This window comes from Spermophilus citellus, assembly GCF_964194105.1.
Source record: "Spermophilus citellus genome assembly, chromosome: 5".
NCBI lineage: Eukaryota > Metazoa > Chordata > Mammalia > Rodentia > Sciuridae > Spermophilus > Spermophilus citellus.
Window position 1 is genome coordinate 123288296 of NC_138186.1, and position 129029 is coordinate 123417324.

Genomic DNA, 129029 nt, shown 5'->3' on the forward strand with positions numbered 1-129029 from the left:
GGGCCCTCTTTGCTTGGCTTCAAAGTTGTGTATCCAATGTGGCAAACACTTCTGATCAGGGCTTTTTCCCACATCATTTATAGCCGTCTTTTACTGCTGCTGACTGTTTTTGACCACAGAAATCCAGGACAATGATAATCACTCTGTGAAAAGAAAAAAAGAAAAAGAACATATTTGGAGATCACAGTATCAGCAACATCTAGAACAGAATACTGCAGTCCAGGCCACATGTATACTATCTATACAATGCTTATAAATGGAGCTTTTATAGGGTCTTGATTTAACATCTGAGCAGCCACCTTATGAGATGAGTTTTGCTTTCCTGTACTTCCTCTTACCTGAACTCCCTCCACCCCCATTAGTGACCTATCCCATGGTATCATAACCCTAAGCCAATCCCAGAACAGACTCCTTTGCTCTGGAAAGCCCCGAGGTGCCATCGACCTAAGCCAATCCAATGCTATTTCCACTTGCCTATCTCTGACACAAGCACTCCTGAACCTATCCCATAGCGCCACAACTACACCTCCAAACCCCTACCCCACAAAAGCTGAACATTGGAACATCTTGGGGCCTTTCTCTCCTCTCTATAGAGAAATGGCCTTTAATTGTCAGCTTTGACAAATGAACCTTTGTGTGTATCTCTGCCTGGTCTCTGTCCTTCATTTCTCGATTGCCCATCTCTCGATTTCTCATTTTCCTTTCAGCTTTGTTGAATGAAAAGCTATTCTTTTGTTAGTTGAAGTGGTGATGGACCATGGTGGGCATGGTCTGGAAAATGCAGAACTTGGAATTTGCTTTCCTTTTCAGTGTCAGGAAAAAGTGATTAACCAGGTGGATTTCCTCATTAGGGAATCAATGACTTCTAGGATAGGCGGAATCCCTGGTGTCTTAACAGCTGTAACAACTGCATCTTTCTGTTAGAAGATCATTGTACTTCTTGGGGAACTTTCAAAGCTCCTGTATGTTTTCTTTAGGCTTTAAACCTATCTATTTAATATGGTTTCCTTCTGCCACTATAAGTATGCCTCTAAATGCCACAAAGAGTTTGATTTTAAACAAAATTGTCTCTGCTTTTGCTTCTTGTTTGGTTAAAGCACCAACGTATCTTAAGTGTTTATTGGTTAGATTTATGTAGATTTTTATCAAGAGTTCTGAAGCCACTATTTTAGTCTCCTATTTCTCAGAGGCCTATATGCTTTTAAACTTTGAAAGCAGACATGAACAAAATTTCTCTGTACATACACAATCAGCCTAGTGCAATATTTTTAAGTTACAACCTATTAGTGGGTCTTCAAATATATTCAGTTGATCAAAATCTTTATTTTTAAATGAAATAGACCAAAAGAGACAATATGAAGATTGAAGATAAACACTGTTTTTGAAACTTAATATGTATACCTATTTCTGCATCTTGATCATCTACCTAGCCATTATTTTTCAGTTTTATAAAAAAGGCTTAAAGGAAATCTGTTTTAAGAAAAATGTCAGAAACAAATTATTAGACAGCATAACAATTCTTATGGCTTCATGGTAGACTAAATAGGCAACACTTACTATATAAACATTTGTAGTTTCCCTGTAAAATGATATCATTCTTTCACCAATTCCTCCTTCCACAATTCCCATCCTGGTTTTTTGTTTGCTTGTTTAAACTATTGTAGAGACATTACAAAGGGGTTAATATTAAGTCATATGGATTTTACTAATTGTTTTCATGAAAATTTTTAAATATTCCCTTCTTCCTATTTGCAGTTTTAGTTCAGCTACTATACTTATGTGTTTTGTGTTTCCTATGTATAGCAAACACTGTCAATATTTGTAAAGTCCGGAAATTTCTTAGCAAGGTTTTAATTTCAGAGGACAGCTGCCAGATCAGGGACATACTAAAGTGAGTACTATTCTTTCACACTCAGAATAGATACTGTAATACAGCAGATAGCACAGGTGATGTGATTAGGTGGAAACAGATGAGAGTCTGGCAATATTTAGGTATTTTAAAATGCAATATGATTACAAATTTACAAAATTATTTAACATTTTCTTTTCTCTTGAAGCATGTTATTCTCAGCTCATCTGTGGTTCTGTGTTGTGTAGTTCATTCTACTGATAAAATGATATCTGTTGACTTGGAGGAAGATCTCTTGTCAGGCCATAGTCTTTCATAATAGCATTCAATGAAAGCATAATTTATTTGTGGTATGGTTTTGATGTGGTTCATATGCTGGAGCTTGATCTCCAGTGTGGCAGTGTTAGGTGGTGGAAGCTTTAAGAGGTGGGGCCCAGTGGAAAGCACTTAAGTCATTGAGGACTCCACCCTCATGAATGAATGAATGCTGGTCTCACAGCAGATTGGGTCTTCCAATCAGAGATCCTGAGAGAATGGATTATTATAAAAGAATAAGCCTTGCTCCTCCCTGGTCTCTTGTTTCATGGCTTGCCATGTGAGCTCTGTCTTCCACATATGCTCCCACCATTGTGATACCATCCAGCACAAGGACTTCACCAGAGCGCAATGGATGGTGGCATCATGCTCTTGAACCTCCAGAACTATAAACTAAATAAACCTCTTTTCTTCATGATGAAGTTCTTAGTCTCAGGTATTTTGTTATACCTACACAGAACAGACTGACAATATGGCAACAATGTTTTCAAATGATACCCTGCCAAATTTTGTTTTACTTATAAGCTTGTTTAAAGAGAAGAAATATTGCCTTCTATCTGCATTTGGAAAGAAAGTCCCATCTTGATATCTATTCTAATATTCCATTTGTAATTTCCTTGATAATGCTTACTTATTGAAACATAAAGGTAAGTATTTGGAGGCTAGTTTTTTAAAATATATTTTTAGTTGTAAATGGACACAAACCCTTTTTATTTATTTATTTTTATCTGGTGCTAAGGATCAAACCCAGTGCCTCACATATGCTAGGCAAGTACTCTAACACCGAGCTACAACCCCAGCCCTGAAGGCTAGTTTTTGAAGGACTTTTAAACAAAGGTAATACCATTATATTCGTTTCATTAAAGCTGAAAATTTTGAGTGAATGGACTAATTTAATATTAACTCTCCCAGCGACTTTATGAATTCTTAGTATGTATATATGTTTGGAAAATATTTCCCCTTGATCTCATCAAAACAGAATTGTAATTACATCAAGGACTCAAATACCATTCTTAATAACTCTTCTATTAATCCCCAAGATTTTAAAATTATTGTTTTTTTTTATCTTTTTTTTTCTTTTTGGTACTAGGGATTAAACTCAGGGGCACTTAATCTCTGAACCACATCCTCAGCCCTTTTTATTTTGAGACAGGGTCTCTAAGTTGCTTAGGAGTTTGCTAAATTGCTGAGGCTGGTCTCAAACTTTTAATCCTCCTGCCTCAGCCTCCTAAATCACTGGGATTACAGACATGCACTACCCCTCCTGTCTCCAAGACCATTATTTATTTTGATTCATCAGTTAGTTATTCCTATGATGAGTTTGAAATATTTAAATGGAGTTTTTAAATGACTCATGTACTTTGGGGTGGGGAGGGAGGAAAAAAGGAAAATACCAGGGCATTGAGTTTTCCACTTTTATATGGTAATATTTGATGGCATTACAATTAAGTTCACTGGTCAGAGCTCTGGTGATTTGAGGTATTTTAAAATGCCATTTGTCTACTTATTATTGTAAATTCTGGAGGAAATGACATCTATAATTTTATTATATAGTCATTTATATTTTAGTATCAAAAGAGATTTTTAATTTATATAAATGAATGCAAGTTTTAATGTTGAGAAATACCCATGTTTATTTTGTTTTTATGGTTGAATGGACTTTTGAAGATCTACAGAATAATCACATTATATTTGTTTTTTAAGAATTACTCCTTGCTTCTTGGGCTGTAGGTATAGTTCTGAGGCCCTGGGTTCAATCCCCAGCACTGAAAAAAAGAATTACTCCTTGTCTCTGAATTTAGTCTTCTCCCATGGAAAGACATTGACCAACCAATAAATCTTTGATTTTTATCACAAAATAAATAAACATACATTCAGTAAATGTACTATCAAAATAACAAGAAGTCTCAAAAACTTCTTGTTAAATGTATTATATCACCAAATGTTTAATAAAAGCTACTAATGTGAGTTGTGTCTAGAGCTACAAACTAGAGTTGTCCTATCATTCTCCTGATGCACATTATGTAGATTATTTATTGTATTATATTAATAATATAGATGTCATTATATTAAAATTCATATCATTTTAGACTGAAAAGACCCTTAAAGACCTTTACAGACCTTCAGAGACCTTCTACACCAGTGACTCTCAGATTGGATTCACCTTCAGAGCTTTAAAACTTTCTTAGGCTGTGCCTCTACAATAATTAAATCAGAATCTCTGGGACAGTACTGAGGTATCAAAATTTTATAATTCTCTAAGTGATTCAAATACACGGCCTAATGTAAGGACAAACAGCCTGGGTTAGTGGTCCAGGCTAGTGGTCCTCAAACTCAGAAGTACATAAGATTTACCAATAGTGTTGTGGGCCAGGTCACTCAGAAAACACACCAAGTCCCAGTTTTGTCCAGATTGAAGAGTCTTTATTTAGCTGGCTGTACATCAACTACTCCCACAGGACTCATAACTGTCTCTGTAAGGAACAGCCCCTAGCCTGAGTGTTTTAGGATATTTAAAGGCAAAAACTGCAAAACCCACATCTGGTTGATGTAGCTGTAAGCAAGCTGGTACAGAAGCTGAACTGGGCAGTTAGTGAGACAATGCAATGGGTACACTGGCATTTCCCCTGGGACTTTCCAGGTTAACATAGCAGCAAGCAAGAAGAAGGGAAAGGTGTCAAAATGATCCTAGTGCAGTACAAGTTAGAGAGAATGGTTACCAACGTCTAGACAATCAATCTCTGACAAAGTACGTTGCCCAAGAAAAATGGAAACCAAAGAGAACAATTTTTTGTTGTATAAGAATTGCTATTTTGTGTTGCCAAGATGTTATGCCAGGTAACTATTAATGGGCACAGAGGCAAGGCTTTCCTATGGGAGAAGCATTTCTTACATAATATGGAGTCTCAGGGTAAAATGGAGTCTGTTTGGTCATTGCCCATACAGCCTGGCCCTTAACAACAGAGTTTCATTTTAAAAGCACATACTTATGGGTTTCAACCTGAAAGAATCTAATTCAGAAGATTTGAATTTGGATCTGAAAAATTTAATGATCCCAAGTGTATAGACTGAATTGTTTTCCCCCAAATTCGTGTGATTTTTCACTCCAAATGTGATTATATTTTTAGAAAGGGCTTGTTATGGTTTAGATATAAGGTTTCCCTCAAAAGCTCAGATGTGAGACAATGTAAGAATGTTCAGAGGTGAAATGATTGATACGGATTAACTGGGCAGGTAGGTAACTGTAGACAGGTAGGGTGTGGCTGGAGGAGATAGCTCACTGGGGGAATGCCTTGGGATATATATTTTTTCCTGGTGAGCAGAACTCTCTCTTTGCTTCTTGGTTGCCTGTCCTACGCTGCTTCTCTCTGCCTTTCTACCATGATGTTCTGCCTTGCCTCAGACCCAGAGCTACAGAATTGGCCAACCATGGACTGAACCTCTGAAACCATGAACCAAAATAAACTTTTCATCCTCTACATTTTTCTTATTAGGTATGATGGTCACAGTGACAAAAAATGGACTAAAACCGGCTTTTAGGAGATAATTAAGTTCAATGAAGTCATAAAGGTAATACCTTATAAGAGGGATTAAGAGAGAATCTCAATGTACAGTCCATATGAAACCACAACCAGAAGCTACTCTCATCAAGTCAGGAGAAAAGCCCTCATCAGAAACTGAATTGGCTATCATCCTGATTTTGGATTTCCCAGTCTCGGAATGATGAGAAATGAATTTCTGTTGTCACCCAGTCTATGGCATTTCATTATAGTAGCCCAGACTTCACTTGAGTAAGCCGTATCCCCCAGAAGTTCTATTTTTGTTTGTCTGGGGGATAGTACGAGGCATTGTTATATTTTTAGAAGTTTCTTAAGTGATTCTAAAGTATAACTGGAATTGAGAACAACTAGGCCAGTTTCTTTCATTTATAACTAAGGATACTAAAACTCAAAGGGATTAAGTTATTTGCCATGTTATCATGGCTTCTGCTATTGCTTAATATCCCAAAGTTAGAAAAACAAAAAGAGAAATAATTTCTTCTGCAGTTATACCAAATTTGTAAATGACCTTATCTTAGAACTCAGAATTTTCAGTTTCTAATATTAACCCAATCATCTTCCCCCAAACCACATGAATATTTGCCCAATTCAGATAAATTCAGTTTAAAGAACTTTCCTAATATACTATAATCCATGATTATTGTAACCTGTTTTCTAGTTCTACTTATAACAGTGGCTACTTGCTTAATAACCGATCAGAAAGCAATATTTGTATATATTTCATGGCTAATCTTCACAACATGATATTAATCTTCCCACTATGAATGGGACTTGTTATCATGCATTAGCTTTCTTGTCTGTAGTTAGGCTTTTAAATTTTGTTATTTTAGCATTAGAAAAATGGTAGTATTATCCAAATGGCCATGATAAATAAAAATTCTCAAAAATAGCACTCTTTAAAAAAAATCACAAAAATGAAATAAAACACAGAAGAAACTGTATATTCTTTGGTGTTAAATAAGAAAAGGATATCAAATCATGTCAATGGACTACCATCCTCAAATTTAACATTAGCAAATTGTCAATTATTCCTCATCTAAGATACTATATATATAATATAGCTTAGATCTTCTTTGCTTACCATAATTAATCTCATCAGCAGAAGGAGATGTCCAAATGGCCTCAATGTTAAATATTTTATTGGAATTCTTTATGTCTAATAGGCAGCTAAAGTGTGAAATGAAACCTTAACTGCAATGTGAAATCAACTTCATTATATCAGCCAAAATTGAAATCAAATTATTTTTCCTAAATTGCATAGCCAATAAAAATTATTTAGAAAGAAATACATTAGTGAATAAAATCAATCTTCATAACATTTTATACAATTATTACACCGGAACAAATGAGCAAATAAGAATTTTTTAATCAACACTTCTTTAGTTTGAGTGCATATTTAGCAACAGTCCTATAGAACACATGTTCCCAAATTTTCTGAATGTTAGAACAACAAGAATTTTAAATCTTTGGGAATTATTATTTTATTAGTATAGTCTACAGTTTGGACATCAGAAGTTTTAAATATTCTCTGAAGTTTTATGTGCAGTAAGGCTTGGGGACCACTGTTATGTGTAACATTGGTTCTATCTCTGACTGCACATTCAAAAGAACCATCTGGTACCTTTAAAAGCAGGATGCTTAAGCTGCATCCTAAGATTTAAGCCAGAATTTCTGAGGGTAAGACCAGCTGTGCTAGGTATTTGCAGGTGATACTATTGTACAGTCAGGGGTTAGATTTTGTATTACAGAATAGTGCAAGGGCCACTTCTTATCTTCTTTTGAATCTTACAATACAAAATCCCATAAGGCTTGGTTTACCAGCTGGTATAAAACTGGTGTAATCTCAACTACTTTTGGCAGAGTTAGATGGTAGTGTGTAATTCACCTTAATTGGTTCTGATAAAGTAAAATATTATGATGTGAAGTTCAGTATTATAGTGTGGATGTGAGGTGTCCCCCAAAAGCTCACATGTGAGACAGTACAAGAAGGTTTAGAGGAGAAATGATTGGATTGTAAGAGTCTTAACGTAATCAATGAATTAATCCCCTGATAGGGGCTTGCTGAGTGGTAATTGAAATGGTAGGGTGTGGCTGGAGGAGATGGGAATTAGGGCATGGCTTTGGGGTATATATTTGTATCTGATAAGTGGAGACTCTCTCTTTGCTTCCTGATCATGATGGGAGCTACTTCCCTTTGCTATTCCGCCATGATGTTCAGCCTCACGTGCAGCCCTGAAGAATTAGAATCTCTGAAACTGTGAGCCTTCAAATGAACTTTTTCTCCTCTACAGTTGTGCTGGTTGGGTCTTCTAGATGTGGTGGCAAAAAAGCTGACTAAAACAGCCAGGTATTTATCATGCAAGAATCAATCCATCAAACAAAAACGCCCAACAAACAAACAAAACCAGGCACATTTCAGTCCACAAAGACTGATTAATAAACTGTGATAATAAACAACATTTACTGAGTTCTCACTCCTTGCCAGGCAGGCACATATGCAATGTTTTATTTACTCTTTATAGCGAATGAGATAAGTACAAATATTAGACTTCTACTCATGAGGAAAGTAGAACTAAAATATGTTAAATGATTGCCTGTCTCAAGCCATACACTGACATGACAGAGTCTAAATTTGAGCCCAGTTTTGTTCAATCTCAAAATCCAGCCTCTTAGTTGATGGACACAGTAAATTCTCCATGATTGTATCTAGACTGGGACACAGCTGCAATCTGAAACTGCATTCTAATTTAATAAATATGTGCTGTGCTACTAAATCAGAGGAAGAGATCTAGAAATGGACACATTTCTAGCATGCGGAAACTTACAGGTTAATAAAGAAGATAAAAGGAAAACAAACAAAACTCTAAAGTAAAGCTCTCTTGGGATAGGAGAACTGGCATCCTGAAAGGCAAGTTTAGTCTCTTGCAATTAAGTTGCTTTTGGAATCACATGTGCTTAAGTTACTGATGAAAAGATTTACTCTGGCCTTATGTATTCAGTTTACCTAGAAAAATACTTAGTAAATTCAAAACTTCAGTCGGGCTTTATACTTTTGCAAATTATATGAGGTGATTTAGTGGAAAGGGGATGGACTTGATATTAACAAACTTAATCATTTATGGTCTGAGCTATTTGTTTTGTGAAATTCACTTCAACTTTCTGAGTCTGATCCCTCATCTGTCAGATGATATAATACCCACATCAGTATCTGTGAGAATAAAATAAGACACATGTAGATGTGCTTGCTGTACTCAATCATCTGTCAGAAGATTGTGAGGCCAGGAAATATGTACCTGAAGGAGAAGTGTATGTAAACTTGTGGCTCAGGGTGGAGGTGGAGCTCATTTATGATTAGCAATGTAGGTAAGTATTTCATTTTGTTTTAATGATGAAAACTATGGTTAGGGAGCTTGAGTCATTTGGGATTGAGCTGTAGCAGCAGAACAGGTTCAGTAGTGAAGAAGAGCAGGCCAGGGCTAGAAAAGCCAGGAAAGAAGACCTGAGTGGGGAAGTCTGGAGAAGTTTCAATGGATGTCTGGCTGGGTCAGAAATGGAAGAGGAAGCTCAAGGAGATTGTCACTGAATAAGTACAACCAGAGGGCAAAATGGCTTGAACAAGCCAAATAATCATCCCTCTTCAATAACTCAAGAATGAGAAAATGTATAGGTAGAGGGTAAGGAGATTCACAAAGAGAATAAATTTTACCTGAGGAGAAAAATATGTTTTAAGAATTGAAGCAGTTATACAGTCCTGGGCCATGACTGGTTAAAACCTATATGGTAGATTTTAGTTTAATTGAGTGAATTAAACTCAATAAGAGAACAGAAACCATCTAACTGTAATAGCCTTATAACATTGGTGTCTGTTAGCTAGAACCAGGAATAAACCAATGACAACAATATATATATATATATATATATATATATATATATATATATATATATATATATATATTTTATTTTTTTTTCCAGGAATTGAACTCAGGGGTGCTTAACCACTGAACTACATCCCCAGCGCTTTTTATTTTTTAATTTTGATACAGGGTCTCTCTGAGTTGCTTACAGTCTTGCTAAACTGCTGAGGGTGGCTTTGAACTCATAATCTTCTTGCTTCAGCCTCCTGGGCTGCTGGGATTATAGGCCTGAGCCATTGCACTTGGCAAATTAATAAATTAATTAATTAATTTGGTCCAGCAGGAACATAAAAGGGATGCCTCTGCTCTATATAAATGACCTCAAAAATAGAAAGAATTCCCTTTTTTTCTATTGAACTACAACAACATTGAACTAAAAAGGTAAAATAAACTTCCTAAGAATAAACTGGAAACTAAGAGAAAAGAAGTTGTAAGAAAATATCCTGGGTCTCTAAACCTTAACTCTTCTTACCCAGAAATTTTATATCTCAGCAAGGAGATTTTACCAATTGCAACTAGAATCCACAGAAAGAGATGAACACTAAAAATCGGAGATGGACAGATGTACAAATTTTCAAGAAAAAAGCTGAAACCAAGATAAGAGACTTCTTATCTTGAAACCAAGAAAAGAGACTTTTTACATTGAACAAAATTAATAAATCTATTATTAATGTAACAGGCATTTAGAAAAAAAGAAAGGAGTAATTAAGTAGAAGTTAACAAGAATTCACTAAGTAGTAGTCATTTCCTTTTTGACAGTGTTGCTATACCAATAGAACAAAGACATCTAACAAAGTGCATCTGCTATTTGTTTGCAGCTGCATCTGGGAGAAAGGGCTCACTTTTTCTCATCTTTCAATTGGGGTGAGGGTGAGGGTACCCTTTTCTAATTCTTGTAAAGGTGCCATGCACCTATGCACACTATGCTGCTGTCCAGGGACAGGGAAGAAAATATGCCTAGGAAACATGGGTCCTCGGTTGATAAGAATATGCAACAGCATGAGAAATCTGTGTCAGTTGGCAGTGGAAAGTACCTGAACACAAGAACTTAAATGTATACAGAACTGGATTTGCAGAGCTTGTAAAATTGGGAGATAGACTTTCTCAATTATGCCCATAGTACCCAACATATCAACAAGCTAAAGAGGCCAAATTTAACACAGTAAAATTCACTAGAAGCACATGTAAGTGTTGAACACAAACTGCAATGTCTATTGGTTGGAGAGAAGTAGCAGTGATTCTGAAAAACAGTTTACCACTTTAGGGTTTTAGTAGATTGTAATATAAGAATCAATGGGGGTAATATAATTAGAAGAAAAATATAGTAATTAGAACAAAGCATTTAACATCATTCTACTCTGCCATTTGGATGAAAGCTTTAATTCAGTTCTTGAGATAAGGTTTTGAGAGGGATCTTGGCAAAGTCCAAAGGATAAAGAAACGTTGATGGAGGTGGGTATTTACCTAGGCAAATTGAAGCATTCTTCTTTAGAACCAAGGCTACATGCACCCTGTAGATTCAGAAGGCAGAATTGCAGATTTATGGAGACGTACTGTAATGGGGGCTCTTTCCAAAAGTGGATGTCATCCAGAGGCAGATTTCCAAGTCAAGCAATGGTAAATGACAGTAGGTACTGCCTCCTGTCGAGAATTCTCAATACTGATTGTGAGTTATAATCAAGTGGAAAGAGATTTTAAAATGTTGACTCTGCTGATGCTTAGACCCTTCCCTAGGAATCCTGATTTATTGGTCTAATAAAAAAATTTATAATAGCTGATGATTCTAAGGTATTAGGTTGGAGAATAACTGACTAGAAGGTTACTTTTTGGAGTGAGTGTGGTACTTACTACCTGCCTGCAATCTCAGCTACTCAGGAGGCTGAGACTGGAGGGTCTCAAGTTTGAGCCCAGCCTGGGAAAAATAGCAAAAACCTGACTCAAACAAACAAAAACACAATTTGTTGGGAAGCTAAATAAATTAAACCAGATGTTTTCTCTAAGATATCTTCCAAATTTGAAAAGATAAGTGGAAATTAACAAATGGACTACATACTACTAGGCATTTACACAATTTATCCTAATAATTAGTAGATGTAAATATCTTAGCATTGTGCGTGGCATGTAGCAAACTCTCAATAAATATTAGCCATTTTTAATGCATCCCCTCTGTAACTATTCAGTGGAGGTATTATCTCTCTATATATACTACAGATTAGGAAACGAAGACTGAATTTAACTTAGCTTTCCACAGTTCACTGTAAATTGCAAAGTAAGGATTTGAATCATATTAAGACAAATTCTAAGTTCTAGAGCCCTTTCTCTCCTCCACAGTCCATCTCTAACACATAAGAAAATGTGTGCAAATCAGTGATTTACCTGAGTGAACATTTAACAACTTTAAAAAGACCATTCCCCCCAGACCTGCTTGTGAGGAATCTTTTAAACACAATTTCTGAAAAGAAGAGAAAAGTAGACATCCCCTATTTTTCTAAAAATGTAGATGGATAGAAGCTCCTTTAGGTTTTTGGAACCTCTGAGGCCAAAGGGAATGGAAGGAGGGGGCCTTTCAGAACTCAAAATAAAGTTCTTGAAAGCAAACAGTGAGAAAAACACTTTCCCCAGTAAAACACCTTCCATTGTAATGAACTGGGTAAATAGCCCACACATCTATCATCTCTGTACCGAGATTTGGTAGGCTAATTACTGCTCACTGCGGGGCGGGGGTGGGGGGTTACCCCAGGTGATGTCCCTGGTCAGATCTAACAACTCCCTGGGGCCTGGTTGAACTAGGTTGTGTTTGTCTACTTTTAACAAAACATGAGGAAACTTTTCTCCAAAAGGCTGTAACTACTAAGGTGGCAAATGCTCCACCTGAAGAACTTGGGTAGATGAGGGATCTCCCCAGCCTCCTTTTACACACACACACACCCATGTTATAAGATAATGAAATTTCCTCTTGTGAGTTGCAAACATCAAATGCTCTGCTCCCAACCCTTTATCTTTTATGATTAAAATCTGTTCAGTATGCAGGGCTTAGTGCTTCCGGATTTAGTGTATTTTGTGGTGCAGTCAAAGCGAGAACTGCTTCTGATTAGGTGATTTCCTTCTCTTTGGGAGTAAAACCGAGTGCGGGAGAAACGGGAAAGTCACTATTTTGGAAGCTGTGGAAAGCAGTAGGTTTGCTCTCTGGGGGCTGCAGGGAAGCATCAGCTCTTCCTCTCTGGCCTCCAAAAGTTATCTTTCCTTTGGGTGGGATCCCAGAGTCGAACCTGAAGCATTTGCGTTCTAAGAAACTATACAGAGCAAGTTAGAGCCAAAGAGGCCTGGCAGGGCAGGGGTGCCCGGAGTCCGGCCGGTGGTGGGGAAGGCCAAGCGCAGCTCCAGGAGGCGAACCCGGGAGAAGAGGAGGAGAGCGCAGGGAGGGCCGGAGGTCGGGGTTCGGCCAGGGGAGGGGTCCTAGTTTCCCCTTCCCCATCCTCGCCTCCCCAGGCTCTGCTGACGTTGCGGTTTCCTCCTCCCTCCAGCCCAGCCTCAGCGGCCGCCGCGTACCGCCCTCCGCCCCCTTTTCGCCCACACCCCACCCACCCGCTCTGGCCCGGCTCGCAGTAGCGCCTCCCGAGGCTGCAGCGGCGCATCCCGGGGCGCGGCGCCCCACCGGCACCCATGGAGCGGCGGTCGCGTTGAGGGTTCGGCTCCTGGCGGGCCGGGGGCCCGGGCGCCCTGGAGTAACTGGGGCGGGAAGGAGCTCGAGGCTGAGGGGGCGACGCGGGAGAGGACGGAGCCTCGGCTGGGAGCGGTAAGCAGAGGCGCGCGCGCAGGGCGGCCGGGGCGCGTGGCGGGTGCTGCTGTGGGTCCCGAGCCGCACAACTTTTTTCCAGAGTCTCGGGCGGGTCGCCTGCGGGCCTGGCCGGGAGCCTCCGGGAAGCAAAGAGCCACGTCCCTGCTGGGCGCCGCGCGCAGCGGGCTGCGCGCCCGGGCCGGCTGAGCTGGACTCCCCAAGGGCGCCCGAGGCGTGAAACCCGAGGCGTGGGCTTCCCTCAAAGGCAGCTGTTAGTCCTTTCTACTCCTTGAATAGCCAGCACCAAGCCCGGCCCCCCGTAGGAACCCGGGATCGCTTTTGGTGCATCCGGGCTGCCTGGCCCAGCTGCGATTTCCCGGACGGCCCTGGGGGCTTCGGCTTCTTTCTGCCGGGTTGGGTGGCACAGATTCGTCCACTCCTTTCCCTCCGTATGCGCGCCAGCCCGGGGTAGTGGTGGTCCTGTGTACCTTTCCTGGCGCTGGCAGATCGACTTTGTGGCTGAGGAAGCCGAAGGAGCACGTCGCGAGCCTCTCCCAGATGCTGGATTCCAGCGCTCCTTGGCTCCACCGACAATCAGAGAAACTGTTGGTAAACCTCACCGCCGAGGCGGCCCCAGGCAGGGGGTTGACTCACTGACTGGGGAGCGTTGTAAGCGATGCCACATGGGCTCAGCATCTGTCGCCCTGGAATCTGAGCTGTTTGTGACCTGAGAACTTTTCATCTTTCATTTAAGCCAGCAACCTCCTGTTAGGCCGGCTGGCATTAAGATTAAAACTCAGTCCACTGTTCCAGAAGTATGAGGTGAACCTCATTTATCTGGAATTCTTTAAGTCAGGAAATATGACACGTTAATTTTCTAGGGACCTTTGCGAAATAAAGTTCTTTTAAAACCTTTTCCCCTCCTCATGCTTTAGTTTATATTACATTAAATTTGAAATAAATATAGATTCTCACTTATAAATATTTTCATTATGTTTTGCATTATAGAATTTAACCTTTCAAGAATTCGCGTTTTGATTTCTCAATAAATGGACAATCTCTATGAAATGAAATATTGAGATTAAATATTTTATAGAATATTCAGATTGTGCTACTAAATGGGGTCACAAAAATGAAATGTGCATGGAAGAAATATAGGATTATTTATGAGTGTGACATGTTTCTTTTTTCCTTTAAGGTTGCTATACAGACATAAGACCTTTGGTGGAGTATGTAGGTGAGATCTATTTTTAAAAAACAGAAAATTGAATTCCATGTCTCCCTCACCTTGTGACCCCCTGTGTGGGTTTAGGGAAAATGCAAGAGAGGGCTGTTAAATAAAGGAACATACAGAGGTACATGAGAAACAGCTCTAGCCTTCTTGGAACTGCAAAGTAAAAAGAAAGAAAAACATATGAGCAGCCCTTCAGAATTTGAGTTATTTTTCATTGACAGGTATATGATGTCAGTATCAGTTTCATTAAGTTTTAGTTAAATAGTAACAGTGGCCTACAAATCACATTCTAATATTCAGATTTAAAAATGATAGTACAGTCACCCAGGAAAAAGGGGACTCTTGGGGGAAAAAAAGAACTAGACAAAGAGGGAAATTTGCAGCAAAATACAATATGGGCTTTTGCATGATGGGGTAGATTCCTTTCGTGATCCTGCTGGGTAGACAGTGTTTTAAGTTCCTTCCTATGAGGTTGAGGCCTAGTGGAGGGAAAACACTTGCTAAGAAAAATCAGCTAGATTTGTCAGGTAAGGTCAGAACCATCTTAGTGACTAATCTTTGTGTGTGCATTTACTTCAGTATTTGATGAAAGTAGTTCAACAGTAAGTTAGAACTGTGCATCTTAGTGAGATGGTATGTCCAGTCCAATATCTGGTAGCACTGCTCTGGGAGAACCTGGTGGACATCCTGAGATGAAGTTCTTAACTTCACAGATGTTTCCCAGTGCTTCATTTAAAATATCTCATTTTGGGCTGGGGTTGTGGCTCAGCGGTAGAGCGCTTGCCTAGCATGTATGCAGCCCTGGGTTCGATCCTCGGCACCACATATAAATAAATAAAAATAAACATATTTTAAAAAATCTTGTTTTAATCACTGAGAAAGTATTTTGTGACCATAGATGAAAATGCATTCTGCAGTTAACAAAATGTTGCTTTATACATTTCTTAATGTTATTTGTGATAGGCTACTTTGTTTTTTATTTCTACTTTCCTTGGATCACTGTGTGTTGCATGAAAGAAATTATACAAGTCTCAATCTGTGTCATGATTTTAATAAAAGACTGGAGAGGAAAAAAGGAAGGTAAAATATTTAAACTGAGGTTTTAATAATGGGTAATCTTTGTTTTCAAAAGAGTTAAATAAATTATCAAAAGATGATATTTTTGTAGTTGAAGCATATATAAAATATTACTTAAGACACTAGTACGTTTGTAAGTATAGCAGATATTCTTATACCTTTTCATCACATCCACAGCCTCCTCAATTAAAAAGAAAAATACTATTATTGTTGTGGGATGTGTTTATGGCAGTCCTTGGAGGAGAAGCAGAAGCTGTAGTAGAGGGAACTTCATCATAGAGGACACGTGATTCCCTTTACAGAGAGGAGCTGATCTTTGTTATTATGAAGGAGTGAGTAAGGTACCTGAGGAGCTTCCAGGAGCAGCAACCTTATTGAAAGAATGTCCAAGTGAAGGGCAGGGTTTGTTTTTTTTGTTTTTGTTTTTGTTTTTCCTCTAACAGTTCTTATTACTATATTAATTGCCTTAAAGTTTTCTTATTTTGGAATTACAGTATCTTCCCCTATAGTGATTTATAGAATAAAACTCTGGAGGCCACAAAACTACCAGAAAATGTTGGATGGCACAACAGAATTCTGTAGATCTGGAGTTGGTGCCCAACCAGGGAATGAGACAAGTGCTAAGCTCAGAATTTGGAAAAGGGAAACTGTTTTCCTGTGACATTCATACCCTGAATTAATGAGAGAACGGGAAGTAGAGATTAGAATCTCAGATTCCTGAGCTACAGGTACATGTTTCTATTTGGTGACAGCAAAAATGAGAAATGATGTTTCAAAAAGTCTTTTCAACTTTACTGCTGAATTTTAACTGGAAATTCCCTTTTGAAAATTAGACTTTATATTAAGTGAATAATATTTTTGATTGAAATAATTATTCTCTAAAGCAAATTTTTCTATGTATATGATAAATAAATGTGATCCCAAATTCTGCTCTTCTAACTTTAGTTGTTTTACAATTCTAGTTATTTATAGAGGAGTGGCTTGGGTAGCTCATGGTGAAGCATTTAAAAAATAATTAAAGTAGAAGAGAAATAGAAAGTATTGTGAATAGAATAAAGAGGGGCTATTAGTATCAATAAACTCACACTTTTAAACCCATGTGCATTTAGACAGTTGAAGGAAAGGAAAAGTCCCTGATAGATGATACAAAATACTTGTGTACACAAATATTTAATTGCATTTCAAATTGACTCGGCATTCCTCCCCCCTCATCAAAGAATGCTAATAATGTTATATTTTAGCCTAGTGGAAATGAAGGGTGATGTAGAACAGATGTCTTATCTTCATTTTGGTAGTGTGGAAATAGAAATACTGAATGTAAGTCTTGTCTATCATTTTACAAGTAATTAGTAGCGCAATTTAAACATGAAATTAACATAAATTGCACATTTAATGCTACTTTTCTCTGTTGTGACTCCAAATTCATATTATTAAAGACTCTTAGATTTCATTTTCCTATATATCTACTTTATTATCCCTTTTATTACTCACTGCTGCTCATGAACTGTCATTCCCCTAGAATGTTTATGTGCTTCCCAGGCTTCTGTAACTGACTGTTTACAGACTGCCTTTCTGCAGCCCCCTGCTCTTCCACTCTTCTGTATCTCTTCCTGTGTCTTGTAAGGATTCCTTGTTGAGGCCTCTTCTAAATTCCTGCAGAGTCCTGGGCTCATCTCTCCATTCTCATTAGCTGGCTTCTGTCTTTTACTGTCCTTGCTTTACCAATAGTGTTGCCATATGTAGGCAAGCTGCAGCCTGTTGAGGGTGTGGATTCCAGATCCTCTTTCACATGCCCAGAAGAGTATAAACCTGCTGGAGGAGCAGCGTTCAGAAAGCCTGTTAGAGATTTCAGAAGAGGAAGGGAATGATTTTAATTTAGAAAGAAAAGATTGTTGAGGCTGTTTACTTCTTGAAAGGAATAGTTTGTTCAGTTCTTAAATCAGAATACACTGTGAATTTTAATGTGTATTATAATAATCACTGAACTTCCTTCTGTTCATTTTATCTTTCTTAGAAAATTCTGTAAATGTGATCTTGGTGAATGTTGTCATCAAATGTTAGAAATTATGAAAGAACAGAACTTCCCTCTTCGGTAATACATAGAATCTACAGACAATATTGATAATAAGCATGATTTTCCTTGGCATCTACATTTGGGAATAGCTACAACCATTAGTCATGTTATAAAAAACGTTAACAAAAGACATTTATGCAATTAGATTTTAATTACACATACATGACATATTAATTATGGGTTGTTTGTATCTTATCTGTTTTGTCCTAGACAGGGTCAGAAAGAGTTTGCCACTACATGAATGTGTCTGCACGTTAAGAAAACCCCAGAAAAACAAAAAAACTTTTTTGGGGGTATATGTAGAATTAATAGTACCTCTCTTCTCCCCAATTAGTGTGAAAGATAGTAAGTAGGGTAATTATATTAAAATACTAGTATTTTAAGCTAGCATTCTTACTCTTTTAGTAGTAATTTAATAGATTCACATTCAAATTAAAAAGGTGTCTTTACATCTTTCCATTTGAAATACTCATTGCATATCTCTCTCTATTTACTTATATACCATAGAGTTATAAATTGTGTCTGTTGATTAAATCTGGTATTTGCATATTTTTTCATGTACAACAAACAGCTCCTAAGCAACAGGCATTTAATGCATGCAGAAATTATACCACAACAAAGTTGAATCAGCATTTCATAACTCTTAAAAGGAAATTTATAAAGGAAATGGGCTCAGCAGGCTTGTGGGCCTATAATATTTTTATTGATGGAATATGCATGCAGTATACTGGCTTTACTATTGCTGTCAAATGGCTATTGCAAGGGAAAATGAGGATATTTGTTAGCAATTCCTGAAGTAGGAGGTAACAGTGTTTGTCGTACAAATTTTGGTGCAAAATGTAATAATCTACAGATTATGCCATTAATCCAGTATTGATTACTCATTTGAGGAATAGCTGACTAGAAATTGACTATTGTTTACAGAGTACTCTTTTCAATTAGAGTATCAAAAGGATTACTGCATCTCTAAAGTTACAGCCAGAAAATTGCATCAAAGACAAGAAATTCAAGAACTGCATAATAAAAATCACTAAGTAGTTTAAAAATATTTCATGCCAATGTGCACTCAACACCCAACACAGAGCAGAGTGGTGGTAAAGACCAAGATGCTGGGCTGCAAGAAAGCACAGCTTACTTTCCTAGGCAGTTCTAATTATAAACTTTTGTTCTTGAATCTGTACTGTTTGAATATATCTGTTTGGATGACACAACAGAATTCTGTGTGAAATATTAAAATCCATCTTTTTCTACCCCAAGGAAGCTAATGTTATTGAGGTCATCTATTATCTAGGTGCTGTGTTAGTGTCCTAAGATTTTTATCATTAATTTTTTTTTTTTACCTTACTTAGATAGCTAGTAGTTTTAAAGCTATTTTAAACAGCCTATAAGCATTGGATTTCCAGAATTCCACAGATTCTGGGGAAAACCTTTTCTTATGGCCTTTGCAGTTTAATGACATAACTCTGGGAGGTATGAATGGGACTAGGTTCTCCAGCCCCATGGACAGGCAGATAAAGACCAGCTGGATTTTTGAAACACCTGCAGTGTTTTCACTTCTCTCAAGGGGGGATTGTCCTGGCAGGAAGGAAAAAGTAGAGTGAAAGAGAATGTTGAACAGCTGTTTTCTATCTTCCCTGAAGAAAAAGAAGGGGGAAATTGACTTATAGTAAGCATCGAGAGGGATTTATACTAAATACAAGGAAGTTTTTCTGAATGTTTTTATCCTTGAAGATGGATTTCTGAAGGAGGTCTTTGAGTTCTCCGGAAGAGTTTAAATGAGGTTGTCTTGAAATGTTAGACTTTGTCTTCTGAGACTTGACTTCAACTCATCTAAACTTGAAAATGTTAAAAATTAAAAATGATTTGATTATGTGAATGTAGAAGGCATTGTCAGGTTTTCTGTTTTAAATTAAAGTTGCTTTTGCAGTTTCTACTTATCATTTTTATTAGAACAAAGTATTTACTAACTTATCAATCATTTAGGATTCCTTCAGCCTTCATTTCATAAACATTACAAAACTCAAACAAATGCTGAATTTGTTTTCTCCCTTAAAGACACCTTTTCCCCCTACATATTTGTACAAAAGAGGACATATTTAAGTGACAGATTAGTTTGATATTCATGTACATTGTGTAATGACTACCACAAATTAATTACTACCCATACTGTACTTTAGATCCCCATCCCCATTTCTCTCTAATTCTAGAAAAATCTTTAAAAAACAATGTTGGCACCAAACTATGGTGTTCTGTTTGGACTTTCATTTGTCTTTTACCTTTCTCTGCTTCATTTCTGTAGTAGACCCAGACTGGTTTCATAGGGGAGGAATTTCCATGCATGGTCACAGGAACAGGGGTCTTTATTAGTCATGTGGTCAAAACATGGTGGTTGTCCATGTCAGAAAAAATCTGGGAAACTTCTCTCACCAAGCTTCTTATAGCAGTGTTATGTATGGCTAAAACCAGTAATGATATTTAAAAAAAAAAACAGAATGTAAACTTTGTTTCATTGTGTTTAAAAGATAGAATCTCCAAAAGAATTGATCCCATGGTTTAGGGAGTGGTTCTGTTTGTTTGTTTTTGTTTTCTTCTCAATATTAAAATCGGGCAGTATTGTACTTAAGATGCAATTATATTGAAAGCAGGTTCATTTTGGTGCAGCAGAGAGTGTTGAAAATTCATACTCAGGTCATACTGAGTCTGGGGGCTTGGTGGATGCCAAAAATGGAGCTTAGCAAAGTCAGTGTCTTATGCAGTTGGCATGAAGTGTTTTATCTTACTTAGTCAGTAGTTTTAAAGCTATTTTAAACAAAATAATTATATTGTTCTATTTTTTATGTTTTTGCAGTCCTGGGGATTGAACCTAGGACCTTACACATGCTAGACAAGTACCCTACCTGTGAGGTACATCCCCAGTCTCTAAAGCAACTTGACATATTTTCCACATTTGCCCTTCTCAAAAGAAGCTAATTCTCATAAGCACTGAAAACTTGCAAAGTTCTCTTAGGGTAAAGTATCTTTTAATTGGCCACTTTACTTTCTAGATTATTTCTTCCTCTTCTACCTTTACCTGAAGTCTTCCACAGTTAGATCCTGTTGATTCCAATGAAAATTCAGGAGGAACAGAGAACAAATAAGAATCGATGTTTTGCTTTTATACATTATTGCAGTTTATCCTTCTTAAGCATTAGTGTGAAATATTAAAATCCATCTTTTTCTACCCTAAAGAAGCTAGTGTTATTGAGGTCATTCTATTATCTAGGTGCTATGTTAGTGTCCTAAGATTTTTATCATTAAATTTTTTTTTGACTTAATGTGACTTACATAGAATTATTCTTTATAAAAATTAACAAATGATAGTTATCTGCTATGGGAACTTTAAAAGAACAGTTTCACTTCAACTTGCTAAATTTCATCTTGCAAATTTGATATTATTGGGCCACTTCCATTATCTCTTTCTTGGGCAAGGTATGTATGGCAGTATTTATACTACTAAATTGCCCCCAAATGATAAACCCTGTGAAGTTAGTTGTGAGCTAGCAGTGTTAGGGTGGTTATATTACAGACCTTTTTTGTGTGTGCTTATACTTTTTTTTTTCTTATTGTTGAAGACACTGATTTTTGGCTCAGAGATTGCAAGTTTTAAAAAGATAAATCCGTTTCTCCAAGTGAATGAATGCTTTGATGTATAACTTTTTCCAATGTACTTTTGAACTTGGAGAGTCAGATGAAAGAACATTATACTTCAACGATAGGAATACTGAAAGGATTTAGTCATTCAGCAAGTATTTGCTAGGTACTTTTTTGTTTGAGGGGAAGTCTGGGTGGCAGGAACTGAGGAGGTATACAAAATAAATATGTCATGATTTTCAACCTTGAGCTATAAAATCTTGTTGGAAAAGAATAACTGAGTATGAAACTTTATGAGAGCAATTAACTGCTGAATGGGGACAAAAGCATGCAGTGATATTGCAGGAAGGAAGAGATCTGAGAGGCTTACAAGGGCAGAAGACTCAACTATGGAGGGGGTTGAATTGGGCCTCAAAGGATTTTATGCAAAAAAAAAAAATGATAGGGAGAAAGCATTGCAAGCAGAGAAGCAAGGGAGAGAAGGCACAGGAAGAGGAGGAACAGAAACGAATTGGCTGTCAGATCCAGGGAGACTTCTTGGAAAAATTTTGAGAATTCACTCATTATTTTTATGGCATTCTCTTTCCTTTTTTTTCCCCATCTCTTCTTAATATATTGTTGTTTCCCACATGTGTTTTGAAGGACTGTATTGCATGTAATCAATGGTGCTTGACACTTGATGACTTAGACAAAGATGTCTAAGACTTTGACTTTATCCCTGAGGAGGTGACATCTACCTCAAATCCCTTTTGGAGCCAGAAGGAACTGAACTAATAAATGAAAAAAAATGAAGATAACCATATATCTTCCAACAACTCAGTATGCATATAACTAGTAGTAAATATATAGTAGAGATAGTTTATGTTTTACACATTTTTACTGACCCCCTTTTAAGACCCAATTAGATGCTATCTCCTTAGTACACCTTCCTCATTCAACCTAGCCAGAAGTATTAATTCTTCTACAAATTTCTGTAGCACTTGGTCATTCACATGCAAAATGACTTCCTTTTATTTTAGTGGTTTGCATAAATATTTTATTTTTCGTCTTGTAAGATGACATAGGCATTTACATCACTGGGGCATCTCTGAATTTTCAAAGAATATTGAGCAATACATAGATGGGCTTCCAGGGGGGATGATTATTCATGGATTTGCAGGGAAGGCTTCGTTAAAGAAAGGTGTATTCTTTGAGTGAGAAAAGTACCAGGTGGGGTGTGAAGCTGATAGAGAGATGGAATCCCATGCAAGAGGTGACCTCTGTAGAAAAATGGGAGTTCTGCTTAAGCAATAAGTGAGTCTGAAAAGTACGTTGGTGTATTGAAGAAATTACTATAAGATTGGACAGATGGGTCAGAGTTAGATTGTAGAAGCTAATGAATTTTAGAGGGAATTGTTCATTCTGCTGAGGGAAACCAGCTTTTGGGTAGGGAAATGACATGGTGGTGAGTAATTTTGGAGGAACTTTATGGTTTACAAAAACGATTGTTTCATAGGAAGTATTGGTCAGAATGCTTGGATTTATATATTTTCTCCTCACTTTGTATGTGACTTTTGGTAACTTACTTAATTTTTTTATGTCTTAGTTTTTTCTGCTCTGAAAAGGGGATGATATTTATCCATATATATATATTATAGGACCAAGAAGAGGATTAAATGAGCTAATCTGTGTGAAATACTAGTATATATCCTGGCATGTGATACACACTATATATATTTATTGTTTATTGGTGTAGTTATGATAAGAATTACAGTGTCTACTTTAGAAAGAAGAAAATTATAGAAGTAGAACTCTGTGTTAAATTTACTAGAACTAACAAAACAAAGTACCACAAACTGTGTGGCTTAAACAACAGAAATTTATTGTTTCACAGTGCTTGAGGCTAGAAGTCTAAAATTAAGGCATTGGCAGACTGGTGCCTTCTGAGGCTACAAGGGGAAATCTGTTTCATGCCTTTCTGCCAGGTTGTGTGTGTCTGTCTGTCTCTCTCTCCGTGTGTGTGTGTGTGTGTGTGTGTGTGTGTGTGTGTGTGTGTGAGAGAGGGGGGGGGGAGGAGGAAGGGAGGGAGGATTGAACCCTCGGTCTTGCATGTGGTAAACAAGCACCCTACCACTGAGCTCTTTTCCATGAGTCTGGTGGTTTTGGGCAGTCATTAGCATCCTTAGCTGATAGATGCTTCACCCCTTGTCTGCTTTCATCTTCACATATCATTCTCTGTGTACTTGGGTCTGTCTACAAATTGTCCCTTTTTATACTGACACAGTCAGGCTGGATTAGGGCCAACCCTATACCAGTAAGACCTGATGTTAACCAACAACATCTGCAATCACCCTGTTTTCAAATAAAGTCACATTTGAAAGCATTAAGGATTAGAACTTCAACATATGAATTTCAGAGAGACAAAATTTAACCTATAGTAGATTCCATGTCAGATCTTTTAAGTCTATAGTACTATGGTCATGGTGTGCCAAAAGGATTATAGAAAAGAGGAGGAGTCTGTAGGTTTATTTAATAATAAATACATATCTATTTATATATTATCGTCCTGATTCTTCTCTTTCTTGTTTGCCTGCCCCTGCACCATTCCCTGGATAGCTACTATGATGGATATGCCACAGAGGCCTTGGAATATCACTGTGCTCTTCATCATTTCCTAAAAGATCTTCTACCTTCCTTCCAGCATGGCACTCTCTGTCACTTTTTAAAAATTGGGGTTGGAGATAAAATTATGAAGATAAGTTTAGAGATGCTTTGCTTGTATTGGATATTTTCAGTCTTCTCTCTAAATTTGGATGAGACATCACTGTCCCAATGTACAGGTGATAAAGGAAGAACTGAATGCTTTTGGAAAGAGGCAAAATAGTAAGGGTTTTATTATGGATTCAATTGAAGATGAATAATCAGGTGTGTGTGTGTGAAGCTGTGTGGTTAGACAGAAATTGGTACCTCTCTGGCTTCTGGTAAGGATTGAGGTAAATGGAAAAATATGATTGTGATTCCTTTAGTCACTGAGGAAGTTGGAAATATCCCCAAAGCAATAGAAATAACTTGTGAAGATTAAAAAGAATATATAGACAAATGGTGATAAGGTGATTTCAAGTCATGAAAGTGCCAGTTGAGTCATGCCTAGAGGGTCACTCAGAGAACTAAGATGTCCCTAGGGATTGAAGAGGCTGGCCCTGCCTCATTTGTGGTTTGGGAGAATGTGAGTTTGTCTTCTAGTGGAGACCAACAGGGAATAAGGTGTCACTGAGACAACTACTGCATCAATCTTTAATTAGAAAGGATCCTAGGTGGTATCTTCCCCCCCTCCACCCACCTCACTGACCTCAGGAATCATCAGACGCATATATTTGGGACAAGACATGAGAGGAAATTTTGAAAAATTAGTACAAAAGGGAGTTTTCTTTAGCATGAGCAAAATGGAATTCATCAGCTTTGATCAAAAGAAGTAGTTAGAGGGAATCTAGCCATGGATAGAGATAGAATCCAATGGGTAGGATAAATATGAAAGTTTGGGTGGAGAAATAGACAAGTGAGACAATAAGGAGATGTAAAGAATGGGACTAACGTCAGAGTATGATGCTGAGGACAGAATGAAATTCGGACAGCTTATTCATCAAGGTGAGAAAGCATGCACCAAATTAAACATTCATGACCTTGTACATGCACACAGACATAAACATTAAGTATCTGGCTATGTTTTAGGCTTTGAGTCAGATTATTTTTTTCATTTTTTAGAAAAAAATCAGAATTCCTTTTATGTTTTATATGCCAGTCTTAACATTGGGAACCTGGCTCATATTATCCCTAGTCTCCTTACACTTTGGCATATGAGTATTTTTATTGCCATGTGATAGATGTAGAGCTGAATCGGGATAGTTATTCAGGAGCATGACTTTTTGTCCTGTGGATGCAGCTCATCAATTCAGAAATTATTCTCTTATTCCACATAGGGTAGTAGTCTACTAAAACATTTCTTTTCCTTAAGACTGGTATTCCTATAATAGAACTGTAAATGTAATAGCAAAAAAAAAAAAAAGTAGGTAAAGAAGAAATAACAGAAATAACAGCATCCTCATTATTTGAATTGTCCAGTTGAAAAAGTTTTAAGTGCAGAAAGTCTTTTTTAAACTCACAAATACTAACACCAGTAAAACCTGTATGCCAAACCATTAAATAATAATAATTATCCTTAGAAATATGTTTAAAAGTAGGAACATGAAGGGAATTACTTTAAGTTTCAAATTTTAATTTAAATAGAATTTTTACCTCCAAAATAGTCATCCGGCAGAAAGGGAGGCTCGCTGGTCTTGAAGAAGAGTGATGGGCTGTCTAATCATATAAGATGGGGTGAATGTTTTGAGATGACATTTAATAAAAAGACCCTGAGAAGACTCATGAGAACTATCAGTGGAAAGTCAGGAAGCAACAAGGGACATTCAGAAAGTGACTTGCGATAATAAGTGCACAAAGCAGGTTACTGATGGCATAGTGAAACTTGGTTGAGCAAATCACCTGTCAGTCTGGAGTGGACTTTTAGTGAAAGCCTGTGCCTCAAGGGGTACTAGACTACAGCCCTCAGTAAACTATAATAATTACCCTGAGTAACCCTGAAGATTTAAGTATTATACTTTAACTCCAAAGGATTTGTCTTGGTGTAAAAAGATTTTTATGTAATTATATTCATATGGCTGTATAACCATATGTACCATTATCTCAGAGTATTTAAATATTTACACTTTAGTTAAAAATATTCATTCAATAAGTGTTTTCTGAGTGTTCAGTCAATAAGTATTCTTGGATGGAGAAATAGACAAGAGAGACCATCAGGAAATGCAAGAATGGGGCTAATGTCAGGGTATAATGGTGAGGACAGAATGAAATACGGACAGCTCATTCATCAAGGTGAGTGCTAGGCACTCTCTTCCTGTTCAGCCACGGTGATCTTGCTATTTTTATGACAAGAGGTGTGGCCTCCTTAGTATTTGTTCCTTCCACCTAGAATGCTTACCCCACAAGTCTGTATGGCTTGCACCCTCATCCACATTAAATATATGCTCAACTGTCACTTTCTTAGGCCAGCAGTGATCATTTTATTTAAATTATATCCTTAGTCTGACCAACTATTACTCTTCCCCAACTCTCTTCTGGGTTTTACTTTTCTTCCCAGCACTTATGACCTACTAATCTACTATATAATTTATTTATTTCTTTGGTTGCCTGGATTCTCCTTCTAGAATATAACCTCTGGGAATGGGGTGGGTGGGGAAAAGAAAGAGCAGAGACAGAGAGTGAGAGAGTGAGTGAGAGAGAGAAAGAGAGGGGGGAGTGGGGAATGTGAAGGCAAAAGACAGAGAGGCATGGCCAGACCACGCAGAGCCTAGAGAGCTTTTGTCCAGACTTTGGTGTTTAGTCTTTATGACACAGGAATACTTTGGAGGGTTTTAAACAAAGCAGCATATAATCTGAATTATAATGGAATAGGATCACTCTGGCTATGCTGAGAACCTCCATACAGAGGTGAGAGTGAGGGCAGGGGCACTGGTTTGGAGGCTGTTGCAAGCAAGACGTGGTGTGGCTTAAACCATCACAGTGGTGGTGAAAATGGATGCATTTTCGAGAAGAGCCAACAAAATATGCTGATGGTTGGGATATGGAAAGAAAGGTAGGAAGGGAGAATAGAGGAACCGGAATTTGTGCGTGAATTCCTGGCAGGATTTGTTGCCAGTAACGAGATGGGGAAGTCTGAGAAAGCAGTGCTTATGTCTTTGGGTTGGTTCCATGTATGTATCATTGTTTTAAAAACCAAATCTGTGGTATTCTGAATTTGATTATGATTCATAATAAGACATTTTGAAAGTACCCAGGGATTTTGAAGCTAAAGAACTATGATCTGTGAGATTAAAAAAAAAAAAAAAAAAAACTACATGTATAAAAGTGTTTTAAGTATGTGAAAGGCAGCAAGAAAAAAAAAAGGTAAATTTTATCATTGATGAGCATTTGAAGATTTGAATACTGAAAAAGAATGGAGGAATGCTTGAATATATAAGTAAGGACCCAAAAATAGATTCATATATAATGATAAGAGCATTTCTCCACATATACTTACCCAGCAAACTGAATTTCCATTTTAGTCAAATGAACTGAAGGATATAATGCCAATTAAATACTTTCCTTTGCATTTCCCTAAGTCTTTTGCTTAACATCTACATATTTCATTTTTAGGCAATTTCTAACGCTTTTTAAAAAAGGTATAAGACTAGTATATTCTGGGGATGTGGTCGTGGCTCAGTGGAAGAGCACTTACCTAGCATGTGTGAGGCACTAGGTTTGAACCTCAATACCACATGAAGAAAAAAAAATAATAACAAATAAAATAAAGGTATTGTGTTCATCTATAACTTAAAAAAAAAGACTAGTATATTCTGCTGTTGTTTTTCTGCATATAAACTTCAGAGAAAAAATAGCAAAAGTTGAGTAAGGAAAAAATTTGATGAAAACTACTATCATATTTTCCTTTTTAATAGGTTATAAAGCATTATGGCAAGACTTATAATTTTAGCAGGACTTTAAATAATTCCATTAAACGGAAGAGAAAGGGAATGTGGAGTGAGGAATCCCCACGACTATCATTCAGCTTGGTGATTCACTAGAATAAATCACAAAATTTGATATAATCATAGTTATGGTGTAATAGGGCCAGGATGCAAGTTAAGTAGGTAAAGGGAAAAGGAACATTGGGTAAAGTCCAGGAAAACCAGACACAAGCTTCCAGGTGTCCTCTCCTAGTGGAGTCACAACAGCTTGTGATGAGATTCTTGCCATCCTGGAAAGCTCACCTGAACCTTGATGTCCATATCTCTTGCTGGAATTCAGTCGTGTGGGCATGAAACACCTGTGTGATTGACTTCAGCTACTCAGAATATATTCCCGCTAGAGCAAAGGTTTACCAAAAATGTTGCTTGCATAAATGTCTGATCAAAGTCGTACCACTTGACCCAAAGCCTCAGGCATAAAGAAAAAAAAAATCTCTTTGTTAGGCAGAATATTCCAGGGCTCAGTGCTCATCTGCCAGGAGCTGGCCCAGGGCCAATCCTAAAGACAAGCTTCTTTTGGGAAAGTGTAGCTTTTGAGCCTCTTGGGCCTGCTGAGTTAACCCTTTCCTACATAGCAGGATAGGCACTGAACATGGAATTAGTGCTTTTTAGACATGGTATTGTTACAGGATTATTATAGAATAAACTGATAAATCCTGATTCTGGAAGACACGATAAAAGGCTATACCCAAAATATGCACCATTTCAAAAAGGGTCTAGCTAAATTCATAAATGATCAAGTAAGAATAGATTATATAAGAGGTTAGACATGTTTTGTGGTATTTCTACTGAAAAATCTACAATAGATATTATGACTCACCCACAGGACTTTGCAAATACAAGCTAGAAGAAACAGAAAAACTGACTTGAAAGTATATGTGGTATTGACCCGATTCAAGAAAGAAGCCAAAAGCCGGGGGGGATGGGGTTGTGGCTCAGTGGTTGAGGGCTCGCCTAGCACACGTGAGGCCCTGGGTTCGATCCTCAGCACCAGATATAAATAAATAAATAGAAAACAAAGATATTATGTTCAACTACAACTAAAAAATAAATATTTTTAAAAAAGAAGCCAAAGGAGAAAAGACAGCCCAGAAGTTGATGTTGAATAGTCTCAGGAGTCTGTCTTTAAAATGCAGAGTAATATTGCTTTGAGGGAAAAATGAAAACATTCTGGTAAGAAAATTAGATGCAGAAGAAACAATGCCGCAGTCTTGGCTGGGCACAAGATCACGAGCCACCACACAGCTTTGTAGATTCAAACAGCAATTCTTTATTCCCGAACTCACACCGGCCTCCACACACGCTCTGGGGAAATCCCAGTTCTCCTCCCCCCAATTCACCTACTCCACGAGGCTTTTTTCCAATCTCCTTTGAATCTCATGAGAACTCAACGGGAACAAGCAGCAGGAACACCCTAATCCCAGCAGCAATAATCTTCAACCTCCAACTTCCCTAAAACCCCTATTGTCTTAAACCGGGAACACCCTAAACCCAAGGACCAGGATACTTCCTCAAACCTGATCAGCTCTAAACCCGGATCCGCCTTCCTTGAGCAAGGTCACCTTACATGCAATGTCAACAGCGAAATCCATTTAACATGGGGTACGCTAGCAAGGAAATTTCGATGCGTCATTTCTACTTGGCAATGGCCCTCAGCAAAACAAGACAGAGAAGGTGATTTCCAAATAATCAGTTTGAGAAAATATAGTGAAGAAATCAGTTTTGAATAGAAGGTGAACTTAGTTTTAGATGTAAGATGAGCACTGTGGGCAATAAGTTATCAGGAATCAGGTGGGAGTGATCATGAGAGGTGCACAGTCAGAATCCTTCCATGTGAAGTGCTGCAGCTGCACATTTGTGGGAAGTCCCAGGACATAGGTACTGGAGGAGACTCATGGAAAGACAGCAAGTGAGGCATAGTGGTGAAAATTTTGACTCTGAAATCAGATCTGGAGTCAAAAACAAACCTGACCACACATAGAGTGTCACTGGCTAAATTATGTAACCATTCTAAATGTCACTTTCCTCATCTGTTGAAGATGAAACAGATGTCAGAATTAAACTTGGTAATGAAATAAGCATGCTTTGCACAGTACAACCAATGACTATCTTAGAAAGAAGCATAAGAATAATTTTCCAGAGAATTATTAGGAGAATATGGTATCCCTGAAACTGAAAATCTTCAACGTGTTGAAGAAGAGGAAATATACTTTAGGATATTATAGGTAGTCAGCATTTGGGAGAGTGAGTGCCAAGAAAAGGTCACTGGGTTTCTCTAAGGTGTTTTTGAAAGAGTTCTTGGCTTGAGTAGCTTTAATTAGTGCAACAATCAGGATTTCCAGAGAAAGAACCAATAAGAGATCTCTTTCCTTGTCTATCTATTTATATCTGTATCTATATCTACCTATCTAATCTATCTAGAAAGAATGTTATCATGGGTATTGACTCATGCAATTATGAGGCTCAGAGATCCCAACATTGGCTGCCATCTGCAAGCTGGAGACTCAGGAAAGCTGGCAGTGTAGTACCACCCCGAGTCCTAAGACCTGAGACCAGGAAAACTGATGGTGTAAGTCCCAGTGGGAGAATAGGAGACCAATGTCCCAGCTCAAGCCCTCAGGCATGGTGCTGGGAGATATTCTGCCTTTTTGTTGTATTCAGGTCCTCAAAGGATTGGAAAAGTCCTAGGGACATTGGGGAGAGTAGTCTACTTTATTCAGTTTACGGATTGAAATGCTAATCCCTTCTAGAAGCCTCTTTACCTACACTTCCAGAAACAACATTTTACTACATATCCTGCACCCCATGACCCAGACAAGTCCACACATAAAATGAACTATCACATAACTAGTAAGAAATAAAGTCATTTACCTCGAACTCAAAGGGGAAAAGTTAGTGACACAGAATGAAAGAGAGTATTGTACACAAACTGAAGGAGTTACATCAGCTGAAAATGAATGTCTCTTGTCATTTTCAGGAAGTGGATGTTTTTCCATTAAGCACCAAATTTTCAAAAGTTACATTTAAATCCCAAAGAAACTTTTACATTTCAAAAGGACTGATGTTTCTACATTTAGGATGTTTCCCTAACTGTGTAAGCACATATGTATCAGTATATTGTGTATCAGTAAGCTTTATCTACAAACTTTGGTTGGTGAAGAAATTGTATTCAATTTAAAGACTTCCTTTTCCCCCAGATGTATTCAATCACTTAGAATCCTTAGCCTGAAAGTTATTAATGTGCAGTTGAGCAGGAAGGAGAAACTTCTTGTCATCAAATACTTTATATTTATCAAAATATTTGGTATTTTTAGACTCTGGAAGAGACTGCAAGGTAGTCCATTAACAATCCATTGTACGTATTTGGGGAATGAAGGTCTCTGGGTGAGTTTTGTGGGCACTTCCTTAGGAGTCATGGTGCCCCCTCTCGCTGTTGGCCTGACCTTGCCTTTCTCATTGACAAGATAATGATGACTGCTACTGTTTCTTGAACTCTTTCTAAATCCTGGCACCCTTTTAATGGTTTAAATATATCAGCTAATTTAAGCCTCACGAAACTCTGCAAAGAAGGGCTTTATCCATTTTACAGAGGGAGGAAAACAGGAACATCGCTGAAGATGCAGTGGTGCTAGAGGTCAAACCCAGAAAGTCTGGTTCCAGCTTACGCCTTCAGCCACTAATCACGTTCTGAGGTGAATCATAACTAGCATTTTTAAAAATTTTTATTAGTTGCTCCAGACAATACAATGATCTTGACATATCATACATTTGATTCAAATGGGGTATGAATTCATAATTAGCATTTTTGATCATCATAAAGTGATACATGCTTTATAGGTGTTATTTAATATTCCAACCAGTCTATAAGAGAAATATCTAATTTTTATTTAATTTTAAATGAAGAAAGAGGTTTAGACAGTTTATCCATCTCTTTTCTTCCTGAATCTGTATCAGGAATAAAATTGTACTTCAGTTTCCATGAGTACTTCGTGGTGTAGTTTAACTGGTATTTAAAATTCTGTAAGGTTGAGATTTAGCTTTTGACTTCAATTATACTTATTCTTCCCCCCCCCCCCCCCCGGCTTTTTAGCCAGTAAAGCCACAAAAGTGCATTTTCATAGTTAAATCTATTGCTGAGAAAGCCATAGCTGGCCCTTGGGACTCTTTCAAGAAAAACTCTGGTTACTTTCCATTGGAGAAATTTTGAAAAAGAAGAAGAAAAAAAAAAGATTGTGAATTTCCTCCTGGGGCCAGGAACAATAGGTTAAGTACATTGCTTTGGATGGAGGGAAATGCTTATTCATCTTTATTGTCAGACAGTAGTACAAGCACTGCAGTTTTTACAAAAATCTCAGAAACACAATTTCTTCTATATTTATCCTATAGTTATTTAGGATAATTTCCTTGTTCATATCCTCAATTCCTAGCATAGTTTCATGTTCCCTTTCAGGGAATAGTGTACTGAAAGACATGACATGCATCAATTACTATCTTTTAAAGATTCAGGTAAAGAAGTAGCAGATGATGTTCGGTTGATAAAGTGCTACATATAATAGAATCTACTTATAGCTTCTCAGAAAGTATAATCCTTTCACTTTCCCTTTTAGCCTGTTTATAAGCAAAATTAAGTGCCCTGCTAGTCTCATCAGAGACTTCATACCTCCCACCTCTGCCCTCCTTTCTCTTTGCCACCATGAAAATGATCATGATTTTACTTTCTTTCTGCATTTTAAATGCTAACCCCTCTTTCAAAAGCTGGATCTTAATGGTTCTTAGCTTTGTAGTCATGTGTACCAGGCAAACCTCTACTACTAAATTATGCATTCAGTTTGATAGCCACTGAAGTACTCACTCAAGTGGTCTCTGGCAAACAGGGATGGAGCTTTCAAACTGACAGCAGAAAATCTTTGTGGCCATTTCAAACATAATTTAGAAGTGTTACTCTTCTCATATAAGTTGTAAAATTACCATTGTTGGCGTAGGAAAGTAAGTGGACTTCATGTTATGTTATGAGAAAATGTATCTCTGTGAAAACCTTCCAGGGGCAATTATAGATATGTTCTTTGCACCGAGCTGCACTTAACTTAAAACCTAACCAAATGTTTCTCTGATGTTGTGTGTGAAGGTGGTGAGCATCATTATTACTCACAGTGTGGTTTTGCTGTGTGGGCTCAGAGTTATAATTACTCCTTCAGTAGTGTGTGTGAATTCTAGAGAGTTCCATATGCTATCATTTCATATTGTGGATTTTTGTTTAGAAATGACTTTTGGGAGGTATTTTTCATTTCACCCTTAAGTAAGGAAATAATAATCCCTCAGTAAAAGGAAGTTTCACTTTTATTAAGAGCTTTTGGTTTTTAAGTTTTTCTTTTTTTGTCTGAGTCTACAGGCTTTACTCATCAGAGAATATAGTTTTAGGGAATGACTGCATGGTATTCAAACCATATGTTTTCTTAGGATTTGACATATTTAAAGGTAAGATTAGATTTATTTCACTACAAAGATTTGTCAAAAATATAGAAGGTTTGATATATGATAGAAGTATCATATTTTGATACTGAGGAAAAAGTTTTCTTTTCCAAAAAATTATTTTAATCATGCATCTAATAAAATTGAAATAGGAAAGTGAGAGAACTTAAAAAATATGTATATTCCATTAATTAAAATATATGGAAATGGTGTCAAGTAGAACATGTAAGGAACAAGGTGTTTCCCAAGCATGTGAAAATAGATTTTTCTGAGGGTTAAAGGTAGTGATTTTGACCAGTCGAGTTGACCCAGGTCCAAGGTCCTTCCTGTTATCTTTGTCCTGATTTATTCCTCTTCACCAGGAAAGCATATGATAATTTTACTTCCTTTGTCAATTTCCTATGAAGCCAGAAATATTTCTCAATCTGCTTGATAGTTATATTTATCGTAAACAGATATGCTGACATTGGAGTTACAATGTTAGCATTCTAGAATGTTAGAATATGTGTGTGTGTGTGTGTGTGTGTGTGTGTGTGTGTGTGTGTGTATGGGAGAGAGTTGATTAACATTAGATAGAAGCTCACCTCCCAGAATAATCAGCTGAGATACTGATGACATAGACAGCCTGACTAGATGATTCTAGACTGAGGTTATCCCATCACCTCTGGCAGTGACAGCAGATGTCCCCTGAGTATTCATGAATCCTTTCTATTGTAAAATATGTTACTGGGAAACAGCTTTCCAGCCAGAGATTGTGTTTCCCAGCTACTATGGTATCACTGAGACTTTCTTTTAAAAGAATACAGTAAGAAGCAGTTCCTCTTGTGCTTCAGGAATCACTGGTCTTGAGAAGCATTCAAACTCAGTTCATAGCTTATTTAATCTGTTGTTCATTTAGTTGGGGCCATCTCCTCACACCAGCACTTGAAAAATTTTAAGGATCATATGCTTTCCTTTCTAGTGAGTGATGAGCTTACTATGAATGATGAGTTGAAGAGTTGGGATCACTGTGTTCCAATTTCAGCTAAGTTTCTAACAAGCAGCATGACCTCACCCTAGTCAGTTAACAACTCTGGTTCTCAATATTTGCCTATAAAATCAGAAGATTTAGTTTCTTTCAAATAAAATGCTTTTGGGGTAGGTTAGTATGAATTTACATGTCTGGAACTTATCTTCTACTAAAAAATAAATATTTATTGCACCCTTATTCCATGTTGAGTTTTAGGCTGAGTGTATCACAGGCATTCAGGCACCCCATGAAGAAGGTACCATTTTATGGATGAGACAATGGAGGCTTTGAGAGTGGAAGTCAGTTGATCAAAGCTAGCAGAGAGCTGAGCTGCGATTTATCCTTAGGTCTGCCCAACTCCTCACTCCATACCGTTAATCATTATGCTGTGCTCCTTAGATTTGGCACATACAAGGGTTTTTAATCCATCTTAATTTGGGATATGTTTTACTTTCTATGGGGTGATTTTTCTCTTCCATCCTTATACTTTCTATATTTTCTAAAGCCTGAGGAATTGAAAGAACTTTTGTACTTACCATGTGTTTCATTCTATAAGCAGTCTCAGACGATTTGGAAACTAACATCTTTTTTTGAAACTTGATGTACTAGTTTAGGGTTCAGTTCTTTCCCTCTCGGCCTACTCTTTCTGTACTTTCTTTGTTTAAAGATGGCAAAAATGGAACTTCTAATGTTGTTGAAAGTTCTTAACAATTTGTTTGGTTAAAGGAAAGAAACTTGGCTTAGTATTTAGGGGATTCAGGGTCTATTTCAGCCTTTGAAGTTTATTCTTTTGGAACAAACAATACTGTTTTGCCACATTTTTAGATTATTGTAAAGTAAAAGATCAAATATGTGACAAGCATTTAGAATCAGAGAAACAAAAGTTTCTCTGTCTGTCAGCAATCACAATATCTGTAGTGGATTACTGCAATCAGAATTAAAGCAAAATAATTTGGAGCTTTTTGTGGCATTATGAAGATCTACTTAAGACAATTATAATTCATCTGACTTGGTCTAACTTGGACTAATGTACATACATGAAGGCATCCAGGTAGAAGGATGGTCAAATTGCTATCTGAATTTATTGTCTTATAGTAACAGTGATTCTTAAGTGACTATCCATTGATAAGTGAAAACTTAGTCATATTTTACTAAGCTGTATAGAATAAGATAAAAAGTGGGAAGGATAACTGGATTATGAAAGTGTATGAAAGTGAAGAGGAAGAGGGAAGTGTGAATTTCAGGGAAATGAGGCTCAATAAGGTCATTGAGAAACAGCCTAAGGCTTGAATTCTGGATAACTATGTGTTAATAGAGTCAGCTGCTGAGTGTAGCTAGTGGTTTTACAGTGTGGAAATGCCCCTTCATGAATTAGGCCAGAGGCTTAAGGGAGCTGGCAGTGCTCTGTTATTTCTGAAATAACAGAGTGAACTAAGAAGTGTGTAGCTTGAAAGAGCGTCCATGGCATCTCAAAGTTCAGTCTCATTTCTCCCAGGCTCCATGTGTGGGAGAGAGGAATGGTAGGTAGAATGGGAGGTTTGGGGTTGGTCTTTCTGGTATACTCCATTGTCTTCAGCATTGATTGTTTCTCTGAACCTTTTCAGAGTCTCCCAAAGTTTCTTCAAACACTATACTCAACAATTTTTGCCATGTTCGTATACCTTCTTTTCTTATTTTTAAACTCGAATGTATTTTACTTTTTATTTGTTCTATTTAGTTATGCATGATAGTAGAATGTATTTTGACACATATATATGGAGTATAACTTCTCATTCTTCTCATTATATATGATATAGAATTAACATTGGTCATTTAATCATATATGTGCATAGGAAAGTCATGTCTGATTCATTTTGTCTTTCCTGTTCCCATTCCCCCTCCCCTTCTTTCATTCCATTTTGTCTAATACAAAGTACTTCTATTCTTCCCTATGGACCCCCCCCCATTGCGAATTAGCATCTGCATATCAGAGAATACATTCGCATCCATTTACCATCAAATGCCATTATTCTGTTCTTTATGACTAATATTCTGTTGTATATCTATATTACATTCTCTTTACCCATTCATCTGTTGAAGAGTACCCAGGTTGGTTCCATAAACTTGAATATATTTTAAACACAAACTTTATATTTTTGTTGTAATCTCAACTTTAGTATGTTATAGTTTTTCTTAACTCACACTGAAATAAGTACATAAAATTAGCATAAAACCTGCCTATTTGGGTTCTCTTAAAATTATCTTGAGAAATTCGCTTTTCATTTAATTTTAGCTCTTCTCTTTATAGATTGGGTAGACAGAGAGCCTACAGTGAATGATCAAAGGGGAAGTTCAAAGACTGGAAATAGGGGATTTGGAGTAGAATTTTCTAGACAAATGTAAAATGATGGATAGGAACTATGTTTCCCTGTAGGTTATTAGCCTAAAGCAAATTTGGATTAGACTTACATTTAATTTTTCTTTCTTTTTTAAATCATAAAGACCAAAAAATCTACTGTGTAGTGTTTAGGCTACTTACATTTTTAGACTTTGTGTTTTCTCCCATTAATTTCTTGGCAGAAATTTTGTCTGGAAAATTTCAAACTTGCCTTGGCTTCAAGTAGAGGGGAACAGGATTTACAAGATTTCTTCTTGTTCATGTTAGTGATGAGATATACTCACTAGCTCCCAAACCCAAGAGTTTAGTTCTGAGCCAGCATCTGTGAGTTACCTTTTATATGCCAGACTCAGTACTGAGCCCCGTGATGCACAGAGGAAGCCATGGCTCCTGCCCTCTGGAAGGCCAGACATGTGAAAAGCTGAAACAGTCCAGTGTGATGCGGTATGTGCCAGATCCAGGAGAAACCAACTCCTTGTGTAGATCAACAAAGGCCTTAATAGCTGGGAGAACAGGAGGGCCTGGGCGCATTGAGGCAACGTACAGTTAGTTAGTGGCAGGGTCCTTCCTTTCTCCTTAGGTAATCTCCATAGATGAGTGTTATACAGAATTTCTGTGGGTTCTGCATTGGCCCACATGATGTTCCCAGGAGCCATTAATGCTTTGAATATACAATAACTTGCAGCCTTGCTTCTCTGCCACTTTCACATGAATTTGAAACAAAAACTAGGGAGCCTTAAAAAATAGTTGGCATATTGAGATGGCATCATTTCCAAAACAATCTCTGAATGAGGTTCTGTGCTTCAGGGTCAACTCTTCTTGTTTAAATATACTCAGGCCTACCCTATGTAACTGGAAGCAGTGTGACTGGGATTATAGGGTGAGTTTTGTCAGGTTAGACAAGTTGTCTTTTCAGTGTAAAGAACTCTTTAGAGCACCCCTCACTATCTGAATGACTCCATGTCTGGGTAGCAGGGTAGTATGTGCAGGGCGGGAGAAACAGAATAAAGCAAATCAACCTTTGCCAGTTTAGGGAATGTTTGTACAGAATCTGAGGTAGCAAAATTCTGGTCTCCACTTACCTTCTTACCCTCCCCATAACCTGAGCCCCTCTCCCCTCACCCCCTGCATCACAGTCACAAACCAATAGTTGATAGAACTTCAATTGCTTCAAATGCTTATGGGGGCCAATTAAAGGAGAACCTTCCAGCCTCTTCTGGGTTTCTAAATACCCACTATGCTAATTGTACTGATGCCAGCTTCCAGTCTTCGACTTTTGGGGATTTTATAAATATACGGGCTTTTCTTTTTCTAAATCACTGGCAGGACTTTTTTTTTTTTTTTTTTTTTTTTTCCTGAAAGGAGCAAGAAATAATCCCTTGAGGAGATTGAGCACTACTTCAGACCCAGCCACTTCTCTGTGTTGCCAGAGACCTTGCCCCTCCTCAGGCATAACCTTAGAGGACTATTTCTTTTGGCCAGGTCTCTGACCTTGAAGGATCCACCCAGCTGCCTTGAAGCTTTGGGTGCTAGACATAATATTGGCAGAATCCAAGAGTTATTTCTGTTTTATGTGTTTTATTTAGCATGACTGTATTAACTTTTTTTTTATTCACCAGACGTTCTGCTCTAAAATATAGAATGCTTCCCCCAAACCACTGCTGTTGAGTTTTCTTATACATATATTTATAGTCTAAAGCACATTTAAGAATATAGAGACTCTTAGAATAAGGTAGCACCCACAAGGGATGCCATATTGCCTTTCTCTTGGAGTCAGGACAGGTCGAGAATGTGGATTGACCTTCAGTCTGTGTTACGTTTCAGTTTTTTCTCTTGAATGTGATGAGGCAGTTTTTCCTTGGAAAAATAGTTTGTGTTCAGCTTGGGAGGTGGATTTTTCACCGTCGGCTTTTCCCTTTAATAATTGAAAACCACTGTTCATTATTTACATAAAACTGTCTTTTTCTGGTCTGCTTTCTATAACCTTTCCCCTCTTAAGAATTTTAAGAATTCCCTGACTTTCCTCTGGGGGATTTTATGCCTGCCTTATCCCAGATGTGGACATAGACTATGCTGAGGGTTTTTTGTTTTTGTTTTTGTTTTTGTTTTTTTTTAGTGTGCCTACATTTGAAAGATGTTCTTTTAACCTGTGTACAAATCTACCACTGAAAAGAGGGGCTTTTAAGAAAGTGAAGTAGTTGAGAAAATATGTGAACTTGGTTTAAATTTTTGATTTACTGAATGACTCCCAACATCTCATAGGCAAAATGAAAAAATAGACCATAATTTCAGATAATAAAGGGAAAACACACATGTTATTTCAGCATTTTAATTCCTAGATTTTATTTTCTGAATGAAGGCATGTCAGTTTCTAGTCCAGGCAGCCCTGTGTCTGGTCTTCAGGATGGGTTGGCTGATGTCAGCCAGGGAATGCATGAGCTTGGCTGATGTTCATACTCTCTTTGTCCTCTCTGTCTCCACCTTCTGTTCACACAAAGAGAATCTGTAGCCACACTCATGGTATTTTGTCTCCTTACATGTGCATAGATGTCTTGTTCTTAGTCCCTGGTTCAGAATGTAAAATGCTAGGAAGACGGAAGTTAGAGTGAAGGAGCCTATATTAAGAAATACAGGATTTTCTGTTTTTTCATAATGTGTGCTCAGATTCCTAGCTGACAGTTCACCCTCAGCTTTTGGTTATTGTGGTTTATGTATTAATGTCTAAAAAATACCATAAAATCTAAACTTCTCTGCATTTGACAAACAATGTCAAGGTTTGTTCTTTCCCTACTTGAACAAACATACTGTTTCTCTAGTAAATTTCTTCCTAATTCATATTTTTGTTGTATTTAAAAAATAAAAATTTGTAAGTTTTAATTTTAATTCTTTTCCTAGTAAGTGAGGTTCCCATCTACCCCCAACCTGTGCCGTGTTCCTTTGAGTGACATATGCTCTTCTTTATTTTCTCATGTAGGATCTTTCGAAGATGGTTTGGCTGCCTTGGAGGTTTGGAGATCTGATGCCACAATGAGGACTCACACACGGGGGGCCCCCAGTGTGTTTTTCATATATTTGTTTTGCCTCGTGTCAGCGTACATCACTGACGAGAACCCAGAAGTCATGATCCCCTTCACCAATGCCAACTACGACAGCCACCCAATGCTGTACTTCTCTAGGGCAGAGGTGGCTGAGCTCCAGCTCAGGGCTGCAAGTTCACATGAGCACATTGCGACCCGGCTCAGAGAGGCTGTGCACACTATGCTGTCCAGCCCCTTGGAATACCTCCCTCCCTGGGATCCCAAGGACTACAGTGCCCGCTGGAATGAAATTTATGGAAACAACTTGGGCGCCTTGGCAATGTTCTGCGTGCTGTATCCTGAGAACATTGAAGCCCGTGACATGGCCAAAGACTACATGGAGAGGATGGCAGCGCAGCCTAGTTGGTAGATTTTTGTCTTTTTCTTCCTTTTCTATTAACTGCAATTTAAAGAAATGAATCCATCAATGAAACCTCAGAGACCAGGTTTTCATGTGTTTGTGTGTGTGTGTGTGTGTGTGTGTGTGTGTGTAGGAGGAGTGCTTGTTACTTGTGTTGCCTGTGGCTTATGAGCGGCCTATTTCAAAAAACACAGTTACCACACCATGTTTCAAGTAAGAAGGAAAATGTTTAGATGCAAATTAACCAAAGAAAAAAATAATTTGCTAACTTGGGCATACAGTGTCGGGTTGATTGTTAAGAATTCTTTCTCCTTTATGCAATCTGCATGTACAGTCATGTATCACTTAACAACAGGGATGTGTTCTGAGAAATGCACCATTAAGTGGTTTTGGCATTGTACAGACGTCAAAAGGTGTACTTACACATACCTACATAATATAGCCTATTGCATACCTGAGCTATTTAGTATATGTGTTCAGTGTATATGTGTGGTGTATACAAATACATACATACATTATACTCCAGTCCCTTGGAGTACTTCCCTCCCTGGAACTCCAAGGACTACAGTGCCTACTGGAATGAAGTTTATAGAAACATTTGGGGGCCTTGTACACATACACATGCCATATATGCGTGTGTGTATGTATATATATATATATATATATATATATATATATATACATACACACACATATATATAAAATGCAATTATATATTTATATGTACATACACACATTATATATATGTGTGTATGTGATCATATATACAGAATGTGTGTATGTATATATAAACATATAACTGCATTTTATATACATATGTATATGTATATGAACATTAGTAGGGTTTTTTTTTTGTTTCTATTTCGGTATTAGGTTTTGATTGATCGCTCCCTGTGATTTAAACTTTTGGCTAGCAAGAAATTTCAGCCAATTAGGACTTATATGCATTTTATGACAATAAGGAGCTACAAGTCAGTATGATGGATTACTAACAATTTAAAATAATATTCTACCCAGTAAACAACCAGACTGTCCAAACCTTTCGGAAAATCAGTGTTATAGTATAATTGTGTGAAGAATTCTAACTATGTAATAGTTTACTTTTAGAGGTTTACAATTCAAGAACAAGCTTCGAATATCTTTTGATTAGCTTGAATTCATTTTATTTGTTTATAATTAATGCTTCCATCTGCTTCCAGAAAGATACAGGCTGAATTGACTAAACTAGGCATTCTGTAGTTATTTTTAAGTGATACTGAGTTTTAATATTCATTCATGGTTCAGTTATATGATATAAGAAATATCCTTTGAAAATTACATAAGATGCCACTTGTAATAGGGATGGCGAGGGCGCATTTTTAAATGTTTAGAAAAATCAGTGAATGCAAGTAATTTTGTGATGAATTGCATCTTTCATAAATTATATTTTGTATATCACAGAGGTGAAGAATAGTGATTTGTGAGTTTAAGAAGTATCTGAAATTTCTTATTGAAAAAAATTATGGAAGAGTTGCCATTAAATCCATAAGAGAACTGCATTTTTTAGCATTATTGTTATGTATATATACTCATTTCGAAGCTTACAATGTTTTAGGATGAGAAGCATCTTTTGTTGTTGTTGTTGTTACAGAGCCTAGCCATGTATGTGGCAGTTTCTAGTTTTGAGTCACATTAACTGATCTTATTCCTGATACCAAGAGATAAAAGATAGATGGAAAATGTATCTGCTATTTGAACTATAAGATTATATTATTTAGTGTTGCAATAACTCACTTGACATTCATGCAGTTCATTAAAATGGCAACCATGTTTACCTTGTTTAGGAAAAAAAAACCCTTTAATGTTTACAAGGGTATTTTTTTCTTTTAAAGTCCTTTTTATTTCAGATAATTGAATTTTGACAGATTAAGATATTGATGAAAATATCCCATAGACATTACTGTAAAAAATTGCCTATTTTGGGCTGGGGATATAGATCAGTTGGTAGAGTGCTTGCCTTGAATGCATAAGGCCCTGGTTTCAATCCCCAGCACCACAAAAAACAAACAAACAAATAAATAAAATCATCTATTTCACCTCAGAAAAGACTTAACATTGTGAAGTGCCTTTTCTAGTGGATATACTTTTAGCATAAATACAATAACATTGAGAATTGTACAAGACTAGTATGATTTTATCATTAAAATATAAAACATTCAGATGTATTAATACAAATGAATATTGTTATTTTAGAGGATTAGATATCTTCTTTGATTGAAAGAAGGAAAATAGGTAACTTCAGGAAAAATTTTAATTTTCACATAATTTCTACAGGTTCAGATTTACTGGTCTTTGGAGATGTTTGGAAATTGATTAAAGGATGAATACTTTATTAATGGCAATATTGATAAAAATAGGTATAATTCTATGCCATTCTCCATAGCCAACAACCAATCGATGACTTAGTGGACCTGAAGTTTCTTTTCATCTCATGAAGCTGAAGGATAGAAACTAAGGGTATGCCTTTACAACTAGTTTCTAATTCCAAAAGTGATCAGTAATAGTATTATTCAGATAATAGTATTTGAACATTTCAAATTGTGCATTTTAATGATTTTATGAAAATTTCAGCTTTTTAAAAACTGAAGAAGGTTTTAACAACTTTTTAAAATGGATTTTTAAAAAAATCCATTGACTGGATTGTCCTCATTGACTTATTCATTAAATCAACAAACATTTACTGAGCATTCACTTTGTGTTGTACACTGTTGAGTGCTAGGGATTTAAAGATGAAGAAATGGCTTAGTAATTTTATAATTTGCATCCAGCAGAGGGATGGATGGATACCCAAAGCATTGGATACTAGAAGTATTTCTTCTTCTCAGAATGAAGTATAATCATTGATGAAAACTAAAGAAACCCCTCACTAAATAATCATTTAGTGAGGGGTTTCTTTAGTTTTCATCAATGATTGACTTAAACAGTGGTATCCTGTTGCACTCTAGTACAGTGGGAAAGTACCCACTTGGAGTAATCCTCCAGGCCTATGTGTAAATTCTATCTCCCCACTCTTGATCTGTGTTACATCAGATTAATTTTCTTAGTTTGAGCATTAGTGTCTTTTTCCCCCTTTTTTGATACAGGAGATTGAACCCAGGGGCACTTAACCACTGATTTACATCCCTTGCCCTTTTTATTTATTATTTTGAGACACTGTCTAAATTGTTCGGGCCTCGATAAATTATTGAGGTTGGCTTTGAACTTGAGATCCTCCTGCTTCAGCCTCCTGAGCTGCTGGGATTATAGGCATGTTCCAGCTGAGCATTAGTATCTTGAGTGTTATATAGCTGCTATATCTAACTCCTAAGGTTGTTAGGAGGATTAAGTGAGATAAATAGTATAAAGTACTCAGCAAAGGTCTTGTAACCTAGAAAGCCTCCAGTAAAAAACAGTGACAGTTATGGTAGTTACTGCTGCTGCTATTATTTTACCTAGTGCTTAGACCCTGTTTGGCTTGCAACTTGGAATGTATAAGCTCTAAGGAAACAAGTTTTTTTTTTCTTTCTTTTTTTTTTATTGATTGTTCAAAACATTACAGAGCTCATGATATATCATCTTTCATACATTAGACTCAATTGGGTTTTGAACTCCCATTTTTACCCCAAATACAGATTGCAGAATCACAACTGTTACATACTCACATTATTACATAATGGCATATTAGTGACTGTTGTATTCTGCTACCTTTCCTATCCCCTACTATCCCCCCTCCCCTCCCATCTTCCCTCTCTATCTCCTCTGCTGTTGTTCAATTCTCTCCCCTTTTTCCCCCCTCCCCCTTGCCCCTCATAACCTCTTATAATTTTGTGTATCATTGAAGGTCTCCTACCATTTCCATATGCTTTCCCTTCTCTCTCCCTTTCTCTCCCCCCATTCGTCTTTGTTTACTGTTAGTCTTTTCCTCATTCTCTTCCTTCCTGTTCTGTTCTTATTTGCTCTCTTTATATCAAAGAAGACATTTGGCATTTGTTTTTTAGGGCTTGGCTAGCTTCACTTACCATAATCTGGTCTAATGCCATCCATTTCCCTGCAAATTCTATGATTTTGTCATTTCTTAGTGCTGCATAATACTCCGTTGTGTATAGATGCCACATTTTTTTAATCCATTCATCTATTGAAGGGCATCTAGGTTGGTTCCACAGTCTAGCTATTGTGAATTGTGTCACTATAATCATTGATGTGGCCGTATCCCTATAGTGCTCTCTTTTAAGGTCCTCAGGGAATAGTCCGAGAAGGGCGATAGCTGGGTCAAATGGTGGATCCATTCCCAGATTTCCCAGGAATCTCCATACTGCTTTCCAAATTGGCCTCACCATTTTGCAGTCCCACCAGCAGTGTACAAGTGTACCCTTTTCCCCACATCCCCGCCAACACTTATTGTTGTTTGACTTCATAATGGCTGCCAATCTTACTGGAGTGAGATGGTATCTTAGAGTGGTTTTGATTTGCATTTCTCTGATTGCTAGAGATGGTGAGCATTTTTTCATGTACTTGTTGATTGATTGTATGTCCTCCTCTGAGAAGTGTCTGTTCAGGTTTTTGGCCCATTTGTTGATTGGGTTATTTGCTATCTTATTGTTTAATTTTTTGAGTTCTTTGTACATTCTGGATATTAGGGCTCTATCTGAGGTGTGAGGGGTAACAATTTGTTCCCAGGATGTAGGCTCCCTATTTACCTCTTTTATTGTTTCCCTTGCTGAGAAAAAACTTTTTAGTTTAAGTAAGTCCCATTTGTTTATTCTTGTTATTAACTCTTGGGCTATGGGCGTCCTATTAAGGAATTTGGAGCCCGACCCCACTATATGTAGATCGGAGCCAACTTTTTCTTCTATCAGACTCAGTGTCTCTGATTTGATATCTAGCTCCTTGATCCATTTTGAGTTAACTTTTGTGGATGGCGAGAGAAAGGGATTCAATTTCATTTTGTTGCATATGGATTTCCAATTTTCTCAGCACCATTTGTTGAAGATGCTATCCTTCCTCCATTGCATGCTTTTAGCCCCTTTATCAAATATAAGATAGTTGTAACTTTGTGGATTAGTCTCTGTGTCCTCTATTCTGTACCATTGGTCCACATGCCTGTTTTGGTACCAGTACCATGCTGTTTTTGTTACTATTGTTTTGTAGTACAGTTTGAACTCTGGTATTGCTATGCCTCCAGATTCACATTTCCTTCTTAGAATTGCTTTTGCTATTCTGGGTCTTTTGTTTTTCCATATGAATTTCATGATTGCTTTATCTATTTCTACAAGAAATGCCATTGGGATTTTGATTGGCCTCGCATTAAACCTGTAGAGAACTTTGGGTAATATCGCCATTTTGATGATGTTAGTTCTGCCTATCCATGAACAGGGTACATTTTTCCATCTTCTGAGATCTTCTTCTATCTCTCTCTTTAGGGTTCTGTAGTTTTCATTGTATAAATCTTTCACCTCTTTTGTTAGGTTGGTTCCCAAGTATCTTATTTTCTTTGAGGATATTGTGAATGGAGTGGTTTTCCTTAGTTCCATTTCAGAGGTTTTGTTGCTGATATACAGGAATGCCTTTGATTTATGCGTGTTGATTTTATAACCTGCCACTTTGCTGAATTCATTTATTAATTCTAGCAGCTTCTTTGTAGACCCTTTTGGGTCTGTTAAGTATATTATCATGTCATCCGCAAATAGCGATAATTTAATTTCTTCTTTTCCTATTTTTATGCCTTTAATTTCTTTTGTCTGTCTAATTGCTCTGGCTAGTACTTCGAGAACTAAATTGAATAGAAGTGGTGATAGAGGGCATCCCTGTCTTGTTCCAGATTTTAGAGGGAATGCCTTCAGTTTTTCTCCGTTTAGGATGATGCTAGCCTGAGGTTTAGCATATATAGCTTTTACAATGTTGAGGTAAGTTCCTGTTATCCCTAGTTTTTCTAGTGTTTTGAACATAAAGGGATGCTGTACTTTGTCAAATGCTTTTTCTGCATCTATCGAGATGATCATATGCTTCTTGTCTTTAAGTCTATTGATGTGGTGAATAACATTTATTGATTTCCGTATATTGAACCAGCCTTGCATCCCAGGGATGAATCCTACTTGATCATGGTGCACAAGTTTTGTGATATGTTTTTGTATTCGATTCGCCAGAATTTTATTGAGAATTTTTGCATCCAAGTTCATTAGAGATATTGGTCTGTAGTTTTCTTTCTTTGAAGTGTCTTTGTCTGGTTTTGGGATCAGAGTGATGTTGGCCTCATAGAATGAATTTGGAAGAGCTCCTTCTTTTTCTGTTTCTTGAAATAGCTTGAAAAGTATTGGTATTAATTCTTCTTTGAAGGTTTTGTAGAACTCCGCTGTATACCCATCCGGTCCAGGGCTTTTCTTGGTTGGTAGTCTTTTGATAGCTTCTTCTATTTCTTCCTTTGTTATTGGTCTGTTTAAATTGTGTGTGTCTTCCTTTCTCAATCTGGGCAGATCATATGCCTTAAGAAATTTATCGATATCTTCACTATCTTCTATTTTATAGGAATATAGGGTTTCGAAATACTTTCTAATTATCTTCTGTATTTCTGTAGTATCTGTTGTGATATTGCCTTTTTCATCCCGTATGTTGGTAATTTGAGTTCTCTCTCTTCTTCTCTTCGTTAGCATGACTAAGGGCCTGTCTATCTTATTTATTTTTTCAAAGAACCAACTTTTAGTTTTATCAATTTTTTCAATGGTTTTTTTCGTTTCAATTTCGTTGATTTCTGCTCTAATTTTAATTATTTCTTGTCTTCTACTACATTTGCTGTTGTTTTGCTCTTCCTTTTCTAGGTTTTAGAGGTGTAGTGTGAGTTCATTTATTTGTTGGTTTTTTCTTTTTTTGAGGAAAGAACTCCAAGAAATGAATTTCCCTCTTAAAACTGCTTTCATTGTGTCCCATAGATTCCGGTATGTTGTGTCTGTATTATCATTTGTCTCTAAGAATTTTTTCATCTCCTCCTTTATGTCTTCTGTAACCCACTGATCATTCAGTAACATATTGTTCATTTTCCATGTGATGTAGGATTTTTCCTTCCTTCTTTTATCATTGATTTCCAATTTCATTCCATTGTGATCAGATATGGTGCATGGTATTATCTGCACGCCTTTATACTTACTAAGAGTTGCCTTGTGGCATAATATATGGTCTATCTTTGAGTAGGATCCATGTGCTGCTGAGAAGAACGTGTATCCACTTGATGATGGTTGATATATTCTATATATGTCGGTTAAGTCTAGGTTATTGATTGTGCTGTTGAGTTCTATAGTTTCTTTATTCAGTTTTTGTCTAGAGGATCTGTCTAATGGTGAGAGCGGTGTGTTGAAGTCACCCATTATTATTGTGTTGTGGTCTATTTGACTCTTGAACTTGAGGAGAGTTTGTTTTATGAACGTTGCAGCTCCATTGTTTGGTGCATACAAATTGATAATTGTAATGTCTTGTTGGTGGATGGTTCCTTTTAACAGTATATAGTGTCCTTCTTTATCCTTCTTGATTAACTTAGGTTTAAAGTTGATTTTATTCGATATGAGTATGGCCACTCCTGCTTGCTTCCGAGGGCCATGTGAGTGGTATGATTTCTCCCAACCTTTCACCTTCAGCCTGTGTATGTCTTTTCCTATCATATGAGTCTCTTGAAGGCAGAATAATGTTGGATTTATTTTTCTGATCCAGGTTACTAGCCTATGTCTCTTGATTGGTGAGTTTAGGCCATTAACATTTAAGGTTACAATTGAGATATGATTTGTACTTCCAGTCATGCTTCTTTCTTTATTTATTTTAGTTTGGCTGGTTTTACTTTTTGGTTATTTTCCTCCCCCTTTACTGAGATACCTCCTGCTGTTAGTTTTGGGCACTATTTTTCAATTCCTCTTCTTGTAGTATTTTGCTCAAAATGCTTTGCAGTGCTGGTTTTCTTGCTGCGAATTCTTTTAGCTTTTGTTTATTGTGAAAGATTTTAATTTCATTGTCAAATTTGAAGCTCAGTTTTGCTGGATATAGTATTCTTGTTTGGAATCCATTATTTTTCAGCGTTTGAAATACATTATTCCAGGATCTTCTCGCTTTCAAAGTTTGTGATGAGAAATTGGTCGTTAACCTAATTGGTTTACCCCTGAATGTAATCTGCCTCTTTTCTCTCGTAGCTTTTAATATTCTCTCCTTGTTCTGTACGTTGGCTATCTTCATAATTATATGTCTTGGAGTTGGTCTATTACGGTTTTGAATGTTTGGGGTCCTGTAGGCTTCCAGGATTTGGCAATCCATTCCATCTTTCATCTCTGGGAAGTTTTCTAGAATTATTTCATTTAATATGCTGTCCATTCCTTTGGTTTGAATCTCTGTGCCTTCTTCTATCCCTATGACTCTCAGATTTGGTTTTTTTATGACATCCCATATCTCTTGAATAGATTGCTCGTGGGATTTAAGCATCTTTTCTGTGTTGACTATATTCTTTTCAAGTTGATAAACCTTGTCTTCATTATCTGATGTTCTGACTTCTACTTGATCAAGTCTATTTGTAATATTCTCGTTTGAGTTTTTAATTTGGTTTATAGTTTCCTGCAATTCTAGGATTATTGTTTGATTTTTTTTTAAGATCTCTATCTCCTGGTAGAGCTCGTTCTTTGCCATTTGAATTTGTTTGTTTAATTCATTTTCAAAATATACTTTTATTGCTTGGACTTGCTGTCTCATGTCTTCCCTAATATTCCTTTCCATTCGAGTTAGGTATGCCTTGAGTTCTTTCCCTATCCCTGCTTCTGATGTGTCTATGTCCTCCTGTAGAATTAAGTTGTCCTGGATTGTTTGTACTCCTTTTTTCCCTTGTTTTCTCATGTTGTCCATGTTACTTTCTAGCTCTATTTGATTGCCGTGTTTCTGCTCTCTTCTATAGATTTGTTTTGGTTCTGTATTACTCTGTTGTTTCTTCTTTGTGTTGTTAAACTGTGCCTGCTAACGTGGATTCTGCTGGGAAGGAATTCCAACGGCCGAGCTCCAGTGACGTCACTACTCTGCTATGACGGGCCCCAGGCTCCTTGCTGGGGTGTCCTAATGGGGCTGTGTGACTGGATTGTCTCTGTTTGGTTTCAGCTCCCCGTCGAGGCAGTAGGGCAGTCTCCAGCCGCCCAGTATCTCAGGCAGCGGGCGGATGATCAGTCGCGGCAGGGGAGTGGACTCCGGCCGCCCAGTCGTGTGGGCAGCGGGCCGGCTGTCTCCGGTGGGCGGGCGATCTCTAGGCTCCCAGTCCAGCGGTCGGTAGTCGGCAGGCGGGCGTTCTCCTACCGCCCAGTTACGCGGGCAGTGGGCTAACTGTCGCCGGTGGGCCTGCGGTTTCCAGCCGCCCAGTCGCGAGGGCCTGGCCTCTAGTCCCCTAGTTTCTCCTGCTAGTCTTGGTTTCTCCTGCTAGACCAGATTTCCCCTGAGTGATGGCTCTTGGCAGTTCAAACTGTACTCTGGACCTGCCGTTTGTTGGGTGTGGAGGGTGTCTATTGGGGACCCCGGCACTCTATTGTTTTGTTTCCGTTGTGATCTCTAGTTTTCCCCTAGTCTTTATGTGGGCTCACTCTGATACTCCCTCCCCCGGAAAGCCTAGGAGAGGTTTTATGCGGATTCCCCTATGTATGGGGGATGGGCTGAGTGACACAGACCTGTTTTATTGTTGCAGTCTGTCGGAGAGTGGCGGTGGATACTTCAGCTCTCCAAGATGGTGGCCGCTGATTGCCTTGGTGGAGTTTCCGTTGTGGGGGACCGGGACTGTATCGCTTCCTTTCCGGTCTGAAATCCCGTACTTAGCCCGGGGGTCAGTGCGGGCTTGGCCGGCGGGGTTCCACCGAATGGCAGCCACTTTCCTCCCTGCTTGCTAATTAATCGCTTCTCTGCGGCGTCCCGCCTTCTGTAGCCGTGGGGCAGGCCTCGGGGATCAGTTAGCCCGGATCTCCGGGGTCGCACAATTGCCTATTGAGATCCCCGGCACTCTATCATTTTGTTTTTTTCCGGAAACAAGTTTTTTTTTTTTAAGTTTTTTTTAATATTTATTTTTTAGTTTTTTGGCGGACACAACATCTTTGTTTGTATGTGGTGCAGAGGATCGAACCCAGGCCACACGCATGCCAGGCGAGCGCGCTACCGCTTGAGCCACATCCCCAGCCCCCGGAAACAAGTTTTTATTTAGAGATTTTACCACCTGTATTCAAAATGTTCTCAAACTGGATCTGTTTAATTCATAGAATTTTTCTTTTGGCTTTATTCCGTTAAAATTTTCAGTGATGCTCTCCTGGGCCTCTTCTTTACGCAACACGTTAATGGTAGCACTAGTGAAGCAGGCTCTGGGGAAAGTGATAATGGTATGTCTTTTGTCTGCAAATGCATAAGAGATAAACATGATATAGATTTACTAATGTGGCTCATTGAGTAGTAAATAAGGAACTTCAAAGTTTACCTCTATAAATAAGTTTAAGAATTTGGGCCATCGTGGAAGAAAAGTTAAATGGAAAATACTATATAATTGTACTGTTTCCATCTAATTTACCACAAAGTAGAAAGGAAATCTAAAAGATTGATAAGAATAATGGTGGTGATTGAAAATGGACATCATGCATTTTAATTGTATATGTTTCTGAGTAACCAGACCATTGGGCACCACAGAAAGATGAAGCTTATCTGTGCACTGTGTCTGCCTTCGAAGGACTGCCCACCTTCTTTCTCAGAAGATCTCTCCTTTTTTTCTCGTTTCTACTAATCCTCACACATTGTTTCTTTCATTAAAGTAACAGCTTGTGCTTAACTTACTTCTAAAAATCAAATTTAAAAAAGATAGTCTTTTTAAAAATCCTTTTAAATAAGGATTTTTCCTCTGTAGATCTTGTCTTCCAAAAGGATTTAGATTGCAGTTAGATCTCCTTTATCTAAAAGCTCAATTAGAACTTAACATACAACACTTTTAGAAGGCATAATGATCTAAGATGATAAACTCAGGGCTGGTAACAAGTATACTTAAAGTGAATTCACTCTTTCTATAATATCTTCTAGTCTGTGTAGCCAAGTTCTGTGTATGCCAATTGGCACATGGGGCTATCTTCATTTTTAAATGATTGCTTCCTGAATTCTACTCTTACATGGTTTAAAAAAAAAAGCCCTCAGAAATATTGCAAATAAGTAAAATCCTCTTTCATTTTTTCCCCTGAAGAGCTTAAACTTTAAGGTAGGAAAATAATAAAACCAGGATTTACAGATTTAAAATACATTTTTCAAAAAAATCAGTTTCTAGAGTGAGTTTTTGGAGTACTTTTGTAAAATTTCCATAATATTCCTGTATTTTCATTTGCTTATTTGTGCCTGTTTGTGCATGCTATCCTTCCCTATCTTAAGGAAATATAAAATACAAAATTCAAATTAAAAGTATCTGAGAAGCCAGGCCTGTTGGCTTATGCCTGTAATCCCAGCAACTGGAGGGGCTGAAGCAGAAGGATCACGAGTTCAAAGCCAGCCTCAGCAAAAGTGAGGTGCTAAGCAACTCAGTGAGACCCTGTTTCTAAATAAAATACAAAATAGGGCTGGAGATGTGGCTCAGTGGTCGAGTGCCTCTGAGTTCAATCCCCAGTACAACAAAAAAAAAAAAAAAAAGAAAGAAAGAAAGAAAGAAAAAAAGTATCTGAGAAATAAAAGAGGGGATGATTAGGGACATCAACTGGAAAAGGCATAATTCAGTTGCTAAAATACGTCTTACAGACCATATAAAAAATGGGCCCTAAGGGAGTGTGTGTGTGTGTGTGTGTGTGTGTGTGTGTGTGTGTACAGCAACAAAGAAAGTAAGGTTTCCTCAATTTTCAAGTTTGCAATGTACATGAAATTAAAAAGCAGGTCAGTTACTCTGTAAAAGTATTACTAATCGCAGGGTGCTGTGGTGCACACATGCTTGTAATCCCAGTGGCTCAGGAGGCTGAGGCAGGAGGATCATGAGTTCAAAGCCAGCCTTGGCAAAAGCAAGGGACTAAGCAACTCAGTGAGACCCTATCTCTAAATAAAAATACAAAATAGGACTGCGGAGGTGGCTCAGTGGTCGAGTACCTCTGAGTTCAATACCTGGTACCAAAAAAGAACTACTAGTCTTTGCCGGAGGATCCCCAAAGAAATTTCATCTAGGGTTTTCATGAAGAACCCTCACCATTCTAATAAACACTGTTACAGTGTGTGTGTGATGAATTGCATGAGGTTGTTTTTCACACCACGATGGACTGTTTTGCTTATGTGTATATATGTCAATGGAGGATGTCTTAAGAAAATTTTATTAACACATACAGGGGTGGTGGGGATGTAGTTCAGTGGTAGAGTACTTTCGTAGCATGTATGAGGCCCTGGATTTGTTCCCCAGTACCAGAAAGGAGGGAGGGGAAGCCTGGGAAAGCAGGGTGGGGATGGAGAGGATGAACTTATGGTTTAGCCCAAGCTACTTTTTCTTTTTAAGTCTAGCTTAATTCAGTAGAATTTTTTATATATAAGGAAATGAAATAACTTGCATGTTCATCAGGCAGCCCACTGTATATCTCAGCCAAGCTCTTAATATGAACTTGACATCATAACTCCTCAGCAAATTCTCACAACAGCAAAACCAAAGTCTCATTGAATTATTGGAAAACACCTCAGAGCCTAAATCACTTAAGAAAGATATAATTAAGTTTACCGTATTTCACTTAATCAAATAGGACAATGAATGAAAGAGATTTAAGATAGGATTGTATCAAAGGGGATATACTTATGCATTGGTTGATGGCATAGTTATCCAGTGTGCATTTCCCAGTAGCAGACTTTTCAGGGTTTTCCTCTTAAATTGTAAATGATGGGTAACAGGCCTGGTATAGTGGTCTTTGGAGGCAGATCTATATAGTGCTTTCATCTTGGCTCTGCTATTTTAATTAGCTGTGTGTCTTTCGGGAGGTTCCTTAACCTCTGTAAACCTGTCTCTTCATCTGTAAAATGTGTATGTTACCTCCCTGCTAGGTAATGCACATCACAGCTCTTTAGCATTATGTGCTTGGCACACAGGTTCACTAAGAGTTTATCATTATTACCCGTAAATAGTTGTGAAGATGAACCTTTTTATTTATCTATTTGTGGTGCACAGTACTCCATTTTGCCTACTCTGTCATTTGAGGGTGGTGTTTTATGAAGTATTTGTTGTGAATCATTCTCTCTCCCTTTCCTTATAGTATTTTTTTTTTTTTTTTTTTTTTTTGCTTACTTATCATCTGACAGAAAATAAATCACAGGGGAAAGAAATTACTTCACTCTTTCGTTGGAGCCAGTTGGCTACAGGCAATCAGGAGAACTGGTGGGAGAAACAAAGAAAGTTGAACTTTTGGACAGAGAAGTAATTGTATTTTTTTCCCCTGCAACAGACTGAGTATTAAATCTTTGCCTGTAGATTGCAAACTTCTGGATGGTGACATCTGAGGGTGTGTTTGCAAAATAAAATAAAATAATAAAATAAAGAGAGGAAAAAAGAAAAGGCTCTGTCACATTGAAGTGAACCAGCTGGTTTCCCTGCTGTACATACAAAAATGAAGAGTGGGCCCGCCTTCCTCAGCATCGCCTGCCTGCTAGGCTCCAAATGCCTTTCCCTGCAGCTGTTTCTCAGGCCTTTTACTTTTCTAAATTGCAAGTTAAGACTGAGAATCAAAAGCGGGGAGGAAGTAGCTGGGCCCCGACATGTGGAGCCACAGCACCGTGAGTAAAAAGATCAGGTTTTCCTCTCATGACCTTTCAGCGATGGAGGCTTAGTCCAGAATGCACCTGGAATCCATTAAAGTGGACTCCTGGAAACAAATGTGGGGCTGTCAGAAACCCGGCCCCCAATTCCCCTGGCTTTTTCTCATTCATGTTTTTCCTTTCTCTTTCCTCCACACCCTCCTCCCCAATGTTTCTGCCTTTCTTTTTCTCTGTCCCTTTCATTTTGTGACCTAAAGTAAGTTCTCTCCAAGCCTCAGATCCTTGGAACCATGAGGGTAAAATAACTGGTGGCTACAAGCCTTTTACATTGATCAGATTCTTTATAATTTACAGAAATGCATGTGTTAGGAACCTGACCATTAGGATTTCCTTTCTTGAATCCCATTTCGTAAGCAGGTTGTTGCAGCGTTGTTATTTTGTTTTGGGCCAGCAGACCTGTCTGTGGCTGAATTAAGCTTGTGGAGAAGAGCTGAGGAGAGAAGAGGTGTGCAGGAGAGCTGAGGTGTGCAGGAGAGCTCAGCATCATCTATCTGAGAGTGCTGTTGAGCAGTCGTGTGTAGAATAGTCACAGTCTACCTGGGATACTCAGCTAACCTAAATTCTTGCTGCTTAACTAACTTGAACTCTATAAACTCTTCTCCATCTATTTCAACTACAAAAGAGGTTAAAGTAGTTCTAATAATACTTTGTCCTATCAATAACTTTTAAGATATTTTCTGACAGCTATTATCACACACAATTAAAAAGAAATCCAAAGTGAATTTTCTTTGTGGCATCTGTTAGGTGTTTGATTCTAAGATTTGGTGCCAGCTTGCTCATACTTGTTAAATGTAACACAGGCTTTCAGAGTATGTCACTAGAGAAGAGGTGGCTGAAGAAGGAGCCAAGGAGTTCCCAGAAAGAAGATGGAACTGGACTCCAGACCAGTGAGGTCCTTCCCTTATGTGACAGAAAAGAATTTCAGCACATGTCAGTCAGACACATAGAAAGAGGTTTACTTATTTAGGAAAGTTGATAACACATTGAAGGGAGAACATGTCCATGTCAAGAGAGACAGATTTGGGGTGAAGCAAGGGAAACACATTCAAGAGAGAGTGGGGGTTCATGGCTCTTCTTTTAAAGGAAACTTGGTGAGGGCTGGGTGTGGGAAGGTATGCAGGAATGATATCCGTCTGGTGATTGAAAGACAGTTTATGGTGTTCTAGTCAGAGTTTGGATCCTTAAGCTGATGCATTATCTTTATTATCAGTAGATAGTACTGGAAAGTCCCCTAAATTATAGGTTTCTCAAAATATCAGGTCTCTCTTCACTTAATCTATTTATTAGGGAAGGAGTGTTAATTAACAGTGCACAAATACATTTATAGATTTTCCAGGAAGTAACAGGCTTGGAAAAGAGACTTGCTTGGGGAGTGACAGGCCTGGAAAACCATGCAGAACTTCTGAATTGAAATTTTATTTCCTTGTCCTTTATGTCTCCTTTCTACCTGTTTTATAATTTCGTCTATCCTACCTCAAACTGTGCTCAGGGGCCAGAAGAATTCTTGTCCCTCTTTTAATAAGATGGTACCCCTAACCTCATATTACAAGCACAGGTACTATGAATAATGTTCCACACAGTCCTTATAATCTGGCTTATAAATTTTTCCAATATAAAAACTTGGCAAACAGCTGTTTGGATTTTGTGTGTTCCTTTTCCCATATCTTAAGGGAAAATGTTAGCTGGCCAAGTGCTGCATGTATATCTGTAATCTATTTCAGAGATGTTTCATCATATATTTTTGAAGTTGGCTTTATTTGTTGGATAAAATAAGTGTTCAATTCTAATACCACTTATGATGTGAAGTCTTGCTGACATTGCATTCTTGCTAATGCTATATAGATATTTAAAACAGCTGACAGTAATAATGGCATGAGTGTGTTCAGAGTCTCTTACAAAACTGGGTACTTCATTTTACCTTGGGTATCCTCAGAATGGCCTTTTACTTTTTCATATTTTCTGCCATGTCCATGAAAGGAACCCATTTTAGCCATGACACAGGATCTCTCAACCATCTTCCCTTCTTTCCTTTGTTAGAGTCATCATGCTGGCTTTGGACAGCAGGAGGAGACAGTCAGGGGCCAGATCATTGCTTATCCCACAGGATCCTGTCGTTTAGAACTCTTTGTGTGTATGATGGTCTGGAAGGGATGAATCAGGAAAAGAAAAACTAGTTTTAAGCTTATAATATTAGTCTAGGAGGGAAATGAAGACCATAATTAAGACAGTGAATGAGGAGAAGAAGGAATGAACTTTAACAACATTCAGGAAAAGAAAGTCTAACCGCACTTGACTGAATCTAGTATACTGTCTCTCAAAGTGTGATTCTTGGAGCACAGGGAGTGTCCTTGCAAAGACAGATTCCAGGGTCTTCCACCAGACTCACTGAATCATGACTTCTTGGAGTCATCCTAAGATTCTGCACTTGTAACATGTTTCCCATGTGATTCTCAGGTACACTTGCAATTTAAATTGTAAGAGAGAGGGTGGTGTGAAGCATGGTCCTAGGGGGCTGGTTGCATGTTGATGCCCAGATGATAGAGACTTTAGGACAGAGATAGGGTTTGTGGGACAGAAAAGATGACTCTTTTATTCATATGACTTTCTTCTATCTACTTTATCTTCTCGTTTTGTTGATATCACCACTTGTGGGGACAGATAACTGTCAAAACCCTCTGTCCCTGTTGTGGTTGTAAGGGATCATCGGTGTCCTCAATGCAGATATTTTAGTGATTATTATTCCCTTTTAGAACCTTTCGACCATATCGCCTAATATTTTTTTAAAAAAATTTTATTTGTTTTAATTAGTTATACATGACAATAGAATGCACTTATATACTTTGATATATCATACATAGATGGATATAATTTCTCATTTTTCTGATTATACATATTGTAGAATCACATTGGTCATAGAGTCACATACCTATATAAAGTAATAATGTCTGTTTCATTCTACTATCTTTCTTATCCCCATGTCCCCTGCCTTCCCCTCCTTTCACTTCCCTCTACCTGATCTAAGGTAATGCTATTCTATTTTTTTTTGCATGACAATTCTTAATACACATATATACCACAATTTTTGTATCTCGGTTTGTATATAAAGTATGTTGACATCCAATTCAAGTTATCTCCTAATTCTTAAATATTTATTCTCTTCTGCCTTTACCTTGGATATCTTCAGTTCCATGGCTTTTGCAAGGTTGCTGCTATACTCATTACCCACAGTCATTTTTCCTCTTCTCTCCCTTTTTCTGTTTTTCGCTCTTGCTACTCTGAATGCATTTTGTTGGTGGTGCTTCTTCATTGTTGAAGGTAGGCAAGCACATCAGGAAAAGGTATCATTGAGAAGTAAAAAACAGATCAGCCTGTTGTCACCTTCACCATAATACATGCCCCATTCAGAGTTTGCAGATTTTCCTTTTCTCATCAATTCTATAACTTTATTGTTCTCACTGGCAGATTGACATGCAGTCTCTCCAGTGGTCCACTTGAATTACTGGCACTGCATTTTCAACTCTGCCCTTATTCTAGAAGCAGTAGGTTTACAAACCAGCCCTGAGCTGACTTTTCTGCCTATAGGTATCCCAGACATGTCGTCTCATTCCTTCCACCTTTCTGTCTGTACCTATCTGGACTTCATGTTTCACATTTATTCTTTCTCTATTACATTTTTTTCTAGTCCCTCCCCTCCTGGAAATTCCCATTATTATTATTTTTTATTTGACTTATTTGTTTGAAGTAGTGTCTGGGTTGCTCTTCTGGTTGTCTCACCAGGAGTGCATGTCTTCTAGGTGTGACCCCAAAGAAATTTCTTTCCAGAAGCCTCCTGGACTCTGCCCTTACTCGGACAGTGTGATTTGGATGTTTCAAGGAACCTGCAGAAAACCCTCATAGGATATTTTGCTTACATTGCAATTCTTGATTTGTTAGTCTCCTCACTGGCACATAAGCTTAATGGGGGTAGTACCAGCATGTTTTAACCTTCAAGTTCTGAAAACCTGATATGGTATACCTGCCACAAAGACACTAGTAAATTATACCAAAGGAATGAATGAATGATTTATTGATTGATTGATGAATGATTTATTTTGACTGACAGTCTAAGCTTGCCAAGAACAGAAGTCTTGAAGCTGCACACAACTTTGACTCTGATTTGATGCCTGCCCAATATGGCTGCCCATATTTATTTGACCTCGCTTTTACTCTGAAGACTTGTCTTTGTCCAGCCTTTTGTCTGTCAACCCATAATTACAGGGATAGTGTACCTGCAACCCACTTGGAGGCACTCAGAAGGAACGTCAGGATTGACATCTCTGTGCATAGCTCACTGAAGAATCTCAGGTTTCTTGCTCTTTGAAGTGCTCCCTCATACCTGGTATTCTTTCCTCTTTGGTCCCTTGCATTTGGGCGTCCATGATCTTATATGTAGGTAATGTCCACGTGTGTTCCCAATCAGGTAACCACAACAGAGCTTTAATCTTATTCACTTTAAAACCGACTGCTTCTATCTTTGAAGTGAATGGTAGAGGTAATGCATTATTGAAATTAAGAGCAAGGACTATGGAGTCAGACGGCCTGGGTTCTAATCCCATTTACAAGCTGGGTGACCTTGATCATGTTACTTTGGTTTTTCTATGGTTCAGTTTCCTCATCTGTAAATTGGAGACAAATATGATACTCCACTCATAATGTTAGAGGAAATAAGTTAACAAAACACTGTGAGGCATAAAGTAAGTGTTAGGGGTTATTATGTTTGTTACATTGCTTTTATTTCGCTTTCTTACAAATATTGCCAACAAATGCCCTTTTCATTTATAAATAAATGTATGTACATATTCAATTTATATAAGCTTAGCATTAACTTGTTCTGTTTTAGACATTTTGTTAAGAATTGGGCATACAAAACTTTGAGGGCAAGTTACGCATCCAGCTGTTGGTCTATGGAATGTATAGAGCAATAGACAACATTATCACAGATGATAATTGTTGCTATCAGGAGAGTACAGAGTGTAATGGGAACACCCAGGAGTACTTCTGGCATCATTAAAGCACTGAAGGTGCCAAGTGGTGGGGGAAGGGAGCCACGTTTGACTGTTCCAAGCAGAAGTAACCAATGTACAAAGGCCTGGCAATGTAAGAAAGCAGAATAGCTTTAAGGAACTGAAAATTTAATGTGGGGAGTAGACAAACAGCTCTGAGGTTTTGGGTAGAGAACCAGATGCTACAAGACCTTGTCTACCATGTGAAGGAACTTGTCCTTTTCTTTATAAGCAATATGAGGCCATGGAAGAGTTTAACAGGGCAGTGAATGATAAGATCTGTATTATGAGTTAACCTTTTCACTGTAAAATAAAAGAATACCAAAGGAACAAATGTGTAGCTTAATAAAGTATATTAAAGCAAACACTGGCAGCCACAGTACAGCTCAAGAAACAGAGCTCTGCCAGATACCCCTAGAAGCTCCCCAACAGGTTTGTCCCAATCACAGTCCCCCTCCAACACCCACACTCAAACACCACCCTGACTTCTGCAGTCATCAGGTCTTTGTGTTTCTTTTTAGTGAATCCATGTATGCATGCCTAGGCATTATAGTATATATAGTCTTTGTTCTTTATTAAATTTTTTTTGAGACAATGTCTCACTACAGTGCCCTGGCTGGATTCAAACTCCTAGGCTCAAATGATCCTTCTACCTCATTGTTGGACTATGGATGTGCCCATGTGCCCTTAGTCTTTGCTTCCCCCATCCCTCCCAGTGCTGGGGCTGGGCATTGAACCCAGGGCCTTGTGCATAATAAGTGAGTGCTTTACACTGAGCGATACCCCCAGCTCCATCTTTGCTCATTTTAGAAAAGTCTTTTAAGACTTATTATCTGCCAGTTCCCTTGCATCCCTTTATTTTCTTCACACTCAGGAAGAACCTGAATAGGTTCTGAATAGAACCCTTTGACCTACATAATTTCCCACAGTCTGGATGTTGCTGATTGCATATTCAAGTGACCCACTAACTCCACCCTTGGGTTTTCCTATATACTGACAGCTGGATGCCAGTTTTGATCATTTTCCTATGGTAGATTTGCATTTTAAAAGAATCTGATCACATGTGGCAGAAGATTGCAGAGGAAGACCATTAGGCCTTTTGAGTTTATAGAAATGAGAGCCTAGAATAGAAAGGAAGTGATAGGTCCCAGTGATAAGACTGAGTATTTGGGGGCTGGGGTTGTGGCTCAGTGACAGAGCACTTGCCTAGCACGTGAGAGGCACTGGGCTCAATTCTCAGCACCACATATAAACAAATGAATAAATAAAGGTTCATCAATAATTAATAAAAATATTTTTTTAAAAAAGAGGGATTATTTGTATGACTTGACATTTCTGACAAAGGGGACAAAGAATTTTTTTTATGGAATGCTGAGGGGATGATAAGACCTATCAGTGAACTTGTAACATTTGAAGCTGTTGGAGAATGCTAATGAAGGGCTTTGTTTTGGATACACCAAGTTAGAAGTGCCTATGGACCTAGAGAAGAAGTCTAGTTCATATCTCTCAAGCTTTATTTGTAGCTACTTCCTGTGGGTATATTGTGATTTAAATGCATAAACACACAGTTGTCACCAGAAAAAAATTATTTAATAAAAAATATATCTTCTAGTACAGTATGCAAGTTTCCGTTAATGTTAGAAAAATGTAAAAGGGAAGTTCAAAGATCAGATTTAGTTAAATTAGTTCAACCACAATAAGTCAGTGAATTACAGCAGGAAGAATGAGAGGAAAAATCAAGGCGCTAGCACAACATTGCAGCCACATGGGTGTCCTCAGATCCCTTTCTGGAGCTGAGGCCAAAAGGAAATGTTGTGCAGGCATCAGAAGGAAAGAGTATAGAGAGAATTGTGATGCTGCTTCTGTAGCTGAAAAGGAAGAAAAAAAAAAGATTTCTTGATGAACTATAGATAGTGATTTGAGTTTGGAACAACTTAGCAATTTTTATAGTGAATTCACTATTGTGAGAAAAGTATTGGGAAAGGAAGAGATAAGAATCAATAAAACCATCCCATGTGGCCAAAATTGTATATTAACTTCAGTGTCTTCCTATGCTGAACTATTGCCACAATTTTTTCAAACCGCATAAAGCTTATATACTATTTCAACTTAGTGGAGCCTGTTGATGTGGGGAAGGTTTTGAAGTGTGACTGAATCCAGCTTGAATTTTTTCCTCTCTGCTTTTCTAAGGGCCTGTCAATGGTCAGAGAAGATGAAGGAATGTGATTTCATTCAGTATCAGGGGTCAGTTTTTATTTTTAATATGACAGATAACTCTAGATTAAAAGTTAGATAAGTCAAGATAGAGAATAGCAAGAGAGCAAACATAATTGGCCTATGGAAGATATAGACTACTAGTATTAATACAGATGATAAATGGCTGTGATTGGCCAAGTGCAGGGTGTAATGGGAAGACCTAGGGGTACTTTGCCTATCATGGAGCATTGGGAAATTTTTTCCAGTTGGAGCCTGAAGAACAAATAGGAATCAGCCAAGTTCTAGACCCTCTGCTGGAAAGGGAGCCAGTAGGGAAAGTGTTTAATGCATTTTAAAGATAGCTCACAAATTTGGCTCATGAATTGAACTTAAATTTATTCTGATTCGAAACAACATGAGATAACACAACCCACAACATTTTTTTTAATGATTCACAAAAAAGTTACAATTTGCCTCCCCCCCCCCCATTTTTTAAAAAAAATTGTTTTTAAGACGTCATCTTTGAAATTGTGTCCTAGGACATAAAATGAATATTATTGGTACAAAGTCCTTCTACGGGTTAATTATTTCATTATCTCTCTTGAATGTAAACTGCTTCTAAGCCACACAAACAAACAAAAAGTTTTAGAGGGCAAGGGATGCTTTTCTTGCTTTTTTCCACATAGTGATTAGGGTTTTCTTTTTTTTTTTTTTCTTCCTAAATTGGCTGCCTGAGCCCATTTAGTGTTGTCACATCTGCTGCCATTGTACAGCACCTTCTGTCCTCTGCTTTGAACATTCTGAACTTCTCTTGTTTCCTGGAGTCCTTCCTTATGGTCTCATAGTGGGATATTCCCTCAGTGCTGGTTCCATACCCTCTGCTGGAAAGTGCCTAGCCAATCAGGGTGTCAGCCCCACTCCTTCCACTGAAGCAGGCTCTGGGTCCAGGTTCTCTTTGTCTGCAAGACTGGTTTGCTGGGTGGTTATTATGTTTGTCCTTGAAAACAGTGGCATTCAGACCTTTTTTGACTGTGACCCACAGTAAGAAACAAAGTTACATCATAAACCAATAGGCTCATAAATCTAGCTTTACATATATAAATTAATAAGTTACAATTTCACAAAATAACCCTCACATTTTTATTTATTATTTATTTATTTATTTATTTACTTACTTACTTACTTACTTATTTACTTTGGTACTAAGGATTGAACCCTAACCACTGAGCCACATCCCCAGCCCTTTTTAATTTTTAATTTGAGACAGGATCTTGCTAAGTTGCTTAGGGGCTTGCTAAGTTGATGAGGCTGGCTTTGAACTTGGTGATCCTTCTGCCTCAGCCTCCTGAGCTGCTGGAATTACAGGCATGCACCACCACATCTGGCAACCCTTGCATTTAAATCATGCTTGGCACTCTTGCTGTTTTCTAGTTCATTCTGTTCTATTTCATGGAAATCATTTAAAATATGCTGGTCAAAAGCCATTAGTTCTTCTCACAATCTGTAGTTTGAAAGCCCTGCCCAACATGCTTCCTTTCTAGAGAATCCCTTATGATAACCCTGTTGAACATCTCCCAGGAGGGGACTGCACCACACTTTGCATGGCCTCTTTATTCTATAATTCTAGTGTTTATAATCCTTAATTCCCAAAATACACTGGGAAGCATCTTTTTTTCATTAAGAAGGAGTGAAAGTCAGTAATTAATAATTACATTTCATGTTTCCAGAGCTGAATGCAATAAACTCTGTGGCATATTATTTCCTACTGATGCCCAGAATAAAATCAGTTGCAGTCTGTCTGCTGTTTTAGAAGGGTCCCTGAACTTCAAAAACTTATATGTACAACCTCAACAAAACCATTAAAAAGAATATTATGAATTAAATTTATTTTGTCTTATTTAGTACTGGATTGACCCAGGGCCACTTTACCACTGAGCTATATCCACAGCCCTTTTTAATTTAATTTAATTTTTTTTATTTTGAGAAGGGGATCTCACTAAGTTGCTAAGGCTGGTCCTGGACTTGCAATCCTCCTGCCTCAGTCTTCAGTGTAAAAGAAACTTTAGTAAATATTACAAAGCAGGAATACTGTGAGAGGACTATAAGAGAAAGTAAAATATCATTTGTTGTATCCTTGCATTTTAAGGGGTTTTGATGTTTTCTTAACTAGGAGAGCAGAGAAATTTAGTGATTTGACTATTATTTTTGCCATTGTTAGAGGGTCATTCATATTTTAAAACTATACCAGGTAATTTTTTCCTCCTTTGCATGTTATCAGAACGTTGAGGACTGCTCTTTAAACAGGGAGTGTCTGAATATTCAGGCAGCAGGAGTTGGGGTACCGGTATTCAAAGGCAGTGACATCAGATTCTTAAAAGTTGGTATATTTGTTGTTAGGGCTATAACTAAGTACCACAGACCAGGTGGCTTAAAACCATGGAAATTTATTCTCTCACAGTTCTGGAAGCCAGGAGTCTGGACTATGGATGCCAGCAGGGTTGGTTCCTTCTGGAGGCTAGAGGGAGAAACTGTCTCTTGCTGTCACCTGGCTTCTGGTGATGGCACACAGTTCTTGGTATTCCTTGGCTTAGAGTTGTACCATCTCTCTTTTTCTCACTCTTACACGAATATGTTGTCATTTTCATTGCAATATAGTTCTGTTGTGTTTTACAGATTGTAACTTTAATGAGATTAATATTTTTTTGTTTAAATAGTTTGCCTATTTAAACAAGGCAGAAGTTATGGACAGGTGAACCATTTTGTATACTATGATGACTTCAATTTTTGTCCTCTTTATTTTCTCTAGGATTAATACTAGCTTTTTGTTGTTGTTGTTTTATTTGCTTAGTGTTCTACCATACATTTAGCACTGTTACCAACCAGACTCACAGTCGGTTATAAGGATCTTCTCTAAGAAGACATTCTTCATAAGACCTTTCTTAACTGTGTGTCTTCTTGAAGGGACTGCCACAGCCTTTTGACTTGCTTTGATCTAGGTTTCTTGAGTGCTGGCTTTGCTTACAGCAAAAAAAACAAGGCCCTTGCCTTGTTTTTTCTCTCGTATTGGATCCCTTGTGCCGTGGGTCCATGTTGTTTTATTTATTTATTTTTTTGATATATATTGTAATTTTGGTAGAGAAATTCTCCAGTGCTTTCTAGAGGAAGAGTTTACGAGAGGTCATTGAGACCTTGGATGTTTCTCTGTGTTTGTTAACTGCGCCCTTAGGTTCCAATGGTAGTCTGACTGGGTATGGAATTATAGCTTAGAAATTGTCTCCAAGTTTCGGAGACATTGGTCTGTAGTATTCTAGCTTCTAGTGTTGCTATTGAGATGTCTGATTGCATTCTGATTGCTGGTGCTTTGAATGAAACCTGATATTTTACTCTGAAACTTCTGGTTCTTTTCTGTGTCACATTATAGCATGATAGTTCTTGGTTTGGAATGGGTCTGTTTTCATCCATGTGCTTGGTGTTTGGTGAATTTTTTCAATCTGGAACCTCAGGCCCTAGGAAATTAGCTCTAGGAAATCTTAGGTCTAGGAAATTTTCTTGAGACAGTTGTATTTCTTCTTTTTTTCCCCTTTCTTTTTCCTTTTCTTTCTTCTTTCTTTGTTGTTCTCTTCTTGCTCAGATATTCACCTGCTTTTCTTTCCTCTCCTATTATCTTTTCATTCTCATTTTTCTGCTTTCTCAAGATTTCTTCAACCTTCCCTCAACCTTTCTATTGAGTCTACCTTCTTATTGTTTGGTTTTCAAGGGCCTATTTTGTGTTTCAAGGGCTATTCTTTCTTTCTTTCTGTTTTGAAATTTTTTTTCTTCCTTCATGAATTAATTTCTCCCCAGATACATTGCCAATGTCTTGGCTTGGCACAGAATCACGAGCCACCACACAGCTTTGTAGATTCAAACAGCAATTCTTTATTCCCGAACTCACACCGGCCTCCACACACGCTCTGGGGAAATCCCAGTTCTCCTCCCCTCAATTCACCTACTCCACGAGGCTTTTTTCCAATCTCCTTTGAATCTCATGAGAACTCAACGGGAACAAGCAGCAGGAACACCCTAATCCCAGCAGCAATAATCTTCAACCTCCAGCTTCCCTAAAACCCCTATTGTCTAAAACCGGGAACGCCCTAAACCCAAGGACCCGGATACTTCCTCAAACCTGATCATCTCTAAACCCAGATCCGCCTTCCTTGAGCAAGGTCACCTTACATGCAATGTCAACAGCGAAATCCATTTAACATGGGGTACGCTAGCAAGGAAATTTTGATGCCTCATTCCTACTTGGCAATGGCCCTCAGCAATACATTAATCAGGTTACTCATTTGGGTCTCTCTTTGTTTTTGTTTTTTGTACCAGGGATTAAACCTAGGGACACTTAATCACTGAGCCACATCCCCAGCCCATTTTATTTTTAATTTTGAGACAGAGTCTTGCCAAGTTGTTCACGGCCTTGCTAAATTGATAAGCCTGGCTTTGAACTTGTGATCCTTCTGCCTCAGTCTCTGGAGCTGCTGGGAATACAGGCATGTGCTACTGCACCCAGCTCTCTTCACTTTTATTATGGGATTTCCTCAAATTTCTGGTAGTTCTTGACTACAGTCTACCTTTATATACAAATACATTTTTATGTTAGTTTCCTGTGATTGATGTAACAAGTTACCACACACTTCACTGATTTATCTTACAGTTCTAGAGAAGTCTACCGTGGGTCTCATTGGGCTAAAATTAAGATGTTAGTTGGGCTTTATTCTTTTCTGGAGGCTCTAGTACAGAATGCTTTTTCTAGTTTCTAGAGGCATACACATTCCTTTACTCATGGCTCCCTTCCTCTTCCTTCAAAGCCTACAGTGTTACATCTCTGGTCACCTCCATTGTCACATCTCTTTCTCACCACAGCCAAGAAGAGTTGCTTTCAAGGCTGCATGTGATTACATTGGGCACACCTGGAAAATATAAGATAATCTTCCATCACAAGGTCCTTAATTATACCTACAAAATTCTTTTTGCCATGGAAGGTAATATATGTATAGACATTTTTGAGGAGGACTTTATTCTGCCTGTTTCTGGTTCTAAATGGTTGGTTGTCCACCGTGTGAGTCGGGGCCTAGTGGGGTGCATTTTGACCTCATTAGAAGGTTGATGACAATTTGACTAAACCTTTCTCCTTTGGGCATACTTGATGTCAGAATATTTAGATCTTTACTCATAACTTTGCCCTTTCTGCATCATGCTAGGTTTGGAATGGATGACTTGTTTTTGATACTGCATACTAGGAAGTTTATATTGAATTTTAAAAGATATACATAACTACGTACAAATTTATACAATTATTACAGTTTACTAATTACAGTCAGAGCCAACATTTATGTTTCCTTCCCTGAAAGGGCTAGACACCTTTAATCATACTGGCTATTCTTGCATATTTAACTTTTTCTTACAATGGTATTAACTACTTCCAGGTATGGTTTCTTAGTTGATCACTGGATACTTACTTGTACAATCACAGACTGAAGTAATGGTATTAATCAGCTGCCCAGATGAACTTTTTGAAACATATTTTGTTTTACATTTTATACATGTAAATGTAAAACATGTCTACATATAAAATACCAAGCTATTTTTTTGAAATGGGCAAAAATGATTTGATTATGCTTATGCAAATAGTATAGGCAAATCTGGGTTATTCTCTTTGATCACATTTCTAGGTTTTAGAATTCTTTTTATCATAAGAGATTCTTTCAGAATTTGAGATAGGAATTTGATAGATAAGCCTGCTTTTAACCCTAATTCTTTGAGCTGTGCCATTCTGCCAAGACCAAGATCTTGTTAACAAAGTTGATTAATTTTCCTTATCATGTTTCTTCCTCAGACCCTTTCTGGGCAAACACTAGCCCAAAGCACACTTGACCAGTTAAAAGGGATTATGATTTTAAATGCTGTTTGATTTCACTTAGATAGATGGTTGAGGATAGAATTCTTGGATATTTGGGCAATAGGACTTCATGCCAGTGGATTAAATATTGGAATAATGACGTACAGTACCTTTCCCATTTAACAGCACTACTCTCATTTTATTCTCAATAACGTGGCACATTTTGACACTTAGATTAATTCTTTTTGTCTACAAATAATGGAACACTTTCCATTTAAGTAAACGAATATTCCTTTTAGTTTTTATATTTTAAAATTGGGACATGGAATTAATAGCATTAAAATGAAATTAAGTGGTAGTGTTCTGCTATCTTACATCTAGTGATATACTAAATATAGAAATATAGATTGTGGAAGAAAATGATCTTTTATATTTTGGGCTCATAAATTATTTTCCTTGAAGATACTGATCAACTTCCATTTATTATACTGTTACCTTTCTAGCAATTTCCCAAATAGGAAAAGTAGTTTTGCCCCCAAAGTAAATCTTGAAATAAGAGCACATTGTATATGTCTATTCCTCTAGCTCTGGCCACCATCAAAGATAAAACTGGACACTAGTTAAAGTGGTAAGGACATATTTAAATCAGTAATAACTATTTCAATGTGGAAAGGGGTCCAGTGTAAATGGAACTGAAACTTTAACTTGTATAGAAGTGATAGGCAATTTAAAGGGAGAACAAAGGAATGCAGGGGGACCAGGCAGGGTTTTAGTAGGACTAAGGAAGTGAAATTTTCAAAGGTTGGTCACTGTGCCTGCGGTTGGGACACTGTGTCTGCTGGATGGCAATTATTGAAAGTAGGGTTCTGTCCTCCCACAGACTGGAAGACAAGAGACCCTGTCTTCAAATAGGGCACTTTGGCAGGAACAAAGAGTACATTTTTTTGGAGGCTTGATTTTCTCAGGCAGGCACTTTCAGGAACCAGAGGGTCATCTTAGGGATATGACCTTGAGATGTTAGAAACTATTACAGTGTTTTTTCAAACCTTTGTAGATCAAGGTCAGGTCAGGAGCCAGAGAAAAGAAGGCTCAGAGGAGCCTGGATGGAGTTGAGTCAAGGAGAGAGTCTTTGTCCTCAGCTAATGTGACAGAAGGTTCTGGGCATGCAGGTGAGACCCACCATCCCCTAGGCCAGCTCTCCCTGGAGTGCCTTTGGAGCCCTAAGCTCATCAGAGGTCTGTGGGGAGGGAGAGACTTGTTTTGGGAACTCTGTGATTAGTTTCACAGGTTCCTGGGGTGGATCCTGAGCAGCCATATGAGCACAAAATGGTAGTAACTTCTACTATGTGGTCCTTTTCTCATATTTCATGTCTGGTGTCATGAAAATCTCAGGGCTTAGAATACTATTAGATTTCTGCAGAAATACTTTCTGCTTGCCTCTTGGTAGGTCCCTTAACTCTGGCATTTTCTTCTTCTGGATTCTTATTATAACCTTGGTGACTTTGAAAGCACAGTGCTTCTCCTCATCAGGGAGAAGTAAAGACAAGTATAGATTCAGATAGTTCTGGATTCCATCCTTGGCTTCGTCATGTAAATTAACTATATGATCTTGAACCAAATTACTTTTCTATCCAGATTCTCTTCTTACCATCTATAAAATGTGGATGTAACACCGAATGAGGGTTGTGAAGAAGAAATAAAGTATGTAATGGCTAACATACTGTGTGTTTAATTAACGTGAAGTATAACCTCTCCCTTGTAGCGATAAATCCTGTATTTTGCTTTGCAATGACAAAGCCAGTTCTAGCCACCTGATCAGACACCTTGAATATGCAAACCAGACTGAAGTTTAACTGAATATGCTACTTGCATTACTAAGCACCTATTCCAAGACCTTTAGGTCAAGCCTCCATATTATAGCTCACTCTGCTTGTGGCAAATGACTGTCAAGGCCCCAGTATGCTTCCTAAGAAAAGCCACAGGTTAGAAATCCACTTCCTGATTAGGCTAAATTTATAGGAATGGCTTCCAAAATTTAACTGATAGCTGGGCGCAGTGGCATACACCTGTAATCCCAGCAGGTTGGGAGGCTGAGGCAGGAGGATCGCAACTTTAAAGCCAGCCTCAGCTAAAAGCAAGGCACTAAGCAACTCAGTGACACCCTGTCTCTAAATAAAATGCAAAATAGGGCTGAGGATGTGGCTTAGGGGTCCAGTGCCCCTGAGTTAAATCCCTGTACTTCCCCCCCAAAAAAGATTTAACTGACATTTAACTTTCATAGTTATTTTTCACATGTAAAATGGGGTGGGGGGAAATGAATTACTTTCGCCTTAGTCATGGTTTTAAAAGGAGATATAATACACAATTATCCTAACTTCTTGAAAGTTGAAGGACTTTCTCTCAGGTTGCTACCTTCAGGAGACTTTTGGATTTTAAAAACAGAGTTGACCTTACTTTGGCATATTTTGATGGTGTTTCTGTGTGGACACTGCAGGCCAAGGAGTGGTAGTGACCCTTAGAGACAGTTGCAATGAAGCTAGCTGATATGGAGTTGAGGCTACTCTACTTAAGTTTGTAGTTAGGAGTTTCTGAAGAGTTCACTGTTCTGAATTTAAATTTGTAATTCTTATTTCATTTTCTCTAAAATTTATAGTTTTGGAACTATCTTGGTGTCTAGAATCAGATTTTTTTACACAAATTTTCTATTTTATGATTTTATAAGTAAATATATTCTAAGTTTATAAAACTGTACTATATATTATTCTGAAAATGAAAAAAAAAGAAGTGGATCATTTTGGTTTAGTTCTCCCAGAAAGATTTAACAAATTGTAGTTCCTCATTTAAACACACTTTAAAAATTACAAATTTAGAATATAGAATATATTTTCAGAATATATCCACATATGGAAAGCCTGGTATAAAATTGTTAGTTTCTGCAAAGTGTTAGAAATAGGACTAATAGCCATAATATATTATAAAATGAGAGTTGAGTTACCCCATTAATTTTAGTAGTTATTTCGTATATACTGTTGATTAATTTAAATTAGTATTAGTTATCTCTTGGCACCACTTATATTCTAAATGGTAATTTCTTTTATTCTGAGTATTTGTTTTAAAATTACTGTCTAAGTGAAGTAGACAGGTTCTGTGGATTGAACTGTATCCCCCCAAATTCATTTTGAAGTCCTAGTTAACCAGCAATGTGGACATATTTGAAGATGGGACCTTTAGGAGATTAGATTTAGATGAGGTTAGGTTTAGATGAGTTTACCAGACTGAGGCCCTTGTGAGAAGAGACACCAAGAATGTGCTCTCTCTCCCTGTATTCATATACTTAGGAAAGCCACGTGGAGCACACAGCAAGACAGAGGCTGGCCATTTTTACAAGTCAGGAAGAGTGTTCTCATCCAAACCTGAGTATGCTGGCACCCTAGTCTCAGACTTCTACCTCACAGAATTGTGAGAAGATATTTTTTTGTTGGTTAAGCCACCTTGTCTGTGGCATTTTGTTATAGCAATTTGACTCTATAAACTTCCAGTAGTAATATTCTATGGACTTTATAATACTAAAAATTAATATTTTGATAGGTAATTGTTTTCTATAAATAATTTTTATTAAAACTATATGAAAAATTTTAAGATGCAGTCATTTGAACATTAATAAATACAGATATATATAAAACATCAATATTTTACTAGACTTTTTATTGGTTATTTAATCAAACTGTCATATTTTTAGTAATATACACTTGGATTCCCTACTATAGTACTCTATGCATAATCAATAGTTCAGAAGGCATTTATGATAGTGGAAGCTGTCTATCTTTATAAAATTGTCATAATAAAATTTGGAAGAATCAGGATGCTAAATTTTGAGAAGATGTTTATGCCTCTTTTCTTCCTTTTGTGGTCGCAATTCAGTTTGCAGAAACAGCACTTTGTGATAAGTTTTATGTCCCCACCAACACCCTACCCTCAAACCCAGGAAATTAATAGTTCTTTTCCACGTTCAAATCATTCTATTTCATATATATTCACCTTTGAAAATATTTTAAATAGCAGTATTTGACCTTTGGACTCAGGATGCTTCTGTACTCTTAAAAATTAATGAGTACATTAAAGAACATTGCTTGTTGGGGCCATGTCTAGTAAACTTTGTCATTTGCAAATTAAAAGGGAAGTTTAAAAAGTATTTATTCATATTTATTATATTAAAAATAGTACACTCATTTCATGTTAACATAAATAACATTTTTAGGAAAAAAATTGAAAATGAAAAGTACTTTGTAAGATACTTTGTAAGATAGAAAATGTTTTTCATCTTTGCAAATCTCACAGGCCTACTTCTGTGTTCAGATTTTTTGCAGTGTGTTGTTTTGGTTGAAGTATATGAAGAAAGCCACAGCTCCACGAAGATGTGTGATTGAAAAGGGAAGCACATTTTAATAACCATATCATATAATTATGGATATTCTTCTTTGATTATATACTAAAACTAGACTGATGGTGGTTCTATGAAAATTAGTCACAGTGTAGAATTGCAAACCATGTTAGCAAACTTTTCATACTGGTTTACATCAAAATCCATTCCACTGCATGGTTGTATAATATCGTACCTTTATTATTTTGAATGTTTGTTGACTGGGTTCTTCATCTTTCAGAGGTTGACCAATTAAGTTATTCAATATGAAAATAAATCCACCTTTGTTGACCCTCTCACTGATTTCACCAAGAAAGCATTTCAGTGCACTGAGTAGGGAGCTGAATTAGCTGCTGTTTTGTAGATGGTTAATCCCAGTTTCAATGACACATGTAATTATACAATTTTAGTAATAGTGTGTAAATAGATGAAGTGTGAGTTCAAGAAGGAAAAAGCTAATGTTTCTAAAACCAATTTAAATCCTTTGGAACAACTTACTGTAGAAAATATTGTTATTTTATTTCGATGATATTTGCAAACAATTTGGGGGAAACTTAAAAATCTGGAAGGATTCTACATTCCTTCACAAATGTCTTTTATTTCTTTCAGTATAATGAAGAAATCAAACTTGGAAATTAAGATGATATGTGTGTGTTCTTTTCAGTAAATAACAGTGAAACTTCATCCATAGACCCATATTATAAAGAACAGGCTTTGATTCACATTTAAAAGATTAGTGAACACATATAAATGTATTTTAAGTTGAAACAAAATTCACAAATTGATGTCTGCTTTATTAATTAATGTATTTTAATGATTCTTCACTTAACTAGCTTTTCCAGTGAATTTATTAATCACTGGTCAGAATCAGACACCCATACAATAAGAGTTTTTCTGCTGCCACCCATAGGCTAGGAGCAAATTTCTATAAAATATGGAGGAGACTATAAAATATGGTCTCTTCCATTACTACACTTTGAATCTGAGGCTTGGTATAACTGTGTAGAATCTAGATAGCCTTCTTGAAATACAGATATTACAGGTCAGCTTTTATAATGTGGGACGGGTCCTTCAGGTTCGAAGGACCATAAACCAATCTTTTACTTGTATGCTAGTGTTTTGTTGAATTGGGAAATCCTTGAAATAAGAAAATTTATATTGGGGCATGGGAATTTTCACAAAAATTTGCTTGATAATATCTCTTGAAGTTTGGGGATTATACTAAGTATTCTATTACCTATAAAAATAAACCCATGGGGCTGGGAATGTGGTTTCTGGTAGAATACTTGCCTATCATGTTGAGGCCCTGGGTTCAATCCCCAGTACTGCAAAAAAAAAAAAAAAAAAAAAAGATTATAAATAAATAGGTAAATACATTGGTTAATGCATGAAGGTTGGTAGGTAGTAGTAGTTCATTGACCTCATTTTTATCATGGTGGGGTATAGCTGTCATTTAGAGATGCATCATGACCTGGTTCAACAACACAGGGCTAGGCACCAGATAACTTAGATAACTTGGCCTCTGTCAGGATCACCCATCCCTGAGAGCCAGGAACATATTTCTAGCTCCCTGACAATAAGCATTCAGTCTGAATTGGTTTTTTCCTAGAAGTAGGGAATTAATTCACATTCTCACTCTCTGTTTACAAGCAGTACATACCCTGGTAAGCTGACCTGCTAGAATAAGGCAGCTTTTTCTGTGACCATTTGGTCTTAACTATTTGGTCAATGTTAGTCCTTTTAGCACCAGGGAATATCACCAAAAGTAGCACCAGGGAATATCACCAAAGCTGAAGTTATTAATAAATGCAAAGGCAACCCTCCAAATTCCTGATTTCACAATGATCACATAATCATTGTCAACAGTGTGGCCTGGTTTTATAGATTGGTGACCTTTGTCTTTTCTTTCCAAAAATGTTTATTGAGAGTCTATTATGTGCTACATACGATTCTATGACTAGAGATCCTATTGTGACTGATACACACATACACCCACACTAACATACACAGACATACACGTACATCTGCTAAGGGGCCAGGAAAGCAAGGAAGGGGAAAGGGGAATGAAATATTGTTTGGGGAGGTTTTGAAATTCTTACAGAATGACCAGGAAAGGACTTACCAAGATGTCTTCTCTAGCATAAACTTATGAAAGAAGAACATAATCTGGAAGAGTTGATCTTTCAGAATATTTAAAAATGTACTTAACCTAAGGTCTTTGGAGTTCATTGGGCAAAATATTGGATCTTAATTTTCACTAACTCCAACTCTAATAGCATTGGGAGAACCTGTAGCTTAATTACAGATACATATCAGAGGTTTTCATATTATATTATTGTTGTTATAAACATCTCAAAATTTATGCTCATCTCCACTTGTAAATTAGGGAGTTATTATCCCCACTATTAAATGTTCATATTTAATTCCTTAATACTTAAGCATCATTATCTTTTAAATACATATATTGATAGTTTTATTTCAAAATGTGACATTTCCTTGTAGCTCTTCAAATTAGTCTTATGAATTTTAAGCCACTTTGAGAAAGCAGAAAGGTTTTACTCAGTTGCCAAAATGGTTCAGGGATCATGGAATAGAATGTGAAGCAGCAGCATAATTCCTGAGGACTTTCTTCGACTTCCCCAAGCACAGTACACTTTAAGTTTGTTTCCCTCTCTACGAGATTACTCAAATACTTCCTGAACAGGTGAGAAGAGTTTAATGGATAATTCATTTTAGTTCTGATTGTGAATGATCTTTTTTTTTTTTTACTTCCTTTAATGCAGGCCACACACTATTAAAATATTTGCAAAATATTTTAGTGAGTCAGACAAAAATTTGGCTGCCTAGTAAATGACACTGTAATACTTCACAGGTCAGCTTTTAGACTTCACTGAAAGGTATTCGAAGGACCTTAACAGCAGTGCAGTTTATGGGAAATAATGGAAATATAGAAATTCTGAGGTAGAATCAGAACCCACTTACATTAGCCTTTTAGCCACTTTTCCCATTGTGGTGTTAACCATGTAAGTCTATCTATAGTGAGAGGTCTTGGGCTGTAGACGATCACACCTTCACATTGACCAGTCATAGGAAATAAGATAGATATTCCTGTTCAACTTTATTAAAAATATAGCCATAAGTTACTTAGAACTGAGAGCCCCTTAGGTAATGGAAAGGAAGGGTTGAGCTCTGGTTGAGCAGATCCTCCAGGGAATTTTGCCTTGCCATTACATGTTCTGTGCTTTAGATCTCTTTGAATATTTTCTACCACCTCTCATCAAGAATGAAAACACAAAAAGTAAAAATTATTAAACTTGATGTTGCCATAAGTCTGGGAGAAAAAAAAAGTGTTAATTCTAACTTTCACGAGTCATACTTTATGCCTCTGTCTTATGTGGAAGAAAGTCAATTCTATGTCATTAAAACCTCTTGGATTATCTCTGCATTTGTGCCCTGTAGTTCTGCAAAATAGACACTTATGAAGAGTGCTGAAAACTGAGCCCTAGTGCACTCATTTATGTATTTCATTTTTCTTTGCAGGTTGGTGAAAGATGCTCCTTGGGATGAAGTCCCACTTGCTCACTCCCTGGTTGGTTTTGCCACTGCTTATGACTTCTTATACAACTACCTGAGCAAGACACAACAGGAGAAGTTTCTTGAAGTTATTGCCAATGCCTCAGGATATATGTATGAAACTTCATACAGGAGAGGATGGGGATTTCAATACCTGCACAATCATCAGCCCACCAACTGCATGGCTTTGCTCACAGGAAGCCTAGTTCTGATGAATCAAGGTGTGTGTGATCACATCATGGCCAAGGTGATGCCTGACCTGACATCAGTCATCGTTGCCATGTAGTGAGCAAAGCATTTTTATAACTCTTCTTAGGTACATGTTCATACTTGTATCCTAACTAAACCTGTGAAATGAAGTAATACTCAGGGCATCTCTTAGTTAATTAAAGGATATACCTTCCTTAATTTCTGCTAGTTATATTAGCCTGTATGGTACTTAATTATGACTTGTAATCATTCCAGGCCATATCCTTACGGTATAGAGTCAGTGACAAATATTCATTTTGACAGTGAAGTTAGCCAGTCTGGAATAAATGAAGGTCTTACTTGAAATAAATATTCCTAGCACACAGATGTGACTCATAACTTCACTATTCTTGTTTTTTTCTCTAAAGACTTAAAGCAACCAGACTAGATTGTTTAAGTCAAAATTAGAAAGAACTTTTGTGGATTGTTTAGCTACTTTGCATTAACATACTACATACATCCCAATGTCACATTTTCTTTGTTCTTGTAGCTAGCATAATTCTAGCTCCTTTGAAAATCTAGAAATGACTGAGATTGTATTTAGGAAAAAGAGTTCTTAAGATCCCTGTGAATTATTAGAATACTAAATATGTAATTGGAGCTTGGAAATCTAAATAATTTGACTCTTATTTATATACCCCATAAGAATTACTCAACATTTTATAGATTCTTCAGCAACAGATTTTACCCAAATCTGGTTTTCTCCCTTATCATATCAACCAACTATTGCTTTTAAATTAAGTCTTAGGGAAAAAAAATCTTCCTTTAACAACAATATCAGTACCTTGTACTAACAGAGATCTGTAGTTTACAAAGTATTTTAGTGGACAATGCCTGAAGGGGATTTTTGAAAAAAACAAACCAGGAAAATCAGGTAATGTGGTATCCAAGGAGCAGTGGCCTGGTTTTAGGCATCAGTCATGTTGGTACCTCCATGGAAACGGAGATGGAGAAGGAAGACACAGAGGAAAAAAAGAAAAGAAAAGATGATGATGACTGGAATTTTAAATTCAAATGACAAAGGATGGAACTAGAAAAGTATTGAGAAGACTGCCATGTCCGGTACGGAGCTGGGTGGCAGAAGGAGTCAAGGGACATTTAGTAGTCACCCCTTTACAGCCAAGCCTGCAAGCATGCTGTCTCTGTGAGTTGGGGGCCAGGTCATAGCCTGGGGCCTGGGGTTAGGCCCAGAACTAATGGCATCTGGAGTTCTGGAAGTCCTCACACCTGACACACCTCATAGACCATGGTAAAGTCCTAGGTTTGGATCAAAGTTCTATTCATTTTGTGTCATGTGCCATAGGTTTGGAACAAGGCACCCTTCTTGTAGTTTTGGGGTAACAAGGCTTAACTGGGTCCTTAAAAGAATTAAGAAGATTTTTTTCAGTGCTCTGTAAATTATAAATGCTGAAGAAATGTAAGTAGTTCTTATTTTTGTCTAAATGTAAGAATTCTTGAAAGCTAGCATTTCTGTATCCAAAAGATTTTATAAGATGTTTTAGATTTTGAATTTTCAGTGGGGAGATTGAGAAATGTAACTGGTTAAAAAAGTAGTTGAACAAATGTAACTGGTTAAAAAAGTAGTTGAACAAAGTCATGCAGCTCACTTTTGGCAGACTCAGGACTCACACTTGAATTTTTTTTTTTTTTCACCATTAGATTTCCATTCCAAAGATTTCTCAACTCTTCAGTGCTACCTTTTCAAATTCTGTGAAATCTAAAAGCACATAAGTAATGAGAGACTGTCTTCTAATGACAGGACAAATTGAAGATGGTCTACCATTTATAATGCTGTATCTTGTTACAAATTCTATAAAATAACACTGTAAGTTTTACAAAGTGGTAAACTTTAAATATATTTTCAGGCATTTTTTTAGGAAAATTGAATAAGAGTCTCAATGTACAAATCTTATCTTACAAAGTTACATGTCATTTGTGATCTTATACATGATGTAGTTTTAGTTTACTGATGATTGGGAAATTACTTGATACTTAAGGGTTTATTTTCATTTAATTGATAAATGACTTGTGTTCAAGAACTTTTTAACTCACATCATGGACTCACTACAAACCTGGATTAACAGGGTGTTGTTTATAATGTGGATGAGAGGTTGATAATGTAATTTGTAATAATATAAACTGGTCAGATAACTCAGGTTAGTATTTGGTCATGTTTTTGTTTATGCTTTGTTACAGTCTTTTGTCATTGTTTGCATGTGTTTTCATCCTTCAGGGTACCTCCAGGAAGCCTACTTATGGACCAAACAAGTTCTGACCATCATGGAGAAATCTCTGGTCTTACTCCGGGAAGTGACAGATGGCTCCCTCTATGAAGGAGTTGCTTATGGCAGCTACACCACTAGATCACTCTTCCAGTATATGTTTCTTGTTCAGAGGCACTTTGACATCAACCACTTTGGCCATCCATGGCTCAGACAACACTTTGCATTTATGTACAGAACCATCTTGCCAGGTATAGTGAGGATTTAGAAGTGGGAAAATGTTGCACAGTTATAATTTTTTTCTGACTATGAAAATGAGCTAGGCAAAGAAAATAAATGAGGTTTCTTATGCTGAGATTAAAGTGATTATTTGTTTAAAAAACAAAGAAAATTTTGAATTTAAAAGCTGCATATGGGTAAAGCACTTTGAGCCAACATGAGGTTTTATGATTTAGGTATTATAAAGGTTGGAGCATAATGGATCAAATATAATATTTAGTCCCCACAGTTCTTACATTTTTACACACACATATGTACACACACACACACACATACACACACACAAACTTGAATATTCATAAACTCATTTTTACGAATCTAATAAAATATTAACATTAAGGATTAAATGTCAGTTTTCCTTTTTCTGTGATCCCTGATCAATCCCATTGTAGGTTTTAATTTCTAATCTTTTCTTCAGAACCACATAGACATGATTCAAAATGTATTATACCTACATATTGTGTTGATGATTTATTATTCTTTTTTAAAAAATAACCAGTATAGTATATAGAAAATGAAACAAAAGCAACAACTTCTATAAAATTTCAATTTAATATTGCTGTGTAGTTTGGCCTTGTAAGACAACTGGCTCTAAAATACGTGCCAGGGTGTGCATGCATGCACATGTGTTTTAATTATTTATTTCTAGGAGAGCTTTGTAACTCACTTTATTTGTAAAACAGAACTAAGGTATTAGAAATAGTTTAGGAGATAAATTTTCATCAAGATGGATCTCCCTGCCCCCAGAAAATACAATTTCTATTTGGTAATTCTAGACCTATAACACAAAATACAGTCTTTAAACCATTTTGCTCTGGTTGAATACAGATGGATTAGAAGCTCCTTACTTGGATTAGTTATCAAAAAATGCTGTGAACAAAATAATCATTTTAAGATTTAGTTTAGACTTACATTCAGAGCCTATTCTTTATTGCTTATTCTTAGACATACAGCAGAGGCTGCCTTGCAGTTCATCTTGGTAAACAAAGTCCTTCTAAAGAAAGGAGTCTCTAAGAGGTCCCAGTGCTTTTTATAATTTGAGCAGAGTTCTAATAGCCAGCCATTTTAGGCTGAGTCGAAGGGCTTGAGTCTATCCTGAGCTGTGCTTGTGGCTACTTTCTAAACTGGAAAAGACAATAGGAACGCCTGTAAAGGGAGCATTCACATGTTTGTGTTTATTAATTCAATAAACTTTTATTGAACATCTATATGCCAGGCATTGGACTAGGCAGGGGATTTAAAGAGAAATAAAATATATTCTCTCCTTCAAGGAGCTCACAGACTTGATGTAATCTTTGTACTATCACATTTTATGCTAAGATTTACTTGGAAAAGCATTTACTAGTTGATTAGAAGGAGAAATTATTAGCTGTGAATTATATGAATACAATCATGGTGGCATTTTTAAAAGAATTCTGTGTTTTAGCAATCTGTTCTCCACTGCAATCTCCTTTTTGCTACAGTTGATAGTCTGGATTCTGGTGATGGTTATTCTTATCTGGCCCAGAGTTTTCTCCCAGTCTTCTTTTTCAAGAGTACCTGGAGCATATCTGTCCTTCTTTTTCTTCCTTCCTTAATCCAATAACAATTCTTTGCTTGATGATCCTTGCATTTTCTACTTCTTTAACTTCCAGCAGTACATAAACAGATTCCAACAGAATCTTTTCTGGGAGTTAAGTTTTTGTCCTGCATTATATTACTTATATACACTAATTTTATTAGAAATCAAATGGGAGTACTTTGTGTTATTGTCCTGGCCTGGAATGCAAGTTGAGCTGAGGGAGAGCTAGTACTCGTTCCAGGTTCAGGAACTTACTGTGTACAAGAGGATATTCATGCAAAGATGCAAATATAGTTGTACATAATATGGATATTGAAAAATGAACAAAGAGGGTAAAATGTTTATATACATTTATAAGTGTGACATATTTGTTATCAATGACAAATTGCCACATAACAAATACAAGCTTGCACACAAGATTTATGGAAGACCTTCAGGGGGATTTTGATTTTGATTGATGTGGGATAGAGCATGGACATCATGGTTTTATTTTATCCAAGATACACCATTGATTCTAATTTGCAGCTAGGTTTGAAAATCATTGTTTAGATCTTTATGTGAATATACAGTTTTAAGCTGATCTCAATTCTTTCAAACTTCCTTCCCCAGGGTTTCAAAGAACTGTAGCCATTGCGGATTCAAATTACAACTGGTTTTATGGTCCAGAAAGCCAATTAGTGTTCCTGGATAAATTTGTCATGCGTAATGGCAGTGGAAACTGGCTGGCTGACCAAATCAGAAGGAATCGTGTGGTGGAAGGTCCAGGGACACCATCCAAAGGGCAGCGCTGGTGCACTTTGCACACAGAATTTCTCTGGTATGACACATTGGGTTGGCTTTAAAGAGAAAAAGTAATGGGGGTGCTATTCATGCTGTGCACTATTTTTTTGCATTTAAAAGGAAATACTAATATAAAATCCATTTTAAAACTTCTTCTCCATGTTACCTAAATATGTGCAGCTTTAGTTTAACTTCTACCACAATATTTGAAACTGCTAGAAACATTTCTTTTCATTCAAGATATAATTACACAGTGTAGTTCTTGATTCTCTTGTATTAGAGATGTCTTAGGCCTTTTCTATTTCACAGAAAAGCTTGATTTGATTCAACACCATTTTTTAAATCATTTAAGAAGAAAGCCACAAAATTATTAAGTCACAGATTATTCTTATGATCACATGAAAATAAGAAGGTAGTAAAATATTTTGTTTTGTTTTGGTAAATGGAGCATTATAATCTTCTAATAGCAAAGCTGTTCCTAAACTTTCAAAAATGTTTAAAAGTGCTTGACAGTATTTGACAGCTTCACTTTGATAATAAAAGGACCGTGTAATTTTTTTTGCCGTAATCTTTTAAGCCCAGAAGGAGAGGCTTGCGTCTCCTTTTTAAAATATTGCCAAATATATTGTTGGCATCCAATAAGTTAAAATCAAAATTACAGGGAACTAGTTAATCATTAATCCCTGATGACTTTCAGGCTATTGAAATTTGCATTCAGCTCCAAAATAAGCTGATTATAGTCTGCTTCTCTTTATTCTTTTTTTCAAAGTTTACACAGTTAAGGAGAAAAAAAACATTAGAAAAGTGGAAACTCTCTAGTTTAACTAGCATTTTATAACTATTTTCATAGATGAGCTAAATATATTAATGTACAACCATTGGGGCTCCTTTGAGGGGTGTGGAGTAACTACTTAATAGTAAAAAGAAAGTAATACTTTCACTTACCATGAATATGTAACCAAGAGAGTTCTAAAGAGCCAACTATTGGATTCAGATTAATGCTAAGTCTAAGCTTAGTTAAAAATATGCCTTTATAGGAATATACAAACCAATCAAAAACTGAGAGAAGGATGGCCAGTTCAGCTTGTATTTGTTAAATCATATGATTTATCAATTAAGCCAATAGTATACTCAACCTCAGTAGAGACGTGATTTCTGATGTCCTGAAACTGAGACTCTAGAACAACAGATGAAAGGGCAAATCAAAGGGCAATGAGATCAACTGTACCATGAGTGACTGTACTAGGCCAAGTATACAAGAGCTAATAATGTGAGTCCACCTCTCTTTCCTTGAGCAGCAAATCACATGGCTTTGTCAAGGCAGTTATCCAAGATCTTCAAAAATAAATATTCCTCTCCATTATTATGTTTGGAGATCTTCCTAATTTAAACAACCTTTGTTCTTAATCACTGTGAAAGTTAATTATTGTATTACTTTAATAATAAACATTTATCATAAATAAAAATTAGAAGTCACTTCTTTTCTAAGAAGCATGGCATTACCTGTAAATTAAAACAAAGTTAAAATAAACCTTTAGAGCTGCTCTAGGCAGTAGTTATCACAATGTTAAACTTGCTAATATTAGATAGTTTCCTGGAATTTCACCCATTTATGTTTTCAAATGTAATACTGGCCATACATTTTTATCTAATGTGTGAAGTTCCTCCCTATTTTAATTATTTTAGAAAAAAAAAAAAACATGGAGGAGGAACTGATTTCAAACCAGTCAATAAAATCAGTTCCTGGCAAACAGTTCCTTTAACAATTCTAGGCTTGTTAAGACCCCAGATCCTAACGCGAGTTTCCTAGAAAAGGTGCCTCTTGGCTAGAAATTTGAGTTTGAAATGCTTATATCTGTGGGGCCCAGTAGTTTGGGTGGCAGCTCCAAAATTGTCAAGTGAAGAATGTCCGTGTAGAAATTAGCAACAGAAGTCAGTTAAGTCTCAAACGCAAGGATCACAAATTGTACTCCTCTTTAGTCACCAGAGGTTTACCCTTGTGCATGCCAATTATCTGTGTTTTCAGAAGTGTCCCTAATATAGTCCACACTGTAGGTGCTCTGGGTGACATTTGTGTGTTGTTTCTTCTAGCCACATTACCATGTGGCACCAGTTCTGGTATTATTTTCACTTCCATTGGAAAACCATTTAATTTTTAAAAATTAATCCCCTCAGGTATGATGCCAGCTTGAAATCGGTTCCTCCTCCAGATTTTGGCACCCCTACCCTGCATTATTTTGAAGACTGGGGTGTTGTGACTTATGGAAGTGCACTGCCTGCAGAAGTCAATAGATCTTTCCTTTCCTTCAAGTCAGGAAAACTTGGGGGACGTGCAATATATGACATTGTCCACAGAAACAAATACAAAGAGTGGATCAAAGGATGGAGAAATTTTAATGCAGGGCACGAACATCCTGATCAAAACTCATTTACTTTTGCTCCCAATGGTGTGCCTTTCATTACTGAGGCTCTCTATGGGCCAAAATATACCTTCTTCAACAATGTTCTAATGTTTTCTCCAGCTGTGTCAAAGAGCTGCTTTTCTCCCTGGGAGGGTCAGGTCACAGAAGACTGCTCATCAAAATGGTCTAAATACAAGCATGACCTGGCTGCTAACTGTCAGGGAAGAGTGGTTGCAGCCATGGAGAAAGATGGAGTGGTTTTCATCCGAGGGGAAGGTGTGGGAGCTTATAATCCCCGGCTCAACCTAAAGAACATTCAGAGGAATCTGATCCTCCTACATCCACAGCTTCTTCTCCTTGTGGACCAAATACACCTGGGAGAGGAGAGTCCCCTGGAAACGGCAGCAAGTTTCTTCCACAATGTAGATTTTCCTTTTGAGGAGACAGTAGTAGATGGTGTCCATGGGGCTTTCATCAGGCAGCGAGATGGACTCTATAAAATGTACTGGATGGATGATACTGGCTATAGTGAGAAAGCAACTCTTGCCTCAGTGACGTACCCTCGGGGCTATCCCTACAATGGAACAAACTATGTGAATGTCACCATGCATCTCCGAAGTCCCATCACTAGGGCAGCTTACCTCTTCATAGGGCCATCTGTAGATGTTCAGAGCTTCAGCATCCACGGAGACTCTCAGCGACTGGATGTATTCATAGCCACAAGTGAACATGCCTATGCAATTTACCTGTGGACCGGTGAGACCACAGGACAGTCTGCTTTTGCACAGGTCATTGCAGATCGCCAGGAAATTCTGTTTGACTGGAATTCAGCCATCAAGAGCACCACTGTCCCTGAGGTGAAGGACTACACTGCTATTGTGGAACATAACCTGCAGCATTTTAAGCCAGTATTCCAGCTGCTGGAGAAGCAGATCCTATCCCGAGTCCGGAACACAGCTAGCTTTAGGAAGACTGCTGAGCGCCTGCTGAGATTTTCAGATAAGAGACAGACTGAGGAGGCCATTGACAGGATTTTTGCCATATCACAGCAACAGCAGCAGCAGCAAGGCAAGTCAAAGAAAAACCGAAGATCAGGCAAACGCTATAAATTTGTGGATGCTGTCCCTGATATTTTTGCACAGATTGAAGTCAATGAGAAAAAAATTCGACAAAAAGCTCAGATTTTGGCACAGAAAGAACTACCCATAGATGAAGATGAAGAAATGAAAGACCTTTTAGATTTTGCAGATGTAACATATGAAAAACATAAAAATGGGGCCTTGATGAAAGGCCGGTTTGGACAGGCGCGGATGGTGACAACTAGTCATAGCAGAGCTCCGTCGCTGTCTGCTTCATACACCAGACTGTTCTTGATTCTGAACATTGCGATTTTCTTTGTCATGTTGGCAATGCAGCTGACTTATTTCCAGAGGTCCCAGAGTCTATATGGCCAAAGATGTCTTTATGCGGTCCTTCTAATAGATAGCTGTATTTTATTATGGTTGTATTCGTCTTGTTCCCAGTCACAGTGTTAGCACTGAAGCCATAAAATTGTTTGATCATTTTATGATCACAAAGAGTCTATGCAAAAAAACAAAACAAAAAAGCCCCAGTTTGTTATTGATTTTTTACCCCTCAGATTCATTTTAGTAAGTTAAGGGAAGACATTTTCATACAAGAAAGCAGAGACATGGAAAAATCAGAATTGGAGCAGGAAAGAATTTATCGAAGGAATAAGAATAGCTTGTTTGTCCCCTAATGTTTTTGAAAGTGTTGGATTTGCTGATTTAGGAGTGATTAAAGTACTACTCTTGAAATACATAAAAGGCTTGATTTTTAAATATTTTTTCTTAAGGTAAATAAAAAAAAGGTTTAGAAAGAATTGGGTTTTATAATTATTAATTTAAATTTAATGCCATTAGCAATTTCCAGATACCGTATTGTGAAAAATACCAAATCATGTAATTCCAAGAATTATAAGAAATGAGTGACAGGATTTGTCATTATTGGAACTGGATATCTATTCATATAATAGAAAAAATGATAGCAGAAGATCATTAGAAACTTAAAACTTGTTTCCAGTAGGAAACCTATACACAAAATCTCCTTGATGATGTTGTCTCTGCAAGCATATATTGGTTGCTTTTATACATTTGTTGATTTTTCAATAAATAAGACAATTACAGACAACTTACTATTGTATTTCCTTCTATGGAAAATTCTTTTAGACCCCATGACTAAACTTTTCAAAATAAAGTATTTTATATCCTGAATTTTAATACCAAAGAATATAGGGAGTCTAATCTGGATATGATTCTTAATGTTTTTAATAGAAAACTTTCTTCAAGTTTATTTTGCTAAATAAACAGATCATAATTGTGATTTTTCTCTAGTGTTTTCTTCTGTGTAACGGGTTACATTCAAAATGAATTCACATTTTCTGAAATCTTTGAGGTGGGATTTTTGTTTGGACATGCATTCATTAAACTTATAAAGTAGTATTTGATTCAAAAGAAGTAATTTCTCTGTTTATTGACTTTTCTGTTGTTTAAACATATTAACATTTAAAACAACAGCCAACATCTGATATTTAAATAACACCAAAATTTGTTTTTAAGCATTAAGTTTTCATAGTGATTTGCAATCATATCCTCAGAAGGTAACAAGAACATAGAATACTGGAAATGTAATCCACAATTGACGTTTGATTATATGAAGATGATATACTTAGGAGGAACTTAAAGAATAAATTACTTATGTTCAGCATATTTGAACCTGATGTATTTCTCCCTTGAAAATAGAAAATTTATTTGGCTTAAATTTTAGAGTAAGAACACATTCACTGATTTATAGATCTAAAGTAATAACAGTACCTTTCCTCTTACTATTCATTTTGGTTCATGGGAATACCCATATGTAATAAAAATGTTTTAAAAAAGAAAGAACTCAGAAAAAAACTCCTGTGAGTACCTTTGCAGTTCTAATTTTGACCTATTTACAAAGAGAAAACATAAGTTTGACTTTTAACTATGCTTCCCTCATTATATGTGGAATCTAGAAGATGACTTCTGCGGAAGCATTTTTTCTTTTTCATGGAAAGTCTCTGGGGAGGATGTCATTACACACTGTTTAAAAGAATAATGTTTCCGTTTGTCCTGCATGGATGCTCTTACTGGGATTTAAACTTGCTTTATGTGACAGATTCTCCGTTTACTTAACCTCATTCAACATTCTTTTCTTCTACTCTTTCCCATTCAGAAAGAGGAACTGTTTGAAATGATCAAAAGGAAATTTTGAAAAAAAAGGTGGGGGCGGGATTACTCTTTGAGGTTACAGGCAAACCTGGTCTCAGATCCAAAACTCAGGCAAACTGTAATGGAGATGAACTGTGCAAGAGAGTGCCAAGTCCAGTTTTCCTTTTGTTTTCTTAGGTAAAGGCTAGACAGGCATGACCCATTCTAACACATTACCTCATTTTAAAAGTGATTTTTTAAAATATGGTAATCATGTATCTTTAAAGCAAAGTGAATTAAAATTACATGGGGTTTTCTTTCCCTCCTTATAATGAATGTAATATTTTTCTCACTTAAAAATTTTTCTTCAGGCAGTAATTTTAAATGGGTAAGTGAAAAATAATGCTAGAACAAATCACAGTTCTTCATAATGAGATGTGTTTCCTATCAGGGATGGTACATGTTTGAGTAAAACTAAGGAACTCTTTGTGTCTTCAAGAAATCCAAGCAATATTAAATCTCCCTTGAAACTGAGTAATCAATTATGAAATCTGTTTCTGTGTTGCTCACTATGAAAGGAGCATTTCAAGTTCATTGGCTAGTATGTGAGCTGTTGTTTAGGGGATTGGCAGGAATTTTGGTCCTTGCCTTAAACAAAATGTGAGCATGATTAGCTACAGAGCTGTTTTATGTAGTGGGAGTAACATATTCCCTTGTTTGTAACCAATTAACTTATAAACAGCCCTGATGATAGATGAGACCTATCATTTACTGAGAGAACATTCATTAAAGAACATTGTTACAATTGTGAATAAAGTCAGACAGAAGACCTTAGACTGTTTCAATAATTAAAAGATATCACCTGGACTATTGAATTAATTCTGGAAAAAAATATTTTTGTCATAGTTTTTACATATCACATAGTCTAAGGTTATTAAAAAGAAAGTTTTTAACAATACTTTGGACACTGAAAAATAAGTGTTTAAAGAGAAGAATTTACCTTATAGTTTATTGGGCTTAAAAAACATTTTTTAAATAGTTCACAAGCTACTCACAAAGTAATCTGAAACTTCTCCAAATTTTAAAAGAAAGTAAGCTATGGAATTTTAAATTTATAAGTTTAAAAATAAATTCATGTGTTTCCTTAGAAATATAAAATAAGGTTAAAGTGGCTATAGTTATGGGTAGAAGGGCCACGTGTTTATCCTCCAAACCGGAACACTTTTTTTTTTAAGGAAAATGTTATTTTTTTTTTATTGGCTTCATTTTTAATTTTAAAATCACGTGACACTTCATTCCATAGAACAGAATCAGTTTTCCTATGAGCCAAGCACTCATCAAAAATAATTTGATGAGTTAACATCAGAGTATTTATTTTGCTTACACAAAATAAGGACAAGGAAACTTCACTATTTCACCAGTTGAGAATGGCTGTTCTCCTTCCAATCCAGATTTCTCTTGGAGGACCAAATATGTCAGCTTGGTTTGATTGACTCCATGTTGTTGTTGTGGTTGTTTTTCCCCTGGAATATTGTCTCTGTTGAAAAACTGGCTTCACAAAGAAGGTGGCAGCAGGAAAATTTCAGAATCCAAAGCTTAAAAATAAGTCTTGGGCAATGTGGGGTTATTTTCTGTCTCTGGGAGGGATAATCCGGTGTCTGAGGTCTGGGGACAGAGGCAAAGTCCCCAGCCGCTCATCCAGGAGATGTCAATCTCAGTAGCGTCTGTTGTCCTGACCTGTGCTCGCCCAGGATGATGGTGGGTAAGGAGCAGCAGGTCACAGGGGCCCCCTGACCCTCTGGGAGACAGCGCTCTCCCTGGGCAGACTCCAGGGCTGAGAGTCAGTGGCCAGGGGAGAATCATGTCAACAACTGTCCCAGCTTGTGGTCCCTGAGGTCCTGGGGCAGGGATGCAGGAGGCAGCCAGTGTCACAAGACGTCCCTGTCCCCAGCCAGGCTAAGTGAGGAGAAAGACAGTGTCCCTCCTCCAGGCCTGGCCCCTGCGTCTGGTCTCACTTCCTCCCCGGCACCGACTGGAAGGGGAGAAAGTGACACCCAGGGGAAGGCTGGGAAGTGAGGCCTCCGTCACATTCAAGTTCAGGGTGTGACAGCTCAGTCTGCCTCCCAACAGGCCCCATACTCAGCTCCCCTTCATGGGCCATGTCCCTTCTGAGAGTCACACCCTGCCCTTTATAGGCACAAGGACACAGAAGTTCCAGGGACACGTCCATGTTTAGGCCCTCGAATCCGGAAGTGCCTCAAGCGTCCATGTTTAGGCCCCCGGATCTGGAAGTTCCTCAGACAGCCAAGTTTAGGCCCCTGGATTCAGATCTGGAAGTTCCAAAGGTGCACATCCATGTTTAGGTGCCCAGATCCGGAAGTTCCTCGGGCGCACATCCATGTTTAGGCCGTAGCATCCGGAAGTGCTTCAGGTGCACGTCCATGTTTAGGCCCCCGGATCGGGAAGTTCCTTAATTGCACGTCCATGTTGAGACTCTAGGATCCGGAAGTTCCTCAGGCATTCATGTTTAGGGCCCCGGATCCGGAAGTTCCTCAGGTGCATGTCCATCTTTGGGCCCTCGGATCCGGACATGCTTCAGGCATCCATGTTTAGGCCCCCAGATCCGGAAGTTCCTCAGGCATCCATGTTTAGGCTCTAGGATCTGGAAGTGCCTCAGGCATCCATGTTTAGGCCCCCAGATCCGGAAGTTCCTCAGGCATCCATGTTTAGGCTCTAGGATCTGGAAGTGCCTCAGGCATCCATGTTTAGGCCCTCGGATCCAGAAGTTCCTTAGGCGCATGTCCATGTTTAAGCCCCCAAATCCTAAAGTTCCTCAGTCCTCCATGTTTAGGCCATAGCATCCGGAAGTTCCTCAGGTGCACGTTCCCAAACACTTTTGAGTGTTAGAGGAGAAACAGTTCAGAGTTACTCCAGGACAAGTTACATAAACCAGGACTGTACTAGGTAATCTGGGCTATATGGTCATCTTTGACAGATGTCTAGATGAATCAGGAAAAAAGGAGTTAGGGAGAGGTGTAAAAGTCTATCTCAAAGTTTAGTACCAAAAAAGGAACTTGAGCTGATCAGACTGAGTCCCCTAAATTTATAGATGAGAAAATGGAGGCTCAAACAAAAGGGCCCAGATCCCCTCCCTTCTCCCTGCCTGTGCTTATATAATTTCTATTGGCAAAGCCCCTCAGTTTGAGTCTCTCCTCCTCAGGTTCATGTTGAGAAGAGGTTGGTATTTGTAGCTTAATTAACTAGCAAAGATGACATATGCTTCCAGAAATGTTTCGGTTGAATATTTATTTTATACTTGTAATGCCAATTAAGTCCTGACACGTTTTTAAGAAATGAAGGAGAAAAATCATGTGTTCCACTACATGGCCTAAATATCTAGATTTGGGTCATCTGTTTCGTAGACAGGTTGAAACTCTCCATCATCCTGAGGCTTTGCTTTGCTTCTTTACTGTGGAAATCTTTTGTTTCTTGCTTCTCACACTTCCCTTTTTCTTCAGTCACACTTCATTTTGGTGCAGCATAGTCTCCCTGAATTCCTGAGAATGCATGCATGGGAGGCGAATATATTTTTTTTCCTTTGGTCTGAAAAAAAAGTCTTTATTCTCTCTGTTACTTGATTGATCACTTAACCAGCTGTTCTAGGTGGAAAATAACCTTCCCTCAGAAGGGTGAAGGAGTGGTTCTATGATCTTCTGGGTTTTGATGTTCCTTTTGAGAAGTCTGTTACAGTGTTTTCTGTTGGACAGAATAATTTTTAGCAGAGAGACTCTCCAGTCTGTTCTCTGGTTAGTTAGTTAGTTTTTTAGAAGGGCCCCAACGTCAAGTGGAATAAGGGGACTACAGGTCTCACAGTTGGGTGGGGCAACCTCATCCTCTGCTTAAGTACAGCCCTTCCACTCTCAGCTGTGCTCACCTGTAAGTCCTGAATCCCTCTTCCCAGTCTCTTCAGAGTCATCTGCTGTGGCCAGTGCGCTTTGCTTGTCATGATTCCGTTTTCCACTCAGGGGCATCCCCAATTTCAATGGTGCCTGCTGCCAGTTTCTGAGCCTCTTTGTGGTTCCACTGAATGACTTGCTTCTGACAACTCCCATCCTATTCTCTTGCTGGCTTGGGCTTTATTCTCCCTTTGAGTTGCCAGTCATCCCTGTGCTCTTGACGTTCATGGGATTGTTCTATTCTTTACTCATTCTGTTTTTGAGCACCCACTAAGTGCAGAGTACTGTTCTGGTACTTAGAACACTGCATCAGAAAATAAAACAAAGATCTCTGCTTTCTTGGTGCTTACATTTTAGGGATGGGTCTTGACAAACTGGTATAATTTATGAGTTAATTGTATAATTCATTAGGAGATAAGAGGGGTGCAATGGGTGGGGGAAGGCATGGTAAAAAGAATGGGAAGAGGAGCCTATTTTAAATGGGAATGATCATGGTAGGCTTTATTGATGTCATTTTATTCCCATGTCATTTTAAAAATCCATTTACTGCCAGTTTAGTGGGGTTTTAGGAAGGAACAAATAAATTCATATATTGTTTAACACAAAGTGCCACGTCACTTGAGTTGACAGATAACCAAAAATGACAATACATGCCAAGTACTATTTTAAGAAACAAAGATAGGTAGAGAACAGCAATGACAAAATAAAGGCTGGCCCTCATGCGATTTATGTTCTAGTTTAGGTGGATTCAGGGCAAACAAGGCAAACAATGACAAAAATACAAGATGTCAAGTGGCAATAACTGTTGGAGAATAGAGCAAAAGGGATATAAAGTGATGGAAAGCTGATATTGTTCTATAAGAAATGATTTCAGGTGTGATTACATATGAGAAGACACTTGAAGGAAATGAAATCGTGAACCACAAGGACATGGAGAAGAGCTTTTCACACAGAAGAGCAGTTTCTAATGTCCTGAGGTTAATATGCATTTGGTGTGTTTCAGGACTAAACGCCAGTGTGATGGGAGCAGAATGGTAAAGAGAAAGTTATGGGAACAAGATCAGGTAACATATGTCCTCATAGACTGTAGCAAAGACTTGCATTATGAGGAGGGAGTCAGCTGGAAGAATGGAGTTTCCTGTGAACTAAGATAATGACCACAGAAGAGGCAAGGAGGGCGTGGGAGCTTGTTTAATGAAGTTAAATTTGTGCCTTTTTAAAGGTTAAATGGAAACTCACTAGCTGTTGAAGAGGAGAAATGAATGCTAGGTAAGGGGAATAGTATGAAAAAATAGAAATATGAGAAAGCAAGTCTGACTCAGGAATTAATCCAGATTGGTATTGTTGGCCACAAGGCATGAAATAAGGAGCGGTTAGAGACAAGACTAGAAAGGAAAGCAGGGAAGATATTGTGCAGGTCTTTGTAGGGTATGCTAAGGAATTTGAACTTTTTTTCCACCTTTTTTAGCATTACTGAAGGATGCAACATTCATCTGTTATTGAGAGAGCACGAAGCAGTTTTCATGCCATGGGAAATGTATATGGTGGACAAAGAGGGCATGGTTGAGGGGATATGATGATGTCACATATTCCCATGTTTTGATCCTTGGGTTAGTTCATGTCTTAGTTTGTTTTCTGCTGCTGTACCAGAATATCATAGGCTGAAAAAATTTATAAAGAATATAATTTTTTTTGGCATACAATTCTAAGGTCTGGAAAGTCCAAGATCAAGGGGCCACATCTGATGATGTCCTTACTGCCTCATAACATGATAGAAAGCGTCACATGGTGAGAAAGAGGCTAGAGAGAGACAGTCTGCCAAATTCTCCCTTTGATAACTAACCCATTTATAAGACAATGAGCCCTCAGGATCTTATAACCTCTTAAAGTTACCACCTTTTGATACTATCATAGTGGCAATGAATCAACGTGAGTTTTGAAGGGGACATTCAAACCATAGCTCCCATTCCATTCCATTCCATAAGTACACTCTAAGGGAGAATTTCCCTCTAATTGGAAAAATCTCTGCAAGCAATGGAGAGCCAATAAGGGTTTTCTCTTCAAATAATCAAATTTTCATTATAGAAAGAAATTAGCTTCAGGGTAGTGGATGGATCCAGCGGGGCGGGGGATGGGGACGGAGAATAAGAGGCCACAGTATTCCAGTAAGAGGTACTTAAGCTCTTCAACCAAGTCTGGAGAGGAAATACTTAGGGCCCAGCTCACAGGCAAAATGTATGACCAAAGGGATGTGTATTTTGTAGAAGTACTGATCAGAAAGAGGATGAATCCAGGGTATCTAATGATGTGTATGTCTCTGAGTTCTATTTATTGTAGAAGAGCGTGGTTGCCTGCCATGGCCCTGCCCCTAATCACCCTGGAGATCCCTTAATAAGTTGAAGAATACCTTCTAAATCAGAAAAGTCACAGTGCTGCCCCTGTGTATCTTTAGAAACTAGTTTGTGGGAAGCCTTTGTCATGGAATGTTCATGTGATTTCAGTGGCGAGTCCCTGTGGAAACACTAATGATTTGGAATGGGCTCCTGAGGCTTTGGTTTAAGGTAGAATTTCTTAAGGCTAGAGCTTCTAAAAACATTCCAGTCTGCCCAGCACATTCCAGATTAAACAATGAGGGATGTTTTTAGTATATATTTAGGAATTTTTTTCTGAACAAAAGAGTTTTCAATGGTTGAGACACCTTCTTTTTCTTTCAAACAAATGGAAATAGCAACTCACTAGAAATACATTTTTGTGGGAAGGGATTATGAGTTGTCTCTACTTTTTAGCTTTTAGTCTGTTGTTCACCAATTTTTGTCCACAGAGGCCTGAAATAAAATAAAACAGATCCCATTTGTTGCCTTTCTATGCAGATAATCTTGATTTCTTAACTCCTTTGCCCTAGTCTCTAAGGAATTTCTTTTAATGACAGAAGAATGAATCCCTGTCCTTTATTAGAGTCGTGAGGAGAAATCTTGGGGTACTGAGTATATATTTAAAGCTCTGTTTTGACACCCCCCCAAAAAAGAAAAATTTGATTATTTTGAAAGGTGAATTCATAGAATTTTTATCACTGTTGAATACCAATAGCACAAACAATTTAAAACAGATTGTTATCACTGAACACTGCTGCTCTTGGGTGGCTCACACTTAACAGACCCAAAGAGGTCATAAAAATAGTCCATCTTCCCAACTAGATTATATTCCTTCAGGGAAAGGATCTTGTCTCTTGCTCTTTTATATACAAGGTTCTTACACAGTGCCTAGTGTATATTGTACTTGGTATTCAAAAAATGCATGCTGAGTAGACTGACTGAATAAATGGAATATGAAGACTGGTCCTATAAGACTTAACATTGAGCTTGCTACAGAGTGAATGTTTGGGTCCCTCACAATTCACCTGTTGAAACCTAATCCTGGTGTGATAGTATTAGGCGAAAGGGGCCTCTGGAAGGTAATTAGCTAATGAGGGTGGGGCCCTCGTGAGTGAGATTAGCAGCCTTATAAAAGAGACCCCAGAGAGGTCTCTTGTCTCTTCTGCCATATGTGGTTACACTGAAAATACAAGCCACCTATAAACCAAAAAACTGGCCCTAATCTGTCAGCAATTTGATCTTAAACTTCCTAGCCCCCAGTACTGTAAGAAGTAAATTTCTGTTTAGTGAGTCACCCCAGTCTATCATATTTTTGTTATGGCAGCCTGAGCAAGCTAAGAGCTCTAGCTCTTGTAATGAGCTAATCTCATTAACCTCCCACATAGCTGTGAACCTTGGCCCTGAGAGATACTCCAAATAGATCCTGGAGCCTTTTCAACATTATCACCTCTGAGCTATGTGGAAGTCCCAAATTCCATCTCCAGGAAAGGGTATACTGAAAGACAGATGTTAACAAGATACACAAAAGCAGCTGCCACAAGATTGTTGTACATAGGCTGGTCCCAAGTGGGACAGAGAGCCCAGATGCCAAAGCACAACTTAAAATAACATACCATCTGCGTGGGAAGTTGTAAACCACTAGTAATCAACAGACTGTTGCTAAGCTTCAGCAACTGCCTGAGAGAGTGCCTTCTGAGTTCACAACATTGTGCAACCCAGAAAGCACCACAGGCACCTCAGACTTCCTAGAGAACACAGGACAATGCAGTGTGGGTGCCGGGGATGTGGGTAGCTGCATGTTGGGGAGGCTTGATTATTCAGCTGGCCCTTCAGCCACACCTGCACATGGATTGGCACACCAGGGCACCTCAGAATACACTGATTTCCTAGAAAAGGCTCTGACAAAGAGTGTCTTATATAAGTTACTGTAGGTTTTTTCTAATTTCTAAATAGGGTTTCTGTGTTGCGCTGTGAATATTGTAAGAGTCTTTTAGATGATGAGAGGAACTTTGTGAACTCACTACTGAGAAAAAGTCATTTCTTAAAAATAAAAAATATATATGTATATATGTATGTGTGTGTATATACATATATGTTTATATATCATGTTTTATATGTTTATATATTATATAATATAACGTATTATATATTATATAAACACATTATATATAATATTTATATATTTATAATAATATCTGTTTATATATACATTCTTTTGGGCAGCAGGATGCCAGAGGAAGAAGTAGGGAATGAAAGAAGGATGATTTGATAATTCTGTAAGATAAGCTTTTTTTTTTTTAATGGCATATGAAGAACCTACATGTCAGACTTATTTCATACAATGTCCTTAAACTCATGAAAACATTGCCCAGTCCATGTTTACACCATTCTTACATAAGAGCAAGCACACTGGATGTTGGTGATTGTAATAGCTATCTTACTGAAGCCTAGAAGAGTTTAAAGAATGTCCACAGCTCCACACTACAATGCTAGTACCAGGAAGCTAGGCTCAGAGAAATTAAGAAAATGAACACAGACACAGCCATCAATTATTATGAACTACTGTATAAAGCTCAAAACTAAAAAAAGAAAAAAAAAGTTCTGATAGTTGAATTTTAGTTATTTGAAGTGTGCAAAATGCCAAATTATAATCATTTAAAATATTGAGTGATAAGCACAGTTATATAAAAAACTCTAAATTAATCATTGCCATTTTTTACCCTTAATCTTATGAAATAAAATAACAAACGAATATTATTATTAAAGTAAATTATCCATGTTAAAGATAGACTAAAGGATATCCTTATAGTTATGAATTACTACGACTATTTGCCATAGCGTAGAATTCTGCTGCACAGCCTCCAGAGAGCATATGATTAGTGCTGAGATCAGACTTCTGCTTTTTGTTTCTAGTTTCATCTTGTATCCAAACTGTGAGCCACTTTGACCTTCATAAACAAACAAACAAACAAACAAAAATCCCAAATGATATACTAGTCTCTATGTCTTAATTTAGTATTTATTATTCCCCACTTTGCCCTATGTAAATATTTGTGGGTTTTCGGGCTTGAAGTGAATGAAGCCACTATAATACTACAATGCTTTCCATTGGCTGACTAATGCCTTGCTTAAAGTAAATCAAGAAAGCAATATTTGGCTAGAATGATTAAACAGAGGGTGTGGGGATGTAAAAGGGGCTAAGAAATAGTTCACAACCAATAGATCATGCAGACAGCCAGTTGTTTTATTCCTTTTAAAAACAGTACTCTGAGGGCAGGGATTGTATCTCAGTGATAGAGCGCTTTTGCACGTATGAGGCACTGGGTTCAATTCTCAGCACTACATAAAAATAAAATAAAGATATTGTGACCACCTACAAATAAAATAAAGGTATCGTGTTCATCTACAAATAAATAAATAAATAAAACCCCAGCACTATGAGAAGGGAAAATGGAATGGCAATTTTGTTTGCTTTTATTGTTTCCTATTTTTGTCAATTAAAATGTTCTTTATAACTTTTTACTGAGTTTCGTCACTTTTTGGTCAAGATTTTAAAAATTGTTTTTACAGGTAATGTCTATTTCTAATCTTTTTTTTTAAAAATTTAACTGGCACATAATAATTGCACATTTATATGGGATCTGATATGACAGTATATGTATACAATGTATAATGATCAGATCAGAGTAATTTGCATTTCTATCACATCAAACATAATCATTTCTTTGTTGTGGGAACATTCAAAATCCTCTTTCCCAAGCTTTTTAAAAATATATAGAAAAACATCATTAACTATAGTCATCTATTATGCTGTAGAATATGAGAACTTATTCCCTCTCTGGCTGTATTTTGTACCTGTTATCCATCCTCTCTCTTTGTCCCTTTGCTGCTAGATTGTTGTTTACCTGTATGAAATCAACTTCTTGAGCTTCTACCTATGACAACATGCAGATTTATCTTTCTGTGCCTGTCCTGCTTCATTTAATATAATCTCATCCAATCTCATCCCTGAGAATATGTTATGGGGAGATGCCTCAGAAAGCACTCTTAAGTCTGAATTTCAAATCAAAAGAGAGCTTCATTTACCTGGCCAGGGACTGTCACCCACCACAGAGACTCAAGCTCTGTGGGAGGACAGCAGCTTCCTGGTCTATTCAAAGAGAATATAAGCACAAAAAAACACAACTCAGTGACTTGCTTATCATCATGTAAGCTAGCCAATCATAGAAATTAAAACATTAATAAGTGGGACCTGTGGACTCTTGGCAGGACTGGAATTTTCCAGTCAGCAAGCAAGGGATAAACAGAAGCAAAAAAGCATTAGCTTTGCAGTTCAGTTGACCACAGTCCTGGGTTCAAGCAGGTGCTACACAGCCGCATCCTGAACTTGGGCAGGGGTGGGGGTGGGGTTGGGGGCAAGAATTTACTTCAAAGTCATGTAGACCCACAAGGGCATTCACACCCAGGATGTAGCTCACCATAACCACTGCTGCATCCTGAGTAGGATACAATTTGTGGGGTACAAAGTACAGAAAGACAATTTTTTTTTTTAAAATCAGAAAGCATCTTTCATTTCAGTTTCTCAGAAACAGCTCTTGTAACAGTATGTTATAGAAGGCAGCAAAATGGAGTCTTAGGCCTGTCTATGACAGTTCTTGCTTTATAATTGTCTTACCTCACTTATCAAAATCTTCTATCTATAATCTATATTTTTTACTAATCTATAACCTATAACTTGCACTCTTATTGATTGTATTTAACAGTTCACACCACAACAATTAATTCTTTTTTAAAGCTTATTTTTTATATTTTTATTGTTTTCTTTAGTTACACATGACAGTAGAATCCATTTTGATATAATTATATAATCATGGAATATATTTTATTCTGATAAGGACCGTGTTCTTGTGGATATACATGATGGTGAGATTCACTCTGGTGTATTCATATTGTACGTAGGAAAAGTTATGCATTTTTATAACTGAATAATTGTTTCTTTTCTTTAGTGAACTAGAATTGTATATTACAGAATGTTAGAATTGAAAGGGGCCCTGAAGATGATCTAGTCCAGCCTTCCCATTTTACAGTAACTCCAGGCAGTTTATACATAAACAGATGTATTTTGGTTATGTATGTATATAACCAAAATCCACATTGCTCACGTTGATTTTCCCAGTGCTTGTTGGACTCACCCTAGGCTGAGGTATATAGAAAATGGACTAAAACCAGTAATATAATGTCATTGTCATCAATCTGACTATTGGATTATTTTAACCCAAAATAATTTCAAATTTTAGACTTTTAAATGCTTTCATTAATTTATTTCATTGAATTTAAAAGATAATATTTTGCTTACTAAACATCTGATTCTCTGGTTCCTAATGACTGAGTCAAATATTAAAGTCTGCAAAAGTATAACCTATTATAAAACAGTGAATCAGCGCCCTCTAGCACATGTCTGCATCTCCACTTAAAAAAAACAAAAAACAAAAAATCTTTTATAACATTTAACTGTGGAATTAAAATGTTCTTAGTACTGTGAGGAGCTTTTTAAAAAAATTTTTTAACAGTGTTGGGAATTGAACTCAGGGCCTTACACATGCTAGGCAAGTGCTATACCACTGTGCTACATGCCCACTCCTTTTTATTTTATTTTAAGACACAGTCTAAATTGCTTGGGCTGACCTTGAACTTGGAACCTTCTGCCTAGCCTCCTGAATAATTGGAATTACAGGCATGTGCCACCACTCCAGATTCTTATTTTAATTCTCACAAAGATTGTATATCATAGGTTAAAATAGGTCTAAGTAAATAAAAGTATTACACAATGAGTAAGGGCTACTTCAGATGTGAGGAGAAAGCTGCAAGCAGAGAATGGCTGACCCCATGGAGGGATAAGGTGGTAAATGAGAAGAGGTCCTGATCTCTGGGAGCTCCCAGTCTCATAGGAGACAGAACCCTGGGAAGAAATGTTGCAATGGGCACATTAAGAACTACTGCACCATTACTTATTTTTAAAATGGTGTGAGAACAAAGAAACAGAACTGCTAGTTCTCATTGGGAGTTTTGAAGATGAAGAGAGGACATAGGGGTGATTATTAAAAGAAGATAGTAGGTGTCCAGTTAAAGGTCAGAACAGAGTAATGTCATTCAAGGTAGCAAAGGAAGCAAGTAGGAAGGTATGGTGTTGAGAAAGAACAGGAAATGTAAAGGGATCTGTGGTGCTAAAAGCCAGAGGACACAGGATGAAGTGGAGCAGAGGTTTTTGAAGCAAGAGCTTCTTCCCTGCCAAGGTATGGATATGACACTTGTTCTCCTGACAACCGAGAGCAGAGAGGTTTTCAACTAGAAAACAATGAAATTGGGTTATTCCTTTTTCTGCCTCATAAATTGAGAAATAACCCATAGTCATAAAAATACTAAGAGACACTGTATAAAGCATAATTATAAAGGAAACATCTCTGTAACACTCACAGTGGCATAGAAATATGACATTGTTCATACTCCTTTCTGCTTTCCCAATAGTAATAATTTCATTCAAGTCCTAAAGATGATAACTGTTCTGATTCTTAATCACTTTGTTTTTCTTTATCACTTCTTTCTACATCCTCAAAATATACTTTAGTTTGGACTATTTCTGAACCATTCACAAGTGAAATCACACCAAACATTTTTTGTGTTTGATTTTTATTACTTGACATTACATTTTAAAGATTCATCCTTGCAGTTGATTGTTGCTACAGCAGTATTTGTTTTATTTACATTGTTGTATAATATTCTCTTCCTTGACTCTTTTACAGCTGATCTTGTCTGCTGTTGTTGGATATTTGTTTTTGCATTTTTCTTTACCAGTTCTTATGTTTTATTAGTCTTTTTTAACCACTTTTTTGCCAGATATGAATAATACTACTACAAACTTTTATACTCTGTGTCCCATTGACATGGGCACAGCAGTCTCTAGAGTATACTTAGAGTCATTTTTAAAAGAGATTTATTTTAGAGCACCTTAAAGTGTGTGACAAAATTCAGAGGATGGTACAGAGACTGCCCTTATTTTCCCTGTGCCCTACATGTACAGCCTCCTTTATAGCAACATCCCCCACCAGATAAGTACATTTGTTACAATTGATGAACCTGCATTGACATGGGTTTTTATAAATGTATAATGATATATATCTGCCATTTTAATATATCCAGAATCTTCCTTCACACTCTACAACTGAACTACAACTGCAGTCCCCTATCATCCAGACTAGTTTCGCCTACCTTAAATTTTTTCTGTGCTCTGCCTATTCATTCCTTCTTCCCTCTTTAGCAACCACCATTTACTACCTCTAGAGCTTTCCAGAATGTCATGTAGTTGAAATCATATAGCATGGAGGCTTTTCAGATTGGCTTCTTTGACCTAGTAAGTGCATTTAAGTTGCCTCAAGTATTCCTGTGACTGGAGAGCACATTTCTCTTTAGAATTGAATAAATATTCCATTGTTTAGATGTAGCACACTTGTTTATCTTTTACTTACTGAGGAGCATCTCAACTGCTTCCAAGTTCCAGTAGGAATGAATAAAGCTACTATAAATATTCATATGCAAATTTCATGTACCTACTTTGGGTAGGTACCTAAAGGATGAGATTACTGAGTCGTAAGGTAAGAGTGTTTTAGTTTTGTAGGAACTACCAAACTGTCTTCCAAAGTGGCTGTACTACTTTGCATTCCCAATAGCAGTAACTCATCCGAATTTTTGAAGACGTTAATTCTGATCGGACTGTGTGGCATAAACTGCAGTGGAGTGAGGCAATGAGGAGCTGGTCCACATGTGTAGAGGAGAGATCCAAACTTAGGGACAGTCTTGGAGCAGAATTACATTGCAGAGAAATGGAGTGACTCCTACTGGTGACCCTGAGTTTCCTAACGTAAAAGACTTTAAAGTTCCAGAGAAAAAAAATAATAGTAGGGTAAAATGAGTTCTGTTTTGAGTTTGAGGTGGCTGGTTGGCTTGTAAGTGAAGACATCTACAGATGCGCCTAGAAACATCCATGTACAACTTAGGAAAGGGAGGGCTGGAGATGAAGATTTCAGAATGTTAACATCCAGTTGGTTATCAAAGCCATTGGAAAGGAGAATAACCATAAATTGCCAACACCTTTTGAATACTCACTATGTGCCAGGCACTAACATAAGAATGTTATAACTATCGATTCATTTAGTCTTCGCAACAATGTTTTTATTTTACAGATGAGAGAATTGAGACACACAGAGAGAATTCACTTACCCAAGTTCACATATCTAGTTAGTGGTGCAGCCAAGAGGAGATTATTCAAGGAGTGTATTTAGAAAGGACTAAACTTTTGTGAGCAGCAATATTAATAGTTGGGAAGGGGTGGGAGAACCTGGATAGGAGACTTGGATGAATAGTCACAAAGTTAGGCGGAGAGCCAGAAGACTGTCAAACTTGGATTAGTTTAATAAGGTAAGTACTGCAGGTGCCTGGCACTACAGCAGGAAGTCAGGTAGAGAGCCAAAGTAGTCACAGAGAGTAAAGCTCTGAGTCTAGCTGTGAACAAAACTTAACTTAGGTTTGATTCAGTGCTTCCAAGAAAGGAAGTGAAACCTCTTAAGGAATCTAAAAATAAAATATGGAAAAATAGTTATTGCTCTTTGGTTGCTTCCTACAGCTAAAGTAAAAATAAATATTCTTCTGTTAAGTAATTCAGTAATGGGTGGGTATGGAAAGATGGAGAAATAGGGGAGATGGCAGGGAAGACAACTGTGCTGAGTAAACAAGACCGAAGCACCTGACCTGACAGGAGGAAGTTGTGGGAGATTCCCTGCTCTACCCATGCCTACAGCTCCACCGTCCCTCACTGTGTCTAGTTGACTCTAATGAAAGTGGGAGGCAGTGGGTGTCCATGAGGCTCTGCAGCTGCACCTAGAACCTTCCCCACAGCTGACTTCTTCCTGGCGTTGTCCTGACCTGCTCTGGATAGGCTGTTTGCTGTTGGTCACAAGGTTGGCAATTCAAGATGCCTTTGTTGTTCTGAGCTGTGTCATGCTCAGACAGGCAAGACAGCTGCAAAAGGGCTCAAGTTTTGAGATGGATAAAACAGGCATAATGCTAACTGCAGGAAGAGAAGAGAAAATTCGAGTCTTTTTTTTTTCACTCATTTACTTATTCAATCATGTAATTGGTTCATTCATTATTTCTACAAATATTTATTAAACATTTACAATATCCTCGGTGCTATGATAGTACCTGAGTAGAAAAAAAGGGGATTAAGTCAGGAATGATTATTGCCCTCATGTCACTTCAAATCTAATTGGGAAGATAAACAAAAGTAGTAAACAGGAAATAAAAGATTATAAAACTGTCACATGTATAAGGAAACAAATATGTGGCAAAGAAGTTCAAGGAGTGGGTAAGGACTATGAACAAAGACTGCACTGGAGACTCCCCATGCTCACCCAACCCAGTGCCCTTTGCTATGAAGGCACAAAAAAATGATAGTACTTCCCCTTTTCCTCACAGGTTGATGGAGTTTTGAGGCTAGTTCTGTCCAGATACTAGGATTTGAAGCAGTGTGCTTCCATAATGAGGGTGAGGAGTGTGGCAACCAGTGGTTGACAGCATAGAAATTGATAATGAAGGCTAGATAGATGAAAATTCTCCTTAGGTGGTGGTTGGTAAAACCACTTTCTGTATGAAATTGGAAGAAAGATTATGTAGGTAAAGAAAATGTGATTCTAGGGGGGAAACAATGTCTCGAGTGTGTGCTCCTACAAGTGTGTGTTATCTATGGACTAGGTTTTGACAAGATTTTATAAGCTCAAAAAGAATTAAATGATTTGTAAGCATATATGAAAAAGAGATATTTAAGAAATTGGGGCCTTGCAAAATTGGAGGTCTAGACATTGGAATCTTAGACTCCAAACACTTAGAAATTGATAAAGCTTTGAAAGACAAAGTCCACTAAAATAAACCTGTGGAAAGATCAAATTAACAGTGTGACTTCTACATTTATTGGTAATGCTTCTCTGTAGATTAAAACTGTTAGGACAGATAACATTAAGGTATCGAATTGGATAAATATTCAGGCAAAGACCCAATTAAGATGTAGCTTTTCCACAGAAAATCATGGACTCATGTAGACTCAGGGAATCTGTAAAGGCAAAAGATACAGAGAATGTGTCAAAACCAATCTCAGAAGCAAATTTCAAAGTACAGTGGAATGTTGGCAAGTATACTTAACCAAATTCAAAGGGATAAGAAACCTTACTAAATTTCAGTTGAGATTTAAACCAAAGGAATCATAAGCCCAAGTGTACCTATGGTCTTTGAACATCACACAAAAAGGACCTGGACCAAAAAAAAAAAAAAAAAAAAATGCTCAGACCCCAATAAGGACATGTACATGCAGCCAAGGAACACAACAGAAGGAGACACTCCAGGTATTAGAAGACTTATAATCAAGAAACATTTTGGACCTCAAGTGTAGGGATCTTTGCAGCTTTTGCTGAGGGGCCATTTCAGAATTGCAACACGTTAGTGCCTGCCACCACCTTCCATTTTCTCCTTTCAGAATGGGATATTTCCCATGGTTGCGCTGGCCCTGACCCTCCACTATGCATTTTCTTCAGGGAATGAATTAATCTATCATTATTAGTTCATAGCTCTGTCAACCAAAATGACCACAAGAAGACCTGAAGTACAGACTACCATACGTAGTGAACTTCCTACAATGACCAGTTTGGATTTTAGTCTTTATGGAAGGAAGTTAGAGGGTTCTGTGTGTGTGTGTTGGGGGGCGGGGGTGTTGAAAAACGAAACAGAAGATAGACACTGCAATAGACACTAGTGATCACTCCATTCTTTTTGGCCAATGGGCAAGTTATGTGTCCTTGCTCCCATGCATAGACTGTACTGAAGTATTAATGACTGCCAGGATAACTACTAGCACTCTTCCTACTGTGACAATCATGGAGAATGTGACACTTAATTTTGGTTTTCAACTTGACTGGACTGAGTAATGTCTAGAAAATTGGTAAAACATACTTCCAGGTGTGTCTGAGAGTACATTTCCAGAGAAGATTGGCATGTGTGTGGGAAGACCTGCCTGAACATGGAAGCACCATCTGCTAGGCTAGGGTCCCAGAGGACCAAAAAGTGGAAGGAGGTAAGCTAACATGCTCAACCCTTCTTCAACTGGTATGTTTTTGCTGCTGCTATTATTACCTGTGGACATCTGATTCCAGAGTCTTCAAACTTTGCACAAGGACTTGCAACAGAGTTCTCAAGGTGCTTTTAGGCCTTTGGCCTCTGACTAGGGCTACATCATTGATCTTTCTTGTTCTGAGGCTTCCACCTCCATGGAGGGAGGAGCTTCAAGTTTCCCTGGCTTTCCAGCTTGCAGATTCCCATTATGGGGCTATTCAGCCTCTGATCATATAAGTCAATATAATAAACCCCCATACATACTAATAGAATGTATCATCATGCATTATATCACTTCTATTCTTCCAGCGACCTCTGACTAATACAGAGAATGAGAGAGGCATTGGGTTGAAATGGAGGTACTAAATATTCAAAGTAGCATAGAGAATAGGTGCACTGGAACATGACTTGGAAGTGAGAAACTAAATTAATTGTATTAAGCTACCAAGATCAAAGGTGGTTATTGCAGTATAGCATAGCCTAACCCATCTAATAGAGAAAACTTCTTTGAGATATTTAAACTAACACTTAATTGATAAAGAGGAACTAACAGAGAATATCCCAGGAAGAGGATGATTTATATGAAAAAATCTTGAGTCAAGAAAGAGCTCATTGTGTTGGTATTGATGTCCTAGAAGTAGAAAGTAGAACAGTGGTTGTCAGAGGCATAAGTAGCTAGGGGTCATGGGGGAACGGGGAGGTATCGGTCAAAAGATATAATTATGGGATCCTGGGGGCTAGGGGAAGATGATAGGTGGGGAAGGGAAGAGAAACGGGAATGACTACTAACTGTCATGGAGTTTCTTTTTTATGTGGTGAAAATGTTCTAAAATTGATTATGGAGATGGTTGCATGTGGTGATGGGTTAGTATGTTCAGTTTTGTGAATATACTAAAATTGTTGGATTATACACTTTAATTGGTTGAATTGTATGATACATGAATTATGTCTCAATAAGGCTATTTTAAAAAAAAACTTAAGATAATAACGTGTCCCAGACTTTCAAATCCCTTGCTTAACATGAACAATATTCATATTCTCAACATGCAGGAAGAGGGCTAGGGATGTAGCTCAGCCAACATAGCATTTGCCTAGGAAACATGAAGCCCCGTTTGATTCCAAGCACCACAAGAAAAAAAAAAAAACATACAGAAAGATATTCTTCTCTGAGTAGGAATGTCATAGCAGTCATATTCCAAGCAGGGAGTGAGTTCTCATGAGAGCTACAGAGAATAAGGATTGGGAACCAGCTTCCTGGAAGATAAATGTAAGAACTTACAGAATCACAGAGTGCTATGTATTTCCTTTCAAGGGTTTCTTTTATTTTTTTTCTGAGAAATTGTGGTTTCTGGCACCCATTTCTGATATTGCAAATGATAGTGTTGAAAAACAATGTCCCACAAAGAAAATGAAACAAACTCCATAAACATTGGTTTTCCGGTGTGCTTAACATGAGAATCTCCCACTCACTTCTCAAAAGCTAAAGAAAAGTGGCATCAGAATCAGATTTTTTAAAAAGTTCTTTTAAACATTATTATTTTAAACATTATGTAGTCTACTCTCAAAGAATTCTTGAATCCTCTCAATACCACTAGTATGTTAGTCTGTTTTCACTGAGTGTTGAGATTCTCAGCAGCGTCCTCTTAGCACACAAATTAGACATGAAGGACTGGGAAATTTTTAATAGACCCATAACTGGAATTACCCACTGATCTGAAGATGTCAGAGGTGGGTAGCAGTGTCCTAGAGTCAATGTCAGTGCTGAGAGACAATTTAGGCCTGACCTGGACTCTCAACAGTTGAAGAAACCTGTAATGAGTATAAAATGGTGACCAGCATCTGAGACAGATGTTACTCCGGAGACACAGAAATAGCAAACCCAGGAGGTGTTGTGTAGATACATAAGATGACGGGACAGTATGTCACGATGTAATTCATTCTGTGAAGAATTTCTATAGCAGAATTACAAATGATATATTCTGGTCTGTGAAGCCCCTAAACCTGACCTTCTGCTTGCAGCTCTGTCTTCATGACCTGTCCTCTTGCCTCTCCACCCTCTATGCTCACACCATGCTGACCTTTCAGACCAAGCTCTTTGTCATAAATATTAGATGTCATCTCCTCACAGAGATTTTCCTTATGACACGCTAACATTTCATATCCTTTTCATTCCCTGAATACTTTAGAACTCTCTCTGCCTTAGTGCTACACGCTCAAGGAGAACAGGACACCTGTTGATAAAGAGGAACTAACTAATTCATTTGGCTAACAAATGGATTAATTTAGTTGAGGGACGGGGCTAACAGATAGACGTTTTTGTAGCTAAACATACATGAAACCGAAGCCTTGACTAAAAAATAGCAGAAGTTTGTCACCTTAATTCAAATCTTAATAAATGAAGAAATGAAGACAGGTGGTAGGGGTGAAGTGGAGGGAGGGATGGTGCTGAATGACTTGAGCCTTGTAGGAGAATAAACTACAGTTCTCTGCACAAAAGTTGTGGATTTGTTTCTATTGGAGTATGGGAAGTGTGGAGGAGAGAGAAAACATCTTAGAGGAGTGAAATGGGTGAGGAAGTGTCTACCAGTAAGAGGAGAGTTACCCAAGGCACAAGGGAAGGAAGGAAGGGTTTTTAAAGATGGAGGATCACAGAGATAAGTCACAGCAAAAGTGATTCTCCTCAAACATGCAAACTTGCTGCAAGTTTACACGATGTCTGCCAGTACCTGGTCTAATCTCAGAGAATAGGACCCCAACTATCAGGATCTGGAGTCAGCCTCTAAATACACAGAAAAAAATAGGTATTTATCACATCACTATGGAAGTTCTGATGTAGGTACTATGCTGGGCACCAGTCGGGGTGGTGAGAGGAAGTAATAAGATGGCAAGTGGAAGTAAGAAAAGAATCCTATGTTTCTTGCCCCTTCTATAGCAAATCACTTCGTTCTATAGGATACTTATTTTTTCCTAATAGAATTAAGCAAACTTAATGGATGGATGCCAATAGCAACTAGTTCATAGAAAACTGTCCAAATGAACTTTGGATCTGAATTCCCTCCTTGTAGTTAGGTACACAACTTAGAGACACACCAATTCTCTAAAGCAGTAGAGAGTCATCAAGTAATCCTCCATCTGAAACTGAGCATTCATTTGTATTTTTGTTATTGTGTAGTTTTTTTTTCTACTCCCAAAGGTGCAGTTTAAGCTTTAATCCCTCACATTGAGCATTCAATTAATGACAAACCCTTTATGTTAAAGCACTTTAGATATGGTACTCAATTACTCATCTCAACAATCTTAAGTGGACACTATTATCCTTTTATGACAGATGAGGATGTGTCACTACACACGACTAAACAGGTTAGGGTCACTCCAAGTGAATTTTGGCAGAATAAATAAAGTCAAGGACACATAAAGTAACTTTTCTTTGGGTTTAGTGACTGCTCCTCAGCCACAGCTCCCACAAGGGAGGCAAGGGAGGCAAGAAAGAGAAAGAACATGCCTTGAACCCAGGTTTTATTGGGAAGAAGCCATTCAAATGAGGCAAGGGGTCAGGTTTCAGGGGGTTGAGTCTAGCTTCTTGCTGTCAGCACATTGTCTGACATCTTGGAAGATCACGTCCATCTCATGTGCTGTGTGATGATCAAAGGCAGAACAAATGAAGGGGACACATTATGTGCACAGCCCAGACAGAGCAGCATTATCAGTCCAGTCTGCTTTGTGCGCTCAAAATGCTCACAGCTCACACACACAGCCCATGGGTGGCTCACCACAAGGATGCTGAGTCTTAGAGAAGCTAACTTGTTGAACACATAAAGTGACACACAGTCCCAATGCACCTAACTTCAGGCCCATGTTCTTTCAAGTGTAACTCACCTCTCTTTGAAACCAAAGTAAGGCTCAGTGTCATGGAAGTGGTTACAGTTTGTGTCAGAGCAATGCTGTCTTGAGAAAACTGAAGGCAGAGGAAACAACATATTAGATGTAGCTGGAGTTTGATTTTTTTGTTGTTGTTGTTGTTGTTCAACTAATGATCTTTGAACAACCATTTATCCTCTCTGTGCTGATCAACTTGGTGGTCACAGAGTAACAATTTGACACTCCCCCAGAAACTGACAGTGTTATGGCATATCTGAAAAAAATTCATACTTATTGCATTGATGAGTAAATGAATTCAATATATGCAGTCTAATGCCATGTGGGAGATTAGGAGAGAAGAGTTCATATGAAGGAAGCCAGTGGTTCTATTCAGGAAGGGGACAGAATACCATGGAAGTACTAAAACTTGACTATGTTCTGGGGTGTGGTGTGATTTAGTTTATGAAAGAAAAAAAAACTTGTCTTCAAACGTTTCCTGAAAATGATCAGTAGTTTTGGAATTGAAAGTTGGCTTAGAAACTAGGATAACTACAATATAGAGGAAATTCTGGGGGTCTTCTCCCCCTTTTTTGCTCAGTGACTGCTTGGATCAGAAACGGAAGGAAAGTGCCCTTGTTTGCTGTCTGACTGAAGGAAACAAAGATAATGACCAATTGAACAGGGCTGTTCTTCTGAGTTGGAGGAGAAAGCTAACAGGTGCTTCTGCCTTTGGAAAGGGTTGGGTACTGGGGAGATCAAAGTCAACAGGGGTAGTATATAACTTTGTCAGCCAGAGCTGGTTTTGTTGAAGTGAGAAAGTGAAACCTCAAAAGACCTGAGAAGCCCTCTTCCCTTTTTGAAAGCTGCTTCTCAGCAGAATTTGGAAAGCCCCAGACCCAGTTCACCCAATTCATCTGACAAACAGGGCAGCGAAGTGACAGAAACTTCTGGGCCTGTCCACGGCTCCCTGTTAGGAGAAGCCATGGAAAAGTTTAAGACAGTGCTGGACCTGCATCTCAGGCACAGTAGCGCGCTGGGTTATGGCCTGGTGACACTGTTGACGGCAAGCGGGGAGCGCATCTTCTCCACTGTGGTGTTCCAGTGCCCCTGCAGCGCCACCTGGAACCTGCCCTACGGCTTGGTCTTCCTGTTGGTGCCAGCGCTTGTGCTCTTCCTCCTGGGCTATATGCTGAGCGCTCGCACGTGGCGCCTACTGACCGGCTGCTGCGCGCCCGGCGCCCGTGTGAGGTGCAGCTCCGGGCTGCGGGGCGCGAAGGTGTTCGTGCAGATCGGCGCGGCCGCAGCGCTCGCACCCCTCACCTGGGTGGCCATGGCGCTGCTTGGGGGCTCATTCTACGAATGCGCAGCCAGCGGGAGCAAGGTCTTGGAGCCGTACCTGTGCAGAAACCGCACAGGCTGCACCGACCAGCTACCGCTGGTTCCCTGCAGCAAGGACCAGAAGTCCGACCTCCAAGACATCCTGAAGGAACTCAAGGCTCAGTCGCAGGTCAGGCGCTGGCGCTGGACGCGGGTTGGGAGGAGCAGGAGGGCGACCTCGTGAAGGAGAATTAAGTGACTTTTCTCCAGACAGGTGTCACCCAAAGAGAAGCTGGAATTGCGCCAGTTTCTAACGTACCCATAGGCAAGTATTCAATAAAACCAACGAAAAAGAGAAAAAGTACTCGTATAGTACTTGGCGCTGTGGTGAAAGGTGGAGGGTGACAGTAGGCAAGCCCCGGTTGCGCTAGGTCCTTTACCTCCTAATTATTCTCACAACTTTGCAGGAGTATTATTATCTCCTCTGTAGAGTGAAAACTGAGAATCTATGTTAAGTTGTCTGGGCAGGAGAAAGCAGCAGAATTATCACAATTAAATGGGTCTGTACAATAAAATGGGTCTGCCTGACCTAAAGCCACCAGCCACGCTGCCTCTGGGCTTGCAAAGCTCAGAGGTTCTGTAGAGTGTTCATTTGTAGGAAATCCACATTTTGAATTCTAGAGGGAGTGACAGACATATGGGCTCCTTCTGGGTCCCTGACATGACTTGGCCTGTGTCTGACTTTCCTAGTAAGCAATTGTACTGAGGAGTTGGGGAAGTTTCTGCCATTCCTTAATCTTAAGGGGTTAAGACTTAAAAGACTGTTGGCTTGTTCACCATGCTAGCTGGTGAGTAATTTAAATTTTATCTGAGGATTTGTAAGTTTGTTTTTGTTTCTGAAGAGTGACTAAAAATTGCTATTTGTTGTGTTTTTTTAAGGTGCTGGGCTGGATCATCATAGCAGTTGTTATTATCTTTGTTGTGATACTTACATCTGTCTGCCGATGCCTGTCTCCAGTTAGTTTTCTGCAGCTGAAATTTTGGAAAATTTATTTGGAGAATGAGCAGGAGATCTTTAAAAGTCAAGCCAAGGAGCATGCCACTGAATTGGCAAAAGAAAATGTTAAATGTTTCTTTGAGCGCTCACATCCAAAAGAATACAACACCCCAAGTATTAAAGACTGGCAGCAAATTTCAACACTGTATACTTTCAATCCAAAGGACCAGTACTACAGCATGTTGCACAAATATGTTAACAGAAAGGAGGAGAGTGACAGTATCAAATCTTCTGAAGGAGATGAACTGCTTCCTGTTCTTGGCTTTGTAGATTCTCCTGATATAAATATCTCTACTGGGTTGTGACCTTATAAATGAATAGATAAAAAGTTCTTTTGAAATATTGAATTATTTGCTTCATTAAAAAAATTGGTATTATTTATGGCTGTTTTCTCCCCTTTAAAATTGTAGGATTTTAGATCTGAATTGAAATATTAATCTCTTTATTATATGAATTACTAAACAAACAACTGAGGAAAAATGATTCACCCAAAATGATGAATAGAGACTACATTAGAAGTCTTATATCCCTATTCTAGGGTTCTTTTCAAATAAAACACTTTGGTCTTTTAAAAGCAATAGTTATTGCTTTCAGTAGTGAGAAAAATGAAACAGTTCAGCTTCAGACCTTTCTGTTAATTTATCTGATGTTAGTTGAAAATTCACTTCCTTGCCAATAGCAGCTTATTAGGAACCTAAAAATTATGGCATTCTAACCTGCTTATACCATTGTGGAGAACAGTGACCTGGGTCATGGTTTTTGACTGTCTCAGAGTTGTGGCTGTGCTTTGCTCTGGGAACTTTCTGTGAAAAGGTGCAGGACAAGATTGCTCAGTTGCTATGATGATGCCTTGCCTGAGGAAGTTCTGTGCAAAGGCATGGAATTATATCAGTCTTGACTTTGAGCTCAGACACCAGCTGACAGGGATAGAGAATTCTGAGCATAATAAGATAATTATAATTGCTTTTAAGCCCTGTGAACTTCAAGTCTGCCTGCTTTGCAGAAACTTTCCTACAGAAAACCTTTTGATGATAAAACCTATATAATAAACGTGCTGTGCTAGGTCTGGGTCACTGTTCCTCCATCAGAGGTCAGTGTCCCACCTGGTCCCAGCTTTCTCTTTGTAAATGTTTGTGTGTCTTTCTTAATCCCCTGTTGCTCCTCACAGGTTTCTAGAGTTCAGCTGTGCAGGTTGCAGCATACTGTGATGTAAGTCCAGCACACTGGACTTCTAGTCAACCCTACTGTGGTCTTTCAAATACAACAGCATTTTATGGCTTCTAATATGGTTACTATATAAAAATTAACCATTAAAAGGAAAATTTTCAAAAAACACAAAGTTGGAAAAGTAATTTAGGATAACTGCAGGCAATAACTATTGCTTTTAGTTTGTAAGATCAGAGGAAACATTTTCAAGCTATTATGATAAGTTTAAAATATGTACAACAGTAGAGAGGATAGTATTATGAACCCCCTACCCAGTCATACAGCAGCTTCAGCAGAGTAGGAAAGGCAAATAAAATCCATGCCATACAAATAATTACTGGAAAAAATGCAAATTGTGATTTGATTTAGAGTAGGGAAGGAAGAGGTTGGAGAAAGTCGTGAGAAACTGAAATCTGTAGAGTAGGGAGCAAAGCAGTTCAGGCAGAAGAAAAAGGATGTGCAAAGACACTGAGGTGTGACAGATATTAGTTGGAAGCTTAAAAGTGAATGGAAAAATAAGGAAGGGAAAAATAGGACAGAGCCTTGGAATCATACTAAGGTTTGGGTTTTCATTTTCTCTACATGTGAAGGAGATTTTTTTTTTTTTTTTTTTTGAGGAGAAAGGTATGGCAGGGAAAAGAGGAAGAGCTAGGGTGGAAGTGGAGAGACTAACAGGAGGTCACTGCAGTGGAAATAGGCAGGCGCAAACGTGAATTGGATGGGCAGTAATCAAAATGGTAAATAATGGATTTTGTACATGGTCATGACAGAATTTGTTGATGGAAAGGATGTAAGAATTTAGTGAGAGCGATGACATCTGTGATTTTTATTGTAAACTCTCTTACTTGATAATGCCAGCACTTTTCAGGGAAGCTTGTCTTCCATTAGCTTGTCATTCCTGCCCATTCCTCAAATTTATGACTGATTTCTACATTTTAGGAAATGGAATATGAAGACTTTAAACTGTAAGGCAATTGACTACTGGTTATATTTAGCTCTTCCTCTCTTGGCAGACCCCTGTACTGGGTTCTATTTTGCCATTTTTTTTTTTTTTTTTTTTTTGCACAGGGCCCTTAAAAGGAACTAGTCAGAAGGGATGAATATCCTGTGGTTGGGAGTCATGTTTAAAAAGAAAGTTGGCGGTGACGCTGCATGATCAGTTTTTTTCCACTTACTAAAAAAAAAATATTTTGAAAAGTCACATCATGCCTATTTTCATTTTGCTTCTTTTATTTTATTTTCCATTTTTCATTTTATTTATTTATTTTTCTCTTATTGGGGATTAAATCCAGAGCCATTTTAGTTTTGAGCGACATCCCCAGTCCTTGTATTCTTTTAGACAGGATCTTGCATAGTTGCTGAGTGTTTCACTAAATTGCTGAGGATGACTGAACTTGTGATCCTCCTGCCTCAACCTCCCAAGCACTTGGGATTACAGGTATATGCCTCTGTGCCTAGTTCCAATTTGTGTGTGTGTGTGTGTGTGTGTGTGTGTGTGTGTGTGTATTCTTTCCTTTCATAACTTTTTTTTTCCAGGTGTAGCCTGTATACTTACATCTTCAGTAGTATCATATTGTATTTATTTTGTTGGTATACGCTTCGCTTCACTTTTCTTGCAGGTTTTAAAAATTATTGTGAAAATATATGTAAGATAAAAATATATTCATATAAAAATTATAATAGTGGAAATTGTGTAAGTTAGAAAGTAAAAGTACCTCATTTGCAAATTGCAATATTCACTTCCCTGTGGTAGTTACTTATTTTGTCTGCAAAAAAAAGACTGCACTAAAAATGTTGTTCTGTAACTTTTCACATAAAATATTATTCCATGTCAGTATATAACAATTTACGTTATTAAAAATTTCTGTATAGTATTCTACAAATTAGTAGGCTATAATCCTTTTTTTTCAACACACACAAATCATAAAATGTATAAAGATAAGCCCCAAATTGTCAAATGTGGTCACTCCTGGAGTCTTAAGATTTGTATGGGGACTTTATTTTGAACCTCAGGCACTTTTGATCTTTGGATTGTTCTTTTCTTATTGTTTTTTGGTTAATGAATAATAAATATCAACTGCATAATTGGAAAAGATTAAAAAGAGTCCTTACCATAGGGGCTTGCAGTCAACAAAGCAGTTTTGCATCTCTGACCTCATTTTGTTTTCATGAGTTTAATGGGATACCCATAAACAGATCACCCACATTTAGGTGTGAGGAATCAAAAGTTAAGAGAGGTTGCATTACTAGTTGCAGATCATGTGGTCAACAAATGCAAAACCAAAACTAGGGAGCTGATCCTGTCTAAATCTTGTGGTGTAATATGGCTACATTATTGTTTTTATTACTAGATCAGATTTCTCCCTTCTTTGCACAAGTGCCTTTGTAAGCAGAAGAGATACAGATATTCTCAGCAAACCCTAATACTTTGCATTTCATTTTGTGAAACTTGGCAACTGTTGATAGCTAAGACTGCTTTCAATAAAGATAGAGGGACCAAGATACAGTGGGATTATTTCATGATGGGAACCTGGTCACTGCTGGTTGGCTTGACACACCAATCCTCTGGGCCTGGCCTCAAATAGGCCACACCATGGGCTCAAGAAGTGTTTCTCTATTTGGTGTATATTTATTTGCTGGCCTACCAAAGAATTCTTCAGAATCATTCCCAGCTGTATGCTGACCTGAAGCCTTATCCTTGGGAGAGATTCAGACACAGCATCTGCTGTTAATATTTGCTGAAAAATAAACATATAAGAGATGATTTCACATTGTGCTGGGTACTGGCATGATATACAGTCTATGGGGAATAAGGTTAAGCATGGTCTCTTTGCTCCATCCAATGCTCTCTGAACTGATTTAAAATGAAATTCCCAAGGGAGACATCATCAAACAGAATTAACCACATACCCAAATGTCTCTGAGTTGAAAATGTCTTGGAACCCCTAACTTTGACAATACCCACATTTTATCTCCCAGGTGGCCTATGATAAATAACTCTCCCTAAGATTAAAGGTGGAGAAATACTCCCTGAGTCAGCCCTGGTAGCAGCAACCACTGCCTATTTTGTCACTACAAACTCCCACATTCTGCTTTTATTGTCCATTGTGTGCCAAACCCTTACCTGCCCTGAAAACTAAGCCCCTATTTGACCTAATTTTATCTCTTCCTTTTCATCACCTACCTATAGAATATCTCTTTTGAATTGCAGTGTGAAGACTATGGAATTGGTAATATTATATTTTTATTCAATGAAAGATCTGAATCAAAAAAGTATACATGCTGTCAAAATTCTTTGCCACACACTGTTAGAACACTAAGAAGTTCCCCAGTAAAAGAAAAAATAGTCTCTAAGATCAGGCAAATTATGGCAATTTAAAAAATGGTGAGATATCAAAACTAGAATGGTATATGAAAATTATGTAAAAATTTAAAAACACATACAATGCAATCACTACCAATGGGAAAGAAATAATACATATCCAGCAACCCCCCAAATACCTGCCCCACATGTCTGTATAATTCTGGCTCTTTTCACCCGGAAGTGGGAGATGATCATTTCTTTACTTTTATTTACAGTTTTAGAACTTGTATGTTACCAAACTAACATGAGGATGAATTTATTGCTTATTAGGAAGACTACTAATGTTTAGTTTTGCATTTTTTGAACTTTATGAGAATGGAATCATCCTCTAAGAATTATTTTGTGATGTTCATCCATATTATGTCTAGAACAACGTTTTTTGATTTGCCTCATACTATTTCATTATGTGAATACATCACAATTCGTTCATCCATTGAATTACTGATACACATTAAGCTATTCCATTTCTGGCTCTTATAAGCAATGCCAGAGTGAACATTTATGGATCTGTATTCTATGTACATGTGTTTTTTTTCAGGGTTTGTTTCAAGGAATAGATGAGAGCATAAGGGTATGTACATATTTCAGTTTGTCAGGTTATGTCCAATGTTTGCCTTAATGGTTTATTAATTTATATTACTATGAGAGTTTCCACTATTTTTTCCAGTTTTTTTTAACCTCTACAATATTTGGTATTCTCAATTGTTCATTTCTGTCACTCTGATGAATCCGTTCATTAGATAATCAGAGGCAGATGGACACCAACTGTTTGATTCATTGTACCATATTCTTAAGTCACACAGTTTGATACGAAAATAACAATTTGAATAAACTTGAATCTGAGACATGGTACAGATATGGGACAACCTATTCCGATGGCAAGTACCTGAATACATAAGGGAGTCATTAAACCCTCGTTATTTCATGGAGACGAGTTCATCATATGTCTAGGCATCTTTAAAAATATTTAAAAGCACTTAAAGGGAAGGGCATAAAAATCAAAAACAGATGTTTTTCCTCTTAAAAATAAAAACAATCCTAACCCTTTTCTGAGCTTCCAGCTTTGCTCAAGATTTCTTGATGAGACAACTGCTTCTACTCAATTCATATGCAATCAAAAGGACTCACTTTAATGAGTTCATTTTTTAAAGAAAACTTTTAAATCTGTTTGCCACTGTTCATACCAACAGAATTCCACAACGTTTCCAGGCTCATGAACACATTTATCCCAGCTAGAAGCTGCCTAATTCTCCTTGCAGATTATGATGAAGCATTTTCTCTAAAATAGTAGTTTTATTTTCCTAAAATTTAAGCCTTTATTCTGGATCTTCTATATTGCCACTCCAATTTGAGGTCTAACAATTTACTCTTATTATAAATAATGCTTGGTAAATATGATTATTGGCAGCAAAAGTCAATAAAAAGATATAACTTCTGGTTAAAACTGTTGATGTGAAAGTACATTTAGCCACAATAAAAATAAAAGGTTCTTTTTCAGTGGCATAAGGCAACTGGAGAAAAGGATAGGGGGAAAGAGCAGCATAGTTTTGGGACGCTGGTGAGCAGATGGTGAATGATGATTAGGCTAACAGACCTGAGAAATCTGAAACCCAAACAAGAAGGGGGAAAAGGTAAGAAGCAACAAGATTTGTACCATGGAATCTGCAAAAGGCCCAGCTCAGGAATCAGCAGCACCAGTAACCTCTGGAAATGAGGCTAGTGATATAGTTAAAAGGGTGGATGGAGAACTTGTTTAGGAATTGCCTCTCAGTTCTTTGTTCCCATTCAACTCAGGTGAGAACTGCACCTCCACGCCCTAGCACAAAATGGGAATTTTAATCTCTAGATATAAATTTTAAAAAAAGATTTCTAAATGAAGGGCACTACATTAAAAAAAATGGAAGCTAAGTTAAAAACATATACTGAATTTTTACTCCCAGCCTTCTTCCCGAATCTGGCTTCTAGAACACTAGCCTTGGTCCTCTGTTCTCCAGGAAGTAGTCCAGAGAGCCATTTCTAGTAAATATGACTGCCCAGAAGAGACTTCAATAAACTGGCACAATTTGAGATTCACACTTAACATTCTCCAACTTTTCCTTAATCTATAAACCAAAATTCATATTTTATTCAGTGTAAGTGGATAGCCCAGGAGCTACAGAAGTTTGAGAAAAATATGAAAGACAGAGGCCAAAGAAAATAGGAAAAAAAAAAGAGTTACGGGAAACAGAAGCTCTACACTTTTTAAAAAAATATTTTTTAAACCTACTTTTTTATGACTTTTGAGACACAATAGTAGACATTATATATAAGAAATAAGAATAGAATGCTATTAAAAACATTTAGAGGATAAAAAAATTCTTGTAAATTAACAAGACGCTAGCAGAAGTTAAAAATACAATAGAAGGCTTGGAAGATAAACTTGGGGAAAACTTGTAGGAGGTAGTGTTAAGAAACAGAGTTGAAAAAAACAAGAATAAAAAAGGCAATTATAGAACTACTCGAGGAGTTTTAATATCCTATCAATAAGATTCCAGAAGAAGCAGAGAAATGGAGAGAATTGGATAAGAAACTTTTGAATAATTAATTCCACATGTTAAGGAAGGTATGTATGATTTCTAGACTGGAGTTCCAGTACGTGATCAGCAAAGTGGAAGCATACAGACCCATACTGTATCATGGTGCAATTTCAGAACACTGAGACCACAGAGAAAATCCTACAGCTTACCACGTAGAAGAACAGACCAAGGACAAAGAATCAAGTGGTACCGAACTTCTGAAAAATAACTAGAAGCTGGATAATCATATCTTCACAACCTTTATCTCCTCTTCACTCTTTATCAGAAGGTTTCTGATTCATGCACTCTTCCAGAAAAATGAGTAGGCCAAGAAATAAAAGTAGTAGGATCAAGGAACCAAGGGACTCCATGCAAGATAGAGGAGAAAGAAAACCCTAAGATAATGGTGAAATGAAAACATCCTACAGAAATGATGGCAAAACCAGCCCCTCCATGATAAGTTAGCCCCAGATGACAAAAGTTAGAGAAGAAAAAATTTAAAATGTTAACAAGACTATGAGTCCCTATGGTTTTACTGGAAAACCACTGAGACCTCTTTCGTATAGTGTCTGATGGTTTTAAAGCTCGTTCCCAAAGTCTTTGAAATTCTTTCCTTCAAGAGATAAAGATTAATGCCTCCCTTGAGTGCGTGCCAGACACTAACTTAAAATGAGGAGAGAGAAGTAAAAGTGATGATGTGGTTGCTCAAAACCTACTCTAGTAGAGGAATGCATGTCAGGAATGCCTATGTATGTGACTGAGGTACAGGATGTGTGGGAGAAAGTTTCCTCTTCCTTATGCAGAAGGTAAAAAGAAGTTTAAAAGTTATGCACTGAACAGTGAAAGAAAAAAGGCCATGTGAGCACATTGTATCTAGAAATGCAACAAATACCAGAAGAGATAGAAATAGTGGAGTTTGGGCAGGGGACGAGTGGTAGGCAGATGATTTACATTCTTATCTTACTGTTTTAAAAGTATTTGTATAAATCCATTTTTTAAAAAAAGTAAACTGAAAAAAAGGAGAAGCAACATTGTCACTAAAATCATCACTGAAAAGTATGGACAGAATCTGGAAATGTTGATGGTGTTTCTTATCAGTGTTTCACATATCCTTTGTAATGCCCAATTTTCTTCAAGAGGCACTCTGAATATGGTCAGTGCATCTACTATCTACATGAATGTGGTTGGTAATCTACTGTCTACATGATATTAATAATCTGTGCTTAAATTCTTTCCTTTCTGTGTTTCCTAATCTTAGGACCATAGTCATAATAATGTGCTGTTTGACAAGAATCATTTTGTATTCTGATATAAAACACAATTTCCTAATAACCACTTTAATCAACTCTGGTTTGTTTTCTCTATTGATTCAAAGCATGAAAAAATATTCTTGTTATTAAATAGATCTCTTTCACTGTACCTTTGTTTCTGGTTGCAATGTCACTCAAAAAAATATTTAAAGCAGGAGCTATTTTGATTTAATAAATATTTACTAAGTATTCATTACATGAACACAGTTTAAAGGGACAGGAAAGACCTGTAACCAATAATTATCATGCATTGGAATTTAGGCAAAGATTAATGTTGTACATGTCAGAGAAATAGAGTACTAATTTGCCTGGGAGCTACATCAGATAGGGCATAGGTTTTGGAGAACATAACCACTACAAATATATCTGGAAGATGAATTGTTTATCAGATGTAAAAAAGGGGAAGAGAATTGAAGGAAGAGGGAACAGTATGTGAGAAGGCACAGAGGCAAGAATACCATTGTATATTCAGGAAACAAACTAGTTCAGTATTGTCCTGCCCTTGGATGCAATGTCATAAGATACTACATTTGTCATCAGAAAGATTTATACTTCCCTGTAGACAATGGAGGAGTGATTAAAAAAATGGATATGGATGGACCATCGTGGTGAAGGATTTTTAAAAATTATTGTATGACTGTTATGTAAACAGAGAAAAATAGAATATAGTATAATGGATCATGTAAACATAAATTTAACAAGTGTTAAATGTTTAATCATTATCATTTCAAAGAAATATTTATTAAGGGAAGTTTCAAGAACAAAGTAGAAAAAAATAATAAAATGCAGCCCTGTGTACATACACACATCAGCTTCAATAATTACCAACTCTTACCAATCTTATCTACATTCCCACTGTTTCCTTTGTTATCAGATTATTTTGAGGCCTATTCTCATGTCATCATTTTATCTGTAAATATAAAATATATCTCAAAAGAGAAATCACTTAAAAAAAACTCACAAAACCATCATCAACATCATCACATCTAAAAATGGTTTCTTAACATCATAAAATATTCTGTCAGCATTTACTTCATACTTGCTTCCTAGAGGCATTATCTGTTTGAATTAGATTCAAATAATTGAAATTACATTTATTGCAAACTTGGAATGCCCCTTAAGAATTTTTCTGTTTAATCATTCCTTCACTATACGTATTTTATTATTATTTTTGTTGCTGTTGCTATTATTATTATTATTATTATTATTATTTTGGTACTGGTCATTGAACTTAGGTTCAACCACCAAGCCACATCCTCCGACCTATTTTGCATTTTAGGATCTCAAAATTTTGTATTAGCAAAATACAAAATTTTGTAATAGCAAAAATGTGTTGCTTCCACACTTTTGCTATTACAATCAATTCTGCTATGAGTTGCTTAGTGCCTCGTCTTTGCCAGAGGCTGGCTTTGAATTTGAAATCCTCCTGCCTAAGCTTCTGGAGCCGCCAGGATTACCCGGAGAGCACTACCACTTCTGGCTGATTCATTTAAAATTGTAATTTTCGTCAAACACCTGTAACATGAACTTTGCCATATTAACCATTTTAAGTGTACATTTCTGTAATATTAAGTTCATTTGCATTGTTATGCAATCAACATCAACGTCCATCTCAAGAGCTCTTTTCAACTTGCAAAACTGAAACTGTACTCATTAAACAGTAACTCCTCATTTCCTACTTCCTCTTAACCTCTGGTACCCACCCTACCAGTCTGCTTTCTGTCTCTATGAGACTACTTCTCAATACTGTATGTAAGTGGAATCATATAATATTTGCCTTTTTGTGACTGCATTATTTTATGTAGCATTAATATCCTCAGAATTCATTTACGTTATAGCATATGTTAGAATTTCCTTCTTTTTTAAGATTGAATGATACTTCAATATTTATGAGACTTTTTAATCTATCCATTAAGTTGCTTCCACATTTTTGCTATTACAATCAATTCTGCTATGAGCACAGGTGTACACATATGTCTTTGAGACTCTGCTTTCAATTCTGAGGAGCATTTAATCAGAAGTGAAATTGCTGGATCATATGGTAATTCTATTTAAAAATGTTTGAGGAGTCACTATAATGTTTGACATAGTAACTGCAACATTTTACATTCCCACCAACAGTTCACAAGAGTTCAACTTCTTCACATCCTGACTTACACTATGTATTTTGTTTTTGGACAGTGGCCATCCTAATGGGTGTGAGGCAGTATCTCACTTGGTTGACTTTTGTTTATACAAATAAGAATCTTTTCCTGTGCTTATTGGCCATTTGTATATCTTCTTTGGAAAAATGTCTATTTGAGTTCATTTCATTTTATTCATGTATATTTTTAAATGCTGAGTGTTGCTTCAGTTTCTTATATACATTGTGCATATTGACCCTTTACTATATATATGATTTGCAAATATTTACTCCCATTCTGTGAATGAAACAAAAATACATAAAGACTCCATATTGACTCTATTGTTTGTGCACTTTGATACATAGAAGTTTAAAAAAATTATTGGTGCATATAATTAAACATATTAGAAGGATTCATTGTTACATATTACACAGTTGTACAAGGAATTTTAAACTTTAATGTGATTCAATTCATCAATTTTTCTTTTTTAATATGTGCTTTGAGTGTCATCTGTGGGATATTTTCAATTTTTTTTTAAATAAGAGCATTATAATTATACATAGCATTTGGGTTCATTTTGACAAAATGATACATACAAGAAATTTTATTTCAATCCCCATTGCCCCACCCCTTTTCTTTCCCTCCTCTCTCCTCCCTCCTCCCTATTCTACCACTTCTACTAAACTTCATTTCACTCCTTTATTTATTTGCCTTTGATTGGTACTTTTTACATACACATAAAGGTGAAATTCCCTTTGGTACATATTTATATGTAGTAACATTATTATGTTAAATTAATTCCATATTTCTTCCTCTTTTCCTTCCTTTCTCCCCCTCTCTTGTTCTGTCTTCTACTTCACTGATCTTCCCCCAATTTTTATGATATCCGAGCCCCCCCAACCCCCGCCTTCTTTCCCTTATTTTGCTCTAGCTTCCACATAATAGAGAAAAACATTCAACTCTTGATTTCCTGAGTCTGGTTTATTTCATTTAGCATAATTTTCTCCATTTCCATCCATTTACCAGCAGATGCCATTATTTCATTCCTCATTCTTCAGGACTAAATAAAACTCCATTGTATAAATATGTGTGTGGGGGTGGGTGTGTGTGTATTCGCCACATTTTCTTGATTCATTCATCTATTGAGAGACGTCAGGATTGATTCCATAATTTGGTTATTGTGAATTATGTTGCTATAAACATTGAAGTGACTGTAACACTGTAGTAAGTTGATTTTAGTTCTTTTGGGATAGCTGGGTTATATCACGGTTTCATTCCTAGTTTTTCCTAGGAATCTCCACACTGATTTCCAGAGTGGTTGTACTAATTTGCAATCCCACCAACAATGTGTTAATTAACCTTGGTTCCCATGTGATCTTCTAAAACAAAAATACATAAAGACTCCATATTGACAGTTTCCAATTCAACTTATACATTATACTTTTTATAAAACTTAACTTTATTAGACTTATCTTTTTAATTACTTTTTTCTCATGCCAAAAATTCCTTGTCTTAATAACACTAACATAATTACTACTTTTCTTTATACTACCATGTATATTCAAAGGCTGATAATTATGCCAGTACCACCATAAGTAATTTTATTATGGAGGGCAGTTTTGTATTTTTAAATTTTTGCTGTTCTTTCTTGTCTTTAAAGTGTATCCCCCTAAAATCATACAATCAATAAATTAACTGTGTTTAAAATGATTTCCATTACTTCTTCTTTATATGTTATGCCACTAACTCACTATGCAGTTAGCTCCATTTATTTAATGTTGCTTTTAATTGTTAGTAATTGCTTTCAATTTAACATGTTTAATTATTTCATTAAGTGATTACACAGTTGCAATGTCTAACCAACCAATCAAGGTATATTTTGAGAAGTCTACCTTTTATCCTTATTACTTTCATTCTGTCTCTACCCCAAAGATGGTAACCTTTTAAAAAATGTTTTTGGTTTAGTCTTCCACTTTAAATGTATGTTATTAAATGGAACAATATGTGCATATTGCATTTATTTATTTGAGAACTCCCCTTTCTTAGATAAATGTTAGTTTATTATGAGCAGTTTTTTCCACCTTCCTTTTTTTACTTAATAGATTCTACAAGTTATCATAACATGTAGTGATATATTACTCATTACTTTTTAAATAGCAGTACATACTCCATATTATGGATATATTATAGTCTACTCAATTAGTCCTTATTGATAGACATATGATTCTTTTATTTTTAATAAAAAGTCTTATTTACATATCTACCATGAATATTTTGTCATATTTGATTAATATTTTGTGAATAACCTTAAAGAAAAATAGATACGTTATTTTTCCAAAAGTATTTTATATATCCCTATAAAAATTATAATATCCTAAAAAAGTACATTACTACTATCATCCAAAGAATAATTAACAAAGTGGTAGTCAGTTTTCAGGAATGGCAAGAAGGGAAAGCCATTTCTGTGGTGGTAAGGAATAAAACTAAGGAAATGGCATTATGTAGGGAAAACAGGAAATTTATTCAAGGGACATTTAGTGGTAATGGTGGGGGTGCTGATATTCAACCAGACTTGGTGATATAATCGATATTTTTATTGTGCTTATTTTAAGATGTCTTCAATTTACCTATGAAAGTAAATAAAATCTTTTTTTGATGAGGTACCCATATCCATTCTATTACAGTTTGTATGGCTTTTAATTTTAAAGCATATGTCCTTAAGATGAAAGAGTGAACCAAAGGACAGGTAGAATAAAGAATATTTATCCCATTTGTTATGGAGATTGATCACACGAGAAAATTAAAAGGAAGAACACATAATTTAGGAAATATGCAAGAAAATTATGGTCTTCCCCTTAATCCCTGTGTCTTGAGCAAATTATGTAGTTCTGTGCATGACCAGTCAAAGCAGTCTGGATATCTTCATGACCACATGCATCTATAATTACAAAGGTACATTCTATCTGTTTCATATTGGTGAGTTTTGGAGAACCTTGCACAAAAATCTTGACATCAGCAATAGAAGGTCAAATGAATAATGAGAAAAGGAGGATAACTTTCCAAGATGGGCCAATTGGATATTTAGATTATCATCTTATTCATTCATTCTGCAATTTTGTTATATAATAAAAAAATACTATGGAGTGTCAGGGATCACTCTAGGTGCTAGGAAATGTAAAGATAAATAAGATGTACTCTTTGTCAAAGCAGAACTCACAGACTAATTTAGGGGGAAAGACAAGTAAGAATACACTCAGCATATATAGTAGAAATGTGTGTGAGGTACTAACGGAGGTAAAATCGTTCAGTCCAGAGAAGTGGGTCATGGGCCAGTTAGGATAGTCTTTACTGAGTATATTGTATATGCAGGAGGTTAAAGAGATGGACCTAACTTGATGAGTAAGGAGGATGGAAAAAAAAAAGGAGGATGGTATATTTTGGAAATTCTATAGACAGGTAAACCTTGGAGAAGCATAGGTGTTATCACCATCTGGTTGCTTTAGAGATCACTTGATTCCAGTGTGGAGAGTGAAAAAGGGGTGGAAGTAACTGGAGATGGAAAACCAAGCAGGAAGCAACTTCAAGAGTGCAGATGAACCAGGTATGGTGGTGTACACCTGTAATCCCAGAGACTCAGGAGGTTAAAGCAGAAGGATTGCAAATTTGAGGCCAGCCTCAATAACTTATTGAGGCCTGAAACAACTTAGGGAGACCCTGTCTCAAAATAAAAATATAAAAATGGAAGGTGATGTAAGTTTAATGGTAAGATGCCCTATACAAACAAACAAAGTCCAATTGAGGGTCCTTGAACTAAGTGGAAAAGAAAAATTAAGGGCAATTTAGAATGTAGAATTAAAAGAATTAATGACAGATTGGATGTAAGTACTAAGAGGGAAAGGGGCTGTAATGAATAAAGGGGTTTTAGTTTTGAAAATGAGGTCATTAGCTAGGAAGTGGAAAATTAGAGAAAAGGAGAGTTAGCAGAGAGCAAAGGAAATAATGAGCTGAGATTTGAACTTACCAGATATGTTTCTGGAACATCCAGGTGGAGTCACTTGTAGGGAATGGAAGCAGGAGGTGAGGAGGGTAGAAAGGAGAGGCATTCTGTATGAGGCTCATAGTGTCCAAGGGGATTGTTGACCTTGAGAAATCGCCAACCACAAGCCCTGTGCATAATATCTGGGAAAGGCAGAGGAACTACAGGCCATGAAGGAGACTTGGCATCATTTGATGAAATACAGCAGAAGAATCAAGATGCAGACTTTTTTCTGAAGCCCAACAAGAAGAAAGGACCAGGAAGGAGGAGTGAGGAATATAAAGAAACTGCAGAGAGGTAAAGATAGACTAGAAATAAAATGCTGATTTTATTGGACAAATAAGTGGGTAAATTGCAGCAGTACTAAAGACTCAGTGGAATGTGAGATTAGAAACTAGATTGCAGTGAAGGAGGAATGAATGGTAGACAAAGAAGAGAAATCAATAAGCATAAGAATAACGGGTGCCCTTCATTAAATGATCTTTCAAAGAAGGTGTTACTGTGTTATTTTTCCTGAAGGAAAGAGACTTACCTAAGGTCCCTCAGCTCTTCATTGGCAAGGTAAGCATTTTAACACAAGAGTGTCCAGTTTCAAAGCTGGTACTTATTCTGTCACATCATGATTTTCAGGTAAGTTTGGCAATGGAAGGACAAGGAAGGCACTGGTGGGGAAGAAGTGTCAAGGGAGTGTTCTTTCTAGGATGATAGAGACTTGAGAATATTTTTAAGCATCTAAAAAAGGAGGAGGCAGTGGGAGGGGTAAGGAGGTAATTGAGCAAGTAAGTTGGCTGATGAGGTAATAGGAATTGGAGCACTCTTGCATATCTCCAAGAGGAAGCAATTTCATATACTAGTAATTGTTAATTTAATTTTCTCTTTTTTTGGTATCTTCCTTATGGCATCAAATCAAACTTTCAGTTATCATAACCTTATCAATTAAAAAAGTAGGATACTTTATAAATTCTCCAATACTTTTTGTTGTTGTTCTAAACTTTTATCTTTATAGCTTTTTATATAAAGTCTAATATACCAGAACTGGAAAGAAATATCAATTTCCTACATGGTTTGCCTCCCTGTCTTTTAGTCAAATTTGTGACAAATATTTCTGCTTCTAAAAGGTAGCTGCCATGGATATCATTAAGACTTAGTTCAACTATGTTCAATTTCGTTTAAGTTTATATTATAGGAATAAATCTTTGCCAAGAGACAGCTGGCTGAGTTCATGCATAGAAATACAACTTTAATCAATTATTGAGTCTGGAGAAGTTACATTCTTGGTAAAGAATTGCCCCTAGAGTTGTCTGAACTTGAGCAACCAGTTTTGGAACTTTTTTCCTCAATTCATTCATTTTGATTTGACACCCTCCCGGGGGACTACACCCAGCAGGTGTTCAGAGAAACTTAAAAGTCCTATCTTTCACCTGTCTAGTGGGTTTAAAAGGACATTGTTTTGACCTGGAGTGCTTCCAGACTGTCTGAAATGTGAAATGTCTGAGGCAGCCACCAGACAGTCACAGGTTATGGTTTTGGGGGGACTCCTGGCAGTGGGAGTGGAGATTTTCTTGTCAGTTTTTAAGCATTTCTCCAGCAGTAAAAGTGGTCTTATTGGCAGTCTTCCCCATGATCCATGCAGAGGAGACAAACACAGTTTAAAAGAGCTGGCTGCAACATTAAGCTAAGAAAGCAGCGAAAAATCACATGACACAGAGAGTAGTTTGTAAACTAAGGGCAGGACGGCTCTGCGTCCTTAAGGGTCAGCATCCATGCTAAGCGCTGGCAAAGAGAGTGTGAGCCCATGGTTCCTTTATTTTATAGCTGGGACATCAGAGAAAGGGATAAGGTTTCAAAGGTGGAGTCTTGCTTCTTGACATCTCTTGGTCAGCAGATTGATTGACATCTTGGCAAGTCACACCCATCTCAGGTGCTGTGTGGGATCTTAGGCAGAGCTAGAGGGGGAGGCTCACCTGCATCATGTGATCAATCCCTGACAGGGAGTTCACAGTGCCAGGTCTATCCCCTCAGGGGGCTACTATGTGCAACACAATCCACACACAGCCCATGGACAGCTCATGATACTCCAGCTTTTGTGCTGTTTTTCCTGTGTTTTTTTCCCCCCAATTATGGCTTTTATCAGCTTTTCCCATTTCTGTGTCATCTTTGGGTTAATCGCCAACAAGTCTTGGCAGTGTCAGTTACATTGCTTTCCCCAGTGGCATTACCATGTGTGTATCACAAACATTTTCAAATGCAGGAAAACCTGGGAAAAATTTGTAGCCACAGTCTGATGGCTGCTTGAAGAACTCCTTATGATGGCACACAACCAAATGGCCCATCTCTTCTGGACATTGTTCTCATCATTCATGGGGAATCTCAGATAAGCCTGACCAGTCAGGATGCCATCATGAAAATTAATGAGCACAAGTAAAGCAAAGATAATGTGTATTTTCTCCCCGAGCATGATCATTCAATCTGAAGGCAGGTTATTTGCTACTTTAAGGATTATTAGCTAAGGGTATGGACAAAGCTCCACAGAAGAAAGTATAACAGCCTCTGCCCACCCTGTTCTCCACAAAGAACTTGAATCTTGCTTCTCGGGGAAGATTGAGGTCAATGGTCATGAGTGGGATTAAGGTCTTCTAATACTTCTCATCCCATCCCGCTCTCCGCTCACTCAACTTCTCAGAGGAAGGGGTAATTGAGTAGTTCTGAGTCAGACCCTTCCCCTGTGATCCAGATCTTTCCCACGTCCACTTCTCATGACTTTGCATCATCAGCTATTCCCTCTCTCCTGTGTTTACAAAGAACACTATTATGTTGGATGTAAGGTGTCCCCCAAAAGCTCACATATGAGACAATAAAAAAAGGTTTAGAGGAAAAATGATTAGGTTATGCAAGCCTTACCCCAATCAGTGAATTAAAACCTTGACAGGGGTTAACTCAGTGGTAACTGAAGGTGGGTGGGGTGTGGCTGGAGAAGGTGGGTCCCTGGGGGTGTGCCTTTGGGGTATATATTTTGTATCTGCTTTTTGATTATCATGTGAGCTTCTTTTTTCTATCATACACTTCTGCCACGATATTCTGCTTCATCTCAAACCCCGAGGAATGGAGCCAGCTGACTATGCACTGAAACCTCTGAAACCATGAGCCCTCAAATAAACTTTTCCTCATTAAAATTGTTCTTGTCAGGTCATTTAGTTGCAACAGAGAAAAAGCTGACTAAAACAGATGCATTCTTAAAAAATAAAATTAAAAGAGCAAATAGCACACCTTTGCACTGAAAATCCTCTTTCCTTTTATGGTCAAGTTCCTTAAAAGAATCACCATTACACAGTGTCTCAGCTCCCTTGGTCTCCTTAGTCCACCATAATGAAGGCTCTGCCACTGCCACTGCCCTAAATTGCTCTGAACCAAAGACCTTCTCAATGCAAATTCCAAACCCCTTTATTGGCTTAACTTTCTTGGCTTTTCTGTGGCATCTAACACCTCTGCCTGCTCTATTTCCTTTGAAACCTGGCTTCATGCCCCGAGTTTCTCCCCTCTATGTTTCTGACTGAAAAGTTGGCCTCCTTGGTGTTCTTCTCCCCTGTTGCCTCGTGAAGAATGGTGAGTCTCAAAATTCTATCTCTGCCCCTTGTGTTTTCTCAAGTCTATACTCTCCTCAGTGTTGCCATCCACATCCATGATCTGTAAAATGATGACTTCAATGTCCATTTTCAGTTCAAATCCCTCTTCTGAGATCCTGGTAGTTTTTGAATGTTTCAAAGCCACTGCAAACTCAAAATACTCAGGGCTAACTAGCATCTTTCCTATGCTGGCTGCTCCCGCGATGGTCCCTCTACTCATTAATCCTCCAGGTTGAATTATTGGGAGCCAATGCTGTCTCCCTTTACCCACTAGCCTCACATCTTAATACATGTAAGGCACTGGAAAATTAAGTTATTTTGTAGGTTCATAGCCAACCCTCCCCTTTCTGCTACAAACTTAATGCCTCATAAACTGCTGTGAGAATTAAATGATATACCAAGCACCTGCTAAAAATGTTAATTGGATACAAATAAAAGAAACCAGAATTTCCAGGTTTTTCTATTATTTGATATGTATCACTGGGAATTAGGATTTTACCTTCAAAGTCAACAAAAGCTGTGTGAATCACATACTTCCCTGAAATAATAAGTCCCTAAATGCAGTCTGCTGGTTTGAAAGATTTATATCATTGGGTAGCTCCTGAAATCAGAATTTTGACCTATCAGATATTATGAAACAGGATTTATTTCATTGCTAATAAAAGGAATGGGGGATTTGGAAAATGCATTACTTTAGATCCTGTTGATGGCTAGTTGGTAACAAAATACGAATCCTGTTCTTGTAAAGAATACAGTGAATTTATTGGCTTGTGTAAATGAAATTCTAGAGATAGGGCAGGCATTTTCCCTCTTCATCCATTTGTCCTATCCTCCTCCTATGTCAGCAGAAACCAGAGCCACATACAAGAGACACTGTCCATAGTCTTAGAATAAGAAACAGACCTGAATAGACACTTCTCAGAAGAGGATATACAATCAATCAACAAATATATGAAAAAATGCAAATTAAAACTACTCTAAGATATCATCTCACTCCAGTCAGAATGGCAGCTATTATGAAGACAAACAACAATAAGTGTTGGCGAGGATGTGGGGAAAAAGGTACACTTATACACTGCT

General features: G+C 37.5%; 2 protein-coding genes across 7 annotated transcripts; both read left to right on the plus strand.

Annotated features, from left to right (window-relative positions):
- Window positions 1–12997: 12997 nt before the first annotated feature.
- DSE (dermatan sulfate epimerase) lies at window positions 12998–87311 on the plus strand. Of its 6 annotated transcripts, XM_081296343.1 has the most exons (6): window positions 12998–13434; window positions 39860–40328; window positions 75203–75456; window positions 77718–77957; window positions 80156–80363; window positions 82502–87311. In XM_081296343.1, the coding sequence occupies exons 2-6, from the start codon at window positions 39913–39915 to the stop codon at window positions 84261–84263; spliced, it is 2880 nt and encodes a 959-aa protein (XP_081152469.1). In that variant the 5' UTR covers window positions 12998–13434; window positions 39860–39912; the 3' UTR covers window positions 84264–87311. The 6 variants fall into 6 exon arrangements, with proteins under 6 accessions (XP_081152469.1, XP_081152473.1, XP_081152474.1 ...); XM_081296347.1 differs by lacking the exon at window positions 80156–80363 and having other exon boundaries at window positions 13005–13434; window positions 82502–82646; XM_081296344.1 differs by lacking the exon at window positions 12998–13434 and having other exon boundaries at window positions 40192–40324.
- A 21001-nt stretch (window positions 87312–108312) lies between these two features.
- Window positions 108313–110854, plus strand: CALHM6 (calcium homeostasis modulator family member 6). Its single transcript, XM_081295907.1, has 2 exons — window positions 108313–108865; window positions 109615–110854. Exons 1-2 carry the CDS (start codon window positions 108341–108343, stop codon window positions 110035–110037), a joined length of 948 nt encoding a protein of 315 aa, XP_081152033.1. The 5' UTR covers window positions 108313–108340; the 3' UTR covers window positions 110038–110854.
- The last annotated feature ends 18175 nt before the right edge of the window (window positions 110855–129029 follow it).

What these genes read in the sequence shown, in the direction of transcription:
- DSE (XM_081296343.1), top strand. Translation starts at nt 39,913, where the DNA reads ATGAGGACTCACACACGGGGGGCCCCCAGTGTGTTTTTCATATATTTG. An exon ending in ATGGCAGCGCAGCCTAGTTG is followed by an intron (nt 40,329 to 75,202) that starts GTAGATTTTTGT and finishes TTTTCTTTGCAG; the next exon opens with GTTGGTGAAAGATGCTCCTT. An exon ending in GTACAGAACCATCTTGCCAG is followed by an intron (nt 77,958 to 80,155) that starts GTATAGTGAGGA and finishes TTCCTTCCCCAG; the next exon opens with GGTTTCAAAGAACTGTAGCC.
- CALHM6 (XM_081295907.1), top strand. Translation starts at nt 108,341, where the DNA reads ATGGAAAAGTTTAAGACAGTGCTGGACCTGCATCTCAGGCACAGTAGC. An exon ending in AACTCAAGGCTCAGTCGCAG is followed by an intron (nt 108,866 to 109,614) that starts GTCAGGCGCTGG and finishes TGTTTTTTTAAG; the next exon opens with GTGCTGGGCTGGATCATCAT.